This window comes from Diadema antillarum, unplaced genomic scaffold (genome assembly GCF_040938485.1).
Source record: "Diadema antillarum isolate AM-2024a unplaced genomic scaffold, OU_Dant_1.0 seq00001529_RagTag, whole genome shotgun sequence".
NCBI classification, from domain to species: Eukaryota; Metazoa; Echinodermata; class Echinoidea; order Diadematoida; family Diadematidae; genus Diadema; species Diadema antillarum.
This window is the reverse complement of record NW_027272261.1, coordinates 302,085-433,187: the sequence shown is the minus strand read 5'-3', so window position 1 is coordinate 433,187 and position 131,103 is coordinate 302,085. Positions and strand designations below refer to the sequence as shown.

General features: G+C 39.3%; 1 protein-coding gene across 1 annotated transcript; it reads left to right on the top strand.

Moving 5' to 3' along the window:
* Positions 1-10,398: 10,398 nt before the first annotated feature.
* On the top strand, positions 10,399-116,414 carry LOC139710403 (uncharacterized). The gene is made up of 20 exons (XM_071622318.1): positions 10,399-11,879; positions 24,689-24,867; positions 25,718-25,938; positions 28,813-28,970; positions 33,235-33,323; positions 58,485-58,698; positions 70,094-70,235; positions 72,101-72,651; positions 76,147-76,416; positions 84,100-84,186; positions 89,803-90,114; positions 90,609-90,722; positions 91,120-91,236; positions 91,268-91,345; positions 104,767-104,873; positions 107,011-107,212; positions 107,943-108,182; positions 109,548-112,014; positions 112,304-112,481; positions 112,988-116,414. Exons 1-20 carry the CDS (start codon positions 11,025-11,027, stop codon positions 114,315-114,317), a joined length of 7,911 nt encoding a protein of 2,636 aa, XP_071478419.1. The 5' UTR covers positions 10,399-11,024; the 3' UTR covers positions 114,318-116,414.
* Positions 116,415-131,103: the final 14,689 nt, after the last annotated feature.

Sequence of the window (131,103 nt, the reverse complement as noted above, 5' to 3'; positions counted from 1 at the left end):
AAGCGGTATACAGCACAGACAGACAATATACACATTTTCCTGGACTTGGGGTTAAAATACACACAATCCCCAGGAAATATCACCTTTTCTGTTGCATAAACCTAAGAGGGGAAATTCAAGGGAAAGCTGGTGTCATTTCAGTAACTAATAAAAGGAATAAATAAATACTTACAATACTTTTGGGTAAATTAGTATTAAGTGTTTCAAATATCACATTTCTAGAAACTTCTATTCATAAGCATTAAATATTGTTTATCAAATTTTATCAGAGTGCAAAGTCGGCTTCTTAAAGGTATACTAGATGCTAGCCTGTATCATAGCTGAAACTCTCAGGCATTTGATGTTGTAGAAGTAAAGGGGCTTCAGGGACACATGCAATACAATTACAAAGTTAAAAAATGAACTATTTACTATCATCTATGAACTATCATCTATGAAGCATATTCCTGCTGTTTCACTAACTTGTATTTGGGATCACTGTGTAAAGGAATAACTACAAAGCAAATGAACAGACAAATCAACCTACACTGTACAAAATTCATGTAATGATAACAACACAAACAAAGTAATCTAAAACACTTGGTCAAAAGATATACCTCATCGTGTTGCTCTTCAGCACAATAAAATCCGTATTAACATGCTTCATCTGTCTGTACCTGTGTGTTATTGGACTAGCAGTCACCATCAGATATGGTAACCAACCAACCCATCCACTGATGAACACCACAGATGAAGACTTCTAAAGGCATATTTGTAAAGTTGAGCAAATTTGATGCCAACTTGTGTACTTCGCCATTATTTGGAACCCTCTCTCAATTTACATATTGTATATGTGACAATAAACTGCATATATTCATAACACTATGTTTACAAGTCAGTAACTGAAGATGCAACACAGCCTGTGCTATATTCAGGAGCATAGGATGCTTCAATCATATGCAATGACCTTTTTAAAGTGTGGATATTTCTATTGGAAACCAACACTGGCTAGAGATTCAACTCACCCCACTGGATAGACAGCGTTGTTGTGAATGTGTAATTGCTGCAATCTATAAAGATAAAAAATAATCAGAATGAGTAAATTATCACAATTTTTACTTTGCATTATGAACCAATGATAGAGAAGTCACCACATGATTGTAGCCAGCGTACCATTTTCCTTGAAATGAACATCCTGGTGCTGTCAAGCTAAAAAGATTTGTTTTCTTAAAACTCTGACTAAAATGTTTAAAACAAGACTAAAATTTCATAGAACATTTACAAGCCCCATCTACCACTGTCATAGTGTATGATCCAGTCAGTTTAACATTGCTCTTCACAGATTTGTCTTACAAAATTTTGTACTGGGCAAAACCTCGTCAACTCTTGTAAAAATTATTGATCAAATTATCAATTACACCCCTTGGCATTAAACTTGGTTTCCGCTTGTGCCTCATTCTTTGACAAAAGTGCACCACTCCATATAATGTATTTCTTCCATCTGACCTATATCCAACCTTCTAGACATGGCTTCAGGACAAAAAAGCAAAACAAAAAAAATCCCAGGAAATGTAGAAAGTGCATTGTGCATTATGAATGCAGGTATATTCCGAGAAATTTAATACAGCTTTTTCTCTTCATGTCCTACAAAAATTGAAGTGATGTGTCCAGCAATTTTACAAGAAAGACTGCATATTTTTTAGAGTATACAGAAGTATGCATTTACATTGTATGTCATTTCATGACAAAAATTCAGATCTGAGGGCCTGGAATTCATCTAAACGTTCATTCTACAGTGCCTATAAAAAAAAAAAAAAAGGCAATCCAACTTCAGCGAGCTACTCTTTCATAATTGTTAACTATGGAGTGCACAATGTTAGTTGTGGGGAAAGAGGAACCCTTCTTTCCATTGGTACCAAATTGTACTGATAAATGTCAAGCATGACTGACCACGTTAACTTTAACAACAATAATGAAAATGAATTTACACACATCTTTAACAGTAATAATAATACTTGAGTAGATCAAAGTGAGGCCTAACAGTAAATGCAGCTACAAAAGTATTAAACAAAACCCGTACCAAGGTTCGACCTCCCATGCCAAAATTCGAGTGCGCCCAAAAGCATAGGTTTCTACATGTGGCAGGTGGTCAAAATTTGGATGGCGTTAAGCCGTTTATAATGTATTAATGGTTGAATCATGGGCCGGCTTGCTTTACATCATACATGTGGCTTTACCTCAACTTTACCCTTTAGCAGTATTAAATACACATGTATAAGCTTTGAAAGCAAGCTGCCAACATAATTTAGCCATAACACTATCCAAAATTTGACCGCCACACCCAGAACTATTATAATTTACATGTATTTTGAAATTAACAAAGCACGATAATACGCCAGTGGAGGACTTGACTCCAGACTAGATGAGTGGAAGAAGAAACCTAATCTATGCATTTGCTTGTGGTTAAATCTTGGCACAGGAGGTCGAACCTTGGTACAGCAGGTTTTTTGTACAATGAACAATGAAGTCAACTGTATGTAGGGCCTACTAGTACTACGTATACAAGTGCAACATAAACCACTAATCCACTATAACTGACTAGTCTAGACACTCTAGATCTAGTTTACTAGGCATCATACTTAAGACTGTGCCTGTGAGGCTGTGGAAAATAAAACAATCATGTCATGACTCATAATACCAGATCTAGTCACGACAATCAATGATGTTAAATTGTTATTGTCACACTGTCGAGAAGAGAAAACTTCAGTTCAAAGGCCAAAGCCGTAAGCCAGGCAAAGGCCAAAGCTATCCATTTTCCTAAAATTAAAAGAGGCTCTAGATCTAGACCTATTATTAGAACTCTAGAGCTGGTCATGAATTCAAGAATATGCCAGAGTTAGCTACGGTACTGCTCCGTTGTCTGAATTAAAAATAATATCATGAAAACATACATGTCACATAACATTAAATGTATGTCTACTCTAGTCTAGTTCGTAGTAACAGTTACTTGAGTTAATATTATTATTTATAGATGTTCAATATTATTATTTATAGATGTTCTACCATGCATCTTTTTATTCTTGTACGTTCAGCACACGAACGAAAGTACGTGGGACTGTTATTCGGGCTATTTCGAGAATCTGAAGGTATAAAGGTACAGGTCGTATATCTCAGCACAAATCTCGACAAAATGAAATCAGCGTGAACCCTAACTGAAGACGTACCCTTTCCCCTCGGCCAATATGGTGACATAACGATACAGTAGGTAGGCTAAATCTTGTAAGTGTTCTGCTCAAGCGTAAGGAAGTAGCCATTTTGCCGGCATTAAACACTGAACGCTGCTGGGCCTTGAAAAAGTACACTGCACTGCACTACACTTGCACTGGGCATAGACAATGCAAAGTAAACCTTTTGCACCAACCAAAACACATCACAATACACCTATCACGAGCACTACACAGCATTACCAACACCAATGATTACGATCTTTGGTAACACCGCAAGTAAAGTACACCAGCTATCATTGATGACGTATTATGGACCTGCAATAATCAATCATATTTCATTCCATAAGAATTAAAGGGGTATCTCTCTTGAGTAGAGAAGCTATCGATTGTGAGATATATTTGATTCAAATATTGCATTCGTTTCACTATTCTCTAGTCTCTCCATTTTCTATTCATATCCACATTTTTGAGGGCCCTTGTCAGGGATATAAATGTGCATCATTGACATTAAAGGCATAATTTACCATTGTAGATGAAACAAAAACCCAGCATTAGTGCTTCAGAATACTATAGTTCTCAAATGTGAGTTAGGGATAGAAACAACCACTGCAAAAATCTGAATCAGTGTAATCGATGTTAAGTATTGTTAAATACACCAAGTGAACAATAGTTACAATAAAGATGTTTCCAGACTAAACAGTCTACAGTAATGGTTTAATGAGAAAAAAAAAATTGCTTCATATTCCACGTTTTTACAAATAAACCTAAACATAACAGGAATATGAATGTGTGAATTGTCTAATGCAATTACATGTACTAACAAGCAAGAGAGTAATGTGAAATATTATAGGAATCTACATCATTGCACGTATATTGTAGGGTGTAGATTTCCGGAAGCTGGTTTAAAGATTATTCTTACATTAAATCTACAGAATGTAAAAGAGGGAATATTCATATGTCGAAGAATACACTAAAATTAAACAAAGAATAAAAAGAAATGAAGATTACATGCAACTACAAGAGAGAGGCATGATCACCTAAAAAAGGAGCAAACCCATGCATCGTGAGCGACAGAAACGCAAACTATAAGACGAACATAGAAAACCCAGCTTGGAAGATTTCGAAGAATGCATTTGTGTTTATGCTTTAATGGATTAGAGATTGTGCACTGGATTATTTCTCTGTCCAAATCATTCCCAAAATTAGGTCTATGTGGTAGTTATTGTTTTTAGGACATACAGTCCGTATAAGGAGAGAGATGAAAGGAATCGTTTTGAGGGAGAAAGGTTTGCGGTGATGATACCATGTGTATTAATGTATCTGGTCCTTAACCGGATCGTTGCTTAGCAGAAGAAGAGTCTGGAAAGAGGAAGCGACGGAGGGCAAAAAGTGAAGAGTGGGAGACAGTATAATGGGCTGGAAGTTGAAGTTGCACTAGTGGAGACGGTAGAGAATTGGGGAACAAAGAGAGAGTGGGAAGAAAGAATAGAGTGAGAATCAAGTAAGATGTTCTGACATCGTTAGGAGGAGAAAGACGAAACAGATAGGAAGAGGAAGAGGGAGGAGTCAAAGGTTGGAAAATCATTGAGATAGGAGAGAGAAGTGAAGATTCATAAAACCCAAGAGAAGAATGAATTAAAGGTCGGCGAATAATGTTCACTATAGAATGCGGAATGGAGAAAGGATGAATAATCCCGCGGAGGAAAGGTAAGTCGAGATATAAAACTATGTTGAGAGAAGGGAGAGAGAGAGAGGGGGGGGGAGAAAACCAAGAGAAGAATTTTTAGAAGAAGAAAAAGAAGAGGAATTAACGTTAAGAAAGTAAAGGGGATGGGGCTTGAGTGGATCCTATGAATAAATGCTGCAGAGGAGAGAAAAAAAATGTTGAGAGGAAAAAGGTTCGTGAGGGAGAAAGGCAAAATGAGAAATCAAATAAAGTTAAGTGTAGTCCTGAGGGGAGAAGGCAAGAGAAATAAGCCTGTGAAGAAAACTGTAAATTGATACGGTGGTCCTGAAAAGGACCGTTGGGTTGTACAAGGAAGCAAGGAATAAAAGAAGAAGAAAAGATAAGGAATCGTTTTGTCTCGCCATATCCATACATGCTATTGCTATAAGATTATGTTGATGCAGCTGCATTACCATCGCAAGCTTGGTAAATCTATTCATAGCCAACGTTGTACAGCCTTAAACAAAATTCAGCCAACGTATTTTCAACCAAGCTTTATGATCAAAGCTATTGACAGGATTCTAAAGCGGACATGCTGTTTTTAATGTACGTGGTTTATATGTCTTTCTTTTCTGTCTTTCTTTCCGGGAAAGCCACACTTGATACTTTTTATGGCAATATACTTTGCTTTTGTGGAAGGAGTTCGTCTATATGATGCATTTTGTGCTGGTATATACTTCAGGGGCTCTCGGGAAGTGCAGAACACGTTGGGCGACGCATTCTCATCACTTCCTGGAATGACGACACCACTCAACCAGCAAACTGTTTTGAAAACTGACCGTTCATGTTTCATGACCGCTAAATGCTATCACTTATTTACGAAGATTATTAATGCAGTGATGGCTTCATGATAATGTAATTTGTATTTTTTTTTGTCTGAAAAAAAAGAACTTATACTTACACGAAAATGCAGGCAAATTTCCAATCAGTGCAACGAGTCCTTAATTCAAATGAGATCAGACTGAAGCTATTCCGTGTGTAATTTGATTTTTTGTCTGTGTTCAGAGACACAATGACGAATAATAATCGTGAACGAAAGAGATTTGTGGAATTCGTCCGAACATTACTATATCAGTAGTTGTTTTCTTTCTGTTGAACTCGTTTCTTATTTGCGGGTTCTTCATGGTGGCCTTATTGCATCAATTACAGTAATATGCTTAACCGCGGGCATTCAGTGTAGTGATTGCTCTGTGATCGTCCCCCCCCCCCCCGGGGGGGGGGGAATGAGTTCCCAGTCTCTCTCTACAATGGCTCATTTTGTGTCATAATGATTTTGTACTCCCATGCACAAACTATTAGTTACCAAACCCACACCTCCCTCCGGATTTTCCGGGTTTTCTGCCGCAGCAATTTCTGACTAGGGGGGGGGGGGGGGGGGGGGGGAGGGGGGGGGACCTCATACCGGTCAGGCAACCCCCCCCCCTCCCCAACACATACACACACACACCCATACCCACCCCCTCCCCACACACATACACACACACACACACACACACACACACACACACACACACACACACACACACACACACACACACACACACACACACACACACACACACACACACTTCCTGGATGCTCCAGCAGTTGACAGTTCTCTCACTTTTTTAGTTTCACATTCGTTTTCGTGTATAGATTCCGCCACTGTCCCGTGCTTCCGTTTCAGTCGTTGTCGACATGTTTATGTACACTTTGTTTAGTAATGCAAAAAGCATATGGTTGTTTATGCATTTTTTTAATACTAATACTTATCATTGCAAATGTGCTTTTTTCACACTATTTCACATGTGAAATATGAAAATATAATCATGAAGTTGATCTGAAATGTATATAGATGGGATTAAACACCATTGTGATTGTTATTTCGGTCAAAGTTATATTTAACAATGCTTCCGACGAAATATTTATTTTAAACAGCACATGCGGCCAAAACGTAACAAAACTTTTTAGGGAATAAAAATAGAATAATATACCAGGCAGTATACTGCCATGTCCGCAATGGGACTTTCATCGTCTCATTATTGTCGCGATTGCAACATGGGCGAAAAGCTGTTTGATGATGTCGAAATCGGGAGTGCGCCCAAATAGGCCTAATACACTGCTACGATATCACTTACCAAAGAAGTGCCAGTGCGTTTTGATTTGATGCCTCCTATATTTTCATTCCTATAAGGGCTATACACTTATATGCAAGCCAGTCATGATTTCCACGACAAAAAAATAAAACAAAAACAAAAACAAAGCAAAACAACAACAACAACAACAACAACAAAAGAAAAAGAGAAAAGTGATGCATACATATTTTCTTTATTCAGCATTCTTTATTTCAATAGAAATCTCCCTCTCTGGATCTCTCTCTCTCGCCATCTAATTTTCGTCTGCTTTCTACCTTTGCTACCTGCTCCCTCCAGCTCACACATCAGATACTCTCTCTCTCTCTCTCTGTCTCTGTTATATTATGTGTATGTATATCTGAAATAAAAAAATGCCAATTTTAACATCTTCAAATATACTGATAATTGAAGTAAAAAAAGAAATGCACTGTGACATACACAAAAACTATAGATACATGAAAATTTTTCGATTGTGACCGTATTTCGGTTAATGATAGTAATAATGAAAATAATATACAAATATTATGTATGAATATTCATTTTGTTTAACCATATCTACACTTGTTCTCTTGCTCATCACGAGCCAGTGGACAACATTCTCGCCATACGACTCCCGGGTATTGGAGGTATTATCACATTTATTGATAGGCCCTAGTCATGATAAATTAGTTGTTCTAACAACAAGTATCAACAATAGTAAGGAGTCTTTACTTTGTGAAAGATTTGAATGATCTCCGCCGTTATTTTTTGTTCAGTACAATGTATTTCATAATATCATGTGATTTATATGCATGTGTCGTATTCATTCATTATTTGTCCTATAATACCCTATTAATCACTTGGATTCATGTCTCGGTTTATACGCTGCTTGTGTGATAATTGTAATTATGAAAACTGAACAATTTGTAAGCGCTCATTCATGAATTCAATGCGTGTTGTGAAAACAAAAACAGAAAATCATCATTCTGATGACTTGGGCTTAGTCGTGGGTATAGGATGATCCTGCTGGAATTCATTATCTTCAAGTCCCTACACCAGAGAATCGCTGTTTATTTAATGCAATATTTGATATTTTTTGTTTCATTGAAAAGAAAACTCTACGAATATCCTAAATACCGCACGCAAAGGTGAAGAACGGAATGCTGACAGTCACGAACTGGCGATGCTATTCATGGCGCGCAAAAGCCGCTTTCAGTCGTTACAGCGCCATCTACAATGACGTCACTCGTCGTAAATAGCACTGTCAAACGCAAGGTAGGTACTAGTAGTCTAGGTACTAGGTACGTACACACGCACACACACGCAGTAGGTGGAGACCTGCGCAGAAGTGATCAGAGAGAAGCACTGCGTTTTACAAAGTTTACGCCTAGATTATGCATCACACTAGGCCTACAGTGATTGGTGGTCTAGGAATATATTTCATCGGAATTCACTTCTAGAAAAAAATTCAATACATGATTTTCAGGAAATCGGTTTCCGACCAGAGTTATACTGTTTTCCTTTTCACTTTTAATGACTAGGTTTGTTTCAAGTTTTTCCTACTAAATTGTTATAATCACAAAGAATTTTATTTTGATCCATTTTGTAAAAATTCAGTTGCATCGTCATTGTTATCAATTATAGACAAGCACGAAGAAATTAATTGGTTACAGTGTCCTGATTTCTCTCAGGGTATTCTACGTGCATCATGACACTTTCTTCTTTTTTTTTCATTGAAGGATTGCAGTGCATCAAGGTACTACAACGAAGTGGAACTCAAATTATCGAGAAGAATTTCACGTTAGATTATTGTAATAAATCTATACCTTTAAAAATCCAATGAATATCCCTCTTGTTCTTTTCTTCTTCTTCTTCTTCTTCTTCTTCTTCTTCTTCTGCTATCGTTTCTTTTCTTATTCTTTCTTCTGTAAAAGTTTATTGACGTCTTCATTTGACACCTGTCTTATGGCACACATGCCTAAAACCAGCTCTGCGTTGTAAACATCTTTAATGGGTGCTTTCCTTTTTTTTTTTTCTAGTCAGAATCGGGTACATTGAATTTCCAAACACTGTTTGGATGTATGGATGATAGAAAAGGAAGAAAGAAGAGCGAAAGCTGCAAACACAAGCAATAAACTTTCCCCCAAACTACTACATGTATTGACAAAAATGTAGCGGCCTCACCGGCCTCACTCATTTGCGGACGACCGATGAATCTGCGTCAGTTCATACGACACCTGCCATGCCTTTGGTTTGTACAGCTCAGTGGTAGCTGAAATTACTACGCGTATGGAAAATAGATCCAATGATGTAGAATGATTTAATGTTGATGTTACCTTTTACTGTATTCGGAGGCTATGGAAACCATATGTATTGCATTTATCTCGTATATTACATAAAAAAGACTTTTTAAAATTATATGAAATAGAAGAAAACTTGGTTCGAAACGATTCATCCGTGGGGGTAAACAGTCCTACTACGAGCAACACACGTAAATGAATAGGCCTGGAATGAACCTACTACGTACGTACGTACGCACGGCGGTTAGGGAAGGGTAAACATGGTGTATGTGTGTGCAATCATGGAGGGGTAGTGTCCTGCGACTGAACACCAGCAACGAGGAGGGGTTGAAAACAAGATTTTTAGTGTCCCTGTACAAAAGAACAATTGGATAGAGTCATGGAAGGTGTCGTCCTATGGGAACGGAGAGTTCAACAAAAACTGTAAGTTATGAAGCATAAATACATGCAAGGAAGCGCAGGAGACTTCGTCCATTTCAGCTCTTCTCGTCGTGCAAGTCTTGTGTGTGAAACGTACGGCGAGGTGAAGCCTGACATGGATTATCAAAGGTCTACTCTCGTACACTGTGATCTGCATAATTTCTAGAAATCACTGCTGTTTATTTGTCAGTGTGTGAAACGTATCAGTTCATTTCCTTCCCCTGCCTGTCTCCAGTTCTTAGTTTCATTAAAACACATCAAGGGACGACAGGACTTCAACTGAGGCAAACTGATCTGCAGCACACAGTCAGTGAATGAACATCAACACTGATGCAGTTGCCAGCCTGTGCTGTTAGTATCACACAAGCACGTCAGTAGTGCCAGTTGCGCAGACTGCAGTGTAAGACAGTCCATTGTAGACAGTGCCAGTGGTTCAGTTAGTTCAACATCTACCGACGTTCATTCTCACACAATTTGGATTGCATTATTGTACCATCACACAACCACTGCAAGAAACTTAGAAACAACATCCTTAAACTCTGGAATGGACAAGGTCTGACCAGACTGATCATTTTCATACCCTGCCCCTGGTTCTGAAATTATTATAATATTGGTGAAGACCATGAACCCGTTGTAGTCATTCCCCCCCCCCCCCTCGAATTGATGAAGAGACACAAAGAAAAACAAAATGTATCAAAAGTTGGGCCTCCTGTTGAGCATGCTGCTGTAATCTCTGCAGCTGTATCTCAACCATTGTCCCCTCATATTCTCGTAAATACTGAAAGATATTTTCTAAATCTTACTGCAGCAATTTTGGCTCGACCTTCAAAGTTAAGTTTCTGGCAACCTACAACTAATATCACATTTGCAGCCTCCTGCTGCTGAGAAATTTTGAACAGCAAACCAGTAAATCTGCTTTCAAACTAAAAGTTGGGATTACATATCCTGATTTGTTTGTTTAACCACAGATCTGCTAATGCAAGGAATGTGGTTTTTCAGCAACTGTCATCATGGAGGATATCTATGTATCAAACAAACTGTCGAGTCTTGCAGGTGGTGATGAACCATTTTGCAAGTTAGCGCTGGCAAGTGAAAGGCATTTCACTTGGGACCCTATTGTGTCTAGGTAGTCCACAGAACTGGATTTTTATCCAGTGCAATTGATATGTGTACATAGGTGTATACTTGTAGGCACACCATTGTATCTTTAAGTTAGTAACTTCCCTCCCCCGGGACTGCCTTAACTGACGCGTTGAGGTGAACTGAGTTACGAATCACAATGAGTAAGCCAGAGAGACACCACGGCAGCTCGCTGTCAAACGGAGTTGTGTCGTTGGAGGAAAGAGACGCGGACGTCCCGCATGAGACTCATAGCAGTGGGAGTGTGACTAAGCAGGGCAGCAAAGAGAAGTCTGGTGACACACAGGCAGAGGAGGCTGCCGCTCCCGACAAGCATGTGAATGGGGAATCCAGTATGGGAAACAGTCCGGGGATGTCTGATCGTGGATCACAGAATTTTGACGGTACCAATGTAAGCGTTGAATCCTTCCACCCCCAGGTTACAGAGAACCCGGAAAGTGCAGCTGTAGCAAAACACACAGGAATCAGTGATGATGATAATGCCACTGGATCTAGCAGTAGATTAGATAGCATTGAAGACAAAGAACCTATAAAGGAAAAAGTGCCTGATACTTCGGTTCACTTAGCGAGTACACAGCCAAATGGTACCACTCTAATAAGTGTAAGAAAAGAGCTAAGTAACATGAAACCAGACAGGAGCAGGATCTCCACCGGTGGGAATGGGACAGGGAACATTGGGAAACAGCAGAAATCAGTTGCTTTCATGGCACCTGAAAAGAATTTCACAGAAAATGGTCATATTGAAGTGCACAAAGAAGAGAAGGGGGAGCGCCTTGGTGTGGATGTGGAAGGGATACCTGTGTCAGATGCAGAGAAACGACTGCCAGCCGAAAGTGAAGTAGAGCAAGAAGCAGTGGAAGAAAAGGCCATTGCAAGGTCGGCTGATGGACGTTTCATGAAATTTAATGTGGAGGTTGGACGGGGGTCCTTCAAGACAGTCTTCAGGGGTCTGGATACTGAGACTGGAGTAGCAGTGGCATGGTGTGAATTGCAGGTTAGTAAAACTTAAAGGACAAGTTCACCTTCATAGGTATGTGGGTTTACTGAATGCAGCAATATTAGTAAAACACATCAGCGAGAGTTTGAGGAAAATTGGGCAATCCGTTCAAAAGTTATGAATTTTTGAAATTTATGCTCAGTCACAGCTGGACGAAAAGATTACTATAGCTTGTGATGTCACATGTGTACAAGGATTGAAAGAAAGAATAAAGAAAATTCAATATATTTCAATTTTTCTCGCGTAACAATAGAACACTTGATTTCTCTCTTTCAGAAGGCAGGGGAATAATATTTCCCTTAACATATTTGTCATTAACAAGTCAAAGAATGTGCACTTTATTCAAAAAGTAAAGTTTTGTGAAATTCTCTTTTTATTTTCCTTTAGTATCGTTGTATGCATCTGACATCATACGATGTAGTACGTTAGTCTTCTCATTCAGCAGTGACTGCGCAGACACTTTAAAAATTCCTGACTTTTGAACGGATTGTCCGATTTTCCTCAAACTTTCACGGATGTGTTCTAATATTGCTGCATGCTCTCAATCCTGTACAATGTATGTGAAGGTGGACTTGTCCTTTAAAAGGCCTGTCCATGACATTTTCATAGTCATTGTAATATTTAAGTGTGATTATTGACACAACTGTTCAGGATGTACAATTTTGTACCTGCATGATATTCTTCTTGTGTTGCAAGTACATTGTAAGCATCGTGAAGAGGCAATATTTTGTGCTGTTGTAAACTACCCACTTTTACCAAAGCTCGAATTCTAACAGGTATCCGTCTTTTGAGTTGTTTTTTTAAATTGCACATATGGGAGCCCAATTTTATAATTGGTGATGATGATTACAGGGACAGTGTATTGGAAAATAAGTGATTATGCTTGAATTTCCCTTGTGGTTTCCTTGTATGGATGCTGTGTTGGCCACATTATACCAATTGTCTTAACATTTAATTAAGTTTGTACATTTTGCATTGACATATCTTTTTCAGTTTTCGGGAATAACATGATTTGCTGCCTGGATTTCAAAGCACTGCAATTAGTGATCATGAATTTACAAGAACAGAGTGTGTTTTCAATCCTACATGTAGCTAGTACATGTACACTGTACATTGGATATTGTGAATGTGAATTTCAAGTACTTGTGTTTGTTTTCCACATTCATTGGATGTCAATTTTTCCACATGAGATTGTGTACAATGAATTCATGGATGTTGAGAATGAGTAGCATGCATTGAATACAAACTGGCAATATGCTTTGTGAGGTGTTGTTGAATGAAAGTAAACCCCTAAACTAAGTGTATTTTCGTACTTTTCTCATCTTTCTGAAGTAAGTCAGCTTGTTTGTTGAAGAAAACAATGATTAGCAGTGTAGTATGAAATGTATTGTGCTGGAAGAAAGGGGCAGCATCCCCCTACTCAAAGAATATTGTACAGAGGACTACACTACAAGTTGTATGCTTATCCCTATGATCATGATACACATTATGTGCCTCATCCAGTCTATAAAACCAATAGGGAAATGTACATGTACTCTAATATAGCTGGACTTTGTATGCATCCGCCATTGTATCTCATTGCCTGTTGAAAATATCATTAAGGCTAGTATGGTGTCTAGGACATTGTCTTCTTTTCTCTTGATGTGGAACAGGGTAGTCCATAGATTGAACTTTAATAGCATGTTACATGAAAAAAAAAAATTATCATTGGTATAAAACTAGAAATTCTCTATGTTATCTATCTAGATACTCTCTGGTGCTATGTACAGGTAAGCCCTATTTTGACCATTTTATTCAGTGAATGGGCTGTAATCGATGGATACACATTTTTGGCCAGATACAACATACATGTATTTGTACAATAGTACATATTTTTGTAAGTTTACAGACACATTTGACTCATTAGCAATTTTTTTTCTTCTTTTTTTTTAGCATGTCAGTAATATTTGGAATATCATGGCATACAGTGTAGATTGTTGTGCAAACATGTTATGTTGCAGTATACATTGTAGGCTTATCACTAAAACTCCCTATGGACCAGCCTGCATTCAATGCACAGTGATACGCCTGTACATGTCCAGTACATACATGTGTAATTTTTGTAATTGTGCATGAAGATGCAGACTTCCTCTGGCCTCAGGAGACTTAAACATGGAAGATCACATTTCCCAAGAATTATCATTTTAATTGTAGAATGATATAAGATATCCTTCAATAGAGAAGAGTGAAGTCACAAATCTGTTGTACATACACTGTAGTTTACACTACATGTACCTTTGCAACATGCACTGTATCCCAAACGGAGAGTTTTAAACTCTGCTATTATGTAATTGTTCATTCTCTATTTAAAGAAGCCTTTGAAGTCTAGAATGAATAGCACACATTCCACTGGGTGTTCAGAGGATTAAGAGAGATGTACAAACCTGTGTGATTGTATAATGGGGAATACAATGTACTCTAGTACTTATTGTAATTTTTTTGTCTTTTAGTTTCTCTTACAATTGTATACAGTACAAAATGTAGGTAGCACAGCTGCAAATTATTCGTGAAGATTCATACTTATGTACAACTGTACAGTATTTTAAGAGTAATTGATGTGCAAAAAAAAAAAAAAAAAAAGCTATGCCAGTTGTTCTGTGCTGTTTTCCTAAACCAAGCTGGACCTTCAGCTGTTGTGTACTGTATAGGCCTATACTGTACAACTTGTAGACAGTTCCTCTTTTCTCGTAAGCACTTCAGGAATCTCCGACAGAATAGAATTGGTTGTTGCTCCATGACACCTTCCTCTGTAGACACACTTGCAGGTACATTGTACAGGGAGTACAGTGTACAACATTTGAAAACACCTACAATTGTAAAATCCAATCTCTGCTGATTCAATATGTACATCAATGATGATCTTCAAATACTTGTGCAAAGGTGAAAAAGTCAGGCAGTTTGCTGAATCTTAAAAAAAAAAAAAAACCAGACACCAATATACAGTATACTGTAAGTAACTACTGTACATTGTACACTGTAGAATTAAAAAGTAAATAAATGTAAATAGAGCGTAATATGTACAGTACACATTGTATGAACCAAATAAGAAATGTGACTTCTAAATGGCAACATTTCATAAGATGGAGAATGAGAATAAAGAGAAAAAAAAATTTACAGTACAAAATAATACATGTCACTCCCTGATGCTCAGATTGTACAATGTAGTACATACTGTACAGTACAAATCGGTACAGTAGATTTGTAACTGAAATGAATGTACAGTATATGGTGTACACTGTACACATGTGCATGTTTGGTGTGGGGCAAGTCCAAGATAACACGCGCGTTACGTATGGGACATTCAGAGACTTTTATGACCTGAAAAATAGTGTTAATGGCTTTTGACCATATTAAACTTTATCATGGTGATTGATATCTAGGAGAAGTATGATCATGCAAAAAATGGAGAAAAATGACCTTCACATTTATATTCTAGAAGAGAAAATATGTGCCGTTACGTATGGGACCAGAAAATTTTTGTTTTTTTGAACATTTTTTTCAACCTCAAAACTCTCTGAAAGTATTTCATTCTACAACTTGTAACTCACTGTGATGAAAGTCACAACACTCAAGATTATCACAGGTAAGTTTCGTGTCATTAGGTAAAAAGTTCTAATTACAGGTTCTAATTAAAGACAGACATGACGTGTTACGTATGGGACAGTTACGTATGGGACAGTTTGTCCCCCATTCATTTAGTGTGTGAAGAACCATGTTTATGGGTATTTTGCATAATTATTGAAGTAAAATCAGTTGAAACTACTCAAATACTGATCCAGATTGTCAAGGAAACAATATTTCCCAAATATTCACCATCCTAATCATATTCAATCATATTTTTATATTTTTATGGCCAACCTGAGTATGCATGCCCCTTGTCCCCCATTCGTTTAGTGTGTGGAAAGACATGTTTATGGGTATTTTGCAAAATAATTTTGCAAAATACCCATAAACAAATTTTTGCATAATTATTGGAATAGAATCAGTTGACACTACTCAAATACTGATCCAGATTGACAAGGGAACAATATTCCCCAAATATTTACCATCATAATCATATTTAATCATATTCTATATTTTTATGACCAACCTGAGTATGTATGCCCTATTTTTATCAGGATAGTTACTACTGAAAACTTGAATAGTTGAAGGTGTTTACTTCCATTGATGAAGGGCAGTTTGCCATTTCGTTTCAATAAAAAACAACTTGACACAAGAAATATTAATTTTTATAAATAAGCAATACCTGCTGCGTGGAACCCCAGTGATCGAGTAGATTACCCATGAATTTTGTCGTGGCTATTATTGAAACCTGAATAAGGACAATTTGTGTATCACTTGCAATAAAAAAAAAAAAATCATTTTACTTTATATTCTGTTTAAATATTTATATCACAACCATTTCAACTTGGATCTCCATCACTAAACTTTGAATTCCTCTAGTCTTAGGATTGTATGCTCTTTAGTAATTCATATAATTAGTTTCCAATCATCTCATTAAAAGTTGAAAACTGAATCCCCATTTCTACAAAAAAAAAAAAACTATACCATCCCTTTAATGCTGATTTTTCATTGTGTATTTTGCCATTTTCCCCTCCCCCTTTCTGAAAATTGTTCAGTCAAGAACATGTATTGTTTAAAGTGTCTATAACTCAAAAAGTAGCTACAATGTTGGGATGCTTTCTTCAGGATGATTGACCATTTGTGTACTGAGAGACCTTCCCAGCTAGCTACATGCATTCATATGCATTATGTATGAGGATGTCCCATACGTAACGCATTTGTCCCATACGTAACATTATTTCAATGCCTAATAAAAAATATTCCTTTTACTGTTTTTTCTTTTTTCTATGGTATTTAATTTCTCTAAACAATAAATTAGAACTTTCCAAAAGGGCATTAATATAACCTTAGCAATTTCAGAAAAAACCTAAAAAAATGACCTCAATTTGTTACGTATGGGACATGTCACGATAGGACACGATAGGACACGAGCTAATTTGCATAATCATTTTCATAATCCCTAAATTTTCATACCAAGTTAAACTATTTGATGAACTTCTTATGTCCACATATTGATCAAATATCATTTGCTTTCCTTTGAATTAATATAAATTTTTATAAATGTCCCATACGTAACGCTGTGTTTCACATTTATGCAAATGAAGCCCTTGAAATTTGCATAAATTTATGTAATATAATTTTTTCCTCCATGGAAATCAAAACTTCAACTCATAAGCTTCAAAATGATACCAAACATGTCAATATTGAGCAAAGATGAAATTTTGCCTTCTGAGGGGACCTTATCTTGGACTTGCCCTGTGTTACACAGACTGACAGTACAGTACTTCTACAGAGTAATAAAGGTGGTGGTAGTTTGAAGTACAATTGTATGCACATGTGTCAAAGAAATTTTCAAGCCTATGATTTTTAAGTACACTATTCAAATTTTAGGAGATTACACTTGTACAATTTGTATCGTGATGTACATTGTACTGTACATGGTTGTATACACGTGCATTGTAAGTAGGCCCTACATGTATCGTACACGATGTTCAATGTAAGGCTGCTGTTGCAGTTGGCAAATTGTTATTGTGAGGCAATATGGCATAAAGTATGTGTATAGGTGTAGGGCCTACATTGCAAAGTGTATGTGTACATCACACTCTACACTTGTACTGCTGTACGTATATCCTGTTTGAACATTTTTCTATCATGACATGGTAAAGCATGAGAGACTTAAAAATATGAAGAGAGAAATAGTTATTGCTGATCAATTACTAATCTGGTCATACAGTAAACAACTGTAAATAGTATCGTAAAGTTTATTGTCACAGAGTTTGTTTTGATGAGTACAGTTTTTTCTGTTTGTGCAACGTACACATGTAGACTTTAACATGGAGATCATGCAAGAAATATCCTTCCTGATAGTAGTGGATGCTGACATGAGATATGCGCTGAAATTTGATCCAGTCTTCCTGCAGGGTATGTACATTTTGTGCATACATGTACAGTGTACATGGGGTTTGCAGACTGCATGGTTTGGTACAATACATATCCTGGTATTGTTTGGGTACAATTTTGCTTTCACTGTGATGTAGATTTTTATAAGGGAATTGATTTCCTGGGATCGCATTTTGTTATGCTGCATGTCTTGGGCAAATTGCCACTGATATTTTAGAAGTTACATACATGTATGTATCTACATTGTATGCCATAACAATCTCTGGAACAACTGTTTTCAGTAGTTTTGGTATCATTTGACATTTAGAATAATTGGTTTCAGAAGCTCTGATCAGCTCCCTTTGATATTTTTGCAACATGCAGTGTACAACTTGTAATGCATTAATCATCAGAAGTTACAGTACAGTATGTACTGTATGTACAATGTATGGACATTGTACAGAACTTGCTTACCCAGGGTGGTCCATGAGGGGTTTTAGCATGTCGCTGCAACTTGCTAAAATTCTTGTGCAACATCCTAAAAAGCCAGCAACATGCTATGCAACATCCTCAAGAATTTGCAACAAGCTCAAAGTAAAAGTATTCAAAAATGTGCAAAACATGTGCATAACATAAGAAACATCAAACTACCAGGTACTTTAGATATTTGTGTGCAAAACATGAGAGAGAACATTGAATGTAAGCAGCACAAAGAGAGATAAGCAGCAAAATATTGCGTACTACGTACTCATCGTGTGCGCTCCGCGCATATTCAATTTCTGCAATATTCTCAGATTCTGAGCTTGCAACATGCTAAAATTTCAAGTTGTGGACCACCCTGCTTACCACAGTACAGCTGTACATCATTTACAGGGAATAATTTTCCTTCTCGAAATTGAATAGCAATTTTAGTTGATAGTGATACATTTTGAACAAAATGGTGTACAAGTCTATGCAATGAAATTGCTATGCAAATGATATTTTGCAAAGCAGTCATACAAAAATGCATAGCAAACTGCTACAATGTACAACCCTGTGTACGCAATACCAGGAAAATCATTCCCTGATTTACTATTATACAGGATGTGTACATGTACTGTACAATTCTACGTAAAGGAAAGTCCACCTCAGCAATTAAAGTGTCATTGAAAAGCAGATTGAAAAAATGGAGAAATTAATGAAGTACTGTAGCACATATAAGTAAATCTTTCTTTTTTATGACTCAGTTGTACAGTATGGGTTGCAGTGATATGAAATGAGCGATACATTTTTATGTATATTTTACGAGTGTTATGCAATACAGTACTTTGAAAATTTGATAATGAATTACATGTATAGTGTAGTGTATTTGATGTAATACATTGTAGGTTCTCCCTCAAGGAAAATTTTTGCTTTTGTAAATCATACAGTAAATCATTAAAACTCTGAAAAGATACAATGTAGTCTACAGTATAAAGTTATAATAGCCCCTTTATTCAATATTGTATGTTATATCAATGTTTTTTTCACTTTTTTTTTCTTGGTGACTGTATTTCTGAGTACGTTCATCAGGGCTGAACCCCTCTCTGTACTGGCTGCACTCTTGCATGAATAATTGCAGAGTGGGTTTGACGCAGCGCTGTTTTTCAGAGGGGAATAAAGGGGTAACCCTGAAATCCATTTCTCCCTCCCTCACTGTTCTGTGTGGCTTATAATGCAAACTGTAGGAGCCTGGACCAACATATTTGTTGTACACTATGGTCCATGGACTGGTAGTGTAGGAGGCATTTGATTTGGCTTCTCGATGCATCCCTTTATTGACTGAAGGTCTTTGTACATTCATGCTTTCACAGACCAGTTTTTTGTTTTTCTTTTTTCTTCTTGGCATCATTTTGATACACTGCATGTACATGTAGAACAGGTCATTAACTTCTGAATGGTTCAAAGGCTGAACATACGTACAATACCGTATACATGTACACATCCACAACTGTAAATGTACAGTAAATGTGTGAAGGTTCATTGCGATACCCGTTAGATGATGGTGCAATATACATGCACAAGTACAATGTACAATTTGTGTAGACAAGGAATGTTGACATACACATGTTGTACATTATACAATTGTATACATTGTGAAAACTCTTGAAGCAAGGTTTGAGACACATTATTTGATTTATGGATAATGGGTAGAAGAAGATTGCAACTCGCACGATATACACAAACTTGTACTACAATTGTACATTGTACACCAGTGTACGTAGTGTATGCGATTATGTTGATAAAATTTAGTTGTTAGGTAAATGGACATGTTACATGTATGGTGTATATTGTATACAAAACACTGTATTTTGAATATAGCCTACAGCATAAACCTGAACTGTTCAATATAAGTTGATCATAAAATGTTTTTAATTTGCACATTGTACATGTAGGTTGTACATTATACAGTGTAATGTACAAGTGTAATTTCACAACTGCGCTTCCCATAAGATTACTGCACTGTACCGCACAAGTGCAAGAGGGATTGTACATATTCTCTCAGTTTCTTCTACTTCAATCACTGATGAGATTTGCTGGCCATGTGGGAAAATCATTCCACTTTTCTCTCAATGTCAAGTTTCTGCTGGAAAGGCAGAATTGTGGTGGAATACCCCAGCCATCTGGGGCAGAGAATGTTACACACCGCATCCTGGCAGATGAGGCAGTGCAGTACATGTTTTAGGACTTGTTCCTGTCTGACAGTGGTCATATTGAGAATCCATCAGCCAGTTTATGCCAAGTTCGACCCGGAGCTGACCCATACCCATGTACAGCTGCGTCCTGGTGGTAAACAACTCTTTGCCGTTCTGGCCGACAGAGTGTGGCGGAAGACAGATACGACTAAATTTGAGGGCATGGTTGTTTCCATGTATTGACAAAAAACAGTGAGCGGAGGCTGGCGTTTTTGTTACTTGTGCAGTTGTACATGTATGTACATCATACAGCACCGATTCTGGTATGCCCCTTGTACTGTCCTTCACTTGTTAGAGGCTACCATTTAGGTCACCATGTAAAAAAAAAGTACAATCATAAACAGCTTTTCAGTCCTGAGAAAGTTTTTAAGTTGTGTACTGCATCTACAATGCAAACACCATGAACTTACAGTGTTGTATGTTTCAGCTCAGCGAGCAATAAATTTTCATGCCACTATAAACTTTTTTGTTATGACAGAACTTTGGAATGTCATTCTGTGTACTTGTAGTACAAAATCTTGTATACTTGTACAGACTGTAGGTGATCAACCTTTATATAGGTGTACATGTACATTGTACATTATGTACAATGTATGTAGACATGACCAAGTTTAATAAAGGGATTAAAGAGAAAGAAAACAAAACCCAAGAACTGATCTAAAGACCTCAGTCCCCTTTTCAAATTTCAATATCTCATTTTTTATTTTGAAATTCTATTTGCTGTTTTAAATAAAATGATGGCATTCTACATTACATCATGGAGAGAGCATTTATCAAAGTTCAGCCTTATGTCTCATATTTTAGCACCAAGAAACTGAGGTATTAATAATGTACAGTGTACATTTATGTACATGTACAATTGTATGTACAAAGTACCTTTGTACAATGTAGGCCTACGTATGTACTTCGGATGTGTTGCAGTAGTATTCTGTTTTTCTATACTACAGCTCTTGTTTCCTTCAATTGCCTTGAGCTATACAATATACACACTGTAGTTCTCTATAGAAATTACTTGGCAACATACTGTAAATGAAATACTTGGTCTGTTGTTTTTTACATGGTGCATTGTACAAATGTAGTTTCCTCAAGGAAGCATGGACTCTGTTCACCATATAATACACTGTAGGCCTACAAATCGACATTGTGTAACTAGTTCCACCACTGGCACAAGTTTATGTGACAACATGAGTGAAACGCACAATTAATCACAAGTTATGCCTACACTGTACAGCTACATACTTACATCGTCTGTAGATAGTCTCATGTACATTTGTAGAAGTATTAACTTTGTTTTTGTGTATGGTAATGTTGGTAGCCCTTTTCTAAATGTACGGTCAGTAATATCCATTTCATTCACTGTATGCATTTTACCATACTGTACATGTACACAGATTTCTCCTTCCTTCATGCTCACATAATATTAATGACACTGTCAGTATTCATGAGTAAACTAAAGGGAAGGCATTGCCACGAGAGAGAGGTTGACACCACTTTCAAGAAAGTTTTTGCGTCACTGGAGACACCACGACTATGTGGGGCATGTGCATATTCCATTTGCGCCTCCATGGACTCCACACCCTTGGGGTGCCAATCTGGTACTGGGCAACAGATTCATCAGCACTGTTGATGTCATGCAGTGTACAAATGTCCATGAACTGTTTCATAGAATGTACAAGTACATACAGTGTACAAATGTCCATGTGAACTGTTTCATAGAATGTACAAGTAGTATACAGTGTACAAATGTACATTTGAATTTCATTGCTGTCATGCCCATGTATTTTATATAATATTATGCAATGGAATGTCCTCATTCAAATTTATGTGCTTTAACTAAAAGTCTAAACAGTTGTACATACATTACATGCTTGTGCATTTACAATTTACGGGTGTATAACATTGTATGCAGCATGACAGACCAGCCCAAACGGGCAGAAGACTTGCACTCACAGTCCAATCATATTCATACATAATGAATCACTGATTTAATGGGATTATGTGAAGTCAGTGGGTGTACCGGGGGATTATAAACACAAAGAACTGGTGCAATGTACATAACATGTGTAGCCATGTACATTTGTACATTGTACATGTACATGTACAATTGTATGTTGTAGTTATCAGCTGTACAGTCATCTTTGCACACTGACAAGATGCCAGTGTTTACACCATTCTTATTGCTTGCATTTTTGTGTGCATGTACAGTACTGTATGTTCACATGTACTTTATATTCATAATAGTGACTTTAAGCAGAATTTTACCTAAATCAACTGTCATAGCAATATTGACCCTGAGAGGGTAGTGACTGTCTTTTCTACTGAACTTCTGACAAATCAACCGAAGTTGATCATTCTGTTACAGCATTACATTGTAGATGTCGCAACTGTACAGATTGTAGCTTCAACTACTGTATGCAGAGCTTTAGTTTAACAAAGAAAAAATCATTCTTCATTGATTCTCTAAGTATTTTCTGTTTTCTTCAAATGAATGGAAAACTTTCAGATACTGTATGTACTGTAAACAGCAATATTTTGATACAAAAGAGTCATTTTAAAATTTGGACAGGTGGTTTTTGTTTTAGACCCTGTATGTGTATTTGTGCTATTACAAAGTTGTAGGCCTACTGCTGGGAAACTTGTACTGATTTTGATGTTTGAAAAGTTAGGTAACAATCAGGAAGAATATTGTAACAATTTTAGTGCAAGTTAAATGCAGAAAATGTGCAATTATGATATGCTGTGTAACCAAGTGATGGTGAAAATACAGCTCAGACAAAAAATAAAATATTAGATAAAAATCTGATGATTAGACTAAGAATGATACCGTGTTGTTTTCGACGTGCAGACAAGGATGAATTGTCTCCATGCATGATAAGATACAACCTTCTTTGTTGATGAAATAATGCTTTGCATTTATCAAATTGAGTATACACATGTTGTAGTCACACATTTCCTTATAAATGCAAACTTTAGTGATGATGGCTGTGGTAAATTTTGTGTTGTGTCCTTGTGCATTGTATGTTGAACTTACAGTACATAGTGTACAGTACAATGTATGACATACAATGTACATTTGTATGGTATAGTGTACAATGTATTAAACAGACCTGTCCAAGATGCACTGAACACACTGTACATTCTCGACTTGTTTACACATGTACTGTATTATCACGTACAATATACTTGTGTAGCTGATGTGACACAGAGTGTGTATACAGAGCTTACATGTATGTCCTGTAGCCTTTGCATATCAAGTGCCCCAAATAATGATACATGATGTATATGTAGTTGTAGTTGTGTGTGGATATACAGAAAGTTAGAGTACTTGAAAGCATTGTGTATTAATTAAAGTGTACAATGTGTGTGCCACTTAGGAATCAGTTACAGATGTAGATTACTGTGTTGGCAATATCCAATGAAGCAACTGTGAGAGTATCGACAGAGTATGTACATCTTGAGCTGTGCTGCAAGAGCTGTGGTCACAGAGTTTGATTTTAAAGTGTAGACACAGCATGCACGTACTCCTTTATGGGTGTGGGGAAGTGACATAGTACAATGTACTCTATGTACAGTTGTACAGTGCATTCATATGGGCAATATTTTGTTTTGTTTTGTTGTAATTCTTTGTCCCTGTCTACCTTGTAAAGAGAAGTTGTGTTGTACTCATATTGGGAAAAGCATTCGGTTTCTATAGTAAAGTGGATGAAATGTGAAATGTACTACCTTGTACATCTTGTATGGTTTTGATAATTGTGGGAATATGAAATCCATAAAAAATGGATATGCTTTGATGGTTAAATGCAATTATGCACGTTGAGTATGCTGTGATAGTGTAAATGATGTGTCCTTATCAGAGTGCATGCTTTTAAAGTATCCAGAAGTGTACAAGTAGACGGATACATACAATATATGTACAAAAATGTACCTCCACCTCTACATGTTTACATACATTATGTTGATTATATGTTCACATGTATGTTTTTGTCTATTCTTCTGCATGGTATTCACTATCGTAATCATTTGTAAATTGCACAGTGAACATACAGTAAGTACCTTATATGTTGACAGTGGGGTAAACATTTCCATCTTTGCTTTCTTTTGTCAAACCAGGAGCGAAAGCTGAGTCGAACAGAGCGTCAGAGATTCAAAGAGGAGGCAGAGATGTTGAAAGGACTGAGTCATCCCAACATCGTCAGCTTCTATGACTACTGGGAAGAAGTCAGCAGTTCTCAGCGCAAGAAGCACATAGTACTTGTTACTGAACTCATGACGTCTGGAACCTTGAAAACGTAAGAACCCATCTTCCAAAAAGGCACAAAAATCATATTAACCTGTGTGATATCTTTTGCAGTGGGTTATACTGTAGGGTTCGAGGCATACAGATTCAGCATTCAAGATGGCGCTGCTGGATGGCGTGATAATCGCTGCTAGTGACAAGCTAGTGTAAAGCTATACCGATGTAGTTAACTACCAGTCAAAGTGGATAGTGGATGTGTATTACATGTGCTGTCTTTTCTACTGCTTCAATAGTTGTTCACAATTCTGTCACTTTCATTCACATTCCACATAAACTGATATTGACATTATTTTGACCATTTTGGACATGCCATATGAATCGGTTTCATTTAGACGTATGGGAAAGACTCATGTCTTCATCAGGATAATTTTTGAAATTTAGCCTTGCCTTCATGACTTACATTATACAAGTATCTTAAATTTTATACTTATGTTGCATATGTACATGCTGACATTAATGACATATCAAGTCTAGGGGCCCATTGCATAAAAGTTGCTATTATGGTAACTTTGCCTTCCAATGGTAACTTCCATGGAATTCTTGATTTTGATTGGCTGTTGAGTATTGTTGCCATGGTAGTTACCATGGTAGTTACCATGGTAGTTACCATTGGATGGCAAAGTTACCATAATAGCGACTTTTATGCAACGGGCCCTGGATGTGTACAGGATTAAATAATTGCATTTAGCAGGTGCTTCCTTTGTTACTATCTAAATGCTTATTCTCATGTACATTTGTTCTTTCAGAGGAATTTTAGCATGAGAATAAGTTTCAGTCTTACATTGTATGTATCTCATCCCACTCCTGTTGTGGGTCTTTTCTGTACTGTGTGATCACTGCAGATACCTGAAGCGTTTCAAAGGTGTGAAGAACCGCGTGCTCCGTAACTGGTGCCGCCAGATCCTGAAAGGGCTCCACTTTCTGCACACACGACAACCGCCTATCATCCACCGTGACCTCAAGTGTGACAACATCTTCATCACGGGCACATCTGGTGCTGTCAAGATCGGGGATCTAGGCCTCGCCACCCTCAAAAAGAGTTCATTCGCCAAAAGTGTCATAGGTAAGAGATTGGATATCTGTTTCTTCTTTAGTTAGTTTTCATCATTTGGTGTTTGGAGGATTATTAGCTCACCTGAGCCAAAGGCTCAAGTGAGCTATTGCGATCGCCCTTCGTCCGGCGTCCGTCGTGCGTCGTCCGTCGTCCGTCGTCCGTCGTCCGTCGTCCGTCGTGCGTCGTGCGTAAACTTTTTACATTTTCATCTTCTTCTGGAAAACCCCAAGACCAATTTTCATCAAACTTGGGAGGTAGCATCCCTAGGGGGTTAGGAACTCAATTTGTTAAAATGGGCACCATGACCCACCCAGGGGGCCCCCAGGGGGGCCCAAACCCCCCAAATTTAAGGAATCTTTAAAAATCTTCTTCTCTAGAACCAGAAGTGATAGAGCTAAGTTAATACTATGAGTTAGTTCATTGATGACTGTAGTTTCAAGTTTGTTCATGGCAGAATCAGGGATGCCCCCCTTGGGACCCAGGGGAGGGGGGTGGGGAGGGGTTCTAATGGGGCCTAAATTGTACATTTTCATCTTCTTCTTGAGAACCCCATGACCCATTTTCACCAAACTTGGCAGGTAGCATCCCTAGGGGGTTAGGAACTCAATTTGTTAAAATGGGCACCATGCCCCACCCAGGGGGCCCCCAGGGGACCCCCAGGGGGCCCAAATCCCCCAAATTAAGGAATCTTTAAAAATCTTCTTCTCTAGAACCAGAAGTGATGGAGCTAAGTTAATACTATGAGTTAGTACATTGATGACTGCAGTTTCAAGTTTGTTCATGGCAGAATCAGGGGTGCCCCCCTTGGGACCCAGGGGAGGGAGGTGAGGAGGGGTCCTAATGGGGCCTAAATTGTACATTTTTATCTTCTTTTTTAGAACCCCATGACCCATTTTCACCAAACTTGGCAGGTAGCATCCCTAAGGGGTTAGGATCTCAATTTGTTAAAATGGGCACCATGTCCCACCCAGGGGGCCTCCAGGGGGGCCCACACCCCCCAAATGAAGGAATCGTTAAAAATTTTCTCTAGAATCAGAAGTTATACAGCTAAGATAATACTATGAGTGAGTACATTAATGACTGTAGTTTCGAGTTTGTTCATAGGAGATCCAGGGGTGCCCCTCTTGGGGGCAGGGGTGGGGGGGGGGGGGTGGGGGTGGGGGGTTGGTTAGGAAGGTCCAAATGGGGGCCTGAATCGTACATTGTCATCTTCTTCCTGAAAACCTCATGATAGATTTTCGTCAAACTTGGCAGGTAGCATCCTTAGGGGGTCAGGATCTCAATTTATCAAAATGGGCACCATGCCCCACCCAGAGGGCCCCAGGGGGCCCCCAATCCCCCAAATTAAGGAATCTTTAAAAATTTGGGCCCTTATTGTACATTTTCATCTTCTACTTCAGAATGCCTGGTCAAATTTTGGTAGAGCTGTGAATAATTTAGATTAGTGACTGCGTGAAAGGTGAACTTGCGATACTCAGGTGAGCGCTAGACCCGCGGGTCTCTTGTTCAGATATCAAACCTGATGGATTGCGTTCAGGTGCATGGGTTGTTGGCTGCCTGATAGCTTTTGGTATATTTTGTGGCAAGATGGAAATCCTGACTGAATGATTAAATGTTTGACATTTACGTTTTGACATTTTAAGTCTGTGGTATAGGAAATATGTCTGTTCAACTGCTTTCATGGATTAATTTTCATGTCTTTACCACTCCTTGTGAAGGTAATGAAATCTTATTGATGTTTAAGTGAGCAACATTACATGGAAAATGAAATAAACATTTGTATGAAGGCTGTATTTTGTCCTGTTATGAAACATTAATACTTTGAATGAAAAACAAAACTGATCATTTGGGTATGATATGAGGTGGGAAAGAAATGGAAGTTAAGAAGCCCATTTATTCCGGGGGGAAAAAAAAAGAGCTAATGAGATTGAATATTGAATATCTCTTGATGCAGTACCTTCCTGATAATTACAGTGTATGTAGTGTTTGAAAGCAAATTGATTATTCATTGGTTGTAACCTAAAAAGGATTGTTCATGTTGTATCTGATGATACAGAGGGTCATATGTGAGCAGCTGATGTGTTGTTTTTAAATGCAGTATGTTTGAACTGTTATAACTCTTTTTATTTTTAGATGAGAGTGGATGTTATATGTAGTTTAGGTTTGTAATCCTGATTCTGACCTCAGTTTATTTTATTCAGGTTTCATGATTGCAGCTCTGTGGAGGTGAGATCTGTACTTCGGAAATTATATTTATAATTTGTTTATGATTGTCATATAGTGACATGTCCATATTGTATTAAGGTGAAATATTCATCTCTAATTATGATTCAAATGTTTTACTTTCATTAAGGACTATTGGTAGGGGAATGGTATGTATTGACACACTTGATATTTATTTTATAAGGAAAGTATCTACTAACATGTTATATGCATAGGGCTCTAGAGTTTGTGTTGAAGCTTTTATCACTTTTTATAGAATTGTTGAATTTGATGGTTGGTATGAGTGTGATGTATGAATGTGGAGGTATGGAAGTGTTATGTTGTTAATAGCATTTTTGCTCTATTGTAATCAGTAGTTACTGATCTACACTATGCTTGCTGTCTTATGATACATTGTGATGCAGTTTATATGTTAACTACCATTGCCATACTTGTTTACTACCGTAAGAGGATCCTCACTATATTCTTTTGATAATCTCTGCTTTTGTTGCAGACAACTTTGTTAGAGTTGACGAGGACGTGTTCCAGGCGAGAACGTCACTAATCAATTTTTCTCTCCCTCATTTGCTGTGGCATTTCTCTTCCCTCCTTTGCTCTCTCGAAACAGGTTTGAAAGTTCTCAAACATTCCACTCCCTCCTCCCTCCTGTTTGCATTCAAGGTACGCCAGAGTTCATGGCGCCCGAAATGTACGAGGAGCACTACGATGAAGCGGTGGATGTGTATGCCTTTGGCATGTGTATGCTGGAGATGGCCACGTCGGAATACCCCTACATAGAGTGCTCCAATGCCGCCCAGATCTATCGGCGAGTTACATCGGTAAGAGTTACAGAGAGCAACCATACTATTACCTTTGCTATGCCTGTGTGAAATGTTTGTCTGTGCATTGTTATGAAAAATAATCATCATGTCTAACTCTATAAATTATGAAATTATCTAATACTGTAACAGCTGTGAGTGTTGATAAATGTTATGAAGGGGGCATATGTGGTGCAGATGAATCTGTTGAGTCTCATTTTCGACAGAGCAAGACAGTGTTTCCTTTGTAGACTAGTGGCGGAATGAATTGAGAGAACATCAACCTTCCTGCATAAGCCTCACCTACAAATCATCATGTTGGAGGGAGGGGGTCCTCGAACAGAAATAGCCTCTGTAAAACTTCAGAGGGTGACTCACCCTTCTATTTATGTATGGCCTCCTCTATGAGAGAAATAAGATATATTTAACTCAAGACCGCTGGGGGAGGCATAGCGAGAAAGGAGAAGGCATTGCAAAAGTTCTCCTTTTTGTTTGCCAATTGAGGCAAACCAGGGCCCCCATCTGATCAAGGCCTTCACAACAAATGCCACCTGCAGTAGTTGCAGTTGCCATGGCAGCAAAGAGGTGTCGACCAATCAGCTCAAAGCAGTAGCACTTGCAACGTGCAGTCATTGCAAATATTATGCAGTGGGATTTAGTGGGCAATGCAGGCTGATAATATTTCAATTTTTTATTCAAATGCCAATTGTAAATGTACTGAAAAAAAATGAGAGGACGCAGAAGAGGATTAAAGGATACTGCCTGAAATAGAACAAATGTAGTTTCACTCGTCAAGAATGGCTGTAAGAGTGTACGGGGTATGTGTATGTGCGTGTGTGCATGTGTGTGTGTGTGTGTGTGTGTAGGAATATTGTGTGTTGAATCATCTCCATTTGTTGTTCTGGAGGTATGTGGATGTAGGTTTGTGTGCCTCATCATTGCCGCAGAGATTTCATCAACTGTCACATCATCATGCCGGGTTCCGGCTGCGGTCTTGGGTCTGTCTGGTCACAGGAAGTTGGATTAAGAGCCTTGTTGTAATAGACTTTTTTTATGACAAGGGCTCTGTTCCTGTTCAACGTGAACTCTATTGCTGACAGCTACTGTGATCGGCTCAAATTTCTTTTCTTGACCGTTGTTTGACTGAGTCTGTGTGTGTGTGACTGAATCTCCAAACATGCCCTAACAAAGGGCAGAGGAGATGGCTTCGGTCTCATTGCTCTTGTGAAATTGTTTTGATTTTAGTGAAATATATACAAACCCTGTTGTACCAGTGGGATGGGATGAGTATATGACATCACAACTCACCTGTCATGCCAATGGGAAATTGCGTAAACTGTCTATTGTGTACATGTATTCTTGAGTATGATTGTGTTTGTGTGTGTGTGTGTGTGTGTGTGTGTGTGTATGTGGGCAGATATGTGGATACAAGTGTATGCTTGCTCACACGTGTAAACGCCCTTCCTTTCTTCGAAATTTACTCATACACTACTGTGTAGATGATTTTTACACGGGGAGTTATGCCAACAAGACAAGTCATTCCCTCAGCAGGTGCATAACATATGACGTCTTCTGTCTAAATAACGCATCATGAGCCCCAATTGTGCTGCTTTGTAGAATCCTTAACACTTTGTGTGTGGGCTCCGTGTGTGTGTGTGTGGGGGGGGGGGAATGGATCGGCAGTTCTTTAGAAGCAATGACTTGTGTATCTCTCATACTCCCTTCATAAAACTCTCAGATTTTTATGTCATTATAGTTTAGAAGTTGGATATCTGGCATGTTCTTAGTTTGCTTTATATTTACAGAGGTTGTATGCATTGGAGGTTCAAGATAGTAGAAAACAAGTTACTTGTTGTTATTTGTATGTGTCAGTTAGAGGATGACATGCTCTGATCTTGCAATTAAAATGACACGCAGGACAAGGATATGTGATGATGTCTGGGGTTTTGTTTGTTTTTTGTTTTTCATTTTTTTGTTGGGAGGAGAGGATTCTGCAAAGATTGAGACTGAAATTATTACAAGTATTCATCCCATGACATATAACTTGCTATAAATGATGATATGATCAGCTCACTCATTTTCATATTCATATCAAATATTTGAGAATTGTTTTGCAAAAAGTAGCAAAACTTCACAATTTGATAACTTCCCTAAGTTGTATTCAATTCTGATCAAATTCCAAATTTTTATTCAATTCTGATCAAATTCCCACTGTTTTGCTTACCGAAAATAAGTCTTTCTTTTTAGACTAATTTTTAACAGGTCTGGCATTTCCCGTTACGTAGCCAGAAAGAAATGAGTGTTTGTTGCACAGTGCATGATTCTTGTCTCTGAGCAATGGCCAGGATGCTATCAATCATCGACATACCAGCCTGAGAAGATTTGTTTGTATTCACCCTTCCTTTTATGTATGATGCTACTCATGACTAGTGAAAGTAGAATTTATTCATGTTTTGTTTATTTGTTTGTTTGTTTGTTTGATTTAAAGAAATTAATCTTCTTGTAACAATGTCAATTGTGTGTGTAAGGATGGGGGAACATATTGACATTAAAAGTCTACCCGGTATTCAGAATTTACTGGCCGTGAATATTTTCAGTTTCCTTCGTGAAATTATGAAGTACAGTGAAACCAGTAAAGCTATCTATGAGTACATTCAAGCATTATAATGTAAAACACAATAGAAGTTGTTTTAATTGTTACCCTGTGCAGGCTTTTCAATTTAATTTCTGCAAACAGCCTTGAGATCAGTCAGTGTATAAATAGTAACTACAATGTATGTATCATATTGTTTTATAACCTCTTCATATCCCGTACCCAACTTCATGTTGTACATTTTATTAAGTGCAGTAAAAAAATGATGACATTGCTAAGAAATGGAGGCTGACAAATTAAAGGGCTATCTGCATTTAGGAATGAAATGAGAGGCTGAATTTGCGGATAGGGGTACAGATGTAATGAAAGAATCCAGACTATACCAGTGTTTGGCAAGTCTGTGCGTAGGGACAGGCTAATAGTGAATGCTTTGAAGGAAGGAAAAGGTTAAGGGGGAAGGGGTTGGAATGGCAAATGTGAGTGCGATGGTCAGTTGTGGAAACCTGGGACTTGAGGGAGGCAGCCTGTCTGCTCACATTTCCTCCTGGATCTAATAAACTGAAATTGAACGGCATACCATGGAAGGGTTGTCATTGGCTCTGCCCTGAGACTGCAGACACTAATCTAATTGTCTGGTGTGCTTCAATGCATTTGTAATGCATTTCTAACCAGTTATTCTTAGCAAGTGATGACTGTTCCACATGAATTATTTCATTGTGAGAATCTGTCTCATACCCGTTCAAGCACTATCAGGAATTACAACCATAGGTGCGTCTTCTCTCGCTCGTGGTGTCTGAATTCCTGTGCATATAATTATTCTAAATATATGCATTGGCTTTCACTAGTGCAAAGAGTAATCAATGTGTTGTTAATAACATGTTTAGATGCAAGGTAGATAAACATTTCAATGCGGCAAAATTTATGTCTGTGAGCTATTATATGGTTTGCTGTTTTATCTTGTTCAAATGTTATTAACAATGATGTTTCCTGTTCAGTGAAACAATGCAGCACATCCTGGCATGGGGAAAGGTGTTGATGTGATTGTTGGCTTTGCTGTTGTTACATTCGGAATAAGACATTTTCTTGTCCCAAATTATTGTTTTACTCTATGCAATCATGACGGAACATTTAGAATGATTAGTAATGCCTGTATGATATAGTGTAATGATATATGCTGTGAATGCAATAACACATAATCTTGTATGATACCTGAAAGTGCAAGAAATTTGCAGCCTTGAAGGTGCACTCAATAGAATAACTGTGCATATTCTTTGATAGCCTACGTTTGTCATGAGACAAGGACTGCTGTATGTCATCAAGGCATTACTGTGAAACCAAACAGATAGTCAAGTGCTTGGTGTGAGTGGAAGATTGGCATCCTAAGGACCTACTGTCATGTAGTGTGTATGTGTGTGTGTGTGTGTGTGTGTGTGTGTGTGTGTGTGTGTGTGTGACCCCTGGAGCAGATTATGACTCGGGTTTACAGAGAGAAAGCAAAGATGAAAGAGAAAAACAACTTCACGCTTCTTTCCAATCGGGATGAAAATGATAATTACTAGTTCCTTGGGGACAGAAATTGATATTTAAGAAATGAGCAAACAAGATATGTCTTGTCTGCATTTGAGGAAGTGTTGAATATAGGAGTGACCCTGCTCATTTGTATGTTTTCTTCTCTTTTCATGTTACCATCAGGGAGTAAAGCCTGCCAGCTTTGACAAAGTCACCGACCCAAAGGTTAAAGAAATCATCGACGGTTGTACCAAAAGAAACAAAGAAGAGAGGTATGTTTCATTGATTAAATGTGCAAGTTCTTATAGGAATGATGAGAAGATGATCCAGTTATGTCTTGCTGGTATAATAAGTTGATATCTGCTCCACTCTTCCCTCTTTGTTTGTTTGTTTGTTTTTTTTTTCAAAGGCAGTTCATTCATTCATAGTGTTAACCCACATGAGCAGGTTCTTGTGCTTCTACAGCCAAGATGTCAGAGTCCAGAATGCAGGTCTTTAGCTCGTGTGGTTTGTACATTCTGAAAGAGAGTGTTATCTCACTCCATTACATGGTAAATCCAATTTGCCAGTTTGCTGTAATCCTGTCCAGTTCTGGCTGGCTAGTTCAACTTCCTACTGGCTGTTATCTTTCTCTCATAACCTAAGATGCCCTTTAAAAGAATCCATGTGCACACCTGTACCCTGGCCTCTGTGTGCCCTGCTCTCCTCTTGTACTTTGGCTTCTGCTCACCACACTTTATGCGTGGATCTGGAATTACAGGTTGTGACAAAGAAAATTTGCTGAATCTTGCTCCTCGCGAGCGAAAGATTGCAGAGGTAGGACGTTGCCTCATTCAAGTTAATTATCAATATCATGTGGTGTGAAATGCTTGACCTTTATCTGATAAAGGTGTGTGATAAAACGGTGTAGGAATTCATTGAAGTGCAGTGCCACACATGGGTACCGTCTCTTGTCTTGGTAAGACATCCACTGTGGTTTAGATTAGAGATTTTATTGCAGGGATAAAATCTGAACTTGTACCATGTCATCATAGGGAAATTTCCTCTCATAAAACAGCATTGAGTAAACCAGATTTGAATTTACGGGATGCTAAATTGCCTCAATATGTCAGTGTACTTTCTACATTTCAAGGGCATACACGTGAACACAAAGTCACGCATCTAGAGTATTTTGCATTTATAGCATTAATACGGCAGTACCTGAAAAAGAAACGTTTTGAGAAAGCAGGTAGCAGTTTAAAAGGAAGAAAAATTAATGGTTCTTTTGTCCTTTATCAGTGTCATTTCTTACTGCATCCATTTGTGCTAATGTGTTTAACTTGATTGGATGATTAATGAGGGGTTTTGTGCTGAAAATGATCTTGGATTTCGTTTCAGAAGTTGTACGGGGCCTGCTTGAAATATCTGTTGTGCTGAGCTAGGGACACACACATTTACACGCAGGTTGCGTACACGGGATTGCATCCGTTATTTTTGCACTGACTAGCTGTGGAGCCAGCTTGTTTGTATTTGTGGTCTGTAATGGAAATGGGTACACTTGACCTTCCTGCAAAAAAAAAATGCTTCTACTTAATAGATTGGCTTTGGTAGTGTGATCCCCCTTCAGGTACCCAATCAATCATTTTTTTTTAAAATTACTTTTTTGAAAGGAGCATTTCAAATGCCGGATCAGTAGAACACAGAGTAGACATAATCTTCTCCCTCTGCTCTTCATTGCAGCAGTCGCTCTTTATTTAGAAAGTTAACCGAGATAATGTGAATGCTTTTTGCACATGATTTCCTGATATGAGGGAAGTGTAGTGGAAGTCAAAGAATGTGCTATTCTGATCACTCTTGTGAGTTTGAGGAAATTTCTGTGCAAGACTCGCATTGATTTTGCATTAAGCCTGTGGTTCCGCACAATGATGACCACTCAGAACTACATTCAACTGCCATATATTTTTCTTCACACTTCTAGTGTGGACACTGTAAACCTGCAATGTGTTTCAATTTTTAAGTTTCATTTCATCACAAGAAATGAAAAAGTACAGAGTGTACACTGTAGTCTAAGGCTTGAAGACACTGTTTCACTTTATAGTTGCACACATTGTAGTTGCTCAACTTTAAAAATGGTTGGACTGAAATTGCTAAACTGAACTGTATAATGGCTAATGGTATTCAATTTGATGAAGAAACATTAAAGAATACAACAGTTTTTATATGCTGATGCTATCAAACTGTCTATAAAAAAAAAAATCCCACTGTGTAAGTAGACCGTGTAAGAAGAAATTGAGTACGGTAAATCTGATTGCTCACAGGTTTTTACTTTTTGAAGCAATCAACATTCAGATTTTAGCCCCAGGTTTTTTTTTTTTTTTATTGCTTTGCTTCCGTACTGTAGCAGAGACTGTGGTTGCCCATAAACCTAACCCCTAATCTTTCAAAACGGAAACGTTATTAAACAAGGCATTTCATCACATGCCATCTCACCAAGCCAGAAGATTTGAATTTAACCAGTTGCATGGACTGTACTGTCCTGCATGCCATGTGTCTAGTGCAATCATCCCAGAGCTTGTTGCGTCTCCCCCTCAAGTCCCCTTGCGTTTTGGTTTGCTCTGTGCTGTTGTTGCTGCGCTCATTTCCCCCCAATCTATGCCTTGTGTAGTTTCCTCTTCCCCTGCCCCCCTCCATTGCCTCGGGTTTGTTCAGAGTATTGGAAGCCAGCCAGGATTGTTCAATCAATAGCTGCACATGATACCTGTGGTGGCGCTAATGACTACACTGACTGTCACTGTTTGCTGATTGAGCGTGTTAATCTCCACATAGCGTCCTTTGTTCAGAATGCGGGTTATGTTCATGATAACCATGATACGCCTTCTTTCCTCTTACATCATCTGTAGCAGTAGGCTGAAGATGTGAGATGAAGGCATCATCTGCCGTAAACCAGTGTCCGTACGCTAGATTTGAACAGTAGCCCCCAGCCTGTAGTGCTGGAATACGCCTTTCCTATGATCTTCCTGTAGTTAAGACTAGGCTTGTCCCTCGCGCGTATGGTTTGGTAATTAATGCCTTCTGGACACGTCATTAGTCACAATTCACATTGCCTAGAAGCCCGGAGAGACAGTGACACAGGGGATTGCATGTTGCTCTCCATGTAATCATCCTTTGTCACTTCTAATTTGGCCAGCATCAGAAATGAAAGTTAGATGTGTTCTTCAGACCAGAGAAGCCTTCTGTTTTTGTTTTTTTAATGTTTTGTTTCCCCCAGTGAGTCGGCAATGTGCAAGTATACAGTAGGACTAATTTCTGGCGTGAGTTGCAGGCTCCTAGATCTAGTGGTTCTGGAATGTGGTGTACATGCCACCTCTTATGAAGAGAAATATGTTGTTATACATACTAGCATAGAATTTTATTCCATTATTGATAACAAAGAATCCCTCAACAAACATATGGGAAGCATCCATGCACTGTTAAATCAAGCATCACCATATCACTACATACTAATTTTTACTTTGATGTCTAATCTTATATTTGGTTGCATAATTACCATATTGCTTACAATTTGAAGCAAGGTGTCAGAGACTGTAAAGAATAACATAAGAAATTTAAATTTAAGAAGTGTATGCAAAGATTTTTTTTTTTTTGGTTAATATTTTTTTAAACGATCATTTGAATTGTGTAGACTGTGTGGATTAATGCATTTTGTTCTTATAGATATCATTGTGCAAAATATACCATACAGTGTGTAGCCATAATTATATGGCATACTGGCTGTGCTAAGAAAAAAAACATCACCCCAAACAAAACAGCAAAATCATCCAGGTAAACACAACCCAGATATCTTCCCCTCAGTTACAAGGTGGTCGTCACCATTTCCAAATTTCATTTGCATGGAATGGGAGAACGCAATTTACAGTACTGGAAAACACCCTTTTCTAACGTTATCCACATTAAAGTTTCACAGCTGATTAGACATGGAATGTGTACACAGCATGTTTCAGTGGCTTACTGAAAAAAAAAAAGAAGCAAAACAACCTTTGTATGTGCATGTGTCAGAAGTATTTGGCTGAGTCACAAGTCTGAATGCATCACTGATTTTAAAGGCAGTTGATCGTACATGCTCACGCTTGCAGTACCGATTGTTTACAATGCTGTTTGTACTGCAAAGATAGCCCTAGTTCCTCCTAACAGCAGAGTACAGTGACAACAGCAGAAAAGTAGCAAGAACTGAAGAGAAGCAAACAAGGCAGTTGTAAGGGTCATTGTTGTACAAGAAGTGGAACATTATCTTGATTTCATATCAAATCCAGTATTCCAAGCTTGCCAAGGAGTAGATAGTTTTTCATATAATATGCCCCTGCAGAAATTGGATCTTTTCAGTGTTGTAGGCTCTTGGACAAATAATTTGTTGCTATTCATCAGTAAAATTGACAATCATAATTTGAATAATGTGCTTCCACATAGAATCAAATGTGATTCACATTATAATAATGTATATGATATACATATCTTATCAGGAGTGGCAGTAGCAGGATGATGTTGATGACTCACATGATGATGATAACGATGATGATTGTTGTTATTATCAGCATAATTGTTGTTTAATGAATTAACCTTGTCCATAAAACGATGCGGATGGTGACTTCAAGTTGATTGGTAGGGTTGAGTCACAGTGGATTTCTTCTGTGTCTCCGTAAATCATGCTTGTTTGTCGTAGCTTGCTTGTGAAATGGTACAGGGAAAAAAAAAAATGTACTGACACTGGAACTAAATCTGACCGTGGACTAAATCTAAACTGCTTTTGGGAAATGCACAATTTTAGACCATGGACTAGATGATGTCAAATGATGCATTTAATCCATGGACTAAATCCAGGGGATGTTTTCGAATTTGGGCCAAAAATCTCTGATTGCATGCATGTAACTGGCTGAAACAAGTTGTACATTAGCTTTCTCAGTGCACTGTCATGCAAGTCAGGATGCATTTTTCCTGAAAATGAAATGATCACAAATTGTATATAGAAATTAACAAGTTGAGTAGGGAAGATGGTATATTTTGGATGATTTATGATAATTATATGAATGTAGGCTTGGTTGCATGTCAACTTGTGTGTCTTGATTATTATTATTATTATTTTTTTTTTTAGAAAGAAGAGACAACGCCACACGAATTTGACAGGAACAGGATAGGGACAAGAAGCTGTAGAGTGATAACTTTTCTGACAGCTCAGTATCATGCCCCAGATGCATTCATATAATCAAGCCAAATACATGCGAAAATGAGATTGTGGTATCAACTTAGTTTGTGTGCTAGTTCGTTTATGGTTGAATGTTGAAGTGAATGTTGGGACCTGGGGGTTTCAGCTTGCGGTCGCTGTAATCCTTGGTGGAATTATCATTGAAAGGAAGCAATGATTATCTCCTGACTTCTCTTCCCTCATGATGCCGAACTGCAATGTGTTTCCCCCGCGACTCTTTGATCCTGATAAACATGACACCATTGTACTTTTCGTTGAAGGAGAAGAGAGATATTGCTTGTTCGCCAGGAACTAGCTGATTAGTGCATTAGCAGGTTTAGACAGAATTGAGATAACATTACTATGTATTCATGCGACAGAAAGCAAGTTGGATTGTTTGCATGGCTTACAGGAAAACTAATTGATACTGTCTAGCCGTATTAATCTCCACTTGATATGAGAGCAAGATGTGCCAACAGTAGCATACAAAAACTTATATGCTACCTAATATTTGAACAAATGCAAAGTTATCTTACAGGGTAACTATATCTATCATCTCATGATAATAATTCAGACTATCTAATAAGTTTCTGTAGAATAATACTATTCATTAGATGGCTGTTATTCATTTTGGAGGGTGAATTTTTTCTGCCCAGCACAAACATCGCAAGAGCCAGCTAATTCTTGGTACTGTAAAAGTGGATAGTATCGTGAAAATAATTTTTTGCACTCTGCTGAGTAAGATGAATTTCTTGTGTTTTCAATTCTGCGGAATCAAGACATCGCATTGTGGCACATAATGCAAGCAAAAGTATTTGCATGCTTTCATTTTCCCGCTGGTTTTCTGGCCACACGAAATGCACAAAAATTTTGACAGTGCAAAAATGTCAACTTTTACTGTATTTGGCTTCTACTATGATCGTTAGCATTAGTTATAATGGCCATGGTCACACTATGTGAAACAACTAGTAGATTACTTCCTGATAACTTCCAGAAGTTTGAGCACGCTGTCACACAACAGACACAGTGAAAGGAAACTACCCCTACTTTTGGTCTCTTGCAGGAAAACAAATTACAAACACGCATCAGCATACTTAAGAATGCACGATGTGCATAAACAACATGAATGGATCTATTAGTACGTCACAAACTTCTCGGAAGTTTCAGCCATTCCCGGTCACACGCCACAAAACTACCGCTATACATAGTGTTGCGAGAAGTGAGAAACTTCCCAAGTGCATGCAAGAAGTTTTGCAGGAAGTTTCGCAGGTATCTATCTTCTCAAGAGGTTTGCGGTCACACTTCCCAAACTATATGAAGCAAAATACCGGGAAGTGAAACTATGCATACAGGTAGTTTCACGCAGTGTGACTGCGCCTAATGAGGCTATTTTGAACTGGGTTTGGAATGACAATTGAATTGGTCTGCACAATTTGCAAGTCCACTTTGCAGTTCCTTTTTCTCTTCTTGAAAGCAATGCTGACGTGTGATTTGGGTGACAATGGTGTCTGACACAAGATTAAGGATGTAGATTGCAACTTCTTAGAATTGATAAGGACTTCTCTGACTGGAACACTGTGTTATACTGATGTATGGTAATGACACATACACTGAATTCCACAAGAAGCTTCATTTTCTTTTCTTTATTTTTTATATCTAAAAGCACTAGGATTCATGATTCTAAATCCTGCAAGTGCAATTGTAACCCCCCTAAAAAAATAGAATTTGTCATTTGTGACATATCATTTTATATGATGGCAGAACAAAGATTCTTAATTGTTCTGTTTGTTTTCTCTCTCCTGCAAAGTTATGCCATGCAAAGTGATACATTCTTGTCCAAATTAGGTCTGAGGCCAGGTGTCAGAAGACCAGAGAGCAAAAGTCAAGAAGAACAGTTCCAACAATGCATCGCTTGCTCAGGAGAAAATTCAGTGCAACAAGATAGATAGCTGAAAATTAGTAGAATGAAATCTTTAGAGATAACCAGTGTGTACATGTAGGTTGGCGTACAACGGATATGGTTGCGTACCCTGTGTGTACACTATGAGCACCGTGTAAATTGCATCATATTTATATGCAATTGGTGTACCTTCAAGTAGCATTGCAGTATATCATAGGAGGCGTCGGGTTGCATGTGGTATGTATACAAATGTCTGGTGCTTGCATACGTTTGTGTACAATTGCTAACTGTGTGTGAGCAAGTGCTGATCAAAAATGCAATGAATTATTACAAACAGTAAGAATCATGTATATGTAGCCCTTTGCTGCTACATGTATATAAACTTAGTTTTCTGTTTCTGAATCCCCTCCTGTTTGCCTGCAGAAAACTGCAAGCTTATTGCATCCTGTGCTCTACATAAAAAAATATGTGAAAAAAATTAAACATGTTTAATTTTTCTGTGTCCATCTTCCGCACCCCTTTGTATCCCTCACCATATTGCCTTGTAGGCCAAGCATAGGCACAACTTCGAGCAGCCTAAGCAATGTGTATTTGGTATGCCGCACTATGTAACTCTATAAAGGACCTGTATGAACGCCCCTTAAGTCCATGAAAAAGAGATGAACCACAATGTAATCCTTAGCTGGAGCTGTAAACATTAGTGCTTTATGTAGTGAGGCCAGGGCTTGCCAGCTAGCTGACAGAGTATTCATGTTCCGGACTTTATACTGACAATATATCCCTTCAGGATTATGACATTTACCCATCCTATTTATGTGGGGCATCAATGCAGTTTTACAAAAATGTGGGTAGATTTGCATGCAACTTCCTCAAAATGTGATGGTATGATGAATATGCCAAAGCAACCATGTTGCAGCAGTTCCTATCCTACCATTACCTTCGTACACATCATATTCTATTCTTAAATCGGTATATTTTAGGGCATTAAGTTCACTGCTATCATGCATGTGTCTCAGTTGCGCTGAAATATCCAAAAATGTATTGCAGTGGTTTGTATTTAATCCTGGCAAGAGATCAAGTTCAATAATTTGCTTGATTGGTCATGAATGCTATAATTACGTAGTAAGCTCTCTCAAATAAACTTGCTACAGGTATGTCATTCTTCTATTTTAAATGTTGGCCCGACTCCTCTTACTGTTAAAGGTTACGCACACTACAACATATATCACTCAATATCATGTATAATTTTCCACTCCCTTACAAAAACACACAAGAAAACCTGAAAACAAACTTGAAAGTAAATAGACAGAAGGACAAAAGAAATGGACATTTTGATGCAAATAAATGATAGAGGAGAAAGGGGGGGGGGGGAGGGAGAGAAGGAGGGAGGGGTAGGAGCATCCATACACTAATGTACATGTATTATGATTTAGAGCTGAAATGATAACGCACAAGTTGTGCACACAAAACAGTTCTCAGTGTTCGATGCCTCCAGTCTGTTTATGCATGAGTATGCTTATCGCAGCTGCAAGCTTTATCCTCTGATCTCTTCCACAAATCTCTCTCAGTCATTATTATAATTGGCATTGTACATGATATTTTGAGTTTGTTGCTTTTCTTTTTTCCTTTTAAATTATGTCAGGATAAGCTACAGTACAGCTGTGTATATTTTTGGGGTTTAGAAACAGCACAAACATTTACATACAATGTATAGCAGCTCAGCATTTAGACTGAATGAGTTATCATTTCAATCTGTGTCTTTGACTTTGCGTGAAATGAGGAAGTGTATATTAAGCCGGGGATTGCTATGAAAAAGAATGTCAGAAAGGATTTTTCAGAGCAAGATATCTCTCCATAGCTGTGTTCAGACGAGGGCAGTTTTGGTCGAAGTAACTTCGGAGGAAGGGTCGGAGGAAGCTTGGTCGGAGTAACTTCGGAGGAAAGGTCGGAGTAGTGCCCGTCTGAACAAGGTCATGGTAACTTCCTCCGGTCGGAGAAACTTACCACGACCTCTTCCTCCGACCAAGATACTCCTGAGTTTTCTCAGGAGTATCTCGCTACCACGACTAGCCGGTCGGAGTAAATTGCCCATGCGGACAAGTCGTCGGGAGTATCTATGACCTTACAAACCGTATACGACCTACGTAAAACTTCCTGACTCAAATGCGAGTACACATGCACGTGCAGTACCATTCTAACCTAGTCGATCGCGACGGAGAAGCTAGCGCTCAGAAATTCTCATCAACAAGAATGGAGAAAATAAATGTTGTTGGTAAGTAACAATGGTATGGTTGACGTGCGCGGCGCTACCACTCCCGGAAGTTACACCGACCCTCCACGGTGATCCCCGCGAAGACCGTGGTGAATTGGTCGGAGTTTCTTCCCACGACTGTCGTGTGGACACAGGGTTGTGGTAAGATAAGTATAAATTTGAATTTTAATTGCTGCGCCATAAAATTTTACTCCGACTAGAAATACGTCTGAACATGGCTCATGTTTCCAGTGTTGGGTATCTTCAGGTGCTTGGATCTGGAATGTCAGTTCCAGTTTTCCCTCTCACCTGGGCCTCGTTTCACTTAGCACTCACAGTAACAACCGATGGCTGTTATATAGATTATAACCAATCGGCCGTGAACATTTCCATAATTTTATAGGAACCTCAATCATTTAGATACTACATACAGTGTAAATATATCCTTCTATGCTAAATGAACTCAGAGCTGCTAAAAATAATTTTTATGACGAAACATATATATTTATCAGTCTGCCTTCCTTGTAGGAAAATAAATGTTATTTTCAAGTACTTCAAAAAAAGTTTTGGATAGAGTAGGGCTGGGGCTCCAAGAGAAAAGGCTTGTTGTGGCTTGCAGTGATAGTTCCTGGAAATCTGTAAAATAGATTAAATTTAAATTTCTGTCCGTATTGATTTTTTTTTTTTTTGTATCCTAAGTAGTATACCCCAGTCGCTCGATGAAACTGAGACTGTAAGTCTGTGAAAGTGGAAGGAAATTCAGATCTATTCATGTTTCATAATGGCGACACCCTGATACAGTTTGGGTTTTGTTTCCATTGATATATAAATGAAATGTTTGTTAAGTACCGGTAATGGGGTCGTCAATTTCAAGAGAACCAAGTTTCTGCCGTCTGCAAAATGCAAGTTTCTTGACGCTGATCGAGTACCATTTTTGTTATAATGGCCTATAGATGTGTATGTAACGTTTAGGTTTTACACTTTGACATAGAATTCATTTATAATGGATCCTTGTCAGATTTTTAAAAATAATTTCTTCTTAATATTTGTACCTTGTTACATCAACAGTGATAATGTGTTCCCCCTTCAGGCATGCAAACAGAGAGCATTGGCAACTTTTTCTTTTAACAGCATTATTATGGAAATAACTAGGTTTTAGAGGCATGTGGTAGAGTAGCTGAGGAGTTAACATAGATTTATTCAAGTGTCTGGTTTCAGATGGGAGAAAACTAACAATGCTACTTGAGATGGTTCTGACATGCTCTCCTAGTCCCCTAGTCTCACCACAGTCATATTTGTGGGTCTTCCTGCCAGCGATTCCATGGCAGAGAGTGTAGTGGGTCTTGAAGAGATGTACAATACACTCACCTTTCTTCAGTAGGATGAGCTTGTGTTTCAAATTACAAGCCTAGCAGTGTTTTAGATAATAATAAAAAAAAAAAAAAATGAAAATAGCAAATAAGAGTGACCACCAGTTCTTGAAAGTCCCTTGTGTGGATGTAAGCCTGTTTTGTTGTAGATCTAGGGGAAACTAGGCATTTTGGATGGGATGTGATATACTGATCATCAAATCATACTGAAAGGGTGTCACTTGAAATTGAAATTTAAGTGAACTTGTGGAAAAAAGTAATGAGTACTTTGTCTTTCTTCAGAACAATTGACTTCTCATGGGATGACACCAAATCCATGACCAGTAATGAGCCATGCCTGTTTACCATTTGAAGAGAAGTTCAAAATCTTTCTTCGACAATGAATTATAGCTGCAAGCCTTTTTCTCTCCTCTGAGATGGTGTTCTGTTCACATCGCAACTGTTCTTCACAATATGCAGAGCCACAACATCTGAACTAGAGCTTATGACACCTAGTCAAGTCCCAGGTATTCAAGTTCCCTAAGATTCTCGTGTTAAAATGCTTTAACATGATACAGAATCTGTCCATTTTGATTACCACTGGCACTTGGGAGATGTTTAGCTTTTATCTGTGTATTACCATAATTTTACACATAATGATATCTTTGAAAGGGTTAAGTCTCTTTTTGTGTGTGTGTAAGAAAACATTTTTTTTTTCTTTTTAAAGAAAGCATTGCTTTTCACAATATTAGTAGATTATAGCATCTTATGTATCAATTTAAAGTAAAATGTATCAGTATGGTGCATGATGACGTCAAGGTGCCCCTCACTAACTTTTGCAACTGCATTGCTTTAGTTGTTGATATGATAACAATGAAATTTTAACTTTTATTGCTACTACTTCTATTACTATTATTGTTTCTACTACTTCTAAATGCTGATGATAATACTGATCATGGTTATAATGCTCTTGTGTTTTTGGTTGGGGGTATGAGATACGTCATATGAAAAAAAAAAATGTTCATTGTGTTAGGTTGTGGGCAATTTTATTTCTGTTTTACTGCTTGTCTATATGTGGTTCTTGTCATGTTTTGCTTTAATTTATTATTTACAAATTTGTGTCAACTAATAAATTGCTGGGGGATACAAAGAGTATGACTTTCAGTGTGGTTTGATGCAGTTGTTTAGCCGCTGTGCACATTGTGGTTGCTGGTTAAGGCCAGGGAAGTATTCTCTTCCTGAAGTTGACCCGAGTGACTCAGTCATTACAGTGGTATATGATAATGGAGGAGAATCATGTTTGATATCAGCCCTAATGTGACAACAACAAAAAAAGAAAAGAAAAGGGTGCAGAAAGAATGACTCTAAGTTCAAGTATTCTGCTGATTTTCTTGTATATATTTCCGAAAGTGATCATGGTTGATTACTTGTACCATGCAGAAACAATAAACTGAAATGACGTAATTGACAACAAACTATCCATTCCCCTATTTCTAGTTAGGCCCCCCCCCCCCCCCCCCCCACACACACACACATAAACATCATAATGTGCAACTCCTTCTCCATGTCAGATGTGAGGGTTTTTTGTTATTGTTTTTTTATCAAACCAATCATGGGTGGGGTCATTAGCACTGCGCAAAACTGTGGTTGTGTGGGAGGCTCCTTAGATGTATCAGTATTCAGCAATCATGTCATGTCCTCATTCAAGAAAGGTTTTGTGTGCCAGTCCCCAGTCGATTTGTATTTTTCCAGAAATGAAGTCAGAACCACAACAACAAGAAGCGACTGTTGCGGCTATCCTCTGGGATCGCTGGTTTTGCCTGAAACTCTCTGTCCTGATAAATTTGAGAGGAGCCCCATAAACAAGAATCCATGCCAACATTTCTGCTGCAATTATGCATTATGGCAATGAGAAAAAACATGAAGCCAGGACAGATAGAATGATAGAATGTGTGGGAAAGGGTTAAGGTTAGCTTCACCTTGTGATACATCGTCATCTTCCCTGTGTGGTTAGATGCAGGGAGCTGATAAGTTGTCACTGCCTGTGAACATATATGTAGTCGCAGAGTGTGTTTGATGGTGTCATCTGACCCCCAGGAGTAGTTTAACTCATCACAAGGTCAGCATTGCGTTTTTTTGTTTGTCTTTTTTTAAATAGTCGATGACTGGCTGCACACTTCTGAAGATTACTTTTTGTTTGGTCATAACATCGTTTGTAGGCTGAAAATTCATCATCCATTGAAGCATTCCTAAACTCTGTAAAGAAGTGCTGACAAATTGGCAGATACTTTCAGATGAAATACAACTATTTCTACATAAAAGGGAATATGAAATGACTGTCATGGTGATTGACTGGTCATAGATGAATCCAACTTTGAGGTTGTTTGTTAATGACCCTATTTAATCATAAAGGAATGTATTGGTGATGATTATAATGACTGACTTGGTCCCCAATATCTCAGCCATTAAGTACAAAGCTATACCCTTTTCACTCCTATGTGACCTAGCTTGTATCGTAATCACGAAAATGTAAACAGCGCAAATTAATTGTGCTTTTCAGCCATTGAAAGTGACTTTGTTAACAATCAGGAACTTGCTCTATTAGGAGACCTTTACTAAATCTCCCCTGTGAGTATTACATGGCCATGACTTGGCTGGCACAGACAGACTTTGTTTCGATGTGTGTGCTGGCACAACTTTTCTCCACGGGGCCCCACTTGTAAAACATTCCAGTAGCACGAAACCTAAACAGGAAAGACCCAACTAATTAGGAAATGTCCTAATAAACTGTCTGCAGTAATTTGCATTGATGTCTGTGTGTGTGTGTATGTGTGCATGTGTGTGTGGGGGGGGGGGGGGGGGGGGGGGTGGGGGTTGTATATGAACTAAGGCAACTTGTTTGCACTGGCAGGCAGTGCCAATGAACCAAATCTATTTTTCCCCTCTCTGTACTACCCCATCTTACTTAGCCTTCCTGTCCAGCTTCTACCAGAATTTCCGTCAAGGGATATTGCTCCCAAATAGGCGCTGAAAGCCAGCAGTTCTCTTCCTGTCAAAAATCAGAGCGTGTATTGCAGCAAGAGTGTCTTGTTTGCCAAGAATAGTCTCCTGTAGGGAAGGGGCCGAGTCATTGTCTCACAGGCTGCCATCATCAAAACAAAGCATGAGAAGGACCCCTCCCCCCCAAAAAAAAACAAAACAAAACAAAACAAATAAGAAAACTAGTCATATACCCACATGAAGGTGCCACATGTTTTCATGTTTTGCTGCTTGCATTTGTTGTTGTTTTTTATTTCTATTGCTGGTAGGGAAGTACAAAGCCCTGAGAATAGGAATTTGATAAATACAAGAGCATGTAGTGATAAAACAATGATAATGGACCATGAAAGTTTATGGAAATGAAAGGGATTTGGGGCTGTGATAGAGAAAGAGAGGTAAAGGAATTTATTGCAGCTTGTACTGTGGTCTCATAACCATACTAGAACTTTGTTTAATTTTCAAGAATGAGTGTATTCAGCGAGTCCTTAATTTCTTGGATGACACAACTGTGAGCAGGTCATGGCTAGTAAGACAGAACAAACTCATGATAAAATATGGTATGAAAATTAATTTATTCTTGCCTGTTTGAGTTAACAGTCTCTGGCACGAGTTTGTGCATGTCTCATGATGTTTATTTCCCAGTTTTTGTAGAATTGGTATTTTTCCATATTTATGTCCTCTCTCTGAAGAGCTTTACTCACCTTGCTTCTTACAATACAAAGGCAATAAGGAATTATATTGGCAATTATATATGAAATAGTATCCTTGACAAACTGTCCTTGTGAAACAATGATGAGGTCATTTTCCTTTTTTTTTTTGTCCTCTCAGAGCTGTACCAACAGATAATGGACACACAACCAAAATGCCAATATATTTAGCTAACCTTTGAGGCATTTCACTTCAGCATGTAAGCTTAATCAGTCGTGGTTAAGTGGGTACATGAAAAGGATATGAACACATATAGCCAATGAAGAAATGTATACGTATTGATATGTTTGTTTGTTTGTTTGTTGTTGTGTTTTTTTGGGGGAGCAGATATGCAGAAAGTAAATGAAAGGAGATATTGTGCTGATATGAGAGGGCTTTAGCTCCATATGCCAACTGAAGTGTTGGTAAATGAAACTTTGACTAGGACTGTTCAAGATTGTTATCGATCTTTCATTTTTCATGGAATCTTCAGTGATATCTCAACGAAGCAATAGACAAAATTATTACTCGCTTTCCAAGACAGTATGAAGAGTAGAATTTATATGGTAACCCCCCCCCCCCCCCCTCCTTGTGTTCACAACAAAGATGGTTGTTCTCTGTTTCATCATGGCAAATGACACTGGTGAATCATGCATTGAAGCAAATTGTTATATGTTTTATCATGACTCAATATGTGTTTTTTTTTAGATATTTTGTTTATGCCAGTAGGTCAGGTTGTTCGTATGAGAGGTTCAGCCAGAACCCAGACCCATGGATGTCTGTCATGGGTAGATGTAAAACTGTCCACTTACAACAATAATCTGTCTCATAATCTAGCTGCCACCCACTCATACGGAATATTAAAGTTCCTTATCACACCAAAGTTGGTCCATCTAGTTGTAGTAGATATTACCTGGTCTCAACAGTAAATGGCCATTCTGTAGTTGGCCGTTTGAGTAAGATATATTGCCTGAGAGTAAAGTACTTGAGGTCTTCCGGTCTGTTGTGTGCTCCCCTCTTTTCAATTTGTGATATATTGCATGGTTAAGAGACTCATTTGCTCATAGATTATTTGCTAATTGCTTGCAAGGCTGTGATGATTGTATACCAATGATACAGGTAATCTTTTTTTTTTTTGGGGGGGGGGGGGGTTGTGAGTATAGTATCCATGTGAGGATAATAGAATTTTTATGAAAGAAAAACCACTCCCATTTACTTTGCATTTTTAGTGGATACAAACATTAATTTCCAATGCTTTAATACCCTCCTTTGAATTATTTTTATGTACTTTATTCTGAAAGTCCTGCAAGTTTTAGGTGTCAATCAGCTCGTTCCAGTGTTTGTTCAGATTTTCCACGGAGGTGTTTGTGTGATTTCAGTGCAAGGATATGATAAAGCAGGAAAATTGAAAATTTGGACCCGCCCCCCCCCCCCCCCCCCCCAAAAAAAAAAAGAAAAAAAAAAAAAGAAAATAGATATTAATGCTGAAGGCAAATTTCACATGAAGTAAAATCTAAATTTGACTTCATGTCTGTGGTGACATCTTGTAACATTGCTACATTAATTATTGCTGATTTTGGGCATTTGTCTGACTATGTAGTGTTTAGAAAGGTACAAATGCTCTCACTCACACTGCAATATTTAAGGACCAATTTAGTCTTATGGAAGAGTTAATCATTACCTTGATTTACCTTGATGTTAGGCATAAAGTATACTGGACTTATTTGCCCCTCTGCATCCTCTTGAGTCTTGCTGCTATTGTTATTTGCTCTACTATTTGCATGCGTATTAGTACATGAATCCATTATGCTGCTCTAATAACATTTTGATAAAGGAAGTTTGATAAGTCATGTGGGTTGATATGGAAGCAGACAATTGAGATAATAGATACATATGTAAAAGGTTTCCTTCTCTCATATTTAGCGGAAGTTCGGATAGGATGGGATGGGTTGGGATCTCTCTGCAGTTAATGAAGGTTATTGCCAATGGCTACTGATTAGATCATATTTAATAGATGTCCCTCCCTACTGCAGATGACATAGGGCAGTAGTAATTGGTCCATTATTAACCCCTCCACTGGAGCGTGTGGATGGAGGGGGAGAAGAGGGGGAGTTATCATGGACTACACACGGAACTGGACTACAGTGCGGGACAAGCGAGATTCACAGGCAGTGTCTGATTCATATTGTCTGTCACCCCTTGTGGTCGTAAGCAAGCCATCCATGAACATTCCAGTTGCGTCTCACCGCTAGGTGTGATGCATACATACTGGAGAGGGTCCCTTTGTCTGTGCGGCTGAGTACATCATCAGTCTGCAGGATCAGTGGTTTATGTGGAGCGTGAAAAGTGAAAGACTATTGTCCTGCTCTCCCCTGGTCCAGGAGGGAGAGAGCTATCAGATTTGGATTGGTAGGTCAACCGCATGATGTATAAAAGACTCCCCCCATGATCTCAAAGACCCATCCTCTGTGTGCTGTTGGTATTCTTTTCATGGGTCAACTAATACCCACTGGACCAGTTTGATATTTGAATAGTCAGTGTTGTCACCTTGGTTTGTAAAGTAATCCTGACCCATCTTATCCCACCCCCCTTATGTAGTTCAGTGCAGTAACTAAATGGAGCTCTGTGAAATGAGTATGACATTAAAAACAACAACAAATGATCAAGTTATCTGTAGGCCAACTTGTCCCATATGAAGAATTCTTTGACCTGAAAAAGGTTTAACATCAATTTCTTTGTTTTTTTTTCTTTTTTTTTTGAAAAAGCAAAATACTCTATTTTTATGATTATTCAAAAATATCAGTTATATGCTTATGAATAGTTTCATGATGTCATGATAATGTACAATGTATACAAAGTAAATGCTCTTAGAAAAAAAAAAATTAATACTAGTAATGCATTCTATGGGTATGCAAAATAGAAGTCATATTTAGGGAACAGATCAGGCAGTTTTATATCGTATAATATTCTGACTTTAGGAGCCTCATATTCTGTAGATTTTCTAACACAAAAAATTTTGCTCCCATTTCCACTCCCGTAGAATCTATTTTACTTCATTTAATCAAATCAAATAATCTTACATGAAATTTGTGTAGCATTGTTTTTTGCACTAAATCAGTTTGGAATTGAACATGTCCACATTCTAGAATGCCCCAATGATTTAAGCTATACTCCAGACCATCTCAGAGCACTGTTTCTGGAGCCTTCTTTTGCTGGTGTTGGGAGCTAATAACGTACATTAGTTTTACCAAAATGATTTGCCCTTCATTGATTAAAATACGCACACAGCTAATACAAGCAGTGGAGCTTTAAAAGCCGCTGCTGCTCGCTGGCTGTATATCATCCCCTCTCTCTCCCCTCAGGAGCAGGCACTCTCTCTGTATCACTCCAGTAGAGGATGAGCACAACTGAGAAGCCAATTCCAAAGCCGTTGAGTGAAGGGGTGTGCCATGACCTGAAACACCACTGACAGTACTGTTGGCATGATGAGCCCTACAGTTCTAAGAAGATTGGGGGGGGGGGGGGGGGGGGTGGGTTGAGGAGCATTTGAGATGAGGAGGGGAGGAATAGGAGGGATGCTGTGCTTGTTTTTGATTTATCACTTGGGTCTGCTTGTGAAATTTTAATGGATTTTTTCCCCCTTTTTTTTTTGCATAATGAATTCTCCATTCTCCCAACATTGCGACCACTTGGATTTGTGTGGTGGGTCGGCTGTGTCTGCCTTTATATACAAAGCTTCATTGATGGTTGTTGGCTATGTGCTAATAGCTTATAAAGTTTTCGTGCGGAGTCATATTTGAAAGCTTTATGTAAACTTATATCCTTTACCTGTTCTCAGCTGTTTAGATGTTATCCTGACGAGTGAGCATATGAAAATCTTAATGCTACGAGTATAGTGGTAGCTCAGTGGACTACTATGTGAATAATCATTCATTCATGTAGGAATTGTGTACTCTGTAGAAATTACAACGATGAGTCATTTTAGATTAAAGGGTGTATGAAAGGAATGCTAGATGTCTGTCAGCGTACTGTGCTTCGTTTGTGTACACAGGAAGGAATATCTATGGTTTCATCGAAGAAGGTAGTGAATAAATCACCAGCTCAGCCTGCTTCAGTACGGCCTCAAGAAGAAGAAGGAAAAAACAAAAACAAAAACCAAACGACATGGATGCCTAAAGCTTAGGTCACACATGAGGACATGCTAGAATACTGATCAATCCATGTGTGTATTGAGTACGCGTGCCAAAGAATTCAAAGCCAGCATTCCAGTCATTTACATTTGAAGGCCTTTTTCTTTGTAGGTTTTCCTCATCTTGCTAGTCATGTCGATGTTCTTTCGCTCTTTGGCAAATTCAGTGGTTGTGAGAATGGTGAAAATAGAACTGTCTGACAGCTTTGAATCGAATGGGTTATACATGACTTCAGTGCGGGCCGAGTGTATTCAATAAGCAGCTGGCATTGGGCAAATCAAGACAGAGGTGGAGGGGTGGGGGGCGTTGGCTAGGGTATTGATGCAGCGTTGTATTTTTGGGGATGCAGGTCACATACATTTAGGCAATCAATGCAGTCTGGCAGTCTGTTCATTATTTCTGTGTGGGGATGTGCGGCCGTCCTGTGCTCATCATTATACAGCTCCCACTGCAATAAAGTCTGTCCCTTGCGTTAGTCTCTTTAGCCTCCAGGTGCAGACTCTGTGGCTGTCTCCACTGAGGAAAGACAGTGAAGTCAGCTGATGAGATATTTATCCACTGTGTATAGAATATGAGATTATGTAATTTTACTTTCAGTGTGTCCCCATGCCATCACAGACCTTTAGGCCTACTCTCTTTGAGGGAAAGCATGTCAATGCCAACACCCGAGCAGATTCTAGTCTGGATACAGATGTATTTTGTACACGTACATGTTGAATGTACAGTGTATGTGCGTGGGGGTATACAAGTATGTGTGGGTTTATAAGTGTGTGTATGTGATACATTGTATGTAAAAATATGTTGCATGTATATGACTGTAATCATCATACCTTTCATGCATTTGCTTCAGAGGGCTACAGTGTAGACAATGCTACTGTATTGTCTAGCAAGAGAGCATGCCAGTATAGGGGTTGGGGGGGGGGGGGGGGGGGGTGAGTGAGCGTGTTACCGTTTTAGGTATACAGCAAAGTCAAGGTGATTTATTATACTTCGATTGGATATATAGCTCTTATCAGAATCAAATTTTCAGTCCAGGGTGGTTGCTTTCGTCATACTGGCGGCCTTGAAATTGTGCACGGGCCCAGTGTCATCAGACCGTCTCGGCCAAATGCTCCACTGTCGAGGCAGCCTGCCTCCTGCATAATGTTGCCGCCTTTTTGCTGCGCTCTGTGCGCTCTCGCACATCAAATGCAAGCTCGTGGCGCTGGCAGCACGGACTGGTTGCAAATTTGGGGTCCTGTTAGCCCCTCTCCATCAGATGCCAGATCCAATTCCCCTCCTCGTTGGTTCTCTCCCGCCTGCCCCCCAGAGCACTCATGGCCGCCCTCAAGAGGCAAACCTCCCTATCTTCTCACCCTGCCAACTCTGTTGCAAATGCATGAAGGCTTGCATGTCTTGCACACATTCCTCACTTCTCGTATTCAGTCCAGGCCACACACGGCTCCTGTGCACCGGCCGTCATGGCTCACTCAAACCAGGGAGGTGAGACCTCCCTGCTCAAACAAGCCAGCCCAGGCAGGATATTAGTCAAAGCTATACAGTGGACAGGGATTAAGATATTACGTTTCCACTATTTTGGTCCAAATTGTGAATTTTTGATCCCCATCAGGTGTTGGGAGTAATGACCATACATATGTGTGTATATACACATTAGAAAGTATTGGGTGGAAAGGCAGATTAAGTTACTGAAATGACGTTTACAAATAGCAAAGAAGAGAGAGAGAGCGAAAGGAGGGATCTGGGAGAGCATCATCAAACAAAAACTGTGCAAAAAAAACACTTTAACCCTCTGTGTGCTATATTAATTCCCTGTCCATAGGTTTGTCTGTTAAATTTGGCACATTTGACTCTTAGCACAGAAAGAGTTGAACACTTAAACACAGTTGAGGTAAAATTATTATGATTCCTTGATACACAGGCCTAGTTTCTTTTTTATGTTTGTAGCAATTGTTTTGTGTGACGATATCCAAAAGTTGACATTTATATGCGACTGAACATTTGCTGGGTGGATTTTATTTGTAGAACAGTAAGCCGTCACTGTAATGACTGATGGCAACCAGTGGAAAGAAAGACATTTTGTGTTGAAAATTGAAGTTAAACTTTTGATCTCAGTACAAAATATTTACCTCCAGTTTTAGTTGCATATTTCCAGTACAGATGAGCTTCTACTCTAACACTTTGTGTTATTTAAATTGCTGATTTTTCTCAACTGCTCTTGCCACGCTCAGCCACTCAGCTGTCTTTACAGACACAGTCTGCTGTGCCTCATTACTTCCTAACCTGCATGTTGATGGAATGTGTCTTGATAATGTATTACCCAGTCCACATAGTATTCTCAAGGGAGGGAAGGTTATCTCATTAATGCCTGTAGATGATGAATATACTTGAGGATGGAGATAATTACTCCCTGATTTGGTAATCGGCTGTGAATTTCTTGTGTGACGACGTACATTTTCCAAAATTGATTTGATTCAGCAATTCTATTGGATTACTAGTAACAGTACTCATTGCTGTTGTATGAAAATAGTTTGTGAAAAAAAAATCCTAGCACATTCAGTTACAAATGCATGGTATTAGGATTTTAAAAAAGGAAGGAAATCAGCCAATAATGTTCTAGCCATACTTTCACATGACTAATTCTGAAGTGCAATGTCGCTCCTTGTGAGAAGCTATGTGGATGCCATAATCAATTCATTGCAGACAGCAGAAAAAAAAAAACACACCCAGAAGCGAATATGGAGAGAAATGGCAATGAAGCCGAAAATGATCACATCACCATGGTAACCAGTGATGCACATACCTGTGTTTATATATTCATGAGGAGAACAAGGTTATCCCTGATGCCTAGGATTTTTTTTTTTTATTCCTCCGCCGCTGTTATCATTATGATGATCGGTCTGTAGCTGAAATTGGTGCGTGCAAGAGCTCTTTCCCTACACATAATGTCACAGCATGAGGCCATTTTATAAAGGGCACCAGTTGAATAAATTACAACTAAATGCTCTGTCAAAGACCAGCTCTGTGAAAAGTTCTTATTCAGGATGGCTTATATGCATGCATGATGCATTTTGATGGTTAAAGGTGTGGAGTAAAATGTTCATTGGGAAAACATTTCTTGCATTGATTCATTTTTTACTTTTTTGATACGAAACATTTTTCTATGAAGGTGTTCCAGATTTTTGTAAAAGACAGTCACACTAGAATTTATTATTGTTATGTAACCATGCTTGTCGCCATTTCTCGCAGAAAATTTACTGAAGAGTTTTGAGTTGTAGCGATTGATAGCAGTGGATATCTGGAAAGGAATCTCGAGTACATTTTCGCAGCATTTAGCATGGCAACTGCACTGATATGAACTTGTGAATTATTTGTGGTATGTGTGATATTTAGTTTGTATTATCCTCAACCGTGGGCTTTACCTTGATGACTGAGTATTTATTTTACGATACCCTCCCCCAAGAAAAAGAAGAAGTACTAATACTGTACCTGCGTTTTAGAGGAAAAGCAAGTGAGGTTTTAGTGCCATGGAAATGGTGCGACAGTGTAATGAACCAAAATCATGACCTGCACACTGTATTTGATGGCCACAATTATGGCTGGCCACATGAGGTTTTAGGTTATGAGCAAGTACCTAGGACCAACATCATCGCTGTATGTATTGTTATCTGTCTAGCACTCTTTGCACTTTGTGTTTATAGCATGTGAAGAATGGTCAGAAACATGCCCACATGTACAGTATGTGTACTTGCAGAAAGGCCTGAAATTTGAATGTGAGGAAAATTCTTTTCTTCTACATTGATTGACTTCCCCTGGTTTATCTTCATGATATTTTCATTTTTAGTGTTCATCATAATTTGGTAATATGATCTTTGTTTTTGTCATTTTTTCTCCTGCCTACCATCAACAATTATCTAGGCACCAGAGGTGGCATGCATTCCTCAGTCGGGCAAATTAATACCCTGTCAGTCAAATATGACATAGTTATGGAGTTCGTATCAAGCCTGACTGTAACACTGTATGCAGTCTACATCCTGAACAAACAGAAAGAGTAGACGTGTTGTTGTCCACACCGTAGTTTGCCTTTGGACAGCTGGGAAATGTGATGACACTCCAAGAATCACGTAGAGTCAATCTTGTATTAGTGGCCACCTGTGTCTAGTGGCCATGTGAGGCTGCTGCAAACTCCTTGCAGAAAACTTATAGACCTTGTGTATATTGCCCACTGGTCTGAAATGCTGCCAGTCGCATGAGATTCCATGATGAACCACATATCTGTCCAGCATCCAGATTCTGTTAGTTATCTACATCTCACACATTGATAATCAGCCTTCTTCCAGGCAAACCGCAGTGTTATGACTCAGGGTGAAAGAAAACTAAGAAGAAAGTACTGTCTTTCGACCTACTTTTCTTTTCTTTCTATTTTCTTGGAATAGACAATCTGTAACATATTGTAAGCGTTTTACATTCTTTTGTGAGCATCTGTCAACAGTGGCCACCTGCCTGCAGAGGCCTCACCCTTAGCTTTTTTAATCTCCGTGAGTGGTTGATTTACACCATGATATACATGTACTGTGAAACCGGAAACATTCGCTGCATGAAACTTTCGTGAATTGCCAACCGTGAGAAACATTATGAGTATATGGCATGTACTGGATTGTGTAGATGAAAACTTTTGCCTGCATTTCCCTATTGCGAATCTTGGCTCCTTGTGAAATTCATGGAAGTTTCATGCTTGCAATCATTTCTGGTTTCGCAGTAGATTGGTAGACTGTAGATATGGAAGTTGTGCCAGAATAGTGCAGTTAACAGTTCAGACAAACTTTTGATGACACTGTAGGACTCGGTCAGACATAATTGATAGAGATTAATATCTTTCCCCTCAGTTTCAGTTATGAGTTGCCCTTGAAGTTTTGATCTGGTATTGATATCACATTACACATCTGTAGGGTTTGTTAGTGATGTAGCTGGTACTGAAAAGCAGTGCTTTCTTTTTTTATCTTGTCTGTGCAAGTTTGAAATAAAGACGATGTAATCTTAAATATAATTGCTGTATTGGATCCGACAAAATGCTAATATGGCACCAATTATGTGAAATTTAATTTGTCATTCCTTTTTCAAGCATTGCCTGTCCAGAATGAGACATGATTTGTATCGTTTGCATCATTTATAAGTTGCAGCCATTAGTACCCATGAGTGCACTGATGTTGGGAGAGATCTCAGCAACGAGTTAACATTGGCCTGTAGCCACTGATGGAGTGTGTGCACACTTTCAGGAAGTGAGCGGCAATCCCCTGGATTTTTCCCCCTTTTCCTGTGTGCACATAGCCCACTCCTGATAACTTCTGGTGCACCAGAAATAGTGCGATGAAAAGTTGCAGAATGAGGATCTTTGGCTCATTATTTGCTGCTGTGGAAAGCCGGTGGAAAATCCTGATAAACTAATTCCCAACGCCGGCACAGCATGTTTTAACTTTTCCATCACCCTCCAGTGGTACATCCTCTCGTAATATGAGAGTATTTGGGAAGGGGATGTGGAAGGGGTTAAACAGCATACCTCCTACACATGAATGACCTTCTTTCCAACGTACAGTTTGTAAGTGTTCAAGATCAAGCAAATAAATCCCCACCTAAAAAAAAAAAAAAAAAAAAAAAAAAAAACAAAGTACAAGCATTTTCATTATCTCTGCCATGTCTTACTGCTGTTTCATCTCTCATCATTTTTCTGTTGGAATCTGTGATGACAAGCAGCAAGTGTTTGTCAGTGCCACTACGTGGGATATGGTCTTTAAATGTGGGAAAGTGGGAGGCGGGGGGCACCAACATTAGACACAAGTGCCCCAGGGCAAGCTCACATGTATGGGTGAATGTAATGGTCCAAGTGTATTGCATGATGTAGGGCCCTGATAGAGTACTAAAGTATGGCTCAGTTAAGTGGGTGTGAATCGTAGTCTTGAAGCTCATTTCTCATCAGTGGAGTTCTGTGGATCGAAGTCGTGAAGCTCCATAATCATCAGAGTAGTTCTGTAATTTCCCATGTATGGCTTCCCAATGCAAGGGAAATGAAATCCAAATATACATATGGATTGAGTGAATGCAGCAATATTATTAGTAGAACACATTAGTGAAAGTTTGAGGAAAATTGGCCATTCCCATTAAAAGTTATGGATTTTTAAAGTTTTGGTACCCCCATCGCTGGATGAGAAGACTACTGCAGTTTGTGACCTCACATACGGAAAATGATATAAAGAAAATATGAAGAAAATTCAACATATTTTCTTTTTCTAGCATAATTGAAGAATACACTTTACCTCTTTCTGAAAGCAGGAGGAATAATATTACCCTACAAACATCTGTCAGTAACAAAGGGAATGTGCACTTTTCCTAGAAAAGGAAATTTTGTTGAATTTTCTTTGTATTTTCTTCATATTGTTTTCCACATGTGACACCATGTCTTCTCATACAGCGATGGCCGCACCAAAGCTCTAAAAGTTCATAACTTTTGAAAGCTTTGTCCGATTTTCCTCAACACACACCCACACACACACACACATACGCACACAAATACAAATACCAAGCCATCCAAGTTAATCAGTTTACAGCATTATTATTGCTTTTGAAACTATTTGCTGTCGCTTGGCACTCCTGGATTTGCCAGTTTTGTTTGGCTTCCATTTTACAAGATAAATAAAATGAAAACGTTATTGTAACCACCAAATGAAGACTTTAAATCTGTCTGAAAAAGCCTTGAGAAGTGTGCCTATTCCAAAGTCTTACTGTCGTCATCTTTTTATCTTTTCTGTAGGTATCTGATCCAGGAGCTGCTGAAGCATGAGTTCTTCGAAGACACCGCCTTTCGGGTGGAGATCGTACACGATGACGATGGCACAGACCAGATCCAGTTCATCATGCGTGTGGAGGACCCCAAAAAGAGGAGGGACAAGCATCGAGACAATGAGGCGCTGCAGTTTGACATCGCCTTGCAGAAGGATGACCCGGAGCAAGTGGCCAAGGAGATAGTACGTATTATTGTCAAAGTGTATATTTTGCTGTCCCAAGTATTCATATTTGTGTGGTCTTGGCCACCTTTTGCTACATTTATACCATGTTCTGTGCGGCCACAGCAATCACATTTCAGGCCACTGTGGACACAATGGGATGGATGTGAGGTAATATGTTCAAAGTGACAGACCATGATTGCTGTGGATGCCCTGTCAGATTTTTAGACTGTCCAAAAATTGGCCACGGCAGTCGTGGTGCTGATGAGAAACCTTGTAGGTCGTAGTAAAACGGAGATAGAGATGAAGAAAATAGAGATCAATCTTTGAAGAGTTTCCATTTTGGAGCTCACTGCTTGCATTGTCTGTGACAGTGTCAGCAGTATTACATTAGGATATTACCGACAGCCGATGCTTACCATTTTAGAACACCAGCACTTACAAAAAGCTGTTTGAATGGGAATGCAGTACATGTTTATCACAGGTGCATCATGGGTTTGATGGACTGATTACTCTTGAATGTTAGAGGGAGCAATTCTGCATCATGTTCAAAATGTCTTTTATGAATGCAGTAAATTTAGATGAACAGAATGGTGAAGGTTACAGCATAATCAAGCCCAAATATCATGAAATTTAAAGTTGCATTGTTATTCACACAAACAGTGATATTAGTTTCCCATTTTGGCATTGTACCTTATGATGACTTTCATTTTCTGGTCCTCTGGAGGGGACTAAAGCTGCTGAGCATTAGATTAGGCCTACCTCTCGAGTGGCCATTAAAGATGAATCACAACTCAACTATTTAAGATTTGTTTTTTCATTTAAGTTGTAAAAATGGAAAAAATTGGTAATAATGAAAATATAGTTGCTATGATCATAGTGATGATAGCCATGAAGTTGATGATTATGACATTGAATAGTAGTGAGAGTAAAAGTAGAGTACTGAAGATTACAGTGATTGAATGGGTTAGAATGCAGAGTCTGAGAGAAAGAGAGGAATATAAAATGCAGTGGGTATAGAAAGGTCAAGAATGGAGGAAACCCAAGGAATGGCAGGAATCTGAATTCTGAGTGTAAAACATGATTTATGGAGGCTGCAAGATGATGTGGGAGAAATGTGTGTATACATTTCTAGACATCATGCCACCAAAGTGCAGCATTGTTGGGGGCTTGATGTGTCAAGGAATGTATGCCTCACACTCTGGAAACAGAGATGCCAGGCTCTTGGGCTTTACTGTAGGTGCAAGAGCTGGAGCAACCTGAAACCATGTGGAGAGGTTGTGATGTGTGAGAGTAAGCTCTAGTGTATCTCCTGAATGATACAGCCTTTTTATTTGGGAAGCTAGGGGATGCAAGAACAATTTGGACCCCGACAGAGCCTTTACGAAATCACAGGGACTGTGGTGTTCAAAGTAATCTGACCCATTTAAGCGTTCCTGGAGAGTTCTTTGCCAAGTGAAAGTATAGCCAGACAGTAAAACCCTTACTAAACTGATGAACCTAGCTGCCCAATGCTGTCTGTAGTCTGGAATGCAGACCCATATTACCTAATGTCAGCAAGCATACCCATACACCATTATCATTATGCTCCCCCCCCCCCCCCCATATCAAGAAGCAAGTGCCATGCCATAAATTGAAATTTCAGCATTTTTGTACATTATTTAATGCTTGAGTTTTAAATATTGGCTGCACTTTCATTACTTTGGAAACATTTTCTTGGATCAGTGGGTGCAGATGTGGACCAAGCAAACCTTGTGGAGACATTCCTGTAGACTTTCAAACTTGTTCATTTTTTGCAGTCAAATTTCAGAGTGTCATGTGTGTATCTTGATATGTTTAAAAATAACTGATTAGTGTCAATTCAAACTATATGGACACAGACACTCTTCCTTGTTGATATATTCACTGCACACTATGGTGAAAGTGATATATGGCAAATAAGAGCATCAAACTCGAGATCTGATTGCCGTGTATGCACCCAGTCTCTGGATTTCCTCTAATTAAGAGAGGGGGGTAGTGCGAAGCTATAGATTACCGAATCAATCTTCTAATTGAAAGTCCCCTGATTGACTGATGGCCATGAGTGTGTGGAAGGGAATAGGCACTACAGCTAATCCTTGGGCCAGACAAAAGAATCATACATCATGAGCCGGGCTGACTATCTGTTTTTGTTTTGTTTATTTTTTTTCACTCATGTATTTTGTCATAGTGGGACAAATGCTCTGCTGAAAGTGTGTTTGGTCATGTGATCTTTGCTCAGGGCACAATGCACTGTCCCTGTGTGTATTTATTGTTTTGTGGAAAAGGGACATCTGTTTTGATGAGCAAGCCCTTACTCATTGCTCAAAGCTCTGCAACCTTGAGTTGTAAAAATAGAAAACATTGCTTTAATACAAATGTACTTCAGTATGGGGTATAGCAAGATTAGCCAGCCATATTGGTTACATGTTGAATGGTTTAGATCTTCAGCAGAAGTGCAGCATACATTTGTGGTATTCATCAAATTTGAATTAATTTTCCTCTCTTTTTTAATTCTATGGTATAGGGCAGTGATATGTTACAAAATGTACCAGAAAAGCAGTGTTTATATAACAAACAGAATGTGCTATATCACAGTATATCAAATGTTTGTTTCAGCAGGGAAAAAAAATCTGTACTCTCTCTGTTGTAAGTATACGCCCTACATGTAGATGATATCAGGCTAGCAAAGTTTGATACTGTAGAATTGGTCACGAATCAAAGAGATTTATGATCATCAGAACGTTGCAGTTTTGCACAACAGAATACTATTAACAAAGCGTACAAAAGACTGCAAGCTATTTCCAAATCATATTGAATATTACTAAAGGCAGTACTATCCTCTGCATAATATTTTAAGATGGCAGAATAAACATGTGCAAAATATCAGTCAAGGCTTTGTGACATTACAATGTTAAATGTAACCACTTTGAAACCGGCCATTCTTTGTTCTTGATCTGTTATTTTGCTTTAAACTTTTTCACCAAAAAGCAGTACCAAACAGAAGAAACAAAACAAACAAACTTATTAGACTGTGAGTACTGAAATTCTCTGGATGTACTGGACAATGTGTTTGAAATCCCCCCTTTTCGTTTTTGAGAGTAACTATCCCCGCGTTCACATTGGTCCCCGCGATGCGGGGAAAGTCCCACGCCGCGGGACTTTCTCCTCCAAAAGCATAATGTGAACGCTCACTGGGACTTGTCCCCTCGTCCCCCGCGAAGCAAGTCGGGTACGGGGACAAGATTTGGAGGGGAGAGTGACCTTGGGGCGCAATTGATAGCGTCCAGCTGTGGTCATCAAATGTGCGCATGCGCAATGCCTGGATTCAAGTGGTAGAGCTCGCTTCAAGCCCCAAAATGCCCCCACAGCTCGGGGACAGATGAGATACCAATGTGAACTGTCAGTCGTAAAAAAGATAAGATCTCTTGTGGCTGTCCCCGCGTCGCGGGGACCAATGTGAACGCGGGGTATGAGAATGCATGGAGCTCCCGTTGAAATGAACATGGTTGTAAGGAAATTTCGTTACAGGGACATAAACGTCTATGTCCCAAAATTATTATCATTTAAGTCTGGTATGAAATTTCCTTGGGTTAAAAGAAAATTTTGATAGAAAGACCAAAAGAAAACTGCTGGTCCCAAGGACTTTGTTATAACAAGAGTCGCCTGTAACACACCTGACTTGTAGTTCGTATCTCTGTCCTTTCGCACAATCTGATGTACCTTATGGCCTGTCATTTATGTATTACAGCAAAAAGACCTTGAAGGACTGTGATTATAATTCCCCAAAACTTCATGTAGGCCTGTATGATCTATACTTGGCACTCCTATGAATTTGAATCTCATAGAGTGTATTGACAACTTCCATCCATTGCACGGGGCACCATGAATAAACACCTGCAGAGGAATGGGGGTATTAGGGGTCTGAAAGAGACCTTCTGGTCTAAAGGTGACCTAATTTGCGAGTGAAATGTTGGCTGGAGGGATGGAGAGGAGAAGGAGGGCAGGAGTGTGTTTGTCCTTCGGACCGAGGTCACTTTTCGGTCAATACTCTTGGGCTGCACATGTAGGTCAAGTGCTGTGTCTGATTCTTAAAGTTGCACACACGTGACATGTTCATGCACAGCAAACGGTTGTTCTTCTGAAATCAGTTTCACAGATCAGTTTTAATCATGAGCTGGAAACCTCCGTCGCTCGACAGCCCCACGCATGCATGCATGAGAAATCCTTCCCCTCCTCGGCACAAATTCTGTGGGTAGCATCTGCTAAGGTGTTCAATTAATGCGCTGTAGGAAGAGGACAATAGCCCAATTTAGATCCTGCTGCCAATAGCGACGACTGATGAGCTCGAGACAACCCTCTTCCCTCGCCTCTCTCGCTCTTTCAAGTAAGGAATAACAGCATCCTTGTGTCACTTCCTGGACTATGATGAGGTAGCTTTCGTCACCCCTACAGTATTTTCCTAGAGTCTCAAAGATACAAAAAAAAGGAGAAAAAGTGGGGAAGAAATGAGGGGGAGGGGAAGATAGCGGTGGAAGTAAGGGAAATCTGTTACCTCGGCTAAATCTAAATATGGGAAATGATTTCATGGGGAATAATCACGCATATTGCGCTTTAGTTGGCCTGGTGGAGGAACATGCAGTTTGCTGGTACATGAATGTCAAGCTAGATTTGTAGAGCTGTTTCAAATTACAGGGGCTCGTCTGTAGAGTGCATTTCCAATGAGAAGATTATAGTGATGGAGGGAGGGGGAAGTGGGGGGGGGGGTATCAGCAGCCAGGTGCGTGCTGACTTTCAGGGGAGGGAATGTCAAGAGAATGTTCATGCTGAAGGGTTTGGAATGTTGATGAAGGATGCTCCCAAGTCCTGAGATGCGGCTGAGTGATTTATTACCCTCCCTGAAATAGAATTTCTACCGGGAGTTTAAGCCATTCTCGTATTCTTCTTTTTTTTTGCGACAGCCGAACGAACATCTATCACATCAATGGGCTTGTCCAAGCCTACCGTGCACAGGGTGTGCCTGCTTATATCATTGTACAGCTCTACACACACTGACACACTTCATATATGATTGCACAAGGCTCGTTTTGCTGACATGAATGTAGACATAGATACATAGTAGTGTACTAGTAAACATGTAGGAACACTCCGAGTCACCTTGGCCTTTATAGGGGCCTTTCTCCACATACATGTACAGTGCTCATGTAATGTATAGGGATACAGCAATATGGTGACTATTAAAGATATGCGCTTGGTTGGGTTCCAGAGCGAAGCCAAGTTTTATAGTGAAAATGTGCTGTCTCTGCCAGAGACGAATTTGCCATGAATTTTTGATACAGAAAAAGCAAAGGTTTTAGTTTTTTTCTTATGTGGTTGCCATTTTCTGCAATTTCAGTTTAGATCAGACATCATGCAAGTATTAGTTCAAATCGCTGCCAATTTGGTGACTCATATTAGGGAAAAAAGATAATGCCATCCAAAATCATGTCATAAAGTCTGTTAGATATGTTTCCTATATGCCCATGTCTTGGAGGTGGCCTGTAGGCCTACATTCCCACTCATATCAGGACAATTACCCCTGTACTCAGTACTGGTTAGTGATAGGGTAAGAGTAAAGAAGTGGGTTAGGGTTAGGTTCAGGATTAGGATTAAGGTTAGAGTGCAGGTAAAGGGAAGGGTCTGGGGTAGTTGTCCAGGGGATAATTGTCCTAGAACCATTCCCAATACATTTTATCCCCCAAGACTTCCATTTGTGACATAATACATGTGGGCACCACAAGTTTCTGTGATGAGATTTATACATCCATGTCTAGAGAGAAGACTAGGCAGGACAACTCCAGATACACTTCATGTCTCCTTAGAACTGGAATGAGAAACTAGGCAGTGACACACCATCAGATTTTGAATGAACTTTAGAGACTGAAAGTGACTGAAGCACCCTTTGCCAAGCACAACACTCCAGATGGGAGCAAGTCATAGCTGGGCTCGATGCAGTGATCCACATTGCCCTCGAGTCTTCCTGTTTCATGTTACGTTTATGGAAAACTGGTTCTCCAGTTGGCGATGGTATTGGATGAAAACAGTAGAGATATGACAGTGGGCTACTAAAAGTATACTGTACGAGCTGAAATTTTCGCGGTGGTTTTATTTTCGCAAATTTCGCGAATCGCCTTTGAATCGCGAAAATAAAAACGCGCAAATAACTAAGTTCAGTTAGACCCTCGCAACCGCGAAATGAACAACACGCGAAAACGTCCTCCAAGTAGCAATTCGCGAAAATATCTGTACGCGAAAATTTCGGCTCGTACAGTATCAGAGACAAAGTAGACATATGATGAGACTGTTATGAATGCTTACTTTTGATTGTTGGATATATTTATTATTCAGCATCGTACCATTGCATCACAGAATGTTGCCATCATCATTTGACTATGATGGAACATGAGGGGTAGCTTTTGCACAAAACCTATCAATGTATTACATCTCTATGAAACACTTTGTGTCCTGCCAGGGGCTTCTGTATTTTTAAGATAGGTGAACTATCCCACTGCAGTAAAAAATGCATTTTTATGTACAGAAGTTGTACCAACAGCAGGTTTCTTCAGGTGCTGATACATGTATAACACACAGATGATTTCTCACATATATCAAGTTTTCACTAACTTGTAGCTTACTGATTTGATCAGAAAGGTGTTCTCTGTTGGGTAGATCTCATTAATAAGCCTAGCATGTCCATGATTAAAGTAAATTTTGAAAGAGGTAAAGAGTCTTGCATATAATATTCTCTATTTAACCTTTTCGTTTCAATGAAATGAATACTGCTATAGGAGTATTGTGTCATGAAGGCATCAAACAAATTGAACCCAATTCTAAGAATGTTTACTTCATACTTTTTTTTTTTTGCATTTTTGTAACTAAGATGGAATGAAAGTCGGATAGAAACTCTGTGGGCGCTTTCTGTAACTTTGCAGTATCAATGTCACAATATGCTTACATTTCATGACACTGAAGCATTTTGCATTTTGTATTATAGCATAGTTGATATGATGGATTTGCAGAAATGTGAAGGTATAGTTTATGTGAGGATATATCACAGTGCTGGCTAGATTTGTTTACAGGAAAGGGAGAAAAAAAAAGAAGGGGGATGCATGAAGTTGATCTCAGCTGTAAGGTCCATGTGAAGATATCCTCTCGTAAATCCAGGGATACATTTTCATGTAACACTTAAGAGGAGGGAAAGAATGCAGGGAGATGTGATAAGTAGTTCCCTGGTAAAACCTCAGTGTGCAGACAGGGTGGATATCAGTTTGGGGCAGGGTTAATTGTAGGTCGGTATATCAAATCATGGTCACGAGGTGTTTATGTTGTTCACGATGTTTGTGTTTTCATTTCCCATAGCTGTCAAACAAGCTTGTTATTCTGCTTGTCTAGTCATGACGGTCCCTTCTTTACATGGTTGTATGGTTTTGCCATTCTGTAGATGCTGTTGAGTTTTCAATGGGCTGGATGTGAGTGCTTGTATAGTCGTTGTATAGAGAAAGAACAACAGAACAGAAAAAAAAAGTGCAGAACTTTGCACTGTGGAGAAGAAAATTGGTCATATTAAATAAATGTTACTGACAGGAGCTACTCATCTTTTGACCTGTCTTACAATTTCAGTTAATGGGCAGAAAGCCACTAATGTTGGGTCGCATATGTTTTCCTATAACATTGCTAAGAAGAACATTGCTGAGAGAAATTGCTAATTGGAAGCAAAGGAAAAGTTTGTTAAAACAGCATTTACACGTCTCTTCATACTGAGTTTCTTTTTCTTTTCTTTTTTTTTTACAAGTGTATAGTAAGCTTCATGCAGCTGATTTATTTTCTTTTTTAATATCAATGCTAGTTATGGCTCTTCTCTCTCCATTACTAGCTCCGTCTATATTCTCTCTATCACAGTCATTCCTTTCATGTTGATTTGACAAAGTACATGCTTTTGAGTCATTTCTTGCATCATTTCTCTCTCTTTTTTTTTTGTGTGGTTTACAAAGGAGCTTTAGAAAAAGCAACTTAGTTTGATGAACCACATCACGCAAATAATCAGCAGAGAGGGGAGTACTGAGAAAAGTGAATTAGTGGGGAAACATTGCCTACAGCTCAAATTTCAGCGGTTAATCTCCCAACTTCGATTCTAATTTCCTAAAATGTACAGAGGAGTACTTCAAATAGGGCAGCAAGCCCTTCACATTATATGCCTGCAGAGAAGTGCGTATTATCACTTTGCTCTGAAGGTGAGCGTTTGATGAGCGCGAGACCTCACAAAAAATATTCAGTCTTTGATGCTAGATGCTATATACCAGAGGAAGTAAGAAGATACAGGAGAGACGATGAATTCCAGATGCCTTGTTGAAGAGTTTGTTTTCATCCTGTCTCCATGCATTGGTGTTCTCGTTCAGTTTTCTTCAAGCCACCAAAGTTGCGTATGTCCTCCTTGTTTCTTTTGTGATAGTGTCTTCATTGAAATGGTGTCCTGTACGGCAGGCTATTTGTTGAAATTTTAATTGTATGCTGAAGTCCAGCAATGAGCAGGCATTTTCACTTTAGTATCCTTGCTGTCTGATCAGCATTATTTTGTAGTGTTTAGAGGATATCATTCAAAGTGAATTACTTTTTTTGTGCTTTTCTCCTCGTTGGAATTTAGATTCGTAAAGTTCATTCTTTTGCAGTGTGAGAGTTATTTATGTGCATCCCTTCTGATCTTGTAGGTAGTGCACCTCGAAAACAGTATTACCGACGTGTAAGTGCTGTGTAATGACTGAGCGAATAATCTGAAAATAACTTGCGAAGTGCCAGACTCTAAACAAGAGCGTGCAGTGTGGACATAAAATCTGCTCCCCTTTTTTGTACCCTCTCTACTGCCTGTGCAGTCTTTATTACTAAGTGACGTAGTCTCCTGTCCAGCTGCTCATTCTGATTTGACGTATAATGATGACTGCTACCTGTTCTGTGTACTATATTTTGTGCTGAGCATGGATGACTGGTAATTAGCCTTTATATGTCAAGGATGTTTTAAGTTGGATGCAGTATAATTAAATTTCTGAAATATGATATTGTAATGTTTTCTCTTTTTTTTCTTTTTTCATAAGACATTTGTTACATAAAGAGATTTGAATGAGGAAGAGTAGTAAAAGTGTTGGATGTGAATAAGAATTTGCACACTTCAGAATTACATGCCAATGCCATGTTCCTCATAATTATAGATGTGAATTCTGATTTACACCTACAGATGTCCTCATACTGCCTTGCTTTTAAGTCATGCTAACCATCTCCCCCAAATAAAAAACAACAACCAAACCCAAAAGTATCAAATGAGTGATTTCTCCTGTTCTGTACTGTATGAAAAACAACAAACAAACAAGCAAACAACGGTAAGTCTACTATTAATGTAGTTACACTGATGCTTTGTCATCACCATGCAGCATACTAAGAATCAGCTGCCTCCTCAAGAATTTATAGAAATGTTTCAGTGAGCATCATTTACTTCACAGAAATTTCTCCAAATTTATTTGGAAATATTAGGGCAAACTATAGGAACCTCACTCTCAAAATTGGAAGAATGAAAATCAAACATCAGAGTGATTTTCTTTTCTTTTTTCTTTTTTTTCTTTTTTGAGGGGGGGCACTCTTTGATAATTTTCTCTGCGAATGAGACTATCTTCCATGCTAATGTCAGGGGTATTGGAGAGGTGGAGAATGGAATGAAGGCTAACATTTGAGACATGATCGCATAGATTACGCCATGCCTAACATGATGTCAGTCTTGGTTTGTCACGAAAGAGGAATAGCTATAAACTTTACACAGATATTAAAGATCTTACAGATTGCAGTGTGCCAATGTGCAATAAGTACATGTATTCCTCCCCACCCCCTGCAAAGATGCATATCATCAGTAATGCTGTCGTCATCTGTCCTGTGAAAACAACTCTAATTATCAAGCAGTTCCTCCCAAATCATCAATTGTTATTTTTTTCTTCTATTTTTTTTTCTTTCATATGTAGCCAGTGTATCACAGGGATATTTGTTTAATATATTACCAGGAGTGATACATGTACTTAGCCCCATAAATATCTCTTCAACATTGTTTTCAATATTCAACTGTAGTCACTCAGTGTCGGAAATCTCTCACACAACCACAATTATTTCAGAAAAAGTAATGTTATCACAGACAATTCTGTGATTCTGCAATAGTTTTTTGTTGACATTATTAGCTCAACAGCAAAAGAATGAGAAACTGTTTGCTTGTAAACAGAAAAATATCAGATTGCTTTCAGAATTTCCTCACCCAATTAATAAAAAAAGAACTATTAATGATTTACAGCTGTACAGCACATTGAATAAATGTTGGGAAAGAAAAGTCCTGTCCTCCTTATTCTGTTTTGTTTTGTTTTGTTTTGTTTTTGTTTTTTTATTTCAGTTGTGTACTATGATGGCCATAATGGAAGAACTACTTTGGCATTGACTATTTTATCAAATGTCTCCTCTCTATTTATTGTATAGACCTTTGTTGATTTAATAAAAAAAATAGAAAATGATGGCAATGTTTTGTAGAGAAAATCAGTTATCAGTTATCAGTTAAGATTTATTTGATAACGAACAAAAGCCAATCAATATACAAATGCAGGTACTCAACATGACTGATGGAACATTCATGTTGTGTCTTATATCATCAGTTCATATCATTGGTTTCAGTATAGTCAGTAACCGCTTCATTTATTCTTCACTGAGCAAGACAAAGATGTGAAGCAGAACATGTGCATAAAAGTTGGCAGACTTGGTTCACCCACTTTTGAATCACTGCAAACGACAGTGCCGTCTTGTTCTTTCTGTTTGATGTCAGAGTATTGACTAACACATTGTTAAGATGGGCTGGGGTGTACATTTCTACAGCGAGTAATCACAGTGCCCAAGTAACCATCTTACACTTGCATAAGTGATTTTAATACTGTTGAAAAAAAAAAAGATAGTTAAATTGACGATTATTTTTGAACAGTGAATGAGTGACAAGAGAGGTAGATGAATAGATAAAGAATAAAGCAATGAAAAGAAGTGACAGGAATTTATGCATATGGATAGTAAAGTGAAGTGAAGTAAAGAAGAATACATTCAACATCGAACTTTTGCTGAGTTTTTCAGGAAAATATTACATCAAGCTCCATCAAACTCAAAAGCTTTATTTCTGCCAGTTCTTTAGGATAAAGCAGATAAACCTCTGGAAAATGATGAAAATAAGCACCTTTCTCCACACCATAAAGTGTTATAAAAGAGGACGGATGCATTTTGCCTTCCGCAATGGCAACATGTAGGTTTCATTACGTTTTCATTTCGCCTTTTATTTTTGTCTGCCACCAACTCATCCCAGGTACGGATGGGCTTTGTGAACGAAGAGGACCTGAAGGCTGTTACCAAGGTGATCAGGGACCGCATGGCTGCTGTGGTGAAGAACCGGGAGAAGCGGAGGCAGGAGAAAGAGAAACAGGAAGGCAAACAGGAGGAGGACAAAGGTAAACATGATCACTCAACTTTTTGTCTCCGTTTCTGCTGTGAGTCTCTTTCTTTTATTTCTTCTTCTGTAGTCTTCCTTTTTTTTTTTGAGTGAAACATCTCAGAAAGTTGTGTTGCCACTGAAATGAAAACAGTCTTAATCTCTGTTTTGATCCATCTCTTTGTTTTCTGGATTAAAAAAAAAGAAATGACTTCGAGGGAAGGGGCTGATGAATAGTTGTTTTTCTGGAACTTCTTTGAGGTTGATGTTGGTGGCGATGTTGTAGCACTCCTAGGTGTCACCCCTTCATGATCGTACGGATTAGTTTTTAGGCTTCCTTACTCCTCCTTGAAAGGTTCAACCCATATTTCCCCAGACAACAGCCCACGTATCTGTCATTGGTAAAGGGCTGCCACCCCTCTTTTTTTTTTTCTTTTTTTTTTCTCCTTTTGTACTGTCACCTTCGGTATCTTTCCATTGATACACATTGTAGTCTGATCGGTGCTTCCATGCTGTTCTGTGCATTGCAGCAGCTTGATTCCCTGATGAAAATAATTCTTCTGTAGTAATTTCTAAACTATTCCCCCCCCCCCCCCCGAAAAAAGAAAAAAGAAAAAAATGAGAAGGAAGGGCTTTACGCATGGCAAAAGGGTATGATAATATTCTGTAGGCGTGCAACCTGTCCTGCTATCTAGACTAGTGATACTAGATTGTATTTTAATGTAGTGATACTAGGTTTACCTAAAATAGCTCTTCAATAGTGCAATCCCCTCTTCATAGCACAAGAAACGTGATATGAACTTTTCTTACCTGTATTTTGTCAGAGTCATACACAATGCACAATACCACCCGTTTATACATGTATGAAATTACAACCACCCATGCACTTTCAGAGACGTGCATATGGAAACACATACATCATGCTGTGTTGTTATAGCCTATGTGTGCTCCGATTGTATTTATGGTTTTTAGCCCATGAAATGATAGCAATTTCATGATAGGAAATTTATGAATTATGCATTTTCTTTGAAGACATGATGATTAAACCTTGCAAAATACTCCAATTTGAACAAGGGCCTCCAGCATTGTTGAATGAATTATTTATTCAGTTGTTCATATCTTGGTATTGTTAACAGTGATTTGTAGGTCAATTGAGCAAATTGCCTATTTGTATGGCTGTGTCCTGAAGGATGCTAGAGGCATTATTATTTCTTGATATGAAGTAATTGCAAAGATGATTGCATTTCATTTCAACAGTGCACCTTCATATGATGAAGACGCTCTGCAGATTGTACGCGTTAATGAATATTCATCCAGGATATGTGTTTGTCAAAGCAAATTTGATACAGTTTTGAAAGACATAGAGCGTAAACTTATTTCAGTTTTGAATGACATTGAGTGTAAACTTATTTCAGTTTCCAGATCGCAGCCCTTCTCAACTGATACCTTTGTAGGTAGCATGGAGCAGGAGTTATTGCTTTCACAATTCTAATTCTAATACTCTAAATGAAAGTCCTAGAAAAACCAAATAATCACATTTTAACCAACATATAAAAAATAGTGTCCATGTAGTGGTATTGCCTGTTCCCCCTCCCCCCCCCCCCCTTCCTTGTGTTGGACAATAAAATAGGTGTTTATTGAAGGTAAATTTGAACTATACTTTTGATGAATCATATTTTTGAAGAGAAAATATATTCCAAGCCAATCATTTTACCTCTTCCTTCAATCCAGTACTTGCAGAGCCAATTCCTTTGTGGAAAGTGAGGGCTTTAATGTCTGAAGAATATGATATGTTGATGTATAGTCCAAGGGTGAGATGCTATGCAGTTAAGGATTTTAATGTTTAAAAGATTGATTCTTATTCTTTCTTTCTTTTTTGTGAAGGAGATCCTGGGACCATGACCATGACCATGACTGCAGACAGTGGAGTTGGGATGTCAGGTGCGTCGTACCAATCAGATGCCACAGGAAAGACCGCTTCTAGTCAGGTGCAGAATACTGGGCCTTTGTCGCAGCCATCAATGGGCCAACAGCAGCAACAACCTCAAGCTCCATCGCAGAGCCAAGCCCAGGTTCAACAGGCCCTCTCTGCTGTCTCGCAACTGCCCCAGCAGGGCCATGCACCCACCTCCCAGCAGTCTGCACCCACCACGCAGGGCCAGCAGCCCCAGTTGCAGCAAGCTCCAGCTCAGCAGCAACAGCAACAGCAGCAGCAACAACAGCAGCAGCAGCAGCAGCAGCAGCAACAAGTCCAGCCACAGCCAGTCATGCCATCATCTCAGACTGTGATGCAGTCACAGGAGAACCAACAACCAGCAGCTGACACATTGCCACAACGAGATCAGTCACAGCAACAACCTCAACAGTCCATACTGCAGCAACAAGCCCATGTGGCAGGGCAGCAGCCACAGCCCACTATCCCTCCATCTCAACAGGTAATTATTAAATTTGTGTGTGCATGTGCATGTGTGTGTGTGTGTGTATGTGTTGTTGTTGTTGTTGTCAAGCAAACACCAGATTTATAGCAAGAGAAATGCAGAAATTAATAGTGTATTAGATTACTGGTAACATGAACATATAATGCTTGTAATTCTAATGAAATATGATGCTTTGTTAAAAGTGAGTAGTGACAAATGGAGGGTGCAGAAAATTTGCTTATTATAGGAGATATGGTGTTTTTCTGTTGCAGAAAGATGATCCGTATAGGTTTAAGCTACATTGTGAGGTATAAAGAGCCCTGTGAAAGGGCATGTCAGTCACAGAGCATTGTATCCCCATGTAGCTGCTGTGATCATTTGATTATGTGATTATGACAGCACAGGCATCACTTATTTTACAACATCTAAAAAAAACAAAAACAAAAACAAAACACTGTTCAGTGTTGACACATGACATGCAGTAAGAAGTACCAGTGCAAGCTGTCACTGTTGAGCATGTGATTTTTATCGACCGGTTTGGATACTGTACTCTACCATCATCAGCTATGTATCTTTAAATGAGAATATCACGCAAAGTTTCTTTGTGAAATTCTCCTTTAGAGCTGCAGTTCGCGTGGTATTTACCCCATATATACATTGCTTTTCGCTCATTGTGGTATGACATTCAAAAGGAACTACAGAAAAACAATGATGAAACAGAAGATTGATTTGTCTCAATGTTGACTGGTGGACATGTTCAGCATTCAGAGAAAATAAAAGGATATTTTAAGAAGACAGCAATTTATTAAGTACTTGACAAATAGGCAATCCAAGCTGAACTTCCACACTTGTGCTCCTCTAACAACATCACATGCTGATATCTTAAAGGATGTTTTTGCATCATAAAAGCAATAATAGTAATAATGATAGTAGTAGTAATAATAATAATACAGGGTACTTATAATGTGCCAATTCCACATGACTAATGTGCTCAAGGCGCAGTAGGAAAAGTGAATTATGAAATACAAAAATATAAACCTGGATATCATCAGCAAAACAACGGGCAATGCAGCCGAAACAATTATGTTAATTTGTTTTCCAAAAAAAATGGACGCATCGCAACATGTAATAAATGTTTTTCCATTTTGCCACCATGCCTGAACACATCCCCACCTACTTGCATTCATTATGCCCAAATCATTAATCAGCACTGAAATGGGCGCGTGTCTGCGCGCCTATTGTATGCTCTCCCCAGCTCTGACCCACTTTCAGAATTCACTTGGGTAAACAGTCTTTTACCTGCATTGTCTACGATATTGCACGCTGGCAGGAATATGCCCCGTAGAGCAAATCGTGGCACATCCAAATTGTCTTGTGGGCTGCTACGTGTGTGGGAGGACGGGGCATGTTTGCTGCGAGTGGCAAGAGAAGTGGGTACATTGTAGGTGTGCAGTTCAGGGAAAGCAGCAGCATCCCTGCTAAATGATTTCAGTTTTCCTCTTATTCTATTGTGAATAATTGGTAGACCTGAAACTTACAAACAGCTGCTCCCAAGTGAGTTAAGACTGCATCTAGCCGCACAATATATAAACAAGACAGTGAGGTCTGTGGATGTTTGTGTCGTGCATATTTGCACAGTGACTCATCCAGTTAGGGCTACAAATATAACGGCTTCAATGTGCGGGTTTCACACAGAATTATTCGTTTTCTCCCGACTGTCACTGCGACAAAGTAATTTAGACCCCAATTTCATCGTCTACTTAACAATTTGGTCAATCAAAAAGTGCTGGGTTGCGAAGTGTGGAGAATGAGAAGAAGAAAAAATATGAGCTTGATATCGCATGCCGTTTCAAAGATGTTTGTTCAAAGTTGAATATGTGATGAAAAGAAATTGATAGTGCAGCCTTCAACTGTGCTAAATTGGCCTGTGTGAACGTGTGTGTGTTCTCTCCCTCCCCCCCCCCTTCTCTCTCTCTCTCTCTCTCTCTGTGCATGTGTGTTTTGTGGAGTGGGTGGGGTGGGGGGAGTTGGGTTTTGGTAAATCAGCATTTCCTGGCAGAACTCCGGATCATTGGTCTAAAGAGGAAGCCATGTTGATCCCCTAAGTCACTTATCTCTGTATAATTTGTTTGGGATGTGGTTCAGATGATTAATATTCGTAGATGTAACATTGACTTCCCCGAGGAGGGGAACATGATAGCTTTTACATCCCCTAAACGTGATCACATGACACATTTGCCAAAGGGGAGATCAGCCACCCTCGATCCAATGGGGGGCCAGCGTTCCCAGTGTTCGTGATGGAACTCTGTCTGGAAGATCTAAAAACAAATTTACATGTGCCAATAAAACATGCCTCTCATGAACATGTGCAGGATCTCCATATATTGTCTGCCGTGACAGGGCATACTAAGACAACATTGCCTTCTTTTCCAAATTTGTACTTATTTCTGCATGATGATGTAACTTTGGTGGAAGCCAGCCTAAACCACTTCTGAAACTCACCATGTTGATAAGAAGTGTCATTTTATAACTTTCATTTAAAATAAGGAGATCCACTTAGTTTGTATGTACTGATTTTCCTTTGGGTTTCTTTGTCATTCATTTCTCTTTTACCAAGTATCTGGAGAAAGGCCCGTACCTAGCCAAATTCGTGGGCTTAGATCTCTGACATCCGAATTATGTGTACATGTTTCGATATTTTCCACAATGTCCGCTTGTAATGATACTACATTGACACTGTACACACTTACATTGTACCTGCTTTTTAAAGGTACTAACCCCAATTTGTCTGTTTTTGTTTTTTTTTTTTGGTTTTTTTTTTTTGTCGACAGATACAAGGGGAAAAAAATCAAAAGGGAAAGGAATGTGTATCTTTATACAGTCTAGGTCAATATGATCTGCAACAATGCCATTACTGTCAATCATTTGTTGAAATATATCATGGTAAACCAGTTAAGAAGAAGAAAATGAATTCCTGGGTTTATGCCAATAGGTCATGATACTTATAATTTGTCTGTTTTTTGGGGGTTTTTTTGTCATCACATCAAAGGACAAAAAAACCTCTTTATTTAAAGGGAAAGGAATATGGTCCTACAGAGTATTTTATACAGTCTAGCATAATATGATCTGCAACAATGTTAATACTGTCAATCATTTGTTGAAATATATCATGGTAAGCCAGTTAAGAAGAAGAAAATGAATTCCTGGGTTGGACCAATAGGTCATGATACTTAGCATCAAGTTTGTATTAATGAGGCAATTTTTCCATACATAATGTGTGAAATACAATATGTACTTTTGCAAGACTCAAGAAATGTTCACATAGCATAGCGCCATACTTGGCTGCATTCATGCTTTGATGTGAGTTTGATGTGTCAATAATTCTCATTTGATCTGTTTTTGTAGTTGTGATATCTGCCAAACAGTACAAAAAATGTTTAAAAGTCATGGAATATAAGAAAAATATAGCGTATCTTGTAACATAGCCAATTCAATTCTTATCTTATCAAATAGACCCAGTCATCCACCCAACTGCAGCAACAACAGCAGCCACCACAGCAGCAACCACAGCAGCAACCACAGCAACAGCAGCCGCAGCAGCAGCAGCAACCACCCCATGTACCACCCCAGCACCAACTCCAACCACACCAGCAACAGCAGCAACAGCCCCAACAACCAACACCGGCCACACAGACACAAGTGCAAGGCCAGCAAGCACCCCAGCTTCCACTCTCATTACCACCTCCCCAGCAGCAACAGCAACAACAGAATCAGACACAACAGGTATGTCTTGAGAAAATGAACTTGTCTTCCTCCCAATGACCCCCAATGCCCATTAAAAGCATTTCAAAGACAAACAAACAAAAAACAAAACCCAAGCACACATAGATTCTCCTCTCTTTTCACAATTCTTTAACGATATCATTGCTGTAGTGTGAGTGTGAAACAGTCAGCTCCTGAGCTACTGTATGTATACCTAAAAACGGAATACACATATCACCTATCAGAGCATTTCCTCTGAGCACAGTAATTGAGCTGGTACAAATTATCACAAAATAGCTAAGCCCCATGGAGGGAATCAAAGCTTGATGTTTTAAGTGCTCAGAATTAACTTCTTGTTTCTCAGATCAGATATATCCCTATCAATGGCTGAATGGTCTTGTTGGTGGGATATCAGTGGAAAACTCATCATTAAATGTATCATTGTTTTGTTGAAAATATCTGAAATTATATTGGTTAGCTTTGGATCCAATTGGGAAAGGTAGTCATTTTTTTTTTTTCTGGGTTCCCTGTTGTATCGTATATATGTAAATAATTTTGTATCATGATTTGTCATTTAAGTCTAGTCTGCCTGTGAGATGAACAATCACGCTGGCAGATTTAGTGCTGTGGTAAAGAATAAGGGTAGAAGGTCATATGTGACTGCTCAACTCAAAACCCACAGTCACAGATCAGGATTCTCTGTAATGGACCAAATATGTAATTTTGGTTGACGGACTTAGATTTTTAAAGTTAATCTTACCTGGGAAAGCGATCTTTTCTCTGCGTAGTATCAAAATTTGGCGGGTTAAACAAAGCTGAAATTGAGATATTAACAGTTTTTCTGGACCATATTTTTGGGGACACGCCCTGCTTCTCTGGGAAATTGAAACCTGTGCACAGCATGCTTGAGTGACCCTAATCTTTAAATCCTCTTTTCTCCCTTTCCTATGAAACTGCACATCCTGCCTCTCTCTTATTTCAATCACTTTTAAATAGGCTAGGATGGTCTCATTCTAACAAGTTACAGATCACTACAGAGCTTAGAGCTTACTCTTTTAAATGATCGGATGTGGAAAAGTGGAAATTCATTTTGGCCCAATTTCTGTGGGTTTTCAGCTGGGCGGTCATATATATGGAAGAAATTTGTGACTTTGGTGTATACTCTATATTCATTAAACATACAACTGATTCAGGCCTCTTCATGAAAGGAATATCAAAACAGAGGGGTAGGCATCTCTCACCTGTAACTTACAATTACCTTCATTCTCTTCCAAACAATTGCTTTTTAACCTGCAGAAACGATCAGTTTTTTTATTATTTTTTTTTCAATTTGTGATGGTAGGCAGTACATAGAAACATATGAAACGAGATAGAAAAGTATCTTTTTCATCAATGACAAGTTTAAAGGCATGAAAATATTGAAGAAAAGCAATCGTAGACAGGGGAAAATATAGCCACTAACATGAAGACCGCAGGAAAGTAAGAAATTTGTGGCTCGCTAGATTGATAAATAACTGGGAAAGAAGAGAGAGAGAGACAGACAGACAGACAAACAGACAGACAGACTGAGGGGGGGGGGGAGCAAAAACTGTCAGAAAGTGATATGACTGTTTCAATATACAGGTGTACCTTTATATAAAAAATAAAAAATCCAGAGGACAGAAGGGCAGCCATGTGAGGATGACTTGACTCGAACTTTGTTGTTGTTGTTGTGATTAGTGCTTTGGATGGTTTGAACTGTGGTTGTAATGTGAAAGGGATACGCTGTCATCACAGATGGGTTCCTGTCATTTGGGTTGAAAGCGTGAACTTTATGGTGATATTTTAACTTGTCATAGCAGATAAAATATGGAGCACAATGCCACTGCCAAATCGGATGTCCAGGGAACTCATTCATGCTATCGCGTGATTACACGTTTGAGAGAGAAAGTACGTTAGCATGATGCAAATCTTGTTTGTCTTTGCTTGGATGATAAACTCTACATAAACTCTGTTCTGGCTGATTTTGCAAAGTTCTTCTGTAAATGGATAACTCTTGTTAAGACAGTCGAGGAAATGCAGAAAACTGAAAAAGAATGAAATGATTCTCTAATGATCATGTGATTAGATTTTTTTTTTTTTAAGGTGGGGATTTAGGAGATAAGGAATCAAGGATGGGATAGATTAATGCACATGTAAAAGTTAGCTATTATGATGGAAAGGCAGAATGGGGAACATTCAAAATTCAGAGGAGCCACCGATGCATAATGGGACTGCCATTATTGGAGTAAAAATTATGCATATTACATCAGTCATAAAGGATTGCCCTCACTGTTTCCTCACCCATTTGACTGCTATGCCTACAGATGAGGCAATTTGTTTTCTTAATGAAATAAATTATAACATGTGAAGAGAGTTTCAGTTATCATTGTCATGATCATTTCTTTTTACGATGCAACAAGGCCAGGAAAGTCCATGAATTCTTTCACATCATCCAACTACACTACACAGTGTAGTCCTCTGTGTGAAACCTTTTTGTGAACCCAGGGGGGCGGGGAGGTTGGTGTACTTTTGCGAGGAACGTTGATAAGCAGTCTGGAATACACTGCCAGTTATGTTTTCTTCAGCTATCCAGTATCAAAATTTCAGGTCCATTGGCCTTGCTGTTTCTTTTGTGATCTAGTAAACTTAGCTGAGGAGAGGGGTCCATTTCAGCCTGCAAGGCATAAGTAATGTGAATGTTTGTGGTACAAGCTTGCATTTCGCTGTTAGTTCGTCTGAATAAATACACACACCCTTCATTGAATCTGGTTGTTATGCGCGGATTTGCATGCTACAAAGAAGTACAAGCTTTTCCTGTATTATTTGCTTGTTCAGGTCATAAAACAAGATTTTGTTGGAGTGGCTATGAATACCTATGATCCTTGCAGAAGTCATCATTCCAGTTTACTGTTTGCATCATTCATTTTTTTAGGTTTTTATTTGTACAAATTTCACAAGTCGGTGCTATTGGCGAATTTAGTTACCGGCAAAAATATTAACTTTGATCCCAACATGAATTGAATGTGCTCAGTGTATATTTCTTTGTCCATTGCTGTACAGGCGAATTTAACCACTCTCTAAAATGTCAGAAAGTCCAGATTCACGAAAAATTAAACTTGCTCTATACTTGTAAATAATGGCGTATACAGTGTATGCTTGCAGAGGACTTGATATCTCTAAAATAAGGCATCTCTTAAAAGGAAACATGTGAGAAAAGTTTGTAATTTTGTAAACAAATGGGTAATTCTTACAAATGTCATTAAGATAAAAGTGAAGCAGTATGATTTTGCATCAAGCAATAAGGATACAATGGTGAGATTCTTGCCAAGAAGAAAAAACAAACCAACCAACAAAGCAATAACAAGTGTCACTGTTAAATCTTCCATATTAGGAGTTAGCAACTCCCAAGTTTAAAGCATAGACGTATTGAACCAGCCCAAGAACTTTAGCTCTGTAATGACGGATGCTGGGAGGAAATGGTGAAACAGTTATCAAGAGAAGCCAAGGCTGGGCCGTACATCCCTTTCCAAATATTTCTTCCAATGGTTGAATCCAGATTGTGTAGTGTCCTCCACAATCCCTGTTCCATTGATAAACAGAAGTGAAGTGGAAACCCCTTCGGATGTTATCTGTCAGAATAAAAAAAGAAAGGAACAAAAAATGTACTGGTTGCCCCTGCACACCCCGCCACCATATCAGCCAGGACAGATTTTCTCTGGTGGAAGTGATGACGCTATGATAGTTTTAACAGATCTTGTTTTTTAATCAAAGTTGGGATAGGTCACCTGGGGCCCCAGTGCTCAAACTAGATGTATCAGGACACTTAGCATTAAGCTATCCTTCACCATGTGGCCCAGTCCACACCTGGGGTAAACACCCAGTCTTCCAGTCAAGAAAAGGGGAGTTTGTACTGCTTCGCAGAACTTTGGGTCCAAATGATGGTCATGGTGGATTAGGCATGATGCTCTATTTCATGGAATTGTACACCTGTGTTGTGTGTAGTGACCCATGGAAGGTGAGTGTAGCTTTGTTGTGTAGGCAACTAATTTTGTTGAAGGGACACATACACACACAAACAAACTGTCCCCAATTGAATTGCAGAGTTTTAATGGCTCTTGCTGGAATTTTGCCCATTCCTCCTGCCACTTTTACAGCTCTGACTCAAAGGGTCGTTGGCATAACTTATTGTGAAATGACCCCTAAAGAAACAACAATGAAAGGGGCTGTGTGACAGGTTGAGAGTTTAGGTTCACTATGCTTTCTGCAGTTCTGTAGTTTTACATGTATGTGATGAGATTAAAAAAAGATCTTTTGGGTTGTTGGTGGGTTGTTGTTTTTCAGTGTTAATGTTCTCTTCAGGGTTGAAAAGTGGCATTTGAAACTTTTAAAGCAAAACAAAAACAAAAACATGTTGCATTACACTCTTGTAAGCTTTCACAAATGTCACTGAAGTGAAATATCAGCAGACAGAAATGTGAAGGAGTATAAACATGAAGCAGGTCTTGACTACTGCTTGCTCCTTGATCATTAGATGACTTTGATGCCTGCAAGTAACTTAGGCAGACTTTTAAGGCTCAGGAACACTTTTGAGGTGTGGAGGATTGTTCATTATATTCATGCTGTGTCATGTCATTTTTCCCCCACATCGTGGTAACAAAAAGAATTGACTCTTACTGTAAATATAAATTGAAATGGAATTCATAGTTGTGGTGGTGTACAGTCCCCCTAAAGTCAGAACAGAATCCCTTATTACAGGTCACATGTCTGACACTTTGTATCTAGAAATGTCAACTTAGGATGAGAGTGTGAAATCTTGGCATACAATCCAGACAAAGGATTTAAAGTCAATAAGACTGTGTACTCAAACTTGCAAGATGAGAATGAGAAGGTCACGCAGACGTGTGGTTATGGTTGAGGACATCTTCAGTAATCATTTCCATATACATACCGGTTTCACCCACTGGTGCCCCTCCAATTCCTGATTTATTCACCTTCCATGAGGTTAAGTGTATTGTGCATGCATCAGTTATGATGATATGATCATTCTGGTGTGCTCAAAGTGAAATAGTAATTAATCATTAACTTGTGCAAAACATTGCAAGTTGTTCAGTTGTTCAGCTCTGTCCAGGATGCCCCTGCCTTTATATATTCTGTTTATAGACATTATAAATCAGGAATGCTAGGTGGTTTGGGTTTTGTGCTTTGATGCTTGGAAACTAAAGTAGTGCTTTAAAGTCAAATTTGAGCAGTTGGCTTCTAGATCACACTCTCAGTACTGGAAACCATAGGCGACTTGAAATAAGTGGAGAAAAATGTCTTTGCAGCACTGTCTAGACTCTGTCCCATATGTTTAGAAAAGATCATATCCACATATTTGAATACCTTGCACAGCCAGAGTGTAATCTCCTACTTCTTGCCACTGTGCATTGTTGGCGAAAAGAAGAGTATCGGTGCACATCAGCTGTAATTTGTAGAAATATATGTACGTGTGCGAGACAAAACTTGAAAGGCTTCTCACTTCAGATGGAAAGGAAATAATTCTGCGCTGCACCTCAGCTGGCAAGCATCCATGTTAGCTAATTGGAATGACGCACACAAAAGTTTGGGTGCTCTTACTTTTCTGTGGGTTCTCTCCCTCATCAGCAAGGGCACATAGCCAGAGGTGGCACCAATTAGGTCTTTGGAAAACAGAGTGATTATGGTTCAATGTTGCCTTTTTTCTAGGCATTGCTTTCTTTGCTTCTTTGTTTCTTTTTTGTTATTTTGCAAATGCAGTGATGATATGGCAAAGACACAAACACAGAGTAATGGGAGGAAAAATGTATTCAGTTTTATATCTTTGATTTTTTGTTTTTTTGTTTTGATAAGAAGCATTTGCCCATACTTTAGCACCTGTTGTGTTTACATGTCCTCACGTGAATGTGCGGTGAAATGAATTTTACCCTCCATGTTCTGTTTACCAGAGGGAATAAAGAGCCTATCAACTAGATTTCTATGTTTTTAAAGACTAGTTTTGATGATGAAAATGAATGCTCTGGCAACCCATACAGTATTCATTTGTTTGTTTAGATAGTTGTGGGCATAGGTCTTTTTGCCTTGTTTGTAGCAGACATACACAGCATGCAGTAGGTGCCTCCCAAAGTGGGTTAGCCACTTTGTTGGATTGGCAAAAGGGGGTACCAAAATGACAGTTTTGCATACCTGGCCAATGCCAACATTGCTGTCACTAATTAGCTCTGTCATTGCTAATGCTAGTTTGCCACAGAGCCGGGAGGTTGGTAATGATAGTGCTGTGCAAAGTCTTAAGTTTTTTCTTTTATTTTTGATTGTATGTTTGTTTTTGTTTTTATCAAGTGGAGCTACAAAAGTTTTGTATGTGACACTTTGCCAGTATACATTATATTAAAGTTGGAATGCTCTCAGTCTGTGACCAAATGGTGCTGCTCATAAACTGGGAAAAACAACAAGCATACACTTAGGTCATATTGCAGTGTTAATTGCTTGAATACTTTACATGCTATACCATATAAAAATGGTGTAGGCTTACTGTGTAGATCTGCAGACTGCCAAAGAGCAGCGACAAATTTGTGAGCAATCACAATTATGGAGCGATTTCCGTTTTACACTGGAGTTGTTCACTTGAATACTGACAGCGGTCATATGTGTGGTACTAGTAGTGGGCAACCTGACATTGCTGCTGTTATCATAAAAGACATCCAGAGGATTGTGACTCTATGCACCATTTGGAACATTTTAGCTCATTGCACCTTTGCCAATCAGTATGGGTAGGGCACTAGCTGTAGTCGGGCAAAGAAACAGCTACAAGTTGTAGCTACGTATGTATCGTTTTTCTGATTCATATTTCTACTCTGGAAAAATATGCCGTCACAATCTTGACTCCCGGATGCCACTCAATCCGTAGACAGAATGCTCGCTTGGTGGTTTATGGTAATGCAATGTGCGGCAACAGACACTTGGATGAGGTGGAGAGACACTCAAGCCCACTTAGGACCTAGGCAAAGGTAGCGAAGGAATATGAATTAGTTTCCCCGGAGGATCATAAAGCTTCGGTATTGTCTTGTTGCCCGTTGGCTCAGAGCAAGTGAAAATCCCTGTTATGACATGCACTTTGGAAAGACAGAAAAAATCTGAATCAGTTATGCGCCCACATAAAACAGTCAATACACTTTCTTTACAACTGATATGTTGTTCCTATTTTTTTGTTCAACATCCCAAAGGTTACACAGCATGTTTTAAGTCTCATCATTTAGAAAATATTTTAATATGAAGTAATTCTCCCATTCTGTCTCCAATCTTTCTTTTTTCTTCAACATGGGGGAGGGGTCCATTTATAGTCGTGATACCTCTTTGATGTTCATTTACAGTTGTGTTTTGTGCCCTGTGCAGAGTGTGCATGACATGTACAGATACACTAGACTGATTTTTCTGTTGATGTAGTGTTGGTTTTAGATGCCTGTATGATTGTCACAATTTATTGAATACTAACATAGAAATCTGTCAAATGTGACAGCCTGCATGGTAATATTAGTGTTTTGTAAGTAATGTTTGTAGTTGCTTGTCTTTATTTTTTTTATCTCATAGGCATATATATATTATTTACAGGAATTTCTGTACCAAAGTTGATGTTGCTTAAGACCTGTCAATGTTTGTATGTATTTTCAGAGTCCAACCAACTCCATGAATGGTCACCATGTTCCCATGTCGTGGTTTATTCCGATGTCACCTCCTGTGATTTATCATCGACCACAGGTTTTGCTCTCTTTAAAGTCTTTGTATTAAACAAGAGCCAAGAGACATTCTTCACAACATGCCTATATCCCCTCTGAAGTAGCCATACTAATCAGATCACTAAACCCTAATCTGGTGGAGCAAGCTCTAGATATTGCACACCTCGTACTCTTCCTTTGGTTTCAATTAATCTTAGCCAGAAGTTGAACAATTATTTTTCATAATCCATTCAAATGATTTTATTTTTTTTTTTCAAACAGGAAAAAAAAATTCCACCCCAAATCAGAACTTTGTCTTAAAATGCAAAGTTCACCATTTTTCTGTTTCATGAATATGATTTAATGCAAATTCTACCCCCTTATTTATTTCAGTAACTTTATTTCTACACATACAATTGTAAACATTGTAGTCTTGAAATTCATAGCGTAACATGTTCATTATAGAATCATTTACTATACTTCCATTTCATGCCACTTTCTGGACATATTTGTTAGACAGTACAATTGTTACAGCACATCATTTTTACTGGACTTAAGATTATATACCTTTCATGTCTACATTTGGATGAAATGCATGCCAAAAGTGTATTGTTGACAATGGGTTATGTCTGTGCATGAATGAATTATAAGATCACTTTACTAACTCCTGTTCATGCAACATTAAAGTAACATTTTATCATGCCATATGCCTATTGTTCCTACAAAACTATAGAGCAGATTGAAAAGAACAAACAAACAAACAAACATACAGAATTATTAGTAGGAAGATATGTAAAAAAAAATCTTTTACCAAATGATATTGATGATAAAGAAGGGGGAGGCTCATGTGGTTATTCTGTAAATTGATGGCTGGTTGAGATGCAAAGTGACTTTTGAATTGAATTGAATTAAATTGAATTGAATTGCCAATTTCATATTTTTTTAGCAACTGTTGCTCTAGAACTGAGTAATCCCCCCCCCCCCCCCCCATGATTACCCTTCAACAAATTATGTGATTTTAGCCGTCAGAAAGAATTTAGATGCATAGAAGATGGTTTTTTAAAAAAAGAAAAGTCAGAGAATAACTGCATATAAAGTTTCCTCCTCAGCATGCATAAAGGGATGTGTTAGTCTTCTTAATGGGAATGTCTTATTTGCAACTGTGGCGTTTTCTGAGTAGTGAATGCGAGCCTACTCTTTGCATCGCATGTTGCCGATGGTAACCCTTCATTGTGCATGCCCTATACCAGGTGCCTGATATCTTGCTTTGACTCTGTTCTGATGATGTTTAGGTATATTAAGAGCAATTTTGTTTCAGTAACTAGCATCTGAGTGAAGTTCTGCCTGCTTGAAAATCTATCAAACACTTTCATTCATTCTTTAACTCTTAAACTTTTGTGTTTAAACTGTACCATCTTGTTCAGTGATTTGTGTTCCACCATTTTCAGTCAAATACAGCTTTCTTCTTCTTAGGATGTAATAGATGTGATTAGTTATGCTATGAATAAAATGCAAAGAGTGAGAGAGAGGTGGGGAATGTTTTCTATGAGGATTAAACCTAAAGAGTCATTTATTCAGAACACAACAAACAGAACATTTGGCTATTGATGGGTATGACAGTGTGATAGAACAATCTTCCTGTCTGTATTAGCAAAATATTCTTGAACCTCAATCATGGTTTCTCAGTGGGTTGTAGAAGGTGTTGCAAGGACTGACGTGGGGGGGGGGGGGGAGTTGGGGTTGGGGAGGGGCACAGAAAAGTTGAGAAATAGGACACAATTGGCTGTACGCTGTACATGTAGGGTGACGTGACATGTATCCAGGGACCCCTGTTTGTGCAGAATGATGAAGGTTTTCCTCCCACTCACACAGGACTGAACGACACATAGCGCCTCCTTGCGCTCAACATGGACATGTGTTGACTGAGTCTGAGCCGAAGCATTTCAGTCTTGAGTCTGTGGGCGATATGTCCCCCCCCCCCCCCCCACCCCTACCCCCAGCCCCTCTCTCGACATGATTATTTGCTCAATAATGCATGCACATGAGTTAACATGCAGTTTGCATGCTGTCCTGTGGCTTGGCATTTAGAATGATGCTGCTCTGGCACACCTTTGCAGATTTTGTGTGGGCAGTGAAGGAAAGGCTAAAGAGATAAGGGGTTATGGGGGAGGGGGGCAACAAGAAAGAGCAAGATACCCCCTTACGAATGTTTCCTAAAATAGAAAACTGGCATATTTCTTGTTTTTCCACTGAGACAGTAGTCATGTTGGTTTTCTATGGCTGCTTAGACAGGAAGAAGCAAATTTCAGGAGGAAAAGAAATTTTTATTTCTCCCCCTAAGAATCAGTTCTTCAAACTGATGTTAACTATTATTTGACAGCAAACAAGTCTAGTATAACATTTCTCCCATAGACACAATTTTTAAGGTTTCTGTATTTTTCTTTACAACTGTTATATAGTATTAAATGTAATACTGCTTTGATTTTTGGAAAGGGCTAATTCAAAAGTAGTGTAATATATAGCAGAATATTATATAGCATATTAAGCAATTTGATTTTTACACAGCTGTACATGATAATGATGAGTAATGAACATTCGGTAGTCCAACTTAATAATTTCTGTCTCTTCAAAGCTGATATTTGCTTTATTTGATATCGCACCCTCAACAAAAAAAAAATCATCCCTTTGACTAAGTCATTGATTGTATTTACATGTATAATGATAATAATGATTATAATGATAATGATGATGATGATAATAGTTGTAGTAACAATTTGTATTTGTAATACTCCTTTACCACTCTGTCTGAGTGCTCAAAGGGCATGAAGTGTTTTAAGATTGCATACCATGTTAAAAACAGCAACAGGGGGGAAAAAACCAACAACAACATTTATGCAAGGACATGAACAGTGCAACATCATTCTTCTCCTTTTGTATCTTCTGACTAATGTCATCATGTAGTTCTTTTATTTTTGGGGGGTCTATGATGACTAGTAAAACATGACAAAGCCCCTGGAGGTGTTGGGCCAACCCACAGCCACGTGCTTGGTTTGTCACTGGAGGGGGAGATGACAGATGCCAAGCTTTGAATCAGGAAAGTGATTTTTAGGGGGGTTAAGTTCATCATCGCTGCACCAGATAGGTGGGTGATTGGGTGCTTGTTTAACCCCCCACCCCCTCCTCCCCTTTATACTGTGCAGACAGAAGTGAGAGTCACAGGCCAGGTAACCCTTGTTCATTTAAAGGATTCAAAGCAAAAACAATAACAATGGAAAGTTTGGGGGAGAATGGGGATTGGTGGGGGGGGGGGGGGTGGAGACCAGTAAGACGAGAATGAATGAGGTGCAGCCAAGGTTTCTCGTTCCTCAAGTCATGAACTGGCACAGCCAGAGCTTGAGAGGAAACAGAATGCTCACCTCCTTCTTCGTTTTGAAGTCTTTGAGTTATCCAGGGCTGTATCAAGCAGCAGAAGAACCCTGCCACTGGAAATCACCTCTAGCTGCATCCTTTGCAATTTGTTTATTTTGTTTGAAGAGTCACATTTGAAACATCCTTTCTACAGTTTCAATGTGTATTTAATGCTTTTATTAAAACACACTTTGCCAAAATTTTAGAGAGTGCTTGGAAGTATTAATGGATGTTATTAAATACAGCAACTTCAAACTTTTTTTCCATGTGTCTTTTAATCAACGTCATTTAAATGATTGATTCATATCAACAACAAAAAAATGGTAGATGGTTATTACAGGTGATGCTTTAGTGTTTTTAAAGATACAGAATGTCCTCAAGTTACAGAAACTTCAAGGGAATAATGTAATTAATCTGTTTTATAACTTCATTCCATGTATGAACTAACATTTCATATTGAAACTGTTCACTGTACATGTCACATTGTTAATCATATATCTGTGCATTTCAAATATGTGCACTGAGGCCTGCTCTATGGTAATCAACCTCATTTGTAATGCACCTACATGTAAACACCCATACTGCTGGTAAACTGTCTCAGGTTTTGTGTCATGACCTGACTTTTAACTATTTATAGCACAGAGTGTACTCATAACATTCTGATTGGCTGATTTCACAGGGCTACAGTGCGTGTTTCAAGTTGAGGATTAAGATACACAGTATTCTGTACTGATTTTGCCGTTACCCATAAAGTCAGTATGATGAGTGCTTGGACTGATGAACAGAAAATGGATACCGGGCAATCCGTGATATATTTAACACTCATTTATCCAGGGGCATGATACATTTCGCACTTACAAGTGTTTGTACCTACACTATATGCAACATATATGTACAAATTAACCCTATACATAATACATAGATTCATTTCACCCCGATCTCAGTTCATGTTAAAGTATGTGTAAGTGAAGTTGCGCTTTAGATAATTATGCAGTTTTCATACATATGCTGTGATGTGCTTCAGTTGAGATTCTGACAAATTGTATCATTATTTGTTAGAGAATTTACCATTTAAAAGAAAAAAGAAAAAACAGACCTGTAAATGCAGTGATTTTAAGGCAACAGATCATCTTAAATTTGAACAAAATTGGACAAATACTGACTCAGTTATAGAAATGATCATGTTAATGACTCAGTGACTTACAATTCAAAATATTCAGTTGTTGTTTTCCTACTAGTTTGTTGGTCAATTGACTGTGGTGTCATGTATGTGACATATCGTCTGTTCAGTTTTGTGCATGAAAAATTGCAAAATGCACATATTTTCTGCGCTGATTACTGCATGGTCATGCAAGATAATCATATTTTGATCATTTGCTATATGGATAGATGCAGATGTGCATACAAGTGACAACACAGTCACTTGATGAGTGCAGCCATTTAGGGGATGGACATGATACCATGTTTATTAGATGACTTACAGACATTCAGAAAGCATTAATATGTAACGTGTGTCAAATTTCAATGAAATGTGTCCAGATCTGTTGCTTTGTTTCACTGAGTTCATTGCAAACATTTCTTCTTCTTTTTTTTTTTAAGTGCATTCCCCTAAAGACATCTGCCTCTGTTGAAATGTCCCTATGTATAGACTAGGGTTCATCACACAGTTGTGACGTGACCACTCTTGCACCTTCAAGGGGCACATCAACACTGATGAGCGTAATGTTTAATATCTTAAGTGCAAAATGCACTTGATATTTTATGGTGACATGAATGCACAAAATGTTCTTCAGTAGGTGTTTTGTGTCCTTGACTTGCCCCATTTCGAAAAAAAAGTACAATTAGTGGGCTTGCTCGTGTACTTTGCAGTTAGTGCAGCAAAAAGATAATGCATGGTCATATTTCTTTGTGATGATACATGTATGTATGCAATGTGAATTCTACAAACAGTGCTAGCATGTCAGTGGAACTGCCAAAAAGTTTAATTATAGGTAGTAAATATGATATTCACACAGTAGTGCAGAAATATAAGTTGTTTGTTCCTCAGATAAAGGGTGAAACAAAGTGGAAAAATAAGAAATGTGCCATAGAAGCATGCTCATATCTTACTTGTATGTGGGCTCTTGTATTTGGAGCCTAAAGCAGTATGCAATGCCTACCATATGCTATTACAACTTTTTTTTCTTTTTTTACTAAGTTGATTTGTCATAGGAGATACTGATATTATGAATGATCTTTATTTCTCCCGTAGTACATGCCACAGGCGAGTACCTACGCCCAGTTTTCCCAAGGTCAGACCTTCCAGCAACCAGCTCCGCCACAACTCCAGCAACAACAGCCGCAGCAGCAGCAGCAGCAACAATGCCCAGGAACTCCCCTGCGGACGGTGCCGGACCAGCAGGCCAAGCAGGCGCTCCACAGGACCATCTCTGGTGGCCCGCAACAGCCGCAACCACCAACCCCTCAGCAGCAGCTGCCACAACAACAGCCTCCACAGCAGCAACAGATGCCAGTGTCACAACCCTCTGCCATCCCGCAACAAAGTGTTGCAGGAAGCCTACAGGTGAGAGAGGAATTTTTGCTCACAAACACTTTTTCCCATGCTATGTGTTAGTCCAAGTGATATCTGTTTGATTTCGTGGAGTATTATCATTATTGTGATTACCTTTTTCTTTTAACTTAATATGAAAGTCAACTGAAAAGTTGTAGCTCTGAAACTGTTGTCTGCAATTTCATATATGAAATATGATCTATGTGTAAACACAACCCCATATCTCAGCAGGCATTAAGTTAAGATTGTTTCTTGCCACAACCTGCCATGTATTTATCTTCTTGAGTGGCTTATCTTATTTAATAATGTTGAAAAGGAGTAAATGATACCAATTTCTCCATAATTGTTGTACTCCACGATCGCGAATTTAACTGCTCGCAAAACTGTCAGGAAGTCCCGATTCACAGAACACTAGACTAGTCAAATATGTTGTGTATGAAGTACTGTAAATGGCATAGTAAATGTACTGACAGCGATGCCTTCCCATTGCTTTGTGTTGCCTGCAGTCTTCAACCTCACAGCAGCAGATTAGCCAAGCTACAACCCAGCAGCCACCGTCACAACAGTCTGTTGCAGTCCAGCAAGCAAACCAGGCCCTTTCTCAACAACAGACTCACCAGGTGGGTTTGTCTTTAATTGTGGTATGGCAACAGCATTGGATGATGTCTGTGGTGGACGACCAGTTGTACCCAAAATATTTTACCTCGAACTAGATGTGGTGGTTGCTGAAATTTCCATTTTTTTAAATTTCAAAAACTGCTTTCCTTATAGGATTTGGAATCTAATACTACTGTCTTGTGTTTTCCAGTCTCATTGAGCTTGAGAACATGATAACTCTAGTACTAAATGGACACTTTGATGACTAAGAAATGATGGCCAATTCTGGACTTGTAAATTATTAATAGAGTAGTGAAGACTTCAAAATGATATCAGATCTGTTTCTTTTTGTTAAAAAAAAAACGAAAAAAATGTTCTTTCTTCTTTTTTCTCCCCAAACATGTCTCCCTCCCCTCTCAGATGCCCCCACCCCAACAGCCACCAGTACAACAGTCAGCAGCTCCCAGCCAGCCCTTGATTCAATCCCAAGCAGCACCCGTTGCAATACCCGCATCGGCAGCAGCGGGAACAGGTCCAGTCCAGCAGCAGCCCTGATGCCAGGTCCTTCTTCCACCCCGACCCGTCCGTCCCCATAACGCAGCAGCTCAGCCAGGAGGGCAGGCCCCAACCTGCCGACGCCACCAAGGTACTTGGTCATACAGGAACACTAATGTCATTTTTAGATTAGTCTCTGTCGAATAGTACCTGAAATGGTCTCCCTGTAGACTAGGTTCTGTGACATCACCCAATGTGCTATCCGAGAGGTAAATGCAAAACATGTGCAAAGCGCCTAGCCTCTAGCTAGTTAGCAATACGTGTACTGCATACCGGCCTGCCTAGCTGGCCTGATAAATGATTCTCGACCCGCTCATGCTGGGAAGCAATGCCCAGTGCCCTGTAGCATGGATAGTGACATTAGTGAGGCCTCGCCTATTGCGTCTATGCATGATGAACTGTAAGGCCCATCAAAACTGCCTCCTGATTTTGTTTATTCCCCCCAAGGGTTGCATAAGATCAAACCCTTCTTTATCTGCAGCTTGTTTCATCTCATTCAACTGACTTAGTGCATTAGATTGATATGCATGTGATGCATGAGTTGTCATTGTGTGATATTGTAGCCCCCACAAACTATGGTCAGTGACCATGAAGTAACTCATAGCACAGGATTGGAAGGCAAGTAGTGGAAGAAAGTCCCATATACAGACTTGAAAGTAAACAAACAAAACAAATTGTGTGCATACACCTTCCATATACCTCTTTGCAGTCTCCCACAGGAGTACTAGTGTTTGACTGCAAATGTCTCAAGAGACCCTGGATGGATTCCTAAACTCCTCTCTACCAAAACACTGTGGCAGTAATTCTGTATGATTCCAATCTTATCCATTCCTCAATACCATATTTTGAGCCCCAGCTCAAACCCTTCTTGAAGAAGTTCTATCTGTGGAATATGCTGGCACTGTAAGCAAACTGATAGTGTACATTATTTGTACGAAGCAATCTGTAGGTACTAAGTGTTAGAAGAAACAAGAGCCGAAAATGTTCTGACAACAAGAACAAAAAGCAGAAAGTGAAATAGATTTCCTACCCTTCGTATTACTGTACATTGATTGTATCACTTAGTATCACTTTCTAGCACTTATCTGTGTAACCACCGATTTCCAGTTTCACAATTGCCTGCAATATAGTTCAAATGTATGTATATGAATTCAAGCATGTTTAATAGGCATAATAGTCACATTTTCTTGGCGATATGATATGGGGAATTTGGATTGACAGAGGCAATCCTATAATTGTTCATACAGTCAACTTTTAAGTTCCTGGAAATCCAGAGTGAGTGATTAGTATGATTACAATAATCTGCAAACAAATGCTAGCATGTTGCACCAGTGTGGGGTGAGGGACTTTTGCTTCTGAGGCCCAGCTGTAAGTGCAGCTACACTTATGATAGTGTAGCGACACTGGTTACAGTGCAACTTGTCAGTAATGTGGATATATTCGCACAGCGTATGGAAGATGAAAACAGTTTTATCCCTTCACCAAGACTAGAAGCGTAGATTTTGTGCTGTTGTCATGGAAACTTTAAACTTGAGGTCAGCAGGGAGCAAATTCTAGTGTAAGGTCTGAACATAGCCTTAGTTACTTATCTCTAGTCTTTTTGTCATATCACACATTGTCACAAAAAATGAATGGGTGGAATGGAATTGTCTCATAGGAGTGAGAATTACCCCAAATGCAATCATTTTTCTGACCCAGAAAAAAAAGAAAAGAATACTGGCAGTTTTAGCCTTGTTCTGCCGTATCTGAAACATTAAATAAAAGAGGTTAACAATGAAGAGAAAATGAAATATCCTGTAAAGATGCAGCAACATAATATACTAGCTAGACATCTTTTGTTCTGATGAGTATAAGAATATAATGTCCTTTTGGGAGTCAATAGCAAGCATCAGTCATGTTCATAGCATGACCTCTCTTTGTCCCAGGACAACTCATCTCTTGTTGCGATATTTTCCAAGCTCTATTTATCACTGGCAATAAAAGCAAGCACACAAACAGCATTGTGCCTGGCTTGAACACTTCAGTCTTTTCCCTGTTCACATTAGAACTGTAACCCTCTTGCATGTCAAAAAGTCAAACTCACTTTTACCCATGTCTTATAGCTTGCATGAGTAACTCTGGCATTGAGTTGCTGTGAAGTGGTTGTGTACAATGTAATGGTTGATGCCGACAATATTTTGAAGATTGCATGCAGATCCTGATTCCTTCTACATGTGGAGTCTGTATGTGTAGGGACATGTAATTCATACGAGCTTTAAAATCAACGGGAGTCTGGAGACGGCAAGTTCATTACCACGAACAACTCTCTTTAAGTGTATTTCTAGAAGGAAATTGCTTCAGGGAACATCCAAATTTGTATTTCACACCCTCTCCCTATAACTTGATGCATCTGTCTCCAATCCTTCATTGAGATATTTGTTTGATCTGATGTGACAGTGAGAATTAATGATAACTCAAGCTGTTAGTGAAAAGGAAACATAAGCTGCCAAGATTTGTGCTGTGTAACCCTTTCATCTTCCATAAATGAATTCCTCGGGGACACGGTCCTAATCTGTACATTTATGTTTTCAAAGAAATGTGCCAACATACACTAAGTGTGATGGGCAGAAGGTCATACATGAAGTTTCTTGTCTTGTTCTGCCAGCTAATGCGGTGAGGTAATGCGGGGCGACGCTCGAGTCGTAGGAGCAAGGCAAACCAGAATGGAAACTTCCATTGGGATAGGGGATAGTTTTGCCCCCCGCCTCAGGCAGGAAGCGTGAATCATGGCAATGTGACATCGTAGACAGGCAGCCAAAAATGTGTTTGCACCACTGTCAGCCCACACTGGTCAATGTCCCCGTCTTCATATCACTTATGGTGATCCGCCAAATACACAGACGTGGAGAGATGAGAAGATCGCACATGTATATCAACCATTATTTGAAAAAAAAAAAAATGGGTGCGAAATCGCGTCGTTCTCACCAGATAGTCTTTCTTGCCAAAATGATATCAATGTCAAGAACAGGATGTGGCAAATTTTGCTCTAACTTTTGTACATGTCTTGCAGAGGTAAACTACACTGTAATGTGACTTCTTGTATGCTTGATGCATGTAGCATATTACTGCAAGTGTTTCCCTCCCGTTATGGAAGCTTTTTGTCCTTTTCTTGTTTTTTTCTCCAAAGTGAATGCAAAGTGTAATAGAGGTGCCAGACAGCCCCATTCTGGTGTTCCATGTTCTTGATGGTTGTCCCCTTATCTCTCCGGCAGTCACGCCCAGCAGAGTTGCACTCGCTCGTGATTTCCGTGACGAAAAAAAAAAAATGATTATTTAATGCTGGGAGTGAAAGACCCAACATGTTTGGACAACATTTTGGGTGGGGGATCAGGGTGGGGAGGGGTGGTAGGCATATCTCCTGTGTGCATGCAATCAACAAAGTGGCAGCAAGGGATTGCCAACGGGCCACATGTGGGGCTCAGACAGGTGTGGCCACGTTCGTTAGCATGTTTGCTCACCAGTGTTCCATGTGCTATGTCCAATTATGCGAGTAATTCTGCCGGCAACAACTTGCCAACATCTGAGAGCCGTTTGGACCCCCTAGCTGCCCTCTCCTTGACCTTGTTAGGGGCTTGAGCACTCCGCAGCGGTCGGGAAGGAAGCCTGACATTACCCACAATCTCATGTCTTCCCTCTCGGCCTAAGTACACAATGTCATGTTTAATGAGCCTGCCTCAAAGAAACATGCAAAATTGAAAAAGACATTATTCCTCTCCTCTCCCCCCAACCCCCTGAAAGAAAGAGGAAGAAATGAAAGAAATATTAGTTTGGGTTGCGGCGACTGGTTGTGATTAAGTTAAAAATGAAAAAATACACATTTTTTTGTTTGACATGTTGTTTAATTGAGGAATGCTTTGCAGAGATTATCATCAGAGAAGAGATGTGATAGGAGACTTGCAAGGCTGCAAGGGAATGTTATGAATGCTGCGAAAAGGGATTTGCCTGGCAGGATAGCGTGACCAGATTTCATTTGCTGTATTTCCTTGTGTTTACGATGTGCGAGGGCAGGAAAGTATGAACTAGGACTTTTCTTTGGAGACTAGATCTGGGCTCTCGTGAATGAGTCATACGCTCACCTCACCCTGGATTTATAGTTTGCTGGTGAGACACTAAACATTGCTAAAGGTGTAGTTTAGGGAAATTTGGCCCTAAAAAGATGTATTTCCCAAATTTCAGGGAGACCAGAAAGTGACAAGCAAGTGATTTGACTTCATAGCCAATTCTTGTGCCAGTAATGCTTTCAGGTTTGGTTTGGTTTTTTGAACATACATAGCACATGTCTATTTAACAGCAGGTATTACAGAGTTCTTTAAATATCACAATTGGGTTATGAATCACATTCAGTGGAAGTGGAAGAGAAAAACATGATAAGGACTTTTACGACTGTATCATTTCCTGCGATCATCACCACAAAAGCTCTCTTTCAATTAAAGGAAGAATTCCCCCCCCCCCTGGAAAAAAATAAAAAATCTAATAGATATTGTACAGACAGTTAAAGCCATTAAGTGAAGTTCATGTTTTCATGCATAAAAGGAACAAAATATTGTAAAAGTAAAGCAGTGAAGGGTGATCCTATTCATAACTTAAAACAGTAGGATGTTAATCTGTTTTTCATATAGAAAAAAAAAATGTATTCAGTAGCCAAGTAGAAATATGTAGGCATAGTGACAATATCAGAGAACTTTATATATAACTTGGAATATCTTTTGGGCAAAGTCCCAAGGGTTTAGGGACTGGTTGGCAACTCGATTTTCTGACTTCAGCTCAGAATGTCCAGAGATGATGTATGTAATTTAGGAGAAAGGTTTGATATATGCAGCAAATTGTTCGTGTGAATGACTGGTAAAGGTCAAAGTCAAGGTCGCAAGGATTACAAATGTCATTTGTTTTAGCCTAACTTCAGCTGTAAATGTGCACTGGTAGTATACTGATAGCAAGGATGGGGATAAGACAGTTGATTGCATGGAATGATAGTTGTGAATCAACTAAGGTCAAAGGTTGTCTGTATTTGGATGAATTGCCATTTTCCAGTTGTAAGTTCATGCTAGGAATGTCCAGTGGTAATATTTCTTGCTAAGAAGAATGAAAAATATTACAAGAAAAACAACCAAAAGTTTTAGGTCATGCTCAAAAAGTATCACAAAATCAACCCCCAAAACAGTAATTTTTTGGCCGTAACTTTTGCATGTTATATCAAGTGAAAGGTCATGCTCGCAGGTATAAAATAGGCAGAAAAGTCATTCTGGCCCTGACTTTTGCTTGTCATCCCCAGTATTAATGATAAAGGTTCATACCCACAGTCAGTGTTCAAGATATATGATTCTATCAGATTTTAAATGAAGTGGGTCCTTTAATAGTGATTGCGTGTGAAGGCAGCGGCATCCCAGTTGACTTGCAGGCTGCGGTTGCTTTGCTCTAGCTTCCCAAAGAAGTAACTATCAGAGAGTGTAGACATTAGTACTAGAGGCTCTCTATGCACAAGCCAAGCCATCCTGTCAATTGAATGATTAGAGAAGACTGTCTGGTTGTGAAGCCTCAATAATCTGATGATCATGCACCGGTGAAGGCAAGCGTGATGGGTTTGGATTTCAATAGAACATTGGAAACACCGATGTGAAAAAACTGTTGGGAAAATGAGATAAATAAACCCCCCAAAACAAAAGAAACAAAAGGTAAGGAGTGTGAGAATTGAAATTTTAAAGCTCATGCTACTAGTAAGGCAGCTTCAGTAAATTCTTGCTCTGATCTCCAGTTGTCTTTGTGAAACGTGCATTACATAAATCACAACTGTAAAGGCTTCAAGACACATTTATTGCAGGGAGGAGTGGGATAACTGAATCATTGATGACACAGCAGAAATGATCATATTTTGCATTGTTAACTGTTTTTGGCAGTAAGATCCCTAAAATAGAGAGGATTTACCAGTGAGATCTTTGTTGGGTTCAAAAAGTCAGAAATGGCCCAGAATCTGTGTGTGCCTTTGCCAGTGAAGTATACAACACAATTCTGTGGCATTCAGAAAGGCACACTCCATTAGAAAGGAAAGGGCTTCAAGATTGTAAGTCATACCCCATCATGACTGTTTTACACCGTTATGCACCAGGACAATTTTTCTCCAGAAATAAGTGTTTTGTACTTATCCTTATTAAATTGGCAACTCTGAATTTTATTTGTTTCCTATTTTACAGAAAGATTAGATGGCACTGTTCAATTCATAAGATATCTGCATAGAATCACAATAAGAGATTACAAAATTTGGCAATATCAGACAGACATTGATTTTAATTTTTGACAATATGTTGCCAATTTAAGAACCATTAACAGATTTAGTTATTTAAAGGCTCTTGATAATTTTGCCACTGAAATGAGCAAAGAGTATATGACCGAAATAAGGTGCAAATGAAATGGAGAAGTTGTTATTCTGCCTTTTGGAGTAATAGCAATAAATGATAACATGGTTTGAATTTTGAAACATTTATAGCATCAAACGAAAGTAATGTTGGTTTCTGAGACTTAACGGGTTGAATGCATAAAATATGGGGATCTTTTAATCCCTGCTCATCATGGGAGAGAATTAATATATTTCTCATGTATTATTCAGCTCCAGTATTTGTCTCTCTCACCAGTTTATAAAACTCTTTAAATTCAGAAGAAAGGCTAGTGTGTATTGCTTGGTGTTTTCACCTGCCCCTCAATGCTGCAAATTTGATGAAGTGCTATCCCTTGATAATTCAAGGAATGGCTGGATCTCTGGAGACTAAATATCTTTGTACTAAAAATTTTATGGGATGATGTCAGAGAGTTAATATTTTCTTTCCTTGTCTGTCTCCCTTCACATCTCTTCTGTTTCAAACATGAGAGTGAGATAGAAATTGTCTTGAAGAGAAATATCAATGTCATTTTACATTGTTTTACGGACCAGAGCTGCACTTTGTAGCAATGGTTGTTCATTAGTTTATGTGTGTCAAAACGTCAAAATGCACACGGCTGTTTTCCCAACCCCCCCCCCCCCCCTTCATTTGTTAAGTGTCAGGCGTTTGCTGACAGAAACGTATTTGTCATGGCATTATCAAATTACAGCCGTATAGTCTAACAAGCTAACCCTGACCAGATTCGTTGTGTGCCATTCTTACTGGTAGGCATTCGTCGTCTCAACGTAAGTGCATACAGAAGGATGTGACAATATTTGTCCTTGGATTTTTGCCAATTGCAATTCGTCCCATGCGGAATATCCCATGTCATATTCTCTCATTAGTGGATAGCATTAAGAGCTTGCAACCAACAGTGTTTGTGTTTGAATATAGTGGGAAGCGGATCTCATGCAGGCCATGTATGAGACTATCAATTACAATGATTGGTACGTTTGAACCCTAGACTGGTTTCAAAAACTGTCCTGTGTTTCTCTTCTTTTGGATATTTGTGGATGATGCATAATATTCATCTGTTGTTTATAGTAGGATACACCCATAGGAACTTATTACAGCATTAGGCACATTATACCTCCTGTGTCAGAGAAAGAAGAGAGAAAGGGAAAGGGGGGGGGGGGGATCAAGGAAGGAGAGGTATAGGAAGTACGGTTACAAACACCCAAGCAGTTTAATTAATTCTAATTTTCCTGTTGTAAATCCCGTCTAGCCCCTGCCTTGCCCCTTAAGCAGTCTCCAGCGTGTAGCAGCTTCCTTCTGTGCCGTCACAGGTAGGGAGCTGTGGATACACACAAAGTGTGAGAGAACTTGTCAACAGTGGTCCTTGTCCCACATGGGATCTCTCCTCTAATGATTCAGTGGCAGATATACGAGGATGGGGGAGGGAGGGAGGGTGGGGGGGGGGGGTACGGGTGGGCAGAAGTGCTGCAGTGTCAAGGCATTGAAGCAGAAATTTGCCTGCCCATGAAATATTTCCATCTTTGCGCCCCTCTTCCTGCCCCTTCTTACAGGCATTGTCTGACAATATTTGTACTTTGAAAAACAAAAAAGAAAACACAGCAAAACAGGACATATGGTCCTACATGGCCACTCTTGTCTCTGATGTTGTGTAAAAATGATGGTATGAAAACCGTACAGTTGAAAATGATAGTTAAAGGCCTCAAGACGAGTAATGAAAATCTGTAGGGGACATTATTTATACCATGCTCAGTTTTCTCCCATAGACATTAGTGGGCAATAGTTGTCAAAATATGGAAAGAGTTTACTAGAATGATGATATTTCTCTGTACATTCTGATAGTGACAATGTAATTTTCAAACATTTTCATATGCTTGAGTGTTTCTTCATCCTATTCAACATCACTTCACAACTCAGTCAGCAAGTTGTGATAGCATTTAAACTAAGGCGCCACGATATTGAACACAGAGCTGCCATTTAAAAAAAAAATACATAATGTTTGTTCCTTTCATCAGAAATGAGCTGAATACCTTCATCAGAAATAAGCTGAATATCTTTTTGAAATGAAATATTGTGTAAACTTTTGTTCATATGCTCAGAATGTGCAATGTTTCAATCTATTAACAGTGATATGGTTTCTGTCTTCAAAGTGGTCTGTACTGTTCACCAGTATGCCTAAGAGTGTCTCTAATGACAGTTTCGCAGTGTGAACATTTTGTTATCAATTATTCAGTGGTTATTTTCACGCTGCTTTGTCCAGAGGTGAGGTATGAGTGTTTATTGAGAGGTCTCTGGGCAATACATATGCAACCCCCACACCCCTAATACTGTCTCAAAGGGGCGACCAATGTTGTACAGAGGCGGATAAATTTTGGTCTGGTCTGTTAGCTTCTCTCTGTACTGGTCGGGGGTTAGCTAATCACATAGACACCAATCATCAACAAATTATCAAAAGTTAGAGAGAGACTAAATATTTCTTCACGACAACAGTGAATATAAAATGCGGGAGAAGGATAGAATTTACGTTCAAAAATGTCGATGCTGCGAACAGCATATTTATTCACCGACCTGCCTTCTCGTAGGTCTGAAATTATACTTGATTACAAACACCAATTACTTGCAATTGAACACATCATTTATCACTTTACTCTTCTACACCTTTGGAGACCTTTTCATATTCTACCATCTTAATCTATGGGAAAGGGAGGGGTTTGGTTAATAGGGAAAATGATGTTAGTGGGTGTGGCCACTTATCTCGACATCGGCATGGTCGCGGGATGAGGTTCTCGCCTGCATATCGAGCTGGTCCACGGGACTGGGGCGTTTGTTAACCGGTCTGCTTTCACTGCTTCTTTAAACGATTCATCACCATTGCCGTCCACGTTGTGGCAACCTGACAGGACGCTTCAACATCTCTACTGACACATACCAGTCGACTATTTGGAGTTCATTACACCCCAGATTGGTGTAAACCAAAGTTCTGTCTCGTCGTGGTGTAAAGTTTCTCAACTTGTCGTTGTCAACCAGTTATACTTTGTTCACCAGTTAGCTCGTTAACTCTTGGCAGTCCAACCAAGATCCTTGTCACGTTCACAGCGTTGATAGAGCTTAGTTGATTAATATGGAGGGGAGCATGATGTACAAGGAAAGGGATCTGGAAGGGGATGTGGTCTCCAACTATTCATGGCCCTTCTCTATCTGCCGGTCTCTCTAATCACGCAGCTCCTCTGTTGTGTCCCCTCTCTTCTATCAATAATCTAACTCTCCTCAAACATGGTCTTTTATAACAAATTTACTGTTGGCATCCTTTCCCTAAAATTATTTCATTGGCTAAATCTTATTTTGGGGTGTGATCTTCACTGGAAATTAATTTCTTATTGGTCAGTTGTTCCATTAGCTCCTCCCATTCGTTTCTGTGGGACTCCGTTTTCTTGGATTCATCTCAATTTCTGATTAACTCGCCCACTGTCTTTTAGTTTCTTTATTTCCTTCTTCTCTGTAACCACTGGTCAAGACTTATTGTTTCTAGGATAATAAAATCATAAAACAAATGAATGCTTGTGTCCTTATGACGTCCAACGTCATCGTCATCATTTTTCTGGGTTGTTGTCCCTGAATTTGTCTTTGGAATTCCTGTCTGACCCAATGCACTAAAGTACATCAAAATAAAGGAGAAGTTCAGCTGGAGAACAACCTTCTAGCCCAGCGAGGGTCATTCATGTTTTAGGGATCAGCGGGCAAAACCACGTCATTCCCATAATTTGGATTGGGGCTTTGGGGATGGAGAGTGCGGGGAACTGACCACTAGCTGGAGAAAGTAGCCAATGTCAAACTCATAAATTCCTAGGACCAATAACTTTTCTTGGGAGAGGAGAATTGACAAAAAAAAGGAAGTCTAGCTGGAAGCCAAATAAAGGGTTTCATAAACTCCAAGAAGGGGAAAAGACTGATTCATATTGACGTCACCGGGTGACTTGGAAAACAACTGTAATGCTTCTGTTTTCTTTAACTTTCTATCCTTATTCTATTCTTTTCTTTATTATATGTGCTAGTAGCCATATGGGCTACACATATATTCCATACAATGTTGAGTGCTGCACAGTGCTTGGAACATTCCGCAGTAGAGGGAGTGATCACAAATATTCCTGGCATCTTTTTTTTTTTCCTCTTGTCTCTGTATGCATAGTTGAGATCTCGATCACTAATTACTTAAATTTTCTCAACGGGTCTATAATCATATGAATATACGTATACCCATTTTTTTGATACATAACAAAGTTGATTGTGTAGGTCTTTCCGTGTGCGATGCAATGCTGCCAGTTCTCATTGTTTAAAATCACTTTGGGAGCCATCATGCAGGAGATGGCCATGGGATGTAGTCAGTTTTCACTGAAATGTTTCTAGGAAGTTGTCACACAGTCTTACTGTTTCACACCTGCAAATGAACCGCAACAGATGCCCCTTCTCCAAACTTTGTTAGTCGTAGGCAGTCCTACGTGTCATGTTTCCAGGAATCGTCGGTGAAGTGCCCCAGCTCATACACCTGATAATTATTGCCCTTTTCAGAATCAAGACTTTGTGGTTGTGGAATTCACAGCTGCCTCTTCTGTGGCCAAATGTGCTGGATTGCTACAGACATTAATGTTTTACTAAGTGCACTTGATTCCCCCCCCCCCCCCCCCCCCGCAAAAAAAAAAAAAAAAAACACCCCAAAAATGAATCAACCAAACAAACAACCAAAACAACCAATAACATTCAAATTGGAATTGGGGACTGAAGGACTTAATCATCATATGTGATGGTCATTTTACTTCTAGGAATTGATTAGGATTGCTATCGTGACTCAAATTGCATCTAGTTATTATGTCACATAGAGATAAATGGTGCTGATAAGTCAAACCATTGTGGGGGGGGTGAGATAAACCCATGGAACACATGTCATATGTTGTTAAAGGACAAGTCCACCTTCATATACATATAAGGATTGAGAGAATGCAGCAATATTAGTAGAACACATCAGTGAAAGTTTGAGGAAAATTGGACAATCCGTTCAAAAGTTACGAATATTTTAAGTATCTGCGCAGTCACTGCTGGAAGAGAAGACTACTACAGTGTATGATGTCACATGCGTACAACTGTATAATGAAAATAAAAGAAGAATTTCATAAAACTTTACTTTTTGAATAAAGTGCACATCTCTTCGACTTGCTACTGACGTATGTTAAGGGTAATATTATTCCCCCTGCCTTCTGAAAGAGAGAAGTGGAGTGTTCTTTTGTTATGCGAGAAAAATGGAAATATGTTGAATTTTCTTTATTCTTTCTTTATATCGTTGTACTCATGTGACATCACAAGCTATAGTAGTCTTTTCATCCAGCCATGACTGAGTACAAACTTAAAAAATTCATAACTCTTTAACGGATTGTCTGATTTTGCTCAAACTCTCACTGATGTGTTCTACTAATATTGCTGCATTCACTCAACCCACATGTCTATGAAGGTGAACTTGTCCTTTAAAGAATCCACACATTAAAAAAACCAAATGCTGTTTTTTTAAGCCAATGACTATTTGCCTCATCAAGTGTGATGTGGTTCCTCTGTTATGGGCCCTCAAGGTTACCTGTCATTTATTACTCAGTATTAGGCCCGAAAGTTTCATGATGCAGCCTTCAAATAATCTGACTTTCTGCGAAGTGGTCACATGTGCATTGAAGGTAATAGACATCTGTGGAATGCTGGATGACTCATTCTGTTTACATTACCTTGTATGCCAATTCAGGTGTGCAGTCACCTGCTCAGCTTTTGTTTAATTTTCCCTCTTTCTATATGTCACCATCCATCCGCATTCACCTGTCTGTCCTGTGATTGAAATGCTTTCCACCTAGCCGTAACATGTCATGGCTTCCTTTTGAAGCCCTGTCATTCCCGTGTCCTGTCACATTGAGTTGTATTTCGGAGTTTAAAAAAAAAGTATTTATGAAGGTACCAGTGAAGCTCAAAGTGCCTATGAGTGTAGGATTAGGCGTTTTCACATCAGCCCGATAAAAATCCAAGCTCGAGATATTTTTCGCAGAAAATAGTCAGCAAAATAGCGCGCTATTTCGAAACATCGGGCTGATGTGAAAACGCCTATTGACAAAGAAAAGACCATGTTAGAATATTCCTCTCTTTTTTTTTAATGATTGATGGACTAAAGGCTGTGAAGTGTGAAATGGTCTCTGATGAGAGTGTGTACTGTACACATAATACCAGTGTATATTTTGTTTTTTATTAGGACACTCAAATGACATACATGTATAGGCAACTAGCTTTGCTTCTCTGTGTTTTCCTTTCTGTCTTTCCTTCCTTCTGTCCTTCCTCTCCTGTCTCCCTTTTCCTTCTCTCTATCTGTTTGTAGCTCTGTAGTATCCCAGTCAACAGTTGTGTAATCCCTGTCAGGTGTTGTAAATTTGACTTGCTCTGGACAAGAAAGTAAGAACAAGGTTTATTGATTATTCCTTAGACCATATTTACACTGAAAGTGTAAAGAGGTGGGAAGGGAAAAATCCACCCCCTCCCAATCTGCCCCTCGCATGTGTACCAAAGCAGTACAGCCAATCAGATTTGTGTAAAACAAAGTGAATTATTGTAATCAACCAATCGTCTGTGCATATATTTACATTTGACCTAACCCTAACCTCTGAAATGTCACAAATCAAGAGCAAAACAAAATAAGGAAAAATAAGAACTCATTTAAATGTTGTTGCAGACAAGATATGCTTGGGGCATACAGTAAAAGTTTCAAGGTCTCTTTTATCAATTAAAAAAAAAAAACACACACACACACACAAGATGAAAGGTAGTGCATGCTTGTAGACAATCAAGAACATGACATTACTCCTGAAAACTGAATTGCCTGCGGGATAAGATATCTTGTCTTAGCATCTCCTGCTTCATACGTGCATTCCCACTTCATCCTACCCTTAACTAACATCATTGTCATTATTGTTTTTGTCTTTTTAGATTGCTTGAGAATTGTTTGGAGCATTCATGTTCTGTTTGTGCAATCCTAACCTGTACCCCAATGATCTCTCCCTTTACACTCTGATAGGCAACAGGCGAAGGGTCGTCCAAGTCCCGGGGATCTCCAGCCCTGGAAAGGAAGGATGCTACAGGAGGGGACTCCGTGTCTGGGACAGCTGGCACTGGAGAGGAGAGGTACATTTGTAGGATAAACATGAAGAGAACATCAACCTCCTTTCACCTTTTTTTTTCTCCTTCTCCTTCTTCTTTTCCTTCTTCTCCTTCTCCTACTACTTCTTCTTCTTCTTCTTCTTCTTCTTTTTCTTCTTCTTCTCCTTCTTCTTCTCTCCTTCTTCTTCTTCTTCCTCTCCTACTACTTCTTCTTCTACTTCTCCTTTTCCTTCTTCTTCATTAGCAATAGAGGTAAACATTTCTTGAAACAATGAATCCAAACAAAATGTCACAAAGAAACAAAACAGTATGAATTCTATGTAGATCTAGTGCATGTAACATACAATGTAAAACTTAGCAAGTGGGGGCTGATCATCTCTATTTATCATGTAAAAAACCTCATAATTCATTCTGATGGAACAGTTTTGAGGAGCAATTGATTGCTATTGTTATACCCCCGCCAAACGAAGTTTGAAGGGGGTATATAGGAATCAGCGGACGGTCGGTCGGGCGGTCGGGCGGTCGGGCGGTCGGGCGGTCGGTCCGTTGCAAATCTTGCGTCGCGAACTACTTCCTCAGTTTTCAACCGATTCCCATAAAACTTGGCACAGATGTGTGCCTTGGGTTGTAGATGTGCAAGACGTATTTTTTGACAGTACCCAAAAGTACGTTGCCATGGTAACGGCATATTATGGGCAAAAATGGGTACAAATCTTGCGTCGCGAACTACTTCCTCAGTTTTCAACCGATTCCCATAAAACTTGGCACAGATGTGTGCCTTGGGTTGTAGATGTGCAAGACGTATTTTTTGACAGTACCCAAAAGTACGTTGCCATGGTAACGGCATATTATGGGCAAAAATGGGTACAAATCTTGCGTCGCGAACTCCTCCCACAGTTTTTGATCAATTTTTATGAAATTAGGTACAGATGTTCATCTGAATATGTTAATGTGCAAGACACATATTTCCGCAGTGGCAAAAAGTGCGTTGCCATGGTAACGGCATGTTATTGGTAAAATATAGGGCAAAATGCTTCATGGCAAAACTGCTTCATCAGTATTCTTCCAATTATCATGGAATTCATATTGAATGTTTGTCTTAGGATATAGGTCAGCATGACACATTTCTTGACAGTGACAAAAAGTATGTTGCCATGGTAACAGCTCACATATTATGAGCCAAAATGATGGAAAATTTTGTGTTGCAAACTACTTCCTCAGTTTTTGCCCAATTTCCATGAAACTTGGTACAGATGTGTGCCTTTGGTTGTAGATGTGCAAGACGCATTTTTCGACAGTACCCGAAAGTACGTTGCCATGGTAACGGCATATTAATGGCAGAAGATCAAGGAAAGATCTTGCGGATTTAACTACTTCCTCAGTTTTTTGACCAAAGCTTATCAAATGTTGTTTTGACCCAAGCTTATGAAATGTTGTTTGGCGGGGGTATAACCAGTCGCTGTAGCGACATTTCTAGTTTTATTTCCTAACCTCTGTGATATTGTGGCTAGGTTTCCACTGTATCATGTTGCAATGCTTCCTTGTTTCAGAAAAACAAAACAAAACTGAAAGCTCCAAAGATTGCAGAAATTATGTGTATGTTCCTGGTCCTGTTCTGAATAGTACACACAACACTTCCTCACAGGGGAATCTATTGGTATGTTCAGCAAAGATAAGGGACAGGCAATTCAACTTTTTATATTGTACATGTTAGGTCGAAAAAAGTTGCTAAATCCTTGATTCAATGATGAACCCATTGCATTTAGCTTCTCCCCTTATTTCTCTGCCTATGAATGTGACCCAGTAATTGTAACCATCCTCAGGGAAGAATGAAAGAAAGAAAGAAAAAAGGAAATTCAATTGCTGCCAGCTTCTAGAAAACTGGATGCTTGACTCTTATCTATCATTTTATATTTTTTGTTTCAATTCAGTAAGGAAGACTTGAAGGGATAAGGATAGACTGCCAAATCAACACTTTTGTCATTCAGGTGTCAATATTGTTCAAAGATCCTCTGGACCTTTATGCTTGTGAGATGTATTTACCCATACTTTCGGTTCGTTTAGTTCAAGAGACACGACTTGTAAGTCTCTTAGAGATGTGTGACAGGGGGAGCCTAGTAGTCTAGATTTTTATCGTGGGGTTGGCTTTTTGTTCCTGCAGTGGGACGGAGGGGAGCCAGAATGTGGAGAGGCGGCGGGAGAAGAAGAAGTCCAGCAAGTCCAGCAAGAAGCGGCCCAAGCTGAGCATGCTGTCTGTGAGCGAGGATCAAGTGATCGAGTGCTCGCTGGAGACTCACCGGGGTGACACGGTCATCTTCAAGTTCAGCGAAGATGACCAGCATGAGGGCATTGTGGCCAAATTTGTGAGTGACCACTGAGTGACTGCCAGAGGGATGTGTAGCAATAGATTTTCTTGTCAAACTTGGACATGGCTACAGACACACAGACCCGACAATTTTCAAGCAAATAAATTCTCTGCCATGAATGAAAGCACATGAAGGGATCTACATGTGAATGGGACATAGCTACCTCCATTTACCCTACAGTATTAACAGCATAGCATTATGCCAGCTTGATTTATGAAATATGAGAACCAAAGCCAATGTAATGCAACTATGCAATATCAAGATAACCTATGAAAATGGTATCATCATACATTCTAGTTCATCTGTGCATTGCTTGTTTGTAGGTTACAGTCAAAATCTTCCTTCAGTGTCCCTCTCCATGTTTAAACGCAGACATGTGCTATTTATATGAAGACTTATACCCTGGAGAAAACTCCTCTATTACATTTTTCTAGTTTACATGAATCATTCATCTTCTAAATTCCAAGTAGAGCCATAATTTCCCTTTTTGTTGGAAACATCGCTTGTGCCAAAAATGTGAAAACGAGTATCAAACACCGAGGTAAATTCCTTATGCGGTTGTGCATTCAACGGACAGGTACAAGTTCTCAAAATTTCATTGATTCCATTGCTTTGTAGCATTGCCATTTTCATCTTATTTGCTGGGTGCAAAATTCCTGTAACAAGGGAAAGATAAGTCCACCTGTGAATTGTGAAAGCGTAAACTGATTTCCATTTCTCTGACCAGGTGGAAACCAAGCATCTGCTGGAGCAGCACGCTGCTCTCTTCAAGGAGCAGTTGCTGCGGGTGACGGAGGAGGCCAAGCGCCGCGGTCCGGTCTCCGGCCCAGAGCAAGTGCAAACGGCGGCTGGCGAGGGCGGAGCCCCCGGCACTCAGCTGCGGGACGACATGCTGTCCAGCCCCACCAAGACGGCCCCCTCGTCGGACGCCTCCCCGCCGAGTGGGGACGAATCCCAGCAGCAATTGGTATGGTCCCCACTGAACTCACCTGTCTCACCCATCTCTGAACCTACAAGCCCAAGGCTCAGCCCCCTTTATTGGCCCTCTGTGGTGGGTTGGTTGGGACTGGCCCGCTCTCCTTACTCTCTTTATTTGCTAGATTTGCAAAACAGACTGCTGTGAATCAAGCCTTGGTGTGGCTCATATCCCACATAAACTCTTAATATCCATGTGTTGTGAAGGAATGACTCGCTAGCCTGAAGTCTGTGGCTTGATTACTCCCTTCTAAACCTCACTGTAAAGCCATCCCACCCAACCTCTGTTTCCTCTGTGTGCAGTAGAGTGTTGGATGGCCTCAGGCCATTCGGACATGCAGCCAGTCACAATCCTGGTCCCAAACTCACTTTATACCAAAATGCACCTTGTTTCCATGGGTTGATAACCTGTCCCTGGTCTTTCCATGACATTTCATGGTGCATGCTCATGAGGCAGGGCTTACACATAGTCTTGCCATAATGCTTTGTATGGGAAAGTGCCTTTTCGGCCTTTTTGGGTATCTTTTACTGGTGTAATCATTTGTCTGCAGCATCAAAATTGGTTTTCCTAAACAACACATGCATTTTATTCACTTGAGAAGATTCATTCTCCCATTTGTATTTACCCCTTATTTTTGTGGTCTTTATTCTAAAAAATCTGTGCATATCTGATGTAATGGTCAGTTTTGGAAATTGTTCCATCTCAGTACTAATTTGCTTTAAGCTCTGACTAATCATAAGACTTGCTTTTCTGCTTCCTAATGTGATATATTTGAGAGAAAAATTGAGTGACTTATCATTTGATGCTGTAAATCGTAAATACTTGTATCTCAGTTATATCTTTCCCACTTCTATCATGGACTTTTCATCTCAATTAGACTTTGTTGATGACATGCCCATTGTTGTGATGATCCTTCAGAAAACTGAATGCCAAATAATGCTTTTTCATGGAGATTAAACCAACCATCACACCTTGATTTATTTAGACCAACATTGACTTAGTTGATTTTTAGAAGGATGACAAAATGCTTGCAATCAATTTTCCCTTGAGACAACATAGAATGGATTAGGAATGATATTGTAGTGAATTTCACTAATAGCATGATTGTGTATATTCTTTTGAGTGTGATGGTTATTTGAAGTGTTTTTTGAAGCTGAATAATTGGATAGCTGTGTGTGTGAAGAGTTTCTTTCTCAGATGCATTTGATTAGATATAGTGCCATTAATGATGATTTGTGGTAACTGCATGAACTTTGTCATGAATGTTCATTGATTTGTGCAAGGTTTCTTGTATGGTGACTCAAGACTTTTGCTGATTGGCTTTGTGATTATATTGTGCATCATTATGTCTTGCAGAATGCCCCGAGACAGAGCTTTGAGATGGCCGTTGCATCTCAAGCTGACCAGCAGTTGCGGCCTCAGGAGAACCAGCATCAGCCTCTATCCAGGAAAGCCAGCAGCCCACTGACAGTGGGAGGAGGAGGAGGCGGCCAGATTCAGATGTCCTCTGCAGATGGACTGTACGTGGAGCAGGGGTATCCCAAGCCTATGCAGTCCCCTCCTGTGATGGCTGATAGCTTACCCAATCCGGCCCTGATGCCATCCAGCCAGCCCATGCCAATGGATGTGGTGACCCCCCAGCCTGTGTACCCAAGTCAAGTGGGAGATGCAGTCCATGGGGTCATGCCCGGTGTGCCAGTGATGAGTGCTCCCACCTATCTGCCCATGCCCATTTATCCCTCAGGCAATGTTTACTACATGCCCGTTGTCTCGCAGGCAGGCGCACCCCAAGTTTACCTTAACCAGCAAGCCACTCAGCTGTACGGTATCCAGCATGTTGCAAACCAGCCCCATCAGCAGTTGCAGGAGCAAATCAGCCAGCAGCAGCAAATCAGCCAGCAGCAGCAAATCAGCCAGCAGCAGCTGCAGCAGGCCCAGTCTCAGATGAGGCATCCTCAGAACCAACTCCCTCAATCACAGCCCCCTGTACAGGTCCATACTCAGGGACCAACTCCAGCACAGATGCAGCAGTTGCAGACTCAAGCTCCCACACAGCAGCAAATCCCCCAGTCGCAGTCACAGCAGCAGCCTCAGCAGCAGCCCCAGCAGCAGCAGCCCCAGCAAGTTTTATCTCAACAGCAGCCGCCTCCTGTGTCAACTCAACAATCGGTGCAGCAGAAACAGCTGCCACCTCAGCAGCCACAACCAGTGCAAGCAGTGCAAACACAGCCGCCTCAAGTGTCCGCTGCCTCTGGGCAAAACCCAACTGCCCCACCATCCACACAGGCGCAGCAGCCTTCAGCTAAGACAAACCAGGCCACATCTGGAGTAGCCCGCTTGGCAGATCTTGATGCAAAATTGTCACAGCTTCACAAGAAACCAACCCCCCACCAGCAGCAGGTGCCAACCAAGGTGCCTCCTGCCCAACAACAAGGATCCCTTCACCAGACAGTCCAAACAACTCAGCATTTGGGGCAGGCAGCATCAAATGCAAGCTTCCCTGGATCATCAGCTGCACCAGTGCCACTTCATAGCCAAGTCAGTGTGAGCATTGCTCCAACAATGTCCGTGAACGCCCAGAGTTCACCTGCTACCGTGGTCACTGCAGCACACCCATCTGGTGGAATGCTGGCACCGGACTTTGTCCCCATTCAGGATGAGAGAAAATTATCAATGGACGTTCAAAATTTCCCCATCAACAACTACCTGCCCCGTCCGCTAAGTGAGCCTGCCCCAGAAGTACACATACCAGGCTCTGCCACTCCTGGCTTGCAGCCCTCTACCCCTAGTGTGGAGCCTGTTGATGATCCCTTCACAAAGGCCAGTGGAGAGAAGATGGAGGAAAAACAATTACAGACAGAACAGCCCATCCCACCTCACTCACCGAAGGCCACCTTGAGTCCTGTAAAGAAGTCACGCTTCAATGTGAACCCAGTGCCTGAAAAAGCCATACAGAGAGAAGGAAGTATAAGCGATATTACAACACAGAAAAAGATGGAGGAGGCAGTGAAAGCAGTAGGACCTGAGATAGAGAACGTAGAAGGTAGTCAAGTCCTAACAGAAAAGTCTTCCAGTCAGCCTAGTGTGAATTCTAGTGTAGATCAGCAGCCTCAGCAACAGGCAGAGAAAAAGCAAGGACGTTTTACCATTGCACCAGCACCAACACCTGTAAAAGAAAGTTCCACCAGAGACAATATGCAGGTCAGCCAGTCTTCGCAGGCACAGGATGTCAAGGATGTGATTTCGGAGTTGGTCACACAAACCGAAAAGAATGTTGGCCGCGGCAGTCACGAGGCACCAGAGCCCGTCAAGACCGCCCCCGCACCAGTGAAGACACGGGGACGTTTCCATGTCGACAAGGTTGTAGATCAAGCAGAGCCGGTCATCGACACTCCACCACCTGAGCCAGAGATGTCGCCGAGGCTACCAAGCTGGGAGGATCCAACAAGGGCTGCCATTGACAAGATGGACAGGCAGAGGCAGACATATTCTGCGACAATGTCCTTGGCACATAAGGAAGCAGCCGAGCGAGAAATGCCACCTCCTCAGCGGACAGACTGGCAGTCAGTTGGACAGGTGGTCAAGCCAGAGCGAAAGAGCAGCATGGTAGGTGGCAGTGGGAGGGGAACACCGGATAGCATCGCGTCGGATGGAAGCTCTCACTACTCGCTGCCGCCTGACGGACCCTCTCTTCCGCCACCCGAGGGGAGTGTGGCCTTTCATTCCGGAGCAAGTCACAATGTGTTTACGCAGTCTGAGGCACACAATACACCACCACTGTCAGATGTTGGGTCAGGGTCTCCTGGGCCCTCTGCCAATGTAAGTACATCGTATGGTTGAAGTACTTTGATCTACTACAATTACTGAGTGATGTGTGAGGTATCTATGTGTAATTTCACTTGAAAACTATTTGCATGTCGTGATCATGCAGGAGCTAGTCTTCAACTTATGTCACACAACTATTCTCTTTCTAATCTAATTTTACAGGTATGACATAAATAAAAGTGTTCAAGTGATCCTCTCTGTGCTCTTCATAATAATTCTGAACAAGTGTGAAATGTGATTATCATTATTATCATTGCAAAGTACAAAGAGCAGAAGATAAAAACAAGGAAACATGAAAAGTGAAAATGCTAGCAAATGTATGTCCTTGAATATTGATGTGTTCTATCAGTTGATATTTGTCTCCAACCAATCATCACATTTGTTTCTGCAGTATCAAAATGAAATGGCACAACTTCAGTTATTTGCTTCTGGCAAGGATATGGAGTTACTTGAACTTCTACAAAGGTAATTGATCATGCATCATTTATATGTGTGTATATTTTATATATATATATATATATATATATATATATATATACATTGTATATATATATATATACATATGAGGTCAAAATCATTGCACGCTGTACTCAGTAGCTGTTGGGAAATTATCTTCTTTATCTTTGTATGTATCTGGCAGACGTGAGTCATGTGACCAAAAAAAGTAGAAATGATTGTATCAAATGTATAACGTTGAAGGCGTGAGCATTTTAGTCAACTGTGCTCCTAATGGTGTTGCTCAGTATACATGTGGAAGTCAATATGAATGTTGGTACAGCCAGACTTACCAAGCACGAAAGCTGAGTTATGTCTAGAGAAGCATTTTATAAGATTGATGACATTTTCATGTCGAACAATGTCGATCATAAATTTGCAATCGTCTTGTCTATAATGTTTAATAGAACTGATTTGTTTTATAACCGTGTGGTTGAAGTCCGATTGATTTTATTTGTTGTTTTCTTTATCATCAGGCATGAGGAGGAGAGGCATAAGATGCTTCAGAAACATAAGAATGAAGTTCGAGAGTTCCTGGCTGCTCGGAAACATCCCCAGACAACGCCGCCCCAAAGCCCCCATATAAATCTACTATATCAGCCAAACATGTACGGCATGATGGGCTACCCAGTGCAAGAGAACTTTCCTGCCCAAGGCATGTGGCATGCGGGTGGCCTTCCGCTTCCCTTCAATCACTACCAGCAAGGGGTGCCAACGTTCACCCATGGACCAGGCTCAGCCTTTGGAGGTTTTCGGCGGGCCAGCCCACCTACCGTACAAGGCATGTCTTCCATTGGATCCATGGTTCCTGTCCCAGGTCATGGGGGTATGTTAGCGTACCGACACGTCAATTTGGAGATGGCTTCATCGGACTTGCCCAGTCAAGGGCCGGTCCCGGGCGCACCTGCATTGAGTGCTCCCCAGTATCAAGTGCCTACCTCCATGCATCCCCATTACTCTAGCAGCGACATGATCACCCAACAAGGTTATGTTGCTGGGCAGGGATTGAAGCGGAGCGTGAGCTACCAGTCTGTGATGCCCCAGGCTGCAGGAGGAATGTATCCCATTCAACCTAGCGCACAGCCAGCTTTCTACCCCCCATCCAGCCAGCCGATAGCAACGCCGGTAGTCAGCACAGCAAGGATGAACCCAATAACTACCATGATGCCCACAGAAGCCGTGGATCAGCCAGTTATGGTCAGCATGAACAGGTCCCCTGAGCAGCTGCCGTCAGGGATCGACAAGACGGGAGTGCAGTTCCCTGCACAGCAGCAGCAGCAGCAGCCCTGGCAGCCATCACACGTGAGGACACGGTCAGGGACAGAGAAAATTGATTACTCAAAGACTCCCGTACATTTGGGCGTGGATGACCGTGTCGCTGAGAGTATAGCGTTAAAAGGTTATCAGGCCCAGATGGACACAGGACTTGTCGAGAGGAGACTGGAGGAAGCTAGACCAGGTGGTCTAAACCAAGGTGCTCTGCTGACTGAGCCCGCAGAAATGTATGTACAGAGAGACAGTAGGGGTATGGTAGATGCCCAGCAGATTGTAAGCGAAGCCAAAGGACCTGACAGCAGTGTTTATACGATGTCGGCAGACCAAATGACCCAGCAGCACCCACACATGGCCGTGGGCCAACCAGTCGCCAAGCGCAAGGGCACCTTTGCCGACGACAAGTTCAAGAACCTCGCAGACCTGAGCAAAAAGGCACCTGTAAGGCCAGGCTTGGAGGAGAAGAAAGTCAGCCTGAATGACTTGAAGCGTGCCAAGCAGCAGCAAGATCTGCAGGGGCTAGGGACTCAGTAGTCCGTCAGATGGTGCATAGGAAGTTGGAACTTGCTGTGATGGAAAACAACAGAAGACAAATGAAAAAAACAACAACAACAACAGCAACAAAAAACAACGAATTCTTGAAAGCAAGTTGATAATATGCACTAGAAATTGTGACATCCAAGTGGCATGTCTGGGTAATGTAATTACTGATCGTGCAGAAGTCAGTCAGAAAAAAGAAAATACTCACCTTTCTGTGGTGATGATAACATGCTATTGTTAAAGGAAAATGTAATATTAATATCAATTACTGCATAGTGCTTTCACGTGTCGCTGCATAGCAAAGGGCTGTATTGTTCTTTGTGTGTAAGGCCAGTATTTGGAACACGACGTGAGAGCTGCTGCCTCACATGAGTATATGCTAATGGGAGCGGCAAAAAGAATAGCATCTCCTTCACACGGTTGTATATTGCTGCATAGAGCATGCAGGAAAGAGCATGGCAAGTTAACTTTGGTATATGTTTGGCAACACACGTTTTCATGAACTTGATGAAACAAACAATATTTTCCAGGCCATATTAGGAATTCTTCAGCTGATGACCTGTGTATTGGTGTCATGATATTCCTTGCAAGGAAAGCATGCAGATGCAGTGCATGAATTCACATAGCCAGTTATGATAATAACATGCACAGCATATGGAGTAATTAGAAGAAATTTAAGGGTAATCTCAATTCTGTCATTGCAAAGTCAGTTTCAAAAATATTGGTTGGGAGGAAGGTCTAATAGAAATCCGCTCTGTGGCTGTTGGTGATATAGGAGCAGCACGTAATTATTACATGATGCCCACGGCTTAGTATAACATAGGAATATACTACTGTTTGTAATTATAAGATGTCGTTTTCTGCCATGCAGGAAATTGCAGTGTCCCGCTGGAATTATGTCACAGTTTCTTTTGCATTCCTTGAAGCTAAAAATGTGCAGGTGTGTTGTTGGAACTAATTTACATGAACTGCTTATGTGTGTGAGTAGCTAAGTTTCTCTACAGATAGCGATGGGTTTTAGTGCTGCATGAGTTAGGCCGAGTTGGAAGAGAACTCAGTAGATGAGTGGTGTTGTTCGTTTTTGTTTGTGTGTTTGATTTTGAAACAAAGAAACTGCCTTATTTGGGGGACTGCAACATCGCGCATTTGGAAGAGCATGCAACTGAGCAAGAGAGAAGGAAATGGATGTAGCTTCCGTTGTACTGTACAACCTTTCGAGGTGCTTCTGTTTTTCAACAAGCATCGGATCTGATGAGTTGAGTCTTCGCTGGCACCTCTGTGACAGCTGTAGTGCGAGAAGAGAATCAAAAGTACAGGCATAGAAATGTGTTCCACCTATCCCCAAGATTTGTAAATATTTTGAATGCAAGTGTCTTTGGAGTGTATTTTGCAGCTAGATTTAAGCTTGGTGTTCAATTGTAATGTGCCCATTGTCCCAACAACGAAAAAAAAAAAATGGAAAGAAGAAAAGCTGTACTCTGTTACTAGTTGTTTAAAAAAACAAAAAACAAGAGACATTAATGTTTGCATATTATTTTTCATATGAATCATAAAAACAATGAACAATCATACAGGAAAACATTTTGTTATGACATGAAATGTATTCTGGCACTGTCAAATCAAATTATCTGCAGTTGAAATATACTTGTCATGAATCGCTGTGATTTCATACATACTTCTTTAAGATAAGCCTATATTCTTGAAAGGTTGGTCATAGCCATACTCAAGTGTAATCGCTAGCACACTGGCACTCTACAAAAAGCTCTGATGTAGTTTTGCAGTTTAGGAGTGCATGAACCCAGTTAGTGGGATTTAATAGTGTAGGGTTGGCGAGTCAAATTCTATGGATACACAGCTGATTACTACCCAAAAGCAGTAAACTCTGTAAGGACCACTTCCCTTTGTGGTACACCGCTACCCTGGTTTCTGTGTGGACTTTTATAACATGGGACTTATGATAAAGATATATGTAATGGTTATTGATATCCTAAAATTTTCTTTTCTTCAAAACTCAAATATCAGAGCAATATGAAACAGCTAATGGCAGATTTCATTTTGAAAAGCACTAGAAAACCCAGTACGTGTCAGGATGACCAGTGATTGAAACATTCAATTGAACTATGAAATCAATAAATATTTCTACACATGCATATCTGATTATGCACTTGCATATAATGTTGACATGCAGCATATTTTGAATCATTTCTGTCAAGTAATGGGGGGGGGGGGGGGGGGACCAGCTTTTCAAGCGTACAGGTGATTTTTCTTCTAGTTCCTGGGCATTGCCATATGTCTGTTGCAGTCTTAAAGCTGAAATGTGAAAGAACCAGCTACCATTTTCACTATACCTGTAGGTCCTAGACAGTTAATGTATCTCCCACATTTCATGATTGATGATCCAGTCCACTGTATTCTATGACTTGTGGTGAGCAAAATGCAGTTACAAAGCAAACAAATAATACAAAAAAAAAAAAATTATCTCTTTTGAATCTATGACAAGTGTTTAAAATACCCTTTCATTCATGTGTCCGTGTAGGATTCTTTCATTCCACTCCCTGGCACGACCAGTAAGAAACTGGTCACGGTCATGTAATATATGCCTTTTGCTGTAGTCATCTTGCATAGGGGATACAAAATATCAATTGTACATTTCTGTAAATAGTAACAATTGTATGACCCATATTATATATAGTTTTTGATGTTTGATGAGACTTGATATTAGCAACTTAAGAAATCAATTATCGTGAGGAAGGGGAAATTGCAGAATAAAATGCTGCCTTGCAGCTGTTAGTGAGTGTGCTTTGCGCATGTCGAGTTGTTTGGCTTGAGAGAGAGAGAGATGTATAGAAAGAGAGAGAGAGAGAGAGTGTGTGTGTGTGTGTGTGTGTGTGTGTGTGTGACTGAGTAACTGCTTGGTACATTATCATTGGTTGATAAGTCGCCAGATGCTTTGTGTTTGGTTTGCCTGTTCTTCATAATATTCTAACATTTAGAATTTTTATGTGAAGGCGGTGTTTATATTCAGCAAATACGTCCAAAATATGTCCAAAAGTTGTTTCTTGTTAAAGGAATAGTAGGGTAGGTATAGCCTGCACTCGGATGTCACCAACTCAAGTAGGAAACACAAATACAGGCATAAAGAAAAAGCAAACAAATCTCACAAATATTGTAATGCTGTGTGTGTGTGTTGTTGTTGGTTTTTTTTTTCCTCTCTTCGCTTCCACCAATTATGTATATATTTTACCAGGAATATTGGTATCAGATAAAGGCACACACCATATGCATATAAAGCATGTATATTGGAAGTAAGTAAGACATGAGTCGGGGGCTAATTCCAGTCGGTCTTTATGCAATCGTTTAAGATTGGAGTGAGTGTACAATGGCTTGATCACCACATTATGCTCACAAATGTCTGCTTTAGTGTCAGAACATCTTTTCCCAATGTACACTTGCATATGGTGGATACCTGTTCATTTCTTCTGCCTACATTTTATGCATGCAGCAAGTGTCCAGACATCACATGCTTTACCACCCTTCAAGTCGTTGTTTGTTTTTTTTTTCGTATTTTCCATCATACCCCTTGTTATTGATAAAGAAGAAAAATGAAAGGTGCCTGCTGTTGTTGTTGTTATCATTATTTATTTTTACAGTATATTTTCACACCCATTAATGCACATACCCGAAGGGTATGCATGTGATGTTCTCTTGGTGTACTTGTACAGTGATGTATCAAAAACATACTTCAAAGGTTCTATTGTTGAAATGCACCTGTTGACTTGCAGTTACAATTTTTAATTAATATTTTATTATATTTTCCCACGGCCCGTCCACATGAAAAAGTAAAAGATGTTTAGTACACTTGGAATGCAATCACAAAAATGACCATCAACGTGAAAGACAAACCGTAATGTGGCAGCAACCCTGTTCAGGCATTATGTACATTTTCATCCTATTCCAGTCGCTGCTGGTGAAATGAATTGTGTCCCTGCTCATTTTGTAGGGACATGTTATCCCTCTGTCAAATGTCATCAAAATATGCATTCATCAATCTTAAAGAAGTCGCCATCAACCCTATTGTGTTTTGCGATGACTTAAATTTTGCTGAATAGCCCTGTCAAAAATATTTTGCCCTTGTTTTACGATGGAGAATGAGCCTCTAAGTCTATAGTCGAGGAATATTTACAGGACAGTGCATTGCAGCTGAGTTTGGGTTACAGTTTTGCATAGATACAGCATGTGCAACAGTGACTTCTAATATGCTTGTGCTGTGAGAAACTTATTTCAAATTCAGAAGTTAGGACAAAAGATTATGCATGTTTTGAAATATTTCGACTAGCTATTGAGCTAGAGTTACGTTGGTCACTCCCAATGTGAGAAAATTTTGACTGAGATGGTCACCCCCAAAATGAGAAAATTTTGACTGAAATGAAAATCCTGCCATGGAGAAAGCTACCCATAGATTTATTCTTGATTTCATTGTGATAATTTACTTCAGACAATCTTGGGTTTAGGATTTATTTGTTCAATGTCAAAAATAATGTTGAGGGCATAGATTGATGATGTCAGGTTTTTGTGGGGGTTTTTTCTGTGGCAATCCATTACCATTATCACAGAGTAGAAAAGAAAATGTGGAAAATAAATGAAGTATCTTGCCACTTTTCCTGCAGCTAAAACACTTTTTTTTTTTTTTTTTGGTCTTCTTTTCTCCTTATTGCGGTTCAAAAAATACTTTTGCTTAAGCTTATGCCAGTGTATGTTAACAGGCCAGATGTTTGTGAAGAAAACAAAGAGATGAACCCTCAGAAACCATGTCTCATGCCAATGCTTGAATTGCGTTTGTTGATCATCTTTCTCCCCTGACGCAGAGACGTGCACACTTACAATATTTTACATTTCAGATAAACGAATAGATACATAAAGTAAAGCTCTGAGATCAGTTATCTGTACAGACAAGCACAGATGGAAAATGATGCAGGTTTTAGGCAAATCGAACCTGTTTGGAACACGCATCAGCTATGAGATACCTATTCTTAACTTCAGATGCTGCATTACCATAATCATAGAACCAAAAATCTTATGAGGGTTACTTGCTCTCCCAGAATTATACCGTTGTTGGCAAAGAGTGTGGCTTCTACAGTGAAGCTTGCCTCGGCATAAAGCGTGCTTTTCTCTCCATTCTGTAATGGATTGGGATCCGCTTTCCTTCTGCTTAGGTAAGATTCAACTGAGAATTGCCCTCACCTGTGTATAGCATAGTCTCTGTTTTGACATTCACACGTGCCTACTGTCTATGGATTGCTGCGCAGTAGGAATGCCCTGCTTGGGAATCACTGGTATTCGCGTTTGCATAGAAACCCGTCTTGACTGCAATGTAGCTAATAAATAGTGTGAATAAAAAGTGGTCAATAGTCACAATATGTAAGTGCTGTCATAGGGGAGAAGATTTCACAGGCGCTTTCTACTTTTTGCTGATCACTTAGTTTACATATGTCAATTCCTTATTTTATGTTATCTTGCGTACCTCCTGCACTACTTGTATTTATTTATGATTTACCATGTTTATGTTTCCTTTACACACATGTACATGTATTTATGGGCATATATTTTTTTCATTGTAAAAATAACACAGTTCATAGAGTATAAATTGATGACAAATCTGATTGTGTTGTTTCTTGACATTGCAATTTACTGATGATATATTTTCTGCTACATGATAATTATTGTATAATGCATTTGTCATTATCAAGTACATGAGTACCTTGTTGCTTGTTCATTTGATTTCTTTTATCTGCCTACTGCAAGAGCAGGAAAACAAAGATTATTTTTTGTGCAGTACTACAGTCCCTTCTGTGGTGTACCTTCCCGGGCTCTTGTTGTTGATGTAAGTGGGATGTACATAATGCGTTTGTATTTATCTTGTTTCCATCATTACTGTAATGTGTAACATGGCAGTTATCCCTCTATGATAAGAGTGTAGTGCGTAACACACATAATCCAACAGTATGATAGTAGAGTGGCATACATTTAACTAAGAATCTTATTGGAATGGCTCTTCATGCAGTGTTAATACCATGTCTTAATCTCCAGATACCGTGTGAACATGTAAACAACATAATTATGACAGTAGAAAGAATCAGTCCCTTCCTTTCTCCTTTTATGACATTTTATGGAAAATATTGATACTCTTAAGCCATATTTTGCATCAAAACAAAAGAGAATAGAATAATACAGACATTCTGTGGATGCTCGCAATCTTGTGAGAGAATAAGAGATGCATCATGTTCAATTTAGGCAGCGTTCAAGCCTCTTGTTAGTGTTTGGCCATTCTTGGCACGATGTGTGTAACGAGCTCAAAAACAGTGGTATATATCTTTAATTCTTCACTTGTAACAGATGAGCTAATGTTTTGTTCCTAGTGGCTTAAAATAGAGTAAATCAGAGCATACACATGTACATATACCAAGGTGAGGTTTTTATAACCCGTGGTGAAGTGGCGACCAGTCTTACGATAGCAAATCAACAGGTCTGGAAAGTCGGAAGCATATCTCTTGGTCCCAATGCACCATCACAATTACCATTTCTGCCGTAACAAATGATTACCAAGCGGCTTGAAGAATGTTTTCTTCTGGTGTGGCTTTGGCAGATATTCCAAGGGTGTTGATCAGTCATACTCTTACCCTACACTGTAAGTTTATGAATGAAGAAAGAGTGATGATCTTACTTGACCTCACCGTTTACCTTGCATTTGAGAAATAATTGTGGTGATGATCGAAAAGTACAATATTCTGGAAATAGTGGGATGATTCAAGACGGGTGTGGATACCGCTCAACCTCAGCTAAACAAAATCAAGGAATCATGGGTGTATGGAATCATTTGAGGATTGCTGTGTATTGGCTTGATCATCAGATTTAAAAATATAACAGAGCTGTAGAGACAAATGAAAGATTTTCAAATATGATTTGGACAGGATGGTTGGGAAACTCTGTTTTCCACCTTTGGATGCTAGTTTCATTCATCTAGTTATGAGCACATGCTTGTGAATAGCTGCTGCCATTGATCTTTTTATTATTTTTTTTTCACTTGTTTTGAAATGCAGTGCTTAATATACATTAAAAAACAAATGATGTAATACAAAAAAAAAGGTAAACAAGCCATTAAAGGTAAACAAGGGTTCAAGCATACTCCTGACTATTAGTATATTGTACTCGCGTAATACATACACATATCTATATGTACTCGACTGGCTCAATAATCTTGATGAACATTATGTCTACATTGTCATCTAAAGTGTGGGCAATGTTAATGCCATGGTGCACCAAGTATTCATATTGATTAGAATCATCCTGGATATTCTTCGCAAGGTGTACATGAAATCAAATGGAGTTGGTCTTGAAGTTAAAGGAAGATGAGGTATTTCTGAGCTATATCAATCCCACTGAGATATTTTGCACTTCATCACATTGGAGATTGCTCTTCACTAGCAGTTTTTTTGTTTTGTTTTGTTTTTAAAGGTTAGACTGGATTGCTAATGCTAATTGAACACATTGTTTGTTTTTACTCATTTTGAGCCTCTTGTGAGTTGATACATCGAAGTCAAATTATATTCAAGCCATTAAAGTTGATTCCTGGTTCATTGCAAACCATCAATATTTGGTAAACCATGCATAAATATCTCATGCAACTTTAATAGAATTGCATTGCAGTTCAGTTACTTTTATAAGCCCATATGGGAAGAGCTTTGTAATTACCGGTTAGCCCTTCTGGGTACCAGTTCACTGTTGGGAATTTTATGTGGAATAAAATCTTATGGCAGCAGCTGTATGTCGGGTAGTTAGCTATGAGAGAGCCAGGAGCGATGGGGTAGCCTGAAGCACTGCAGGGGATCGATGGGTTTGTGGAGGGGAAATGGGGGAATCTGAAGAGACTTGGATGGGTGGAGTCACTGATCAGTTGGTGGGCTATACATGTACTCCTTTTTATATCACAAGCATGAAAGCAAATGACGAATTGAGTGTGGTGTACACAGCGAAACGGTCGTGATGTTTTGTTAGCAATACACGCGCACATAGTGCGAAGGTGAGATGAGCTGGTAACATTACAAAGGAACTTGCGTTTTGAAGTTGGTTGTCGGCATGGAAACTGCCCCAGAGTGACACAGGTGTTTATTCCTCCGAGTAGTGCTAGACAAGTGTGAGAATGGTAATGTCCAGGTGCTGTATATAAATCTGCATCACTCCTTCCCAAAGGCATGTAAATACAAACAATCTTGGTTATGCACTCCGATGCTCATTCTCGTACTTTTCTTCTCTTTTCTCTTCTTTCTCTTCTTTCTCTCACATGGGACCCTTCCCATGACAGTCTGACCCCAGTTTTTGAGGTGCTGTTACGTTCCCTTTCAGGTACCCCTTTTTGTAGCAATGTTTCTTTAGAATCCTGTACATGCCATGCCAAGTTATGGCCATACCTAAAGTGTGAGCATATAACATTGTTGATATGCAGACTTGCTCCAACGTGAGAGTCAAATGATAAAGCATGAAACAACTAAAGACATGGAGAGCATCCCGTTACGAGAAATCTGAGGTTTGAGCTCTATCACAAGATATTCCCATTTTACGTATCTGTGAGCAATTTAATCCTTTTCCCTTCCTGAATAATACTTGAAAGGTAAAATTTCAAATTATTGCAAAATATGTTTACCACTGCTTAATTATATGTTGGAAGAAGTACTTGACTTTATTAATTATTATATTACCACTGTGATTAAATGAGAAACTAATAACATTTTATGGTGGTCATGTGATTTATTGACGTGTGTATGTCATACTCAGTAAACGAGAGAGATTGTGAATGGCAAGTCCTATGATATTATGCAAGAACAATGGAACAAATTTGACTTTGTATCCTGTGAAGTTAAAACACTGATCAGAAGTATTTAGTTTACTACTTCTGCTTCATTTTCTTCTTGAAAGCAGAATTTGACACATTTGTACATTATATATATATATATATATATATATATATATATATATATATATTATATAAGAAGAGGTAGAAGTAGGATAGTAATGCATTTTAGTCCAGCAGTTCTATTCAAACCAAATTTTCAACGCATATACACGCCTTTTTCAGGGTCAACATCGCAATAATGAAAATAAACAAGATGACTCTATTCTCTCTCTCTCTCTCTCTCTCTCTCTCTCTAGATATATTGAGTGATTTGTTGTAGGACACATGTTGGTTTCAATAATATTAAAAAAATGAAAAGAAAACAGAACCTAAGTTTATGCTGTCAATACCAAAAGTTATTTTTTGACACAAATTTTTGGGCTTCTTGCTCTTTATCAAGTGTATCATATCTAACACTTGATAAGGGAAGAGTAGCCCAAAATTTTGTGTATTAAAAAATAAACTTGGTATTGACAGCATGAGCTTAAGTTATATATATATATATATATATATATATATATATATATATATATATATATATATACATATATATATATATATATTACTATAAGAATATGGTACAATATCCATACTATAAACCACCCTGTATATCAGTGTTTACATAAACTAGGTCACAAAAATGATATAAAGCATAAAAGAGATAAAGAAATAAGTACATGCAAACTAGAGATGTTTTCAGGAGTATTTTTTTTAAACTGGCATTTACAGCTCTGTGTGTGTGTGTATATATATGTATATATATATATAGATATATGTGTGTGTGTGTGTGTGTGTGTGTTACATGAAGAGTCTGTTTGCAAAACTGTTTCTAAGCGATGTTTAAAAAAAAAAAATTAAAGTAAGTCCATCATCAGAGCAAAATAAAAAGCTTTTCCAGTGACGCCTCACCTGTTACATTACGATGTATATTCTTCAAGTCATAATCAATGAAATTCCATAGTTTCATATCATTTTCTTTGTGTTTGTAGCAGCTTCAGTCGCGGATATCTCATATTAATAGCATGAAGATAACTTTTTTGCGATCAAATGCTTGATGGGGGGGGGGGGGGGGGAGGAGACAGCGGTTTGAAGCAGCACAACCTTCGGGACGTTTTGAGTTATCACAATATATTGGGTGTCGGAGACAAAGGCACAATTAAACGCACGAGAACACAAATACATGTGGTGGAAGTTTCTTTTGGGAGGTCATCAGAAACGGTCACGTGGTCATGAAGGGAAGGAACCTACCTACCTAGATGTTTATTTTGACGATGTTTCCATATTGACCTTGATATAAGATTACGACTTCTGAACTTGTAGACCCCTGGAAGACCTATTTAGAATCGGATTTGTTGGACATTTATTACACATATTCTTTAGTGTAAAGAGATAACTCCTCCTATCCATTAAAAAAAAGAAACCAAAACCACTGAAGTAATTAGCCTATTAATCAAGAGACGGGAAAAGTAAGGGGTTTAATGGAAACACAATATAAAGCAAACCAATGGCGTCCGATCAATGGTCATGAAAGATCTCTCGTGGTTACTGTCCTGTAACAAAGCTGGAGGAGCGGTTGTACCATATATGGTGAACGCAAATAGACCAAGAGCTTTAATTTGTGACAGTTGTGTGGAAATACTGTACCATGCAATGGAATTCATTTCAGTCAATTACAATGGCACCTCCAATAGAGAACCTAAATCTTAATGACAAAGACGTAAGGGTCATTTGATTTTCATATGATTTTTAATATTGTCTTGCATTTTTCTTTTATCAAATTGTGAAAACACTGTAAGATAGGCCTTACCGTGTAACAAAGTGTACAGCAACATACAAATAAACCGACAAGACACTTGCAATTATAAGTGTAAATAATTCATTTTACTTGCTAGATAGTTGAAGAAAATTCATTTTCAGTGTACCTAAATTAAGATCTTGATATCCAAAGCTCCAGTACAAAATGACCTAAATTCGATTTCAATCCTGATTTGAATTTTAAAAACACCAACTCTCAAAACTTCGCTGAAGAGCACCAATATTACAGGACCGGATGGATTTGAAAAAAATCTTATATTTGGAATTCCTTGTATAAAATGTTCGAATATTTCCTGATTATTTCTCAGTATTTGAATAATGTGCAGAGTGTAAAATGAATTTGTGATGTGAAATGTGTAACATAAACATGACAAATGTGTTATATGAATTCATAATGTGCGATATGCAATGCAAAGGTGTAATACCCGTAAGTGATGTGTATAATGTAAATGAGGTTGTACATTCAGACACAAGAGGATGATCCCTTCCAATCAATGACAATCATGCAAGTCATATAGGCTATTGATGTTTTTTGGTTTTGTTTTTGTTTTTTCCTTTGTTTGCTTTGTTGTTGTTGTTGTTGCTGTTGCTTTTTTGATGAATTACCGTCTTAGAAATGTCCCCTTCTTAAGCACTGTTACAGAGTTTTAGGCTCTGTGCATGGGCAACCGCTGTCATTGACATGTGCTTCTTGATTATTTCTAAAATGATCTATTCATATACTGTAAAGTGCCTGTTCTACTTCCAAGACTGGGGAAGAATGATAGGCCCATCTGAACTGCACATAGTTTTAGCCCTTGGCTCCTCTCATTACATGGTTCCCCAAAGGTACCAATCGTGGGGTCATCCCACTAGACCGACACCCATTGCACCAGTCATACAGCCCACGAGTTCGACACTGAAAACAGGTCCTTGAGTCATACAGGCTAATGTAACAGTTCATGAGTCATACACTACCCATGAGTTCGACATTAAGTAAAAACATCCCACGAGGTCCACAGATACAACACGGGGCTTAATGTGTCGGTCTCGTGGGCCTTGCTATCTGAGTGTCGAACTAATGCGCTGTATGACTCGTGAGCTGTATAACTCATGGGCTGTATGACTTGTGAGCTGTATGACTCGTGGGCTGTATGACTCGTGGGTGTCGGTCTCGTGACGTGCACCGCCATCCCCACTCGTTCTGTTGATTCTGTATAAGTCCTTAAGACCAGGCGTCCACTATAGGGCGCGGACAAGACGCGGACAAGACCCGGAATGCAAATTTTGTATTCCGCACTCCTTCGGCAACCTGTCCGCACGTTCCTGAACGTGTCCGCTCACTGTCCTAAACATGTCCGGGCGTTTCCGCACCTTCGGGAGAGAGAAAAATTTCCGCGTCCACATTTTGATCGAGACCAAAATTTGGACGCGGAAATGAACTTCCTGACACCTTCGGCGCTTTGTCCTGACGATGTCCTGAGGATGTCCCGCTTGTCCGGAACCCTTCCGCTCCTTCCGCACACGCTCCGGAAAGAATCCCGCGGTGTGGGGAAGCTTCGCGAATGAAAGCGGAAGACACCAGGAATGTTTTAGGACAGCGCGGAGCCGATGCGGATCTATATATGCAAGTGTCCGGAACCGATGCGGACATTTTGTAATCCAGACACGAAAATGTCGACACTTTCCGCGAGCGTAATGCCAATGAAGCGCAAAATGAGTAAGAAGGGAGGCGAGGCCCCCATGCAAATATCCCTATCACAGGCACACCTTTCGTCTAGTGATGAAGAACAGGTAAATCTAAGGAATTTCCGGTCCCAGAAGGCAAAGAAGAAGGTAGTAGAGACTGCGCAAAAAGCAACCAGAAAGAAGTGAAATCAGCCCCCTAACTTCCTAGTACTCAGTAAGTTTATGTTGATTTGATCTTTTCAGAAATTATTTTTCATCTGAGTGACTTTCCTGGTTCCTATTACTTACTATGGTACATTTTCCTTTATGTTGTTTTCGTATTTTATTTGCAAACAAACTAGGTTGTGCCATGTGACAGCCCAGCTGAAAAATCACAAAAGTAGGTGGAAGTACACTCAGAAAAAAAAAAACATAGAATTTTTGGCTAAATGTTAATGTATTATATAAACATGAACAAGTTGTTATTCATACGTAAATGCTTTCTAATGATACAACATATCAGAACAAAAGACAAATTCATTGCACTAAAATGCATGAATTCAATTGCAAAGATATACCTGTGGTCTCATTACAATGTAATATCTTTGAAGCTCAAAATAACAATGAAAGCTAAAGATAATACCAATTCAAAATTCAAGTGATATGAGAGAAAAAGCAATAAATCATGAACTCGAAAAAATGTTAAATTTCTTCTTTTTTTTTTTTGCTGAGTGTATATATTTAAGTACACATTAAGCATCACAAAGCATTTCAGAAATATTCTTTACCTGAATGATTTTCGTATTTGTTATTAACTAATAATTTTGTCTTCTCTTTTTGTTTTAGTTGCAAATAAACTCGATTGTCCAATTTGACAGGCCCGCTGAACCCCCCCCCAAAAAAAAAGTAAATTAAAGAGTTATAGGTTAAAATATTTCCCCATTTTTACACTTCATTGACAATAGGCTACTAAGCTCTAAGCATGAAAAAAAAAAAACATCTCGGACTTGAATCATTGCAAATTGTTTAAAAGTGATCAAAATAAGAGAGAGTTAGAGATGAACAAGGGTAAAAATGAGAGAAAGAAAAACAAATTTAATGATTAGGATCACTTTGGCATGCTCTGCGGAAGTATCAGACAAAACATGTATATACTTCACGATGGATAAAGCACAGGTCTAAAAAAAAGGGAATAAAGAATATATAAGTAACAAAACTGCAACAAATTTCATGCTGTATTCACCAACGGTTTATTTCTTGTCAAGAAATAAACCGTTGGTGAATACAGCATGAACTTTGTTGCAGTTTTGTTATTTATCTTTTTATCTTGCCAACATATATATATATATATATATATATATATATATATGTACATACATCTACATCTTATGTATATTATTATGTATATATACATATATATATTATATATATATATATATATGGTTCAAAAAGTTTGCGAATATCATCCATGTGACTGTAGGCAGAGAAAAGATTGTTCTCCCAGATGAGACAAATAAAAAAAAAGAGTCTTCAGCCGACATGCAGACAATCCTATTCTTCGACTTTTGTATAAATTTATTTATAAAATAATATTGACCAATCATATCAATATAATATCAGCAGCTACTGCGGAAACACAACAAGGAGCATCAATGACGGCTAGCAGTCAAATGAGGAAAAGTCAAAGTCAGCGCCAAATTTATACCTTTCCATTTTCCTGGTATTGTCCGCAGTTTGTCCGCATGCCTAACTTGTGTTGTCCGGAAGGCATCCTGATTGTCCGCGTTCATTCCTGGTGTAATCCTAGATGTTTCCGCTCTGCCCGGCTACGATTAGCATATTCCGCGCTCTTCCGGAGTGATTCCTAGGAATGTCCCAGGACAAGCCGATTCACAAAGTTATTCCGCGTCTGTCGCGGACAGGATGCCGAAATGACAAAATTTGCTTCCGCAACCCTTCCGGGGCTTGTCCGCGCCCAAGTGGACGTCCGCCCTAAAGCCTAGCTCACACCTTTGCGTTTCGAGCTTGCGTTCAGCTGCGTATTGCCCGAACGCAGTCTAACGCAGCCCAACGCAGCACTACGCAATGAAACGAGCTAATACGAGGTTAATACGCAGACTAACGCAGAGGCTTTGCGTTCTAGCTCGCTAGTTTGAAATTTTTTCAAACATCCGCAACTGAACGCAAGATCAAAATTCATTCGAGCTAAGACGAGGGACAACCAGCTAGTGCGAGCAAGGACGAGCAAGGGCGAGCGACAACGAGCTGCTTAACGCAGGCCAACGCAGCTTTACTTTGAACTGCGTTTCACTGCGTATGGTTACGATACCTGCTCGCCTCACCTCGACTTACCTCGCTTTCGTTCGCGTTACCTCGCTTTACCTCGCATCACCTCACTCTACTCCTAGTACGCTGCTCGCATTAGCAAGGACCGTTGCGAATGTAACTCGCTTCATTGCGAATCTAGCTCGTCCGTCGCTCGCTCCCCCTCGTTCATCCTCGCCTTACCTCGTTCCTCCTCGATCCTGTTCGATGCTGCTCGCTTTAGCTCGCTATGACTGCGTATACATCTGTTCATACAAAATCTAGTTTAGAATTCACTTAGTTGACTAAGAAACACAATATGCTTATCAAATCATGAAGCTTTTGGAATGATTGTGTGCTTTCAGCAACATCAGATTCAAACATATCAGTTTTTAAAAACACCTCAAACTGAGTTTCCCGCTGTTGTAGGTTTTGTGGAAAATCTTTTTTTTTTCTCAGAATTGTATTACCACACAATGTATATTGCTGAAAAGTAATTTTTAACACAGTAACATGCTCTGTTTAGTCCTCAACAACTGCAGGTAATGAGCAAGGTTGTCATTCCTGTTATAGTGACCATAGGCAAGCCATTTTGAAATAACCTGTAGTGAAAATAATGTCCTGACCCAAAGCGACATTAAGGGTGACCCTATAAGGAAAAGTTGACTTCAGACCATGAAAACAACATTCAGAATCGATTTCATTGACCCAGAAAACCTATAATACAGATTTTGAAAATTATTGTGAAATGTTTACCTTTTTAAACAATGGAAGTGACTTTTGAATTTCAGATGGCGGCCATATTGGATTTGGCCAATATGGCCTCAGGGCGCCCTTCTTGGCGCCCATCAAAAATTGAAATACACTAGTATGCTTTGGGCAACACGTGTACCAAATTTAGTGCTTTTTGAAGAATTTGAACCAAAAAGTCCTTGTGCCCCCCCCCCCCCGTAACTGTAAAATGTCAAAATTTTTATACCAGTGAAGCTCTCTACGAGCTTATACGCAGCAGGGCGAATTGATACGCAGCGGATCGAGCCGGAACGAGTAACAGTCGAGTGGATGAGCAGTGAAACGAGGAGAAGCGAGTTCATGCGAGCTGCTACGAGCTAGTGCGAGACGCCAGCGAGCAACGAACGAGTGGCGAACGAGGTACACGCGCAACGGGGCGAGCAATCTTCGTACTGAATCGTACTGTTACGAGCAAAAGCGAGATGGAGCGAGGTGAAAAGCAAACTAAGGCAACCGTACGCAACCATTTTGTACAAAATATACGAGCTACAACGCAACAATGTGACTGCTACAAAATATTTTGCCGCGGAGTGCTGCGTTAGGCTGCTTTAAGGCTGCGTTCAACTGACGCAGCTATACGCAGCTAAAACCGCAAAGGTGTGAGCTGGGCTTTAATCAACCTACCCTTCAACACTGCGATATCTGGAACATGCCCAGTTTGGTGAAAACGTGATTTTCCGTGATTGTTTTAGTCCGTAGATTAGATTTACTATGGATTTGATTTGAATTACCCCTGTGAATTGGGGCCATTGTGTGCTTGGTTCATTCAGATGAAAAAATCACGTGGCGGCTAGGACCTTTGTACGCCATCTGTCTCATGCATGTGGAATTCCCCGACTGAAGACATTTTAAAAGGCTTATCGGTGTCTAGACGTGCATGATAGTAATGTTGGGATGTTGCATCCTGCCAGACGTGAGATGTTAGAGCAAATATATTGGTTAGCTTTATTGATTGAGGTCGTGATACGCTTATTGCGTAATGCATTTTACAGGCATATATCTTCTTATAAATGTGTTGTCGCTCACAAAGGTTTTTTTTTTTTTTGGTATCAATTAGAACTTGGAACTTAAAATGATAAGGGACTGAGGTGGTATAAGGATAACCTAATTTGTTGGTTGTCTGATGACGATATGTTCATTTCAAGTTATGTTTTCTTTTAGCTGCACACCACTTTTCTAGTGATTAGATAGCTCAGGATGTGATTGTAAATTGATTATAGGATGTTAAGCCGTTGCGTCGGTAGCAACCATGTCTCTTCATAGACTGCAGCTACT

Excerpts from the sequence above, each read along its gene's own strand:
- LOC139710403 (XM_071622318.1), top strand. The coding sequence starts at position 11,025 with ATGAGTAAGCCAGAGAGACACCACGGCAGCTCGCTGTCAAACGGAGTT. Across the intron at positions 90,115-90,608 it reads GTGTTGCAGGAAGCCTACAG|TCTTCAACCTCACAGCAGCA; the intron begins GTGAGAGAGGAA and ends TGTTGCCTGCAG. Across the intron at positions 112,482-112,987 it reads TTACTTGAACTTCTACAAAG|GCATGAGGAGGAGAGGCATA; the intron begins GTAATTGATCAT and ends CTTTATCATCAG.